Source organism: Ambystoma mexicanum, chromosome 1q, assembly GCF_040938575.1.
Source record: "Ambystoma mexicanum isolate Mex_15411 chromosome 1q, UKY_AmexF1_1, whole genome shotgun sequence".
NCBI classification, from domain to species: domain Eukaryota; kingdom Metazoa; phylum Chordata; class Amphibia; order Caudata; family Ambystomatidae; genus Ambystoma; species Ambystoma mexicanum.
In genome coordinates, this window is record NC_090922.1 from 1,045,946,477 (window position 1) to 1,046,090,655 (window position 144,179).

Consider the following 144,179-nt stretch of genomic DNA (forward strand, 5'->3'; position numbering starts at 1 on the left):
GAAACCCTTTTTGATATATCTTTATGTCCAGTTCATGAGTTCTGGATGACTACCCCTATATAACACCCCTCTCTTAGAATCCCCCTGACCCCACTGAGCCAAGAAGTAGTCCTGTTTTGCAGGTTTAAAAGGTTTATTTGAGAAATAAGACAAAATATAGATACCACGCTTTTATAATAAATTAATAATCAATATCGCCCTTATAAATATAATGTTAATCAACAAAGGGTAATCTGACACTAGCACACTTCTTTATAATCAATGAGGAGTTAGTATAGGATGGATCAAGTAGCAAAAATACTTTTATGATTTCAAGGGAAAAGCAATAAGGAATAAAATGCAGTACAGAAATACTTGATATGATTTTAGCAAAAGATAAGATAATCACTTTTTCTCTGGCAATTCACCCCCCTCCCCTATGCAATGTAAGAAATGGAAGGAGATGGAAGTAACACACACAGTTCTCAGGAATGCAATCAAATACAATACGAAATTCAATTCCCACCCCAGCAAGCTTAGAGAAAACCGGTATGAGTTTTAAAACACAGGCCCAAGTGCTTTGAATGTGGTGGCAGTGAAGTGAGAAATATGCTGAAAATGCTTTTAATTCCCTTTAGGAGGTTCAGAGTGAGTGGGAAATGCGTGTTGCTATTAGTTCAGGCTCACTTTAGCAATGCTCTGAGTTATTCCCAGGTTGCAAACGGATTTTAACAAAAGAAAGAATGGAGCCGCTATCTTGACAAGAATTCAGTTTCATTAAGCCAGGTTTCAGCTAAATGTCACTTTTTGTTCCCAGTTTAAATCACTTACAATTTTTACATATACATTAAATAATTACTTCCTTCAAATCATTTCAGAATATAGTTTTACATTGTATCCACCTCTTAGCAAGTCTTTCCTTGGTCTGGTTTTGTTTCATTTGTTCAGTTTTACACAAAAGTCTGGTGGTTTTAAAATGCCGGCTTTCTGATAGTGGTGAGTACTGGTAATGCAACCATTTTTTGGGATTAAGAAAATGAATTCCCCACAAGAAGGTTGTATCTTTGGAGTGGTCTCGTGCCAACTGCGCAGTTCTCCTATTCTGGCGTGAATGTGGGCGGCGATAGCTCATCCCCACATCCACCCAGTCTATTGATTTAGTTTGTTCTGGGATAGAATAATGGGCGGCGACAGCTCATCCCCACATCTACCCAGTCTATTGATTCAACATGGGTCAAAACCCATGACACTTTTTCTGAAAGACCAGAACGGTAGGTCGGGAGGGCATTCCATAGTTTGGGGGCTATGTTCGGGAGGCTTACTCCACCTGCTTTCTGTCTTCTGAATTTAAGGGTGACTGAGAGGTTGGTGTACTGGGAACGCGTAGATCTGTTGGAATGGGCTTTGCAAATGAGGATGCTAAGGTATAGCTGTGCTTTGTTTGAAATACATTTGTGGGTGAGCGTTAGTATTTTGAAGTTGATTCTGTCTTGGACTGGCAACCAGTGGATGTTCCTCCTGGTGGTAGAGAAGTGGTCCTGTTTGGGGAGGTTTAGGGCAGCTCTAATGGCGTTGTTTTGTACCACCTGTCATTTTATGATGTTTCTTAGACTGGTTCCAGCAAATAGTGAGTTACAATAATCTATCCTAGAGAGTATCAGGGCTCTGGCCAAGGTGATGAGATTATTATTGGAAAAGCACGGTCTGCTGGCTCTTATCATTTTAGTGGTGTAAGCTGCTGAGGCCACAATGGCATTAACCTGCCTGTTTAGGGTAAGAGAAGAGTCGATATACACTCCCAGTGTTTTTATTTCGTTGGCCACTTTTATGGTATTGCCATTGTAGGTTTGAGGTAGGTTGCTAAGCTAAGCTTTATTACCAATAATGATTAGCTCAGTCTTATCATTTAGGCATAATTCATTGAGCGCCATCCATGCCTGGATGGCTTGGTATATCTTGTTTAAGTTTTTAGAGTCTGTGTCGTGGCATCCTGTAATGGGTATTAGAATTTGCGTATCATCCGCATAATTTGTGTACATGATACCCATGTTGTCTAGTTTGTCAAACAAAAGCTTATTAAAGGCATTGTATAGAGTGGGTGATACACACAAGCCTTGCGGTACACCACAGGTCATAGGGATCGGAGGAGCTGCTGAATTTTCAGAGAAAACTCTTGTAGTGCGATTAGCGAGGATTGATTTAATCCATTTGATGGAGTCTGCTGAGAATTGAGTGGCAAACTCTAAATGTTGGCAGAGAATGTCATGGTTGACTAAGTCGAAGGCGGTGGAAAGATATAGGAGAAGGAGGATGCACAGTTCCCCTTTGTCCTTGTATTGGTCCATTTGTGTCTTCAAATCTAGTAGGACAGTCTCTGTACCATGTCCAGGCCTGAAGCCTGATTGTCTTAGTCCTAGGAGGTTATTTTCTTCTAGGTATTTTTGTATCTGCAAATAGGCTGCACGATTATTATAAGTATTTTTTTATAAAAATGGTACGGGAGAGATAGGGCGGAGGTTAGTAGGGATGCTGGGGTCTAGTGTTGGTTTTTTGAGAAGGGGTAAGACCCAGGCTGTTTTTAGATCGCTAGGAACAGTATTCATTGCAAAGGAGCTATTGATGAGGCTGGTGATGAAGGGTGCAAATTCTACCGCAAATTTTTTTATGACAGTTGCCGGGCAGATATCGCATTTGCATCTGGAGGGTTTTAGGCTATTGATGATAGTTATAGTGTCTAGGATGGAGAGTGGCGCGAAGGAGAATTTGTTAGTCTCTACTGGTAGAGGTAGGATAGGCTAGTTTTGGAAAAGGCACAGTTTGGCTTTCTTTAGATCTATTTTGCATTGAAGAGAAGAGATTTTATCTGATAGCGCGTTTTGAATATTAATGCACCATTGTTCGTCTTTCACAGTGTGGTCCAAGGTGGGTGCTGGGGATTCTAGTTCCCTGAGGATGGTGAAGAGTTCTCTGGTGTTGTATTGTGCATTGGTTATTCTTTGGTTGTATACTTCACTTTTGGCTTGGATAATTAATTTTTTGTAGTTATTGGCTGCTGCTTGGTATAGGCTTTTGTTGACGGTATTTGGAGATTTGTGCAATTTGTGTTCGGCAGATCTTTTGAGTGCATGCAATGCTTTAAGTTTAGGGGTGAGCCAAAGGTTGATGTGAGCTATGCATTTGTTTATTTTGCATTTTAGTGGAGCCATTTTTTCAATGACTTCAGATAAGATTTAATTGTATTGACTTACCAAGGTAGAGGGGTCATTATTGGAGTGATACTTCTAGTCTAAGAAAGGTAGGAGAAGCGGTAACATGTTGTCTCTGTTCATATTTTTGCAACTTCTTGAAGGTGCTGAGGGTGCTGAGACAAGGAGATTCTGATTAGTAGTGCTGAAGGTAGAGGTAAAAATGATAGCATTGTGGTCTGACCAGGGTGAGGAGGTGTTGGATAGTATGTTAGTGGTGCAGTTGGTGTTGGCTAGCCAGTCAAGAGTTCGGCCTTTTTCATGGGTAGGTGAGAGAATCCTATGGGTGAATCCCAAGGCTTCCATTGACTTGGCTAAAAGGTCAGCGTTGATGTCCTTAGGGTCGTTCAGACCTAGGTTGAAGTCACCCATGATAATTGATTTGGATAGGGGTTTCGTGTTATGAGTTAGGAGAGTTGAGATCTCAGCTTCAAAGGTAGAAATGGCACCCAAGGGCCTATAAATGATGTGCAGGGTGAGTGTGCAGGTAGGTGCAGTGGATATTTTTAGTGTAATGGCTTCACCTGCAGTGAAAGGGAGGTCTGACGATATTTTTATGTTTAGGGTGTTTTTGGCAAAGATGGCGATGCCAACTCCTCTTGATGTGTCTGTATCTTTTCTGATGATAGTGTAACCTTCGGGGATAGCTAAGGGTAGAGGAGGGCCAGAGGCTGGGTGTAACCAGGTTTCTGTGACTGCTGTAGTCCAGACCATTGGAGGTGATGATATCTGCTATGTCAAGAGTGTGCACAGAAACAGATCTAGCATTAATGAGTGCTCCTTTTAGGGTAGTGGTGTTGTTGCTAGAGAGAGTTTTGCTCAGAATTCTATTTGGTTTTGTGACAGTAGGTGTAAGGGTTTGTTGTCTAGTGAGGTCGATGTTGGTAGAGGGATGAGGTTTGGTTAACTGAGGGCAAATGGTGCAGGAGGCGAGTCTGTGTGTTCTCATAGGTCCTGTAACAGGGCAAGCATGCATCTGGGCAATTTGGTTTGAGGTGACTGTGGGCTGGTGTTTTTGTGTAAGTGAGGTTAAGGCTATACGAGTATGACCCTGCTCGGTTCTGATAGAAGGGCGGTGAGCTCTGGTGGGTAGGTCAGGAAGCAAGCAAAGTAAAGGGATGGCTTTAGGCTGTCTCAGCTCTGTTCTTTTGGAGAGATGTGAGCTCTGGTGGGTAGGTCAGGGGGCAAGGCCAGTGGTGGGGAGGTTTTGATCTCCGAGTGAGGTGTAGTTAGGTTTTTTGCTAGATGATTCTGATGAGGTAAGATGTGGGATAGCAGGCAAGGGTGCGGCCTTATTGAGGAAAGGAGTAGGACAGGGCGTAGGGTGATGACGAACATTATGTAGACGTGCTAGGCCCAAACCTAACTGGATATAGACGTCTGCTGTGCATGGCAACTCCATTGTATGGCAGTATGGGGAATTGTTCAGCAGGTAGTGTATGTAATGTTATGAGAGGGGGCATGCGGAGTGTGGCTAGCATAGTGCTGAGTTTAAATTGCTAATTTGGGTAGTACAACGTCAATTACCCTGGAGGGTACAACAATAGATCAGTGCCATGAAAGCTACTACAATAAATGGGTGCCATTGCACTCGTGGATGAACGAGTGCTTAGACTGTAAATAGCATAACTGCTAGCTGGCTGTTTAAGGCAAGACTAGGGAAGGGCTACGTGCTTGGAGCAGAGAGCAGCTATTGTTTAAAGGACAGGTATTGGAACAAAGATTGATTTGATGCGGCTCCCAAGGTGTAGCGCCACAGGCTAAGCAGCATAATGGGTAGGTAGGTAGTAATGTGCTATACCAACACTCGCAGGATTAGAACGCAGTGTGAGGTAATTGCTGGCAAGTCAGGCAACAAGGGTAAGTAGGTAACGGGAGTGATAATCATCAGCAAATGCATGAAGCAAATTGTTACATAACAATGGGCAAATCAGTTACTGGCCAAATGAGAGGCAGTATACATGTTCATAGTACAGTGCGCTGGACACATTATCACAAGGACGCAGACAAGGCAATATCTGTTATGAAGGTAAACAGCATTATTAAATCAATAGAGATGGGCAGTATGCATGATAGTTACACAGCAGACTGCTTCAGATAGATACACAGGCGTAAGGCATTGGAAGTCCAGGTGTTTGGGCAACAGTCATATTAGTGATCATTGAATCAGACACTGATAGCCAACCGTGGACGGAATGGTGCATAGCCCGCCATGGAAGGGTGGGTATAGAAGGTACTGATATAGTGGTACTGTCAGTGATGGGTGCAAGCTTCATGCTATGGCAAGTGCAGAGGCTGTATAAAATAGAAAGTTTTGTGTGAAATGGTGAAGTACTTACTCGAGGCAGTTGGCGAAGTACAAGGCGTCTAGTGGCCTGCCACGACAGCCACAGACAGGCCCTTAGTCACGGCCCTTCGTTCGATCGGCTCCGCCTAACGGTCGTGGCAATGGGCGGATAAATGAAACGGCAGCCAATCACAGCTGCGGGCCGAAGTCAATCTTGTTGTATGCCTTAAATTCAAGATAAGGCTGGTGCGGCCATGAAGCACATTGGAAGCAATGGCGGCCGGGTTAGCCAAGATGCACAAAGAGGTCTGGGCACTTCTAGCGGCAGATAGCAGGTGCCATTTCCCTCAGTAAGCATTACTGTATACTACGGTGAAATTATGAGGCAATTATCTCAGGAAAGGTCAGGCTCTTCGCAGAGTGAGTCGTCTTACCCATTTTGGTGGTAGGTGTAGCTGGGCTTCTTCAAAGGTGTGCCGGGGTGAAGGTCGGCATGAGAAGGCTCCTGCCATCTCTTCTCGGCTTCTCCTTGGATGTTAGCAAGAAAGGGTGAGAGTGAGAAGGTCAGAAATAAAGTGAGAGGAAGGATGATGGGGGACAGGGAGAGGGGGTAACATGGGTGGGGGAATAGAGGGGTAGGGTGGGTTTGGAATAAAGGGTGTAGAGTGGTTGGGGCTAGAGAGAGATGGGTGTAGGGTACGTGGTGAGGGTAAAGAGAGAGGAGATTGGGGCGGCATTTACTGCTGTTCTTTGCATTTCGTACAAGGGTGAACAGAGAGTGCAAAGTTTGAAAGGTGGGTGCAATAAGGATTGCAGGTGTGCAATAGAATGAGACGGGAATAGAGCAAGAGAGGAAGCCATTGATAGAGTGCCATCGAGGATGAGCAACATGAAAGATGAGCGAGAAAGGGTGAAAGTGAGAGGGTAAGAAATAAAATGAGAGGAAGGATGATGGTGGATCTGGAGAGGGGGTAAGGTGCAAGAATAGAAGTAGTAGGGTGGGCGAGGCAATTAAGAGGAAGGGGGGTGGCGAAATAAATGGTGCAGGGTGAATGGAGCTAGACATCGGGGCAAGGGGACATTCCAAATGTTAGCTGGCCTACCCATGTCCACCTCAATAATACAATCAGTAAGGCGTCCAGCCATTTAAATTTGGTGGCGGCACACGTTTTAGCGAGCTTGTTTTTGATGATGCCATTGTGTCTTTCTACCAGTCCAGCACTCTGTGCGTGTCTGGCCGAATTGGAACCGTTTATCGAGCTGTAGTCCTGCGCATATCTGCAGTATTACAGCAGCGATAAAGTGTGGACCATTGTCCGACCAGATGACTCTTGGCAAACCAAATCTTGGAAAATATTCCTTCAGCATGGTCTTTGCCGGGAAAAGCTTCAACCCATTTGCTAAAGGCACAGATGACAACTAAAGCGTACTTGAAATAATGACAACGCTCCATTTCGATAAAGTCAAAATGAATCACCTCAAAGGGGACAGAAGGTGGACCAAAACTACCCCTAGGAGTTGATGTGCCCTTTCCCACATTGTGCTGCAAACAAATCATACATCCCTGAACGAATCGTTCAGCTACTTTAGGGATTTTGTCATTTATCCACACATTTTGCAACATTTCGGTGACTTTACGAGCACAAATATGGGTGGGACCATGAGCCATAACAACCATCATCATAACATACGCATCAGGCAATAGCCATTTCCCTTCAACCTTGTCCACCCAGCACCCATCATCATCCAGTTTTCCCAAGCCCTCAGCCCATTTCTTAGATTCTTCTAACGTGGCATCGGCTTGAATATTCTTTACGAAATCAATACCCTTGTCCGATGTACAGGCATTTGTGGCTTCCCTTGAAGTATACATTTCTGAAGAGAGATCAGTGGCAGTCTGTTTGGCTATCTGGTCAGCGAAAGCATTACCTTTTCCTACATTGTCTATGACCTTCTGATGCACTGCGCATTTCATGATAGCTAGCTGAGTAGGGAGTGCAAGCGCTTAGAGTAACCGTACTATCAAGGAGCCATGCTGGATTTTAGTACCATGTGAAGTCAAGAAATCTCTTTCTGCCCAAAGTCTGCCAAAGTTGTGAACCACTGCAAAGGCATACTGACTGTCAGTATATATATTCACTTTAAGCCCTTCAGAAAGTTCACAAGCCTGGGTCAATGCTATAATTTCTGCGGCCTGCGTGGAGTTATGCGTGATTCTTTTGGTCTCCACAACCGTGCTCAATGTGGTGATTGCGTAAGCAGTTGTGGATGTACCATCTGGAAGTTTGAAACAGGAGCCATCACAAAACAGCTCCCCTAGCGGATTGTTCAAAGGAATGTCCTTTAGGTCAATTCTGCCTTTAGTCTCGTTCTGTGGTGTAAAGGCGCCATGTGACTCTTCGTCACTGCAAGCAGTACCTTACAGGAAAGGTAGACGTTCAGCCGGATTAAGGACACAACGCCTCTTAATTTGGATGTGCAGTGCAAACAAGATCAATTTGTATCTCGTTAATCATGTGGAGGTGAGTTGTTGCGTTTGTGTTCTGTTTAATAGAATATCTACAGAGTGAGGTACCATCAGCGTTAGAGCATGGCCTAGGACCATTCCCTCGCTCTGTTTAACAGACGTAGCAGCAGCAGTGACAGCTCTCAAACATTTTGGCAAAGCGCATGCAACAGGATCAAGGGTGGAAGAAAAGTAGCCGCACAGCCTATTCTTCCCTCCATGTTCCTGCGTTAATACAGCCAAAGCACATCCATCACATTTATGCACATACAACACGAAGGCCTTTTCATAGTTTGGTGTGCCCAAAACTGGTGCCGAGCACAATGCAGTCTTGAGCAGATGAAATGCTCGCAGGTGTTCCAAGTTCCATGGCAATGGCAAAGAGATGCCCTTCTTCGTCAAAGCCAACATTGGTTTAATCACTAAGGAGAAATTCCGGATCCACTGCCTACAGTAAGAAGCCTTTCCTATCAAGGCTCTAACTTCCTTCTGTGTATTTGGGACAGACATGCTAGAAATGATTTGTATCCATGCAGGCGTCAACCTTCTTCCCTCCTTTGACTGGAGATAGCCTAAATAGGCGACCTGTCGACAATATTGACATTTTTTAAGCAAAGCTTTGTGTCCATGTTGAGCTAGATGAATAAGCAGCAACACAGTGCCCTCCTTACTAACGCTCTCTGAGTCAGCAGCTAAAAGCGGGTCATCAACATATTGAAGCAGTGTACAAGTAGAGGGCAACTCAAGGGTATCGAGCTGCTCTTTCAAAGCCCTACTATAGATGCTAGGACTTTCCGTGTAACCTTGCGGTGCACGGGTAAAAGTAAACGAGCGTCCCCCTAAGGTGAACACGAACAAGTATCTACTGTCCTTATATATAGGGATACTAAAGAAGGCGCTCTTTAGGTCCACAACACTAAAGTAAGTAGCTGAAGCCGGAATCATGGTCAATATTGTTGTCATATCAGGCACAATAGGGAATTGTGGAGCAACAATCTTATTAATGGCATGTAGATCAATAATGAAACAGAAGGGAATTGCATTATCGCCTTTTTTGTACACTGGCAAAATCGGATTATGCACAAACTAAAATCAGAGACAATGCTTTTCAAGGCTTGCTCACCATCGACCGAGATCTTATACTGGGGAATACGTAGCAACTTCACTCCATATTTCAAAATAATCTTAACAGGCTCAATTTGCAAAACACCAACATCATTGTCATCAATCACCCACATACACTCCGGAACATCTCTAAATTCCGGCAGCAAATGTCTGGTCAAGAATTGAGAGACAGAAAGTTGCTGTGGTGAAATCGTCAAACGCACTCGGTCGGAAGAACAATGAATTACCGCATTTAATTCCTTCAACAGATTCAACTCCAAAAAATTCTTTCCACAATTCGTTGTCAAAAGGAATGGACAGTGGTCCGTAAGTGGACGCAAAGAAATAGGTACCGGCGAAGAAACCGGATAGATGACTGGTGTGCCAGAAAACCCTACAGAAACATTGGTTTGCCCTGACAGTGGAATGTTTGGAACCCGTGAATGGTCAATGGCACACGTCTGTGCCCCTTTATCTATCAAGAATAGATGTTTCCTATTTCCCACTAACATTTCAACGTAGGGACCTTTCTGATTAACAGCAATAGGCGTTGATTCTAAACCCTGCTTCGGGCAATCCGAGCGAAACAGAATGTCGTCGAAAGGAAGTTCTTCAGAGAGGTAAGCAGCAGAAGGATGGTCAAAAATGTTTCTATTATCTACACTTGATTCCTGATTGTCCTGCAAAAAAGGTTGCTGTGAATCTTGTGAAAACTGACTTCTACCAGGGCCTCCTACCCCAGGGTGGCCTCTGGATCGTCTACCCATATTCCCAAATGTGTTATTTGACCTCTGCTGGAGGATCGGGCATTGTGCACGCCAATGACCCTCTTGTTTACAATAAGCACACTGGTTAATGTTTACAGGACTCAAGGGCGCATTTCCTTGTGGAACATACTGACCTCTAAATTGTGAATTACCCCCTCTATGGCCTCTAACAATTTTCTGCAATAGTACTTTTGTCTTTAAGTCACCTTTGCTCTTTACATTATCGACACGATTCTCGTAGTACTGAGCCATGTGCAGTACTTCTGACCGAGACTTCGCTTGCCAAGCGCTCTCGGTTTACATGATCTGTGACTGGATGTCAGGCAACAATCCACGCACAAATTTGTCCACGAATAACCTTTTCCCAGACTCTGTGCTTAAGTCTTGTCCACTGCAATCTGAAAATACTTGTTCGAACCGGTTGAAGAACTCGGTAGCACCCTCAGATTTCCCTTGGACACAGGCCGTAAACTTGTCCTAAATAATCCTTTTGTCAGGAATTATAGGGCCTCATTACGACCCTGGCGCTAATGGGTTAAAAGCGCCGTAAAAGGCTGCGGTGCCGTTAACCCATTAGCGCCTGATTGCGAGGTCCCTTTGCGAGACCCGACCTTAACGGCTGGTCTATACCAGCCGTTAAAGTAGGGACCTGCAAAGGGACCTTGGTGCTAAGTATGGTACCGCAATTTGCGGTACCGAACTTAGCCCCTTCCCCATTCCCATTGAGACCTATGGGCCAAAAATGGGAATGGGGAAGGGCCATGGAGGATTACCACCCCATTACAAGGTTGGCGGGCGGTAATTCCCCCTTTCTCTATGGCGGAGTCGGTAAGTTACCAGCATGGGCCATGGTGCTATTAGCACCATGGTTTTCCGCCTGGGTCGTAATGAGGCCCATAGTCTTCAATTTCGTAACTATTCTATCAGGCAAAGTTAGTATTACCTGTGGTGGTTTCTCACCAGCTGGTCGTTCTCTATCGAGTCTAGACATAGTATCCCATGAATCTCCTAACCCTGGTACATCATCTATAGTCCTAATCTGTTTCCACAAATCAACGGGCAGGAGTACGGGAAACAACAGATCAATATCACTTAAGGTGAACACTGAAGACTGTAAGACAGACTATTTCTTTGTAGAACCCAGTCGGATTCTTCCTAATATCGGGAATAGACTGTTTAATGGTGTTCACTTCCTGTCTCGAGAACGGGACCCGAACGAACTGCGACACATAATGTGCAGGGATATCCTGGGCAGGTGCACCCGTGCCAGGATCGGCGGGAATCTCTACTTTTGGGACAAATGTCGGAGGAACCTCTCTCATAGGCAATTGAGAAGTAGTCAACTCCGAACGCTTACTAAACAACAGAGCTAAATTGGGCGTTAAAGCAGCTGAAGAAGTGTCAAACGAAAAAGCCCTCTTATAAATACTCAATAAATCTGCAGGACAACACATTCTTCTTTTTATGCATTCATCCTGTAGGTACTCTACCATTACCTGCATCACTTTCCTCTGCATTTCTGGCGTATACCGACTATACGTGTCATATACTTCAACGGGAGTTATCGATGTATCTGAGATCCACCTAATCGCATCTTTCGTACAAATTCGTGTTTCCTCAGTTATCGATTTTCAACAAGGAGAAAACCGTTTCTGTACGAATATAACATCCAATCTATCACCATCTATATCTTCATTCCTTAACCTTTCCAAATCACTTCTATACTCAAGAATCCTCTCGACATGCCCTTGTACTTTCTCTGCAGTGTCTAAAGTATTCAGATCCCTCAACCCTTGTGGGAGATCTATATCACTTAGCCTGTTCCACATTACACATAAATGAATTACTAATCCTTCACTAAAAACGTTTTTCTCAGGAAATTGGTCTAAATTATGAAGTGTGGAAAGAACCTCAGCTTGGTCATCCTTTTCCATGCAATGCTTAGCCCATGCAGTTAACTCACGCTTTTTCTCTGAAGATACAGTATTACGAGGTACAACCCTCGATCCCACTCCCTTATCTACTACAAGCGGTGCAAGAGGGAGAGTAGGCAAATTTTGAACATCCGGATACAGAGGTACTATCGCTGGCGCGGCAGGCAAGCCCACCGGACCCGTAACAGCAGGCAAAGGTGGAGGAACAGGTGGAAGAGCAGCGACAAAATGAGGAACAATAACTGGAGGAAGAGGAACATTAAGAGGAACAATAGGAGGAGGAGCAACGGGATGAGGAATGACAGCAGGAAGAGGAACATACAGAGGTGGTGCAGTGGCACCAGGCCTTCCTTCATTTAACAGTTTATCGAAAAGTTCATCAAATACATGAAAGTCTTTAGAAGGATACATTTTCTGGATACCAAGTGAGAAAGCCCTATCCATATTCCTAACTGACTCAGACTGTTTACTCTGGTCATATAACAACGCTTTTTCGGCGTGCGTCGAATGACGGCGCGCGTCTTTTTCTCTACTCTTAAGCTGCTGCATAGCTTCTTTCTTCCAATTTAGTAATACATCGAAGGCTGCATGTCTAGCCTTTTTCTTCAATAATATAGATTCTAAGTATTCAATACAAGGGATTTCAAAACTACCATTAATTAGCCACTGAAGTTCTGAAGCATGTCTAGTTTGTCTGTGCCAAATATCATTAAATACTATACTACCAATACCATGCTTACAGTACATATTACACGCGGGCGACCCCTCCATTGGTGCCGGTTGGCCAAATTCCAAAGATTGTCTGTCACTGTGGAATAACGCCCTGAAGCAGGCAGACAATTTCCCAGGCGTATCAGAATAACAAAATATCAGGATACTTAAGAATCGGGTCACGACTCACCTGATCAAATCCTAAGGAGGTCCGATCGGAATACACATTTTTCTAACTAAGGTGCCTCGTGGTTGGTGATTTTGGCAAATCTGCCTGCCTCGATATATGGACCCTCGTCAAGATGCCGACTCGGACCGTGGGCTCACCGTCCAGGGATCGGGTCATGCAGCGCTGCTGAGGTGTCGCGTCTCATCCAATAGGAGGTTTTTCTTCCCCTGGTCAGGCAGCGCGCTAGCGGAGTAGGCAGCTAGGGGGCTTTACTGTCAATTGGGTCGGCAGGGAGGTGCACAAGTTTGGAGCCATGCTGCTGCATCAGGACGGTGGGTCAAGGGCAGACAAGAAGGGGCTCATTGATGCAAAGGCATTGAGGGAGGCTCTGGCAATCATCAGCAGGGCATCTAAGGCGCATCTTGAGGGGGCTGTGGTGGAGGTTATGGGGGAAAATGAGGATGCTGGGGGGAGGCCACAGCGGAGAGCAGCGGCGGATGGGGCGCTTGCCGCGGTAGTGGCATGTAGCCCTGCGGCCGGTAGAGGGGATGCCTGGGAGTCAGGGGGCAGGAGGAGCAGAAGGGAGACTCCCAGAAGAGCATCCAAAGAGGCAGGTGAGGTGGGAGATAGGTCAATGAGGGGTTTTGGGGTTAATGTCACGGGGGAGGAAGTAGAGGATAGGGGTTTTCAAAAGGGTGTAGGGCAGGCAGGTAGGGAGGATAGGGGTGCCGGGTTGCAGAAAGGGGCAGCAGGGTGCAAGGCTAAGGGAGGTAAATACCTGCAGAAGAGTGAGAGGAGTATAAAGAGGGAACAGTTGTCAGAGAGTAGTGTTGAGAGAGGTCTGAATGGCCTCCAGGGCTAAGAGGACTTCAGGTGGAGGGCATGATACGGCCCCCACAGTTCCAGAGGAGCGGACAGGAGAGGGCTTAAGAATGGCCCCTACTCAGGACTTTTGGGAGCAGACTAGAGGGCACAGCACAGCCCCTAGCGCGGAGGAGCAAAGGGTGGAGGTGAGGACCCCTCACCCGAGAAGAGAGGAGCAGGCGGGGGCTTCCATAGCCCCACCCAGAAGACGGCAACGGAGCGGCTGGGTGGGCACCCCGGTTCACGTCAAGAGGAGCTGCCCGGCCCGAGCATGTGCTTGCAACAGCCAAGGTATTGCACTGGGGATGAGGAAGGGGTGGAAGAGTATGTGGGGCTATGGGAGAATGAGGGGTACAGGGTGGCAAGGTGAGGGGATAGGGTGAGGAGAGAGTTAAGGTGGGACAGCGAAATCCAGGAGCAGGGGGGCAGGGGTGCAAGGTGTTGGAGGGGAAATTGTTTGGGTGACACTGTTGACATGTTCTGTTCCCACAGCAGGAGCCCTGTGAAGAAGGAGATGAGGAGCGTTGGAGTTGAGGTCAGGTTGCAGATGGGCGACAGCAGGGCAGAAAGAGGTGAGTGGGAAGGGGACTGGTTAGCGGCATGGCAGAGGGGGAAAAAGAGGTTGGGGGTAAGAAGGGAAGGGGTAAGGGCGCAGGGGGCGGGAGAAGAGATTGGCTTATAGGCTATTGAGGCCTTGGTTGGGGAGAAGACTGTTTCTTCAGTGGAGGTGCAGACAGATAGGGCGATTGAGCCCTTGACAACAGAGGTACAGGTTCCAAAAGAGAAGGATGCAGAGGGAAAGGGTAAAGAGAAAAAGCTGCCATACATGGGCATTATGAAACCTTTGGGTGCACATTTGATGACACCAACAAAGGATAAGATATGGGCAGGGGAATTTGTGGACGTGTTCAAGCTGCTGCATAGGGAGGTGAGAGCTAAGGAGGAGGAGATGGAGCTGGCCTCGCATCCGAGGGTGCTGGTGACGATTGAGAATTGGACGTCGGCATTTATTATCTACGCGAGTTTCTATTGTGAGAAATTCCCAGAGAGATGTGTGGCACTGTTGAAGTACATGGATGTGATTAGAAAGACATTCACGAGTTTTGGGGGTTTCGCGTGAGTGCGTTATGACGAGGAATTCAGGGCGAGGATGGCTGATGACAGCCATGCAGTGTGGGGCGAGATAGATATGGATCTCTGGCTGCAGTGGATGGTGCCAACAATGCTGTGAAAACAAAAAGAAGAGATTGAGGCTGAGTACCCCAAAAAGAAATACACCAAACGCGGGTTACAAAGGAACATACAAAGATCTTTATTTTATACTGAACAGTTTCAAAGCACAAAACAACAGATATCTATCGGCCCTCAGTACAACACAGCGAACTCCAGCTCGGTTCGGTGTGCTCAGTGAGGGGGACTGTACATTAGAATAGTCCAACTTTTTATACCCTCGAAATCATGATGTTCAACCCACTTCCAAGTTAATACAAGTTAATACATTACGGATCTAGGGTTCGTGCCGAGTTCATACATTTATACATTTAGGGTTTACCTTTAATATATTCACTAACAGATTACAATAGCAACAGTTTGTCTTAGGATTTCTCATAGAGCCTTCTCAAACAGTTTTATACAATGCAGTCAAACAAGTGTTCACTTTTCGGTATTTGAATATATTGTGTTTAACATATGCTCGCGGATTAGCTTCGGTGGCGCAAGTAATCCTCTGCACACAGGTCAGTGAAGAACAAGGTCTCAGTTCATGACCCTAACATGTGGCCTGCAGGCAAGTTACACATGAGTTTATACACAGAGGTCAAGACGGCCATGTTGCATTCAGAATGACATTGTCCACCATCTTAGAACACAGGGTGACTTTAAAGAGGAGAACCTAAAATGGCGGATAAACCTAAAATGCCGCCTTACACTGATCTAAGGTCAAGACCTTGCAACGAAGATTTCCTCGCAAGTGGCTTATAAGCAGCTTGGCGTGGGCCAATATACATATATTCATACAGTACGGCACGATATGATTTTCCGTTCGACAAACCCTCCTTTTGGCCAATGCCAAGCACTAAAATAGTTCTGATCACTTTACGAACAACTCCACGTCTGAACATCCATACACCCTGAATCACTGTCAGAAATATCTATTGCCATTAGATCGTCTATCAGAATCTCTTCCAGCACATACTGTTTGGAACCCTTATCTGGGGCATATACCGTGTGTCCTATTGTACCTATCGCCTGTGCGCAACATCCCCCTAGCATTGAACATATACTAGGTAAATACTGTATACAGCAACAAAGAAGCAACAGAATTCCCAAAATAATCAGTAAGACCGAAAGCACTTTCCAAACCCAAGATCGCAAGAAGTCCCAGAACCAAGCGCTAAAATACCAGTTTCCCTCAGGAACATGCACTTCTGAACTAAGGACGTACAGATTCTGTATTGCCGTGAAGATAGTTGGGGAGGAATCTGGCACGAAAACACAGCAAGCGGACCCCACCAATTTACACACTCCAACACGTTCAGCCAGAATGACATCTAATACCATCTGGTTCTGAAGTGCTACTAATCTTATTGCTTTCTGTTCTAATGTCATATTATAGAGTATGTCTGTGGTCCGGTTGATGGTTCTCTCCAGTACTCTCGCTAGTCTCCTGATGTCTTCAGAGTTTGCTATTTGTCCCCAAAATGGAACGAAGGTTTTCGCTATGTCTCCCAGAACCTGTGCTGGAATGTCACCATTCTCGTCCCGTCGTGGACGAGCATTTGAAACCTCTACAGTACTTGTTATGAATACCCCGGGTAACAGGATGCCTAAATAACAAGTTCCCTGAAAATCCGTGGGTAACCATGGGAATGCTACATTACCGCAAACAAAGTAGACAGGTTCGCCTACATACAAAGGTCTGTCTTCCCCAGTTTGATTCGCAACGTTGGCACAACCTCTAAAATTTCCCATTGACTGAGTACCATTCCTCTGTATGCAGAAAGAAACTGAATCGGGGCTATGGTTAACAGTGTAAGAAGGAGGCATGGCATCCTTATTGCCTATAGGAGCCATCTTAAAAGAAATCAAAGACTGAAAAGGATGAGACAGTCTATCAGAAGGCCTAATAGAAGCAACGTTGAGCTTGCTCCTATTTGCGAAAAGCGAGCATCCAAAGGTCGTAAGAACACGTTTCTCAAAACTATTCAAATTAGTACCATCAAAGTTCCCCGAGATGCTATCATTCCATCGGCCAAAGAATAGCGCTCTAAGAGAGGCATAACAAGCAGTTGTCAAAGGTAAAGGCTGTATATGCCAACCTAGCCCCTTATCCCCGTGTTGCGGTAAATGCGAATAGACCCAACAGTTGGACTTATTGAAAATGCCATGTGTAGCATTCATGATAAGTAACAATGTATTATTATAGTATCTCTGTCTATGCTGAGAGTCTCTAGGAGATAATGTATGCAGATGCACGAAAGGAGTAGGGACAGTGGGTACATTTTCAGTCGGTAACAAGGTTTCAAATGGATGCACTTCTTCCAGGTACCAAAAGCTTAACACAGTTACTATTATAAAATCAATTCATATTATGACAAGACAACAGTACGTTTTTGGGGCCCAAACAGTTTGTCCCTTCTCACTGCTGGTCACACGATCATTTATCAGTCCTCTACGAGCGGTGGCGGTTGCAGGCATTGCAGTCTTCAAACGAAAAACCCCAATGTTTTTTTGCTGGCGACCTCCTGGACGGGCGACTTCTTAGTCCTTCCACAACCCTAGCCAACAGAATCCCCTTTTTCAAACAATTACTTGGGCAAAAGCAAGCCCTCAATGATTTTCCTTTCTTCTTTGAATGCACAGCCGAACCGTGCCGTAAGTCTATTTCCTTGGATGCAAATTGTACCTCTTTGCCCCCGGTACTGATTGATCCGAGAACAATGTGTCGTCACTTCCCGTTGGAAGCAACGTATCAAGAGCAAGTGAAGATGCAAGATCCGGAACAACAGTTTCCGGAAACAAAACTTTTGGAAAGTGTGGAAACAAAATGGCTGAATCCCCAGGCCTCACGGGCTCAGAGAGAGACTCTGATGCACTCTCCTTGTTGTTTACTGCTTTGGGATCGTTGGTTGCAGTATTGGTGAGGGGTTCCGTTTCTAATGTATCGTATGGCACCGGGTGTGGAAGCCTCTTGACATGCGTCACATGGATCCACTTTTTTCTGCCTGCGACGCGCACCGCCGTCTGCGTGACCAGCAGGACCTGGAAAGGGCCCCGCCACCGAGGTGCAAGGCAAGAGGATCGCTCAAATGCCTTTGTCAACACCCAGTCACCAGGCAGAATACTGTGACCTGGCCACTCATATCGTACAGGTAAAGCCTCTCGCACCTAGTGATAAATCAAATACAGGTTTTTAGTCAACTGACTACAGTAATCTGAAAGAAGTATATTTTCGACATTTTTCAAAGACCGACATTTTGGAAGGTTCCAGATATTGGCAGGTCTCCCCATTACCACCTCAAATGGAGAGAGCCTTCTCTTAGTTTGAGGGGTTGTACACATAGCTAGCAACACGATCAGTAAGGCATCTGGCCATTTTAGTTTGGTGCCGGCACACGTTTTAGCGAGCTTGTTCTTAATGATGCGTTGTGTCTTTCTACTAATCCTTCACTCTGAACGTGTCTGGCCGAATGGAATCGATGCCGCACATATCTGCAGAATTACAGCAGCGACAAAATGTGGACCATTGTCCGACCAGATGACTCTAGGTAGCCCAAACCTAGGAAAATAGTTTCTGCAGTAGTCATGGCTGTAGCGTCTTTAACAGGAAAATCCTCAACCCATTTGCTGAAAGCGCAGATGACAACTAACACATATTTCAGGTTATTACACCGTTACATTTCGATAAAATCAAAGTGAATGACCTCAAATGGGACAGAAGGTGGACCAAAACTTCCCCTGGGAGTTGATGTTCCCTTTCCCACATTGTGCTGCAAACAGATCATGCAATTCTGAACATAACGTCTGAACATAACGCTCAGCTATTTTAGAGATTTTGTCATTTGCCCAAACTTTCTCCAACATTTGTGTAAGCCTCCGGGCACATATATGGGTAGGGCCATAAGCCATGACGACCATCATCATTACGTATGCGTCAGGAAGTAGCCATTTCCCTTCAACTACATCCACCCAACACCCATCATCATCGAGTTTCCCCAAGCCCTCTGCCCATCTCTTGGATTCTTCTAATGTGGCATCGGCTTGGATGTCCTTTACAGAGTCAACACCCTCATCCATTACATAGGCATTTACGGTCTCCCTTGAAATGTACATACCTGTGGAAATGTTGGTGGCAGTCTGTTTAGCTATCTGATCAGCGAAAGCGTTCCCTTTTCCTATATCGTATACAATCTTTCGATGTGCTACACATTTCACGACTGCTAACTGAGTGGGACATGCAAGCGCTGAGAGCAGTTGTACTATTAGGGAGCCATGCTGAATCTTTGTACCATGTGAAGTTAAGAACCCTCTTTCTGACCAAAGTCTACCTAAGTTGTGAACCACCCCAAAGGCATACTGACTGTCAGTATATATGTTCAAAGTAAGCCCTTCGGAAAGTTCACAAGCTCGGGTCAATGCTATAATCTCTGCGGCCTGCGCGGAGTTATGCATGATTCTCTTGGTTTCCACAACCGTGCTTAATGTGGTGATTGCATAAATAGCTGTGGATGTACCATCCGAAAGTTTGAAGCAGGAGCCATCACAAAACAGCTCCCCTTGTGGATTATTCAAAGGAGTGTCTTTTAGGTCAATTCTACCCTTTGTCTCTTGTTCGGTAGTGTACAGACAATCATGTGACTCTTCGTCACTGCAAACAGTACCTTGCGGGAAAGGTAAGAGTTCAGCCGGATTAAGAACACAACACCTCTTGATTTGTATGTGGGGAGCAAACAAGATCAATTCATATCTCGTCAACCGTGCAGAAGTGAGGTGTTGCGTTTGAGTTCTGTTCAATAGAACATCTACAGAGTGAGGCACCATCAGGGTTAGAGGATGGCCTAGGGCCATTCCCTCGCTCTGTTTTACAGACACAGCAGCAGCAGCGACAGCTCGCAAACATCTTGGCAAAGCGCATGCTACAGGATCAAGGGCGGAAGAAAAGTAGCCGCACGGCCTATTCTTCCCTCCATGTTCCTGCGTTAATACAGCCAAAACACATCCATCACATTCATGCACAAACAACACAAAGGCCTTTTCATAGTTTGGTGTGCCCAAAACCAGTGCCGAGCACAATGCGGTCTTGAGCAGATCAAATGCTTGCTGGTGCTTAATGTTCCACGGCAATGGTGAAGAAATGCCCTTCTTCGTCAGAGCCAACATCGGCTTAATCATTAAGGAGAAGTTTGGGATCCACAACCTACAGTAAGAAGCCATACCTATCAAGCCTCTAACTTCCCTCTGTGTATTTGGGACAGACATGCCAGAAATGAGTTTTATCCGTTCAGGTGTCCATCTTCTTCCCTCCTTTGACAGGAGATAGCCTAAATAGGCGACCTCCTGACAACAATATTGAAACTTTTTAAGCGAAGGTTTGTGTCCATGTTTAGCCAGGTGTATAAGTAATAACACAGTACCCTCCTCACAAGCGCTCTCAGAATCGGCAGCCAAAAGCAAGTCATCAACAGACTGAAGCAGGGTACAAGTAGAGGGCAATTCAAGGGTATCAAGCTGTTCTTTCAAAGCCCTACTGTAGATGCTAGGACTTTCCGTGTAACCTTGCGGTGCACGGGTAAAGGTAAACGAGCGTCCCCTAAGGTGAACGCGAACAAGTATCTACTGTCCTTGTGTATAGGAATACTAAAGAAAGCATTCTTCAGATCCACAACACTAAAGTAAGTAGCTGAAGCCGGAATCATAGTTAATATTGTCGTCACATCAGGCACAATTAGAAATTGCAGAGCAACGACCTTATTGATGGCACGTAGATCAATTATGAAATAAAAGGAATTGCATTATCGCTTTTTTGTACACGGGCAAAATTGGACTATTGCACAAACTACCAGCAATTTCCTCAATCACCCCCCGATGCACAAAATCAGAAACAATGCATTTCAAAGCTTGTTCACCCTCAACTGAAATCTTATATTGTGGAATACGTGGCAGCTTTACTCCATGCTTCAAGACTATTTTAACAGGCTCGATCTGTAAAACACTGACATCATTATCGTCAATTGCCCTAAACTCTCTGGTACAACACTGAATTCTGGTGGCAAAGGTCTAGTCAAGAATTGAGAGACAGAAAGTTGCTGTGGTGAAATCGTCAAACGCGCTCTGTCAGAAGAACAATGAATTACATTTAATTATTTCAACAGATTCAACCCCAGCAAATTCTTTCCACAATTCAAAGTCAAAAGGAATGGACAGTGGTCCGTAAAGGGACCCAAAGAAATAGGAACTGGCAAACAAACTGGGCAAACAACTGGTGTGCCAGAAAACCCTACAGAAACATTGGTTTGCCCTAACAGTGGAATGTTTGGAACCCGAGAATGATCAATGAAACACTTCTGTGCCCCTGTATCTATCAAGAATAGATGTTTCCTATTTCCCACTATCATCTCAACGTAGGGACCTTTCTGATTAACGGGAATAGGTGTTGGTTCCAAGCCCTGCTTCGGGCAATCCTAACGAAACAGAATATTGTCAAAAGGAAGTTCTTCAGAGAGGTAAGCGGCAGAAGGATGATCAAATATGTTTCTCGTATCCACATTTGGTACCTGATTATCCTGCAAAAAAGGTTGTTGTGGATCCTGTGCAAACTGACCTCTACGAGGGCCCTCTACACCCAGGTGACCTCTGGATCGTCTACCCATATTTCCAAATGCATTATTTAACCTTTGTCAAAGGATCGGGCATTGTGCACGCCAATGACCCTCTTGCCTACAATAGGCACACTTGTTAATGTTTACAGGACCCAAGGGCATATTTCCTTGTGGAACATACTGACCTCTAATCTGCAAACTACCGCCTCTAGGACTTCTAACAATTTGCTGCAATAAAGCTTTTGTCTTCAAATCACCTTTTCTCTTCTCGACTCTTTCCTTTTCATTATTGACATGATTCTCATAGTACTGAGCCATATGCAGTACTTCTGATTGAGACTTCGCTTGCCAAGCACTCTCAGAAGACATCATTTGCGACTGGATGTCAGGCAACAATCCACGCACAAATTTGTCTACAAATAATCTGTTCCCAGACTCTGTGCCTAAGTCTTGTCCACTGAAATCCGAGAATACCTGTTCAAACCGATTAAAGAACTAAAGTAGCACCCTCAGACTTCCCTTGGACACAGGCCGTAATCTTGTCCCAAATAATTCTCTTTTCAGGAATTATAGTTTTCAATTTCGCAATAATTCTGTCAGGTAAAGTTAGTATCACCTGAGGCGGTCTCTCACCAGCTGGCCTTTCTTCATCGAGTCTAATTATGTTAGCCCATGTATCTCTTAACCCTGCTACATCATCTATAGTCCTAACCTGTTTCCACAAATCTACGGGCTGGAGTACAGGAAATAACAGATCAATATCACCTAAGATGAATACTGAGGACTGCAAAATAGACTCCATTGCGTCATAGAATCCTGTCGGATTTTCCCTAATGTCGGGAATAGATTGTCTAATGGTCTTCACTTCCTGTCTTGAGAACTTGACGTGAACAAACTGCGACACATAATGTGCAGGAATATCTTGGGCAGGTGTACCTGCTACAGCATTAGCCGCAATCTCAACTTTCGGGAAATATGTCGGAGGAACCTCTCTCATAGGCAACTGAGAAGTAGGCAACTCCGAACGCTTGCTAAGCAACAGAGCTAAATCGAGCGCTAAAGCAGTCGAAGAAGTGTCAACTGAAAAATCTCTCTTATAAATACTCAATAACTGTGTGGGACAACAAATCTTTCTTTTTGCACATTCATCCTGCAGGTACTCTACCATTACCTGCATCACTTTGCTCTGCATTTCTGGCGTATACTGACTATACGTGTCATATACTTCAACTGGAGTTATCGACATGTCTGAGATCCATCTAATCGCTTCTTTCATACAAATTTGTGTTTCTTTGGATATCGATTTACGACAAGGAAGGAACCGTTTCTGTACATACATACCATCCTCATCATCATCCTCATTCTGTAACCTTTCCAACTCCTTCCTATACTCAAATATCCTCTCAACATACATCTTGTACTTTCTCCACAGTGTCTCTAGAAAGCGCTAAGGTGTTCAGATCCCTCAACCCTTGTGGGAGATCTGTATTGTTTAGTCTGTCCCACATTACACATAAGTGAATCCCTAACCCCTCAATAAAAACATTTTTCTCAGGATAATTGTCCATATTAGAAAGTGTGGCAAAAACATTAGCTTGATCATCCCTTTCTATACAATGCTTAGCCCATGCTATCAAGTCATGTTTCTTCTCTGGAGGTACAGTATTGCGAGTGACAACCCTTGATCCCGCTCCCTGATCGACTACAAGCAGTGCAGGACCACTTGGAAGAGGAAGAGCAGGCAAGTTCAGCAGAGGTACTACTACTGGTGCAGTAGGAAGAGGCGGAGGAGCAGGTGGAGGAACGGCTGGAGGAAGAGGGACAACAGGAGGAGCAGGAACAACAGGTGCAACAGCAGGAAGAGCAGGAATAACAGCAGGAAGAGGCAAAGCAGCAAGAAGAGGAACATACGGAGGTGGCGCAGTGGCACCAGTCCTTCGTTCATTTAACAATTTATCAATAAATTCATCAGAAACATGAAAGTCTTTAGAAGGATAGATTTTCTGAATGCCAAGTGAGAAAGCCCTATCCATATTCCTAGCCGACCCAGGCTGTTTATCTTGGTCATATAACAACGCCTTTTCGGCATTCGTTTTATGAAGGCGCGCATGTTTTTCTCTACTCTTAAGCTGTGACAAAGCTTCTTCTTTCCAATTCTGTAAGACATTGAATGCTGCAGGTCTAGCCTTTTTCTTTAATAAAATGGATTCTAAATACTCAATACGAGGGATTTCAGAACTACCATTGATCGGCCACTGAATTTCGGAAGCATGTCTGGTTTGTCTGTGCCAAATATCATTAAACAGTATACTACCAATGCCATGCTTACAGTACATAGTACAAGCAGGCTACCCCTCCTGTGGTGCTGGACGGCTAAATTCAAAAGATTGCCTATCACTGCGGAATAACGCCCTGAAGCAGGTAGACAATTTCCCAGGCATATCAAAATATTGCAAACAAAGGGGGGTCTGGGAATCTCTCTACCAGCACGAACACAGCCCAATGACCTGTTCTTGGGTGAATAACCCCTGGGAGAGACTCTACCAAGTCTTTAGCTCACTGTCCTTTTCACAGAGAAGAAATTTCCCCGCATATCAGCCTTTGTCCTGCCCAGGGGCAGTCCAGCGCCGAAATGCTAGGCAATTCTCCTCTGAACAAGAGTACCATCAGTAACCCCATACACGTGTTTCAGCCTTGTTGGGCATCATCAGTGAGGTGAAACTGTTGCCTCTCTAAGGACAGTGAGCAAGGGGTCCACGTCTGGATTGCCCTGTTAACTTAGGGTGAAACCCAAAGTTAATGTATGCAAACAAAGGGGGGTCTGGGAATCTCTCTACCAGCACGAACACAGCCCAATGACCTGTTCTTGGGTGAATAACCCCTGGGAGAGACTCTACCAAGTCTTTAGCTCACTGTCCTTTTCACAGAGAAGAAATTTCCCCGCATATCAGCCTTTGTCCTGCCCAGGGGCAGTCCAGCGCCGAAATGCTAGGCAATTATCCTCTGAACAAGAGTACCATCAGTAACCCCATACACGTGTTTCAGCCTTGTTGGGCATCATCAGTGAGGTGAAACTGTTGCCTCTCTAAGAACAGTGAGCAAGGGGTCCACGTCTGGATTGCCCTGTTAACTTAGGGTGAAACCCAAAGTTAATGTATGCAAACAAAGGGGGGTCTGGGAATCTCTCTACCAGCACGAACACAGCCCAATGACCTGTTCTTGGGTGAATAATCCCTGGGAGAGACTCTTCCAAGTCTTTAGCTCACTGTCCTTTTCACAGAGAAGAAATTTCCCCGCATATCAGCCTTTGTCCTGCCCAGGGGCAGTCCAGCGCCGAAATGCTAGGCAATTCTCCTCTGAACAAGAGTACCATCAGTAACCCCATACACGTGTTTCAGCCTTGTTGGGCATCATCAGTGAGGTGAAACTGTTGCCTCTCTAAGAACAGTGAGCAAGGGGTCCACGTCTGGATTGCCCTGTTAACTTAGGGTGAAACCCAAAGTTAATGTATGCAAACAAAGGGGGGTCTGGGAATCTCTCTACCAGCACGAACACAGCCCAATGACCTGTTCTTGGGTGAATAACCCCTGGGAGAGACTCTACCAAGTCTTTAGCTCACTGTCCTTTTCACAGAGAAGAAATTTCCCCGCATATCAGCCTTTGTCCTGCCCAGGGGCAGTCCAGCGCCGAAATGCTAGGCAATTCTCCTCTGAACAAGAGTACCATCAGTAACCCCATACACGTGTTTCAGCCTTGTTGGGCATCATCAGTGAGGTGAAACTGTTGCCTCTCTAAAAACAGTGAGCAAGGGGTCCACGTCTGGATTGCCCTGTTAACTTAGGGTGAAACCCAAAGTTAATGTATGCAAACAAAGGGGGGTCTGGGAATCTCTCTACCAGCACGAACACAGCCCAATGACCTGTTCTTGGGTGAATAACCCCTGGGAGAGACTCTACCAAGTCTTTAGCTCACTGTCCTTTTCACAGAGAAGAAATTTCCCCGCATATCAGCCTTTGTCCTGCCCAGGGGCAGTCCAGCGCCGAAATGCTAGGCAATTCTCCTCTGAACAAGAGTACCATCAGTAACCCCATACACGTGTTTCAGCCTTGTTGGGCATCATCAGTGAGGTGAAACTGTTGCATCTCTAAGAACAGTGAGCAAGGGGTCCACGTCTGGATTGACCTGTTAACTTAGGGTGAAACCCAAAGTTAATGTATGCAAACAAAGGGGGGTCTGGGAATCTCTCTAACAGCACGAACACAGCCCAATGACCTGTTCTTGGGTGAATAACCCCTGGGAGAGACTCTACCAAGTCTTTAGCTCACTGTCCTTTTCACAGAGAAGAAATTTCCCCGCATATCAGCCTTTGTCCTGCCCAGGGGCAGTCCAGCGCCGAAATGCTAGGCAATTCTCCTCTGAACAAGAGTACCATCAGTAACCCCATACACGTGTTTCAGCCTTGTTGGGCATCATCAGTGAGGTGAAACTGTTGCCTCTCTAAGAACAGTGAGCAAGGGGTCCACGTCTGGATTGCCCTGTTAACTTAGGGTGAAACCCAAAGTTAATGTATGCAAACAAAGGGGGACTTGGTAGAGTCTCTCCCAGGGGTTATTCACCCAAGAACAGGTCATTGGGCTGTGTTCGTGCTGGTAGAGAGATTCCCAGACCCCCCTTTGTTTGCATACATTAACTTTGGGTTTCACCCTAAGTTAACAGGGCAATCCAGACGTGGACCCCTTGCTCACTGTTCTTAGAGAGGCAACAGTTTCACCTCACTGATGATGCCCAACAAGGCTGAAACACGTGTATGGGGTTACTGATGGTACTCTTGTTCAGAGGAGAATTGCCTAGCATTTCGGCGCTGGACTGCCCCTGGGCAGGACAAAGGCTGATATGCGGGGAAATTTCTTCTCTGTGAAAAGGACAGTGAGCTAAAGACTTGGTAGAGTCTCTCCCAGGGGTTATTCACCCAAGAACAAGTCATTGGGCTGTGTTCGTGCTGGTAGAGAGATTCCCAGACCCCCCTTTGTTTGCATACATTAACTTTGGGTTTCACCCTAAGTTAACAGGGCAATCCAGACGTGGACCCCTTGCTCACTGTTCTTAGAGAGGCAACAGTTTCACCTCACTGATGATGCCCAACAAGGCTGAAACACGTGTATGGGGTTACTGATGGTACTCTTGTTCAGAGGAGAATTGCCTAGCATTTCGGCGCTGGACTGCCCCTGGGCAGGACAAAGGCTGATATGCGGGGAAATTTCTTCTCTGTGAAAAGGACAGTGAGCTAAAGACTTGGTAGAGTCTCTCCCAGGGGTTATTCACCCAAGAACAGGTCATTGGGCTGTGTTTGTGCTGGTAGAGAGATTCCAAGACCCCCCTTTGTTTGCATATCAAAATATTGGTGTTACCTGGTCAATAATTGTATTTGCAGATACAATGTGCCAAAACAAATTATCAGGATACTTAAGAATCGGGTCACGACTCACCTGATCAATCCTAAGGAGGTCCGATTGGATTTCAAAGATTCTTTTCTAACTAATCTTACCTTGTGTTTGGTGATTTCGGCAAATCTGCCCGCCTCGATAAGTGGACCCTCGTCAAGATGCCGTCTCGGACCACAAGCTCATCGTCCAGGGATCGTGTCGTGCAGCGCTGCTGAGGTGTCATGTCTCTTTCGGAAAGGGACCCCTTTATTTTGTTACACCATCCGATCCTGGCCCGATAGCTCGTGTCAACCTTCGACGATCCGGCATCAATCTTGAGGGTCCCTATTCGGGCGCCAACTGTGAAAACAAAAAGAAGATATTGAGGCTGAATACCCCAAAAGGAAATACACCAAACGCGGGTTACAAAGGAACATACAAAGATCTTTATTTTATACTGAACAGTTTCAAAGGACAAAACAACAGATAGCTACCGGCCCTCAGTACAACACAGCGAACTCCAGCTCGGCTTGGTGCGCTCAGTGAGTGGGACTGTACATTAGAATAGTCGCACTTTTTATACCCTCGAAATCATGATGTTCAACAAACTTCCAAGTTAATACAAGTTAATACATTACGGATCTAGGGTTCGTGCCGAGTTCATGCATCAATACATTTAGGGTTTACCTTTAATATATTCACTAACAGATTACAATAGCAACAGTTTGTCTTAGGATCGCTCATAGAGCCTTCTCAAACAGTTTTATACAATGCAGTCAAACAAGTGTTCACTTTTCGGTATTTGAATATATTGTGTTTAACATATGCTCGTGGATTAGCTTTGTTGGCACAAGTAATCCTCTACACACAGGTCAGCGAAGGACAAGGTCTCAGTTCATGACCCTAACATGTGGCCTGCAGGCAAGTTACACATTAGTTTATACACAGAGGTTAAGACGGCCATGTTACATTCAGAACGACATTGTCCACCATCTTAGAACACAGGGTGACTTTAAACAGGAGAACCTAAAATGGCGGATAAACCTAAAATGGCAGCTTGCACTGATCTAAGGTCAAGACCTTGCAACGCGGATTTCCTCGCAAGTGGCTTATAAGCAGCTTGGGGTAGGCCTATATACATATATTCATACAGTATAGGAGGCACGATATGATTTTCCGTTCAACAAGGCCAGCTCCAATGTTGCACACAGCGAGTGGTTTGCCTTTGCCTTTACGGCCCTTTCTTGGTCGCCCCGCCCACGCGAGGGTGGGAGGAGGAGGCAGAAGACAGCCTACAGCGGCATGCTGGGCCTTTAATAAGGACGGCTGCACAAGGACGGTATGTAGGTTTAGACACAAATGCAGCAGGTTGCAGGGAGGCACCCAACACTCAGTTTTTCCAGCTGGGGGAAAGGGGGAGAGAGCGAGGAGCAGGCTGGGGGGTTGTGGGAAAAGGCTTTTACTCCAATTAATGTGGAGGTGCTGGAGAAGTGCCTTGAATTTTACCCGGACAGGGAGGGGTCGGAGATCTTGGGAGATGGTTTACGTTATGGTTTTAGGTTAAGTTATCAGGGTCCAAGGGTACGTCATTGGGCGGAGAATTTGAAGTCCGCCAGGTAAAATGTGGAAGTGGTAAGAGAGAAATTGGCCAAGGAGATAGCAGTGGGTAGGGTGGTAGGGCCATTTGCTGATCTGCCAGGGTATTTAGTGGTATCCCCACTGGGTGTTGTACCCAAGAAGGTCACGGGGGAATTCAGGTTAATACAGCAACATGGCACGGTCTATGACGGGAGCAAAGTGCCCACATCATCGGGTAAGGGTGTCAGGGGCAGTTCGGGAAGACTGTAGGATTTGGTTGCATTTTCTGGAGAGTTTTAACAGGGTGTCCATGTGGCTCCAGGGGGATCCTTTGTCATGGGAAGTGCAGACATTCTCAGATGCGGCAGGTGCTGGGGGGTTTGGAGTGTTTTGGGGGGGGGGCAAATGGAGCGCCGAGAAGTGGCCTTCACGTTGGTTGAAGGAAAGGAGAAGCATAGCATTTCTTGAATTTTTTCCTTTGATGGTTGCAATGGAATTGTGGGGGAAGGAGTTGCAGAACAGGAAAGTGAACTTCAATATTGACAATGAATGCGTGATTCATGTAGTGAACAGGCAGTCGTCAAGGGACCAGATGGTAGCGAGGTTAATGAGGGAGTTTGTTTTGCCTTGCATCGAATGGAATGTGGTGTTTAGGGCAACACATGTGCAGGGGAAGGATAATGGCATCGCTGATGCATTATCTCATTTTCAATGGCAGAGATTGCGTGTATTGGCACCAGGAATGGAACAGGAGGGGCAGCAGATTCCGGAGGAGCTGTGGAAGATAGGAAGTTGAGAGCGCTGTATTTAGTGGAGGGCTTGCTTGCCCCGGTATCTAGGGTGGCATACAGGAGAGCATGGGAGGATTTCATAAAAGGGGGAGCACGTAGTTGGAGGGGTGAGGGGATGCTGAAGAGTGGAGAAGGGATGATGTGGTCAATTTCCTTTTGGGTTGCATGGATAAGGGTTGGTCGAAGGCAACTATAGCCGGGAAGATGGCGGGGTTCACTTTCTATGGGAAATAGTTTTGGGGTTTCAAGCAGAGTGGTGGGGAAAGGGCGAGCAGGATGTTAGAGGGCTGGGCAAGGGAGAATAGGAGGGGGAAGCATAGTGGGAGGCCTGTATCGGCGGCTCGGTTGGTCAGGTTGTGCCTGACTTTGGAGGGGGTCTGCTGGTCCACTTGGGAGGGAGTGATGTTTGTGACATGCTTTACATGGTTGTTTTTTGCGGTCTTTAGGGTGTCAGAACTGGTGGGGGGAAAGGGAGGAGTAAGTGGCCATGCGTTGGGAAGATATTTATTTCTCGGAGTTGGGGTTGGACATTAGGATTAAGAGGTCAAAGACGGATCAAAAAGGGAAGGGCTGTTGGGTGTTACTGGGGTTCGATAGTAAGGAGCTGTGCCCTGTTAGGACAGGTTTGCCATTATGTGGGGAACGGTCAGGTTTAGGTTTTCGGCATGAGGATGGGGCAGTATCAGCAGCCCAAGTTTTGGGGGTACTGAGGAAGGCATTGGTAGCAGAGGGGGAAGTTGCAGAGGAGTTTGGAACTCATTCGTTTAGGATCGGAAGGTAGTCGGTTGGGTTTAGCTGAGGATAACGTTAAATGTTTGGGACGGTGGAGGTCCGGGAAGTACAAAGGGTATATTAGGGATTTTGAAAAAGGGACTGTTTGAAATAGGCACGGGGTTGCAGGGGAGGGCTGTATGTTTTGGGGTGGGTTGTGGACTGGAAAGTGACATTGTAATTTCTTTAACAGATGCAGCGCGGAGGCCGGGGGAGATACCGCAGATTTGGATTGTGGGCCACTGTATTGTTAAGTGGGCGGGGAAGAAGGTGGAGAAAAGGTTTTTGGTACTCAATTGGGGTGCAGTTACAAAGTGGCGCTTGTGAGGTGGTCGGGTTTAGGGGGGCTTTGTTGGGAATAGCTGCTGCCTTTGTTGGCGGGGTTGAAGGAGCGCTATGGGTTTCCAGAGGGGTGATAATACATGCAGGGGAGAATGACCTAGTTCGAGACACATGCGTGGCCCTGCTGAGAAAAATTGAGAGGGATTTGGTATGGGTCCGGGAGATATGGCCCAAGGCGAGTGTAGTATGGACAAAGCTGTTGCCGAGGAGAGTATGGAGGGGAGCGGTAAGTGAGGCAGCAATAGAGCATACTAGGAAGAAAATAAATAGAGAGATGGTGAAATTTTGTGGCTTGGCAGCAGTGAAGGTTTTGGAGCACAGAGAAATATTATATGATGATTTCAAGGTTTTCAGGAAGGATGGCGTTCACCTGTCAATTTATGGGAACAGTTATTACCTTTTGGTATGACTTTGCCGATAATAAAGAGTTGGAAGTAGAAGGCAGCATGGTAGAGGTGGGGTAGAAAGAACACCTCACTGGAGGGTTTTTCTGTTGCCAGGGGCATGGTCCCTTTAGTTGAGGGGGAGTGAAGCACAATGGGGGAATAGCACGGGAAATGATGGGGGTGGTGCTGTTTGCACAAACGGGCTACCCTGGGGGAACAGGTATTGAAGATGTAGGGGCATGGCCCTGGGGAGAAAGCGGGAAGCCGTGAGAAGATGGTAAGGAGACGGTGGGGAGCAAGTGATAGGTTGGGAGGAAGTTGAACTGATTTCATTATTTAAATGTGGGGGAATTGAAAGTGTTTAATGATTAAATTTTTTGGTTGTTAAAATATTTTGTGTTAGTCTGTAAGGCCAGGGAGCCAGTTTAGCGGTTATTTGTGAACTTTGGCTTGTCACATTAAAGCAACCTTTTCCACTACAAGCGATTCTGGGAGTTTTTGTGCAGTAAGCCCAAAGGGACGTTAATGGCATTCTCAGTGGTCGCATTCTGTCAGATCACTCCGCAGTTGAAAGTCACAAAGACACGTGACATGCGACAGTACTGCTTATTGGGCGAAAATACGTTAAGCAAGCCACTATTGGATTACACCCTCATAGTACAACAGAAATGAACACTTAGTGAGTTCACAATTGTATGTCACAGCATTTCTGGTTGACATGCCAACCACTTAGACTGCTTCTTGGAACCCCTTTTTGCTTTTAGCAATGTTTTGGTGAAATGTGGTGGCTTACACCACCAAAAAGCACTAAAACAAAAGGCGTTTCTCTTTTGGATTCCCTGTATTCAAGGCCTTATTACTGAAAGTGCTGGGAAACGCCCCCAGTTCTCGCACGTGCCTTCAGGATCACCACCCCTGATAGCAACAGTCCTACAATCGTGCTGAGGCGTTGTTAGGGACTGGACCAGACGTGTGATTGGCTGTTACGTTTTGTGTGTAATATTTACACTAACCTGTGCACAGGTTAATGTAAACATGAAGTTTACAGAATGTTTGCAATGCATACCAGCATGTCTATAGGAATGTGCCTGCATGTGTGCTCAGTAAAAAATAAAAATGTGTGGAATGCATAGCGGCACGGCATGTTAACATTTGTGGAAGCAATATCATTAATGTTTATGATGTGTATCTGTTCTTGCTAAAGTAATGTAGGATACTATGCATGACAATTATCCAAGTTCAAATGGTCACCAAAAAGTAATGCAAATAACTAGTTCTCTGTCTATACGGGAGGTGGTTGATGGTGAAAGTAATGCCGATACTCATGCAACTACAGTGGTCATAATGCTCTCTGCATATACATTTACCCCACCATTCTACTAGGAAGTTGCGTCTGCAGAAGTTACTGTTGAATCATTTAAAGTCCATGGAAATAAAAGTAGTGTAGCACTATGTTGTTCGTTCTGAAATGTATAACATGGTTAACAGGCAATTGTTTCCTGTAATGTCCATCTGGAAAGTATAATTTAAAAGTATTGCATTTCTTTCATTTGTTCTTGTACATTGTGGTCAGAACATAATGGTAAATATGAAGCAAAACGAGGATACTCGTTTAATGACACAGGTCATGCTATACATCATGTGCTGTATCCACTGTTAACAGTATGAAAGTGAAGGTTTGGGCATGCTGACTAAAAAGTGTACTTTCAACTGTAAATTTGAAGGATCTCAAGGGTTGGGATACAGGAACATAAGGGCTCAGTTATCTACACCAAAGGTCTGAGTGTGAGAGAGGTGATGGATACATAAGTAAAGTTACTTTGTTTTCATTGCAAAGACATTTTATTGGTGAAAAATATGTAAAAAGCTAATTAGCATATCACTGTCAGAGCATTATAATGTCATTGTCTTTCCTTAAGAGCAAATGGTATTTGACAGACTCCAACCATTGTTTGAACATTTTCTTTCATACAAGCATCAATTTTTGAACAATCGCAAACGTATGCAAAATTAGGAGAACTGTATGTTACTGTTGAAAAAAATTACAAACTATTGTCCTCTTAACAAGTGAACTTTCATCTGAGCCTTGGCCTTCAATCAATCACCCTCTGTATTTCCTATGCCATCTTCATCACTGTTACAACCAACAACATATGTCATCATGCATTTGAAACACAACATTTCACAGCAATGTTATGTAGCAGACAACTTTGGATCACTATATGACACACCTTTCCTGGGGATAAAGAAGGTCTCCATCAGTCTGGTACAAACAGTGCAACGTAAACTTCAGCATGCCAAAAGTGCTCTCAATGATGTTACGAGTCTAAGGCCCTGATTCATGGAATTTATTGAGCAGCAAATAGGGACTTTGCGTGCCAAACCACGCGCAAAACCCATTTCGTCGATACATGGAATTGACGGCACAGGACTTTCCAGGGACTTGCGTGGACTTCATATAGGACCAGCACGTCTCTGCGTGCGGACGATCGCCTTGCGCATGGCTCCTCCCAGAGTGTGGGCCATACCTATGCAGAGGCCAAAATAGGGGGCGGAACATGCAGTATGAGAAAGAACACAGCAAAATGTGGGCATGTTGAGGGACTTGATCTTGCATTGGCAAAAGGCACACGGAAACCCTTTGATCCATCCGCCACATGATAGCAGGCATACACTTCAACCCACATAGAAACCATTGCGTATAAAGCATGCAATGCACACCACACTAATGTCTACAGCCACGATGAACCCAACAATAGTACGGCCATCATGCAGGGACAGTGCAGGAGGAGGAAGATGCCCAGAGCTTGGCTCTTCACAACACGAACCACGCTTTTTGGGATGCCGCATGATTAGACATATGCTCGGTACAGATCCCCCATGTATTCCTAGACCTCGTCAGGGAGTAGGAAGATGGCTTAACATCACCCATCATCTGCTTCCAGGCCCTCACCCCCCTAGAAAAAGTGCTTACTGCACTCCATTTCATAGCAACTGGGTCCTCCCAGCAAACCACCACAATAGTTGGTGGGATATCGCAGGCCACCCAATCCTGCTGTCTACACCAGGTATTGTCATGCAGAACCGCATGTGCATGTGTATGCATGCACATATATATGTCCCGAACACTGGCGGAAAGGCAGACAGTAATCCAGGAATTCTATGCAGGAGCACACTTTCCCAGTGTAGTAGCTGCAATTGGCTGCACACATGCTGCACTATGGCCCCCCTGATTGATAGAGCACATCTATTGGAATTGAAAGCACAGGCACTTTATTAATGTTCAGGTAGTGTGTGATGCCAATTGAATCATCATTGAAGTGTATGCCAATTATCCGAGCAGCATACATGATACCTACATCTTCCGCCAGTCACCACTGCACCGGGCCCTCGCATCTAGAAAACATGGCAACGCATGGCTCATCGGTGAGTATGAACGGTCATGCACATGACACATTGAACAACAGACCCTGACAATAAATGACAATAACAACCAATTAGACATTTACAGGGGACAATGCATACCCGCTGTCAACATTCATGATGACACCAATCAGGGATCACACAACACCAGCAGAGGTGAGATACAATACAGCACTTGTAGTCACTAGGGGCATAGTGGAGCGCATGTTCACAGTGCTGAAGTCACGGTTCTGATCCCTTGACCACTCTGGTGGGGTGTTGCTATATGCACCACCAGTAGTATGTAAAATCATAGTGGCTTCATGTGTACTGCACAATGTTGCCACACAGCATTGTGTACCAGTGGAAATGCAAGTGGGACACTGCCCGCACCCAGAGGCACCACCTTTGACCATGGTCGGCCAAAGGGCACGTGGAGAGGCTGCACACACCCAGCTGGTGCCATCATACTTCACATAAAAACCTGCCCTTTTGGAGTAGACACAGTGAGGCCACATCCAAGGTGCCATTCAGTTATGAATTGGGGCCCATCCTCCGTGCCCATAACAACACCCTGAGAATGTGTCTCTTGATGAGCCACATTGTGTGCATCCATTAGACATAAAACCACATGTGCAAACAGAGCCCCAGATAACACTTGTAAATGGGAGTATTCCGCTTACACTTTGCAAAGTTGGGAATAAAATGATTTTGGAGTCATAAAAAATGTAAGTACAAAACCCAAATGTGAGAAACATAAACAAGTGAAATTATGTTGGAACAGAAAAAAGCATCACATTGAAAACATTACATTCTTAGCACCTAATTATTGTATTTACCTTATAATCTTTCTGCCAACGCAGTTTGATTACAGCAAACGAGGTTCTCAGAGTCTCAGTGCTAGCAATTCAATTACCTGATATGATCATCATTGTGGGAATAGGTTGCACAACAAGAACATCTAATGGGGTACATATTTGATTGTAGACTAGTACCATAGATCAGGAGTATGTATATACTCAGTTTGCATAATTTTGAAAGAACTATAACTAAACATTCAATTACAATTGTGTATTCCCGTTTTCCAAAATTACATCACTACATTTCCCATAACACCCCATGTTTAACAATAGATTGCCTAAACTGTCTTTTTCTATTTTTATAACCGCAGTTTGGGGAATTATCACCTTAATATCAGACGAGATGTCGACTTATGACTCAACATTATGGGTTTATAGTATCAGTGTGATTCAACATTTCATAATCACATGTACATTGGTGGAAATCACGACAAGTTTGGTTAATAGCAACAGCACGGCAGAACACACGCATTGTTAAGAATACACTTTATCTGTCCCATTTCAAAATGGCCGTCCCTAACATGAGTCTCGGTTTCTACAGCAACCAGGAGTTTACTTTGATAGTATCGCGCAACGTGCAGCTAGGGACTTCTTGCTGTGGCGTTCACACTTTGCTATAGGAATGAGAACTTTGTATCTAGACTTTTTGGTATTACTCGTACAGAAACATAAGCATTTAGATGCAATCGTAGTAAATGTATGTCAATAAACATGCAGGAGCCGTACGCGACCAGCGTTATATGCAGTACAGCCACCAGAACCACGGCTTTACTTTTGGGCAAGTTGAATTCCTTGTTTTCATCAAGTACACGATTAGACAAGAAGGCAAGCCTCATAACTATGTTTTATAATGCAGAGACGTGTGGAAATACCGACAGCGTAGCCATGCACATTATCTCCATGGACGATGGAGAAGTGTACATAGAACTCACGTTACATTTACAAAGTGAGGAGGTCAGTTGAGATTTTTTCCAATATACGAATGCGAATTGCAATAAGAAAAGGCTGTATATGCTACTTACTGTATGTTCAGCATCTAATAGTACTTTTTTATATTTTCCCCTTCGGTGCAACCTTTATGGTCATTCCACAATACCTACGTATGAACCCATTACTAATCATTGCTCTATATGTTCTCATAATCCATTTATGTGACTTGGGGTAAACAAATAAGGAACAATATTATCATGTTGTGTCTGTTCAATTTGCTTTGCTGCTATGACAATATGATCCTATTTAAAATGCAAATTTCGACACATGGTTTCCTAATTGTGTATATTTTGATTTTTTTTAATGATTTAGAGTTTCATGCTAATGTCCTAACAGGACCTGATGAAGGACAGTGGTGTCCGAAATGCATTGGGCCTTGTTAATGCATTTGCATAATTGAAGAGAACGACTACTTACTGATGAATTTAATCGAACAATAAATTATAATTTTGAGTGAAGAAACACAAAACTGTGTAATTTTCAAAGACAAGTGAATCCATTTATTGGCCATTGGGAGTGCATCCCATACCGCTGGCTCAACAGCCATGGTCCTTTTTACATTATTTTGGTGTGCTTTACACGTAGGCACCTTCTTCACTGGGTTTGCACACCACACAGAGATACTAACTATTCAACAGATATATTACTTAATTAAAATAATTGTTGTGCACACTCAGCACTCCTCAAACTTATTCTTCACTATCTCAACTGGCTTTTGAGCTGCAAAAGACCCCTTTCTTGCCCACCCGCACTTGCATCCGAAAGTACTTTTGAGCACAAGGCTCCACTCTTCTTAGGGACTGGACTGCCTCTCAGTTAGGGTGTTGATAAGTGAAGGACTGGCTAAAGTATATTCACACTGTATGCTTCTTTTCTTCACAGGTTGTGAACCCGTACTGTGTGCTATTCCTTTATGCCATTGGTAACTGTATATATGTTTGATAGTAGTGTTATGTTGGTTTAGATATTACTGCTGATATTTGCTTTGTGTTTTATTTAAAAGGCCTTTAATACATGTATATGCATTTTTGAAATACACCTGACTGAGAGTAATTTGTAGTGTTGTTTACTGTGTGTGCTCATTGTGGGCTTTTGATCACTCTCACTGCCCGAGACCTAGCCTTGACCGCCGCCAATGCTACCTTAATTGGTTTTGCTTGTCCAGAAGGTTATCCTGTTCCAAGAAACTAGGCTGGCCTTCTGAACCTCTGCCCACCAGGTCAGAGTTCAGAAATCCATTTTAACAGGGGCAAAGACAACGGGGAGGTGTAACAGGGAGCGCAGGCATCATGGGAGGGCGAGGTAGATTGGCGCAGCTGGATCAGTGTTTAGGAAACTAAAGATTATTGTTAAGGGTGCAGTATTATACGTAACTATGAGTTTCCTTACCCCACTCAAATAAATGTGTACGGGGCTCCTGCTGTACTGGTAGAAAACTATGAAGTGCCATAGGGAGTGGGTCGCTGATACTAGAGGAGGGATGTACAAACCATGGCCCGAAGAAGGAACAAATAATAAAGATGCTCTGGGCTACATATATACATATTTACCGGCAAAATATAAGGGTAGGAAGTTGAAGAATAGGAAGGATATTCTTGAGCTCTGGAGATTGGCTGAGGATTTGGAAGATGTCCCTGATGACCCTAAAATGGGAGACATTGTAATACAAGCACCCTGTCTCACCCCCACACTCAGTGTAGCCCCTGCATCCTGTAATGCACCTACATCCCCCACAGCCCTGTCACTGCCACAGGGGTGCTACCCTATGCAAGCAGTAGCTGCCAGTTACTAATGCAGCCACATGACAGAGAGCTCCCACAGCCTATGAAAACATGCTGCAGCCCCCAGCTGTTATGGAGACAGAGAACAGGGCACACAGGGACTTATAAACAGCATTGTGAAGGACAGAGGCAGAGCTTGCACAAGTAAAGCCAGAATGGGAAGAAGGGCAATGAGCGCCAACAGGCACTGATGGACGGACAGCGGGTGATATTTTATTTAGAATTGATAGGACTGTGATTAGGAATGTACATGTTTAAACAAAGGATGTTGGCCACAACAATGAGAGGTATCGAGAGAGACTGCCATGGACAGACAGTTTATATGAGTCAATCAGATGCCAATGCAGGAGTAGCAGAGGAAGAGGAATGGGGAACAGATGAGGAACAGGGAGATGAGATGCCGCTCAGGTTGACACAAAGTAGATAGTGTGTGGGGTCCATGATTGAGAGCATGGCCAGGTAGCATGGCTGTGATGAAGGGGAACTGAGTGGGGAAAATGTTATCAGCTAAGGAGGTAGGAACATAGTTTCCATTGTTACATGGTCTTACCTGGCAGGCTGTGCGGCACCCGCGAGCATAACTCGTAATGCCGCCGCCACCGTCATTAACAGTGCCGGCGCAACCATGCTCCCCACCCCCATTCTGCCATGTGGGGCAGAATGGGGATCGGGAGCCCGGCAATACTGCCACCCGCGAATGGGCAAATACCGGCCCATTCATCTCGTAATGGGCCGGTTATTGCCCAATCGCAGAAGGTGATGCCGGTAGCGAGCATGGCGGTAGCCGTGCCTGCCATACAGGCAAAACTACCGCCATGCTTGTAATGAGGCCCAATGTCTCTTGGTGGGATATCTTTCTCTGGGAAAACTGTATCCCCTTTATTTTATATTTTCCCTTCTTTAGGTTGGGCAATGCTGGTTCCAACATTCTATTATCGGCTCTCCCTTTTCAGGCATGTCGCATTCACCTTGTTTAACAATTGCCCCCTTTTGGTGTGGGTAATATGGATTATCATATCCTTCTGTTCACCCTCTCCCTTTAGGGTAATTACTTTCAATCTGAGCGCCACAGGGTCACCTAGTTCAGGACAACTCGATCGGTTTTGCTTGGCGTCTCCTCCAGACCCACTTATTGTGGTTTTCTGCTCATCGGGTCTTCCCTCACATTGGACAGTCACCATCAGCCTCTTGCTGTACGTGCTGCCTCTCGCTGGAGCTCTCACAGCTCCACACGTGTTCTCCAGCAGTGCTCAGTCCGGAGTGCTTAACTGGAAATGGAAAGTAAGTCTCTCCTTTGGGACAGCTAAGCTCACCACTGCTTCCCAATGTGCATCCTCTGCATCTCCAGGCTACTCTGACCTCAGACAAACCCTCAGGACAGCATCCCACTTCTGGCAACACAATGGTGCTGACCTCTACTTTGTTCTGCTGCTTCAGAAACACCTGTTGCTCCTCCTTTACATATTTAAAGGTCCCGCTCAGGTATGGGTCATTAGAAAAACTTGTCTGCTCATCCTGGCCTAGTGCCTCTTTGCCCATCTTGTTTGTCACAGCACTAGGAACATTATGGGACTTGGAGTTCCCAATTTTCCTAGTTCCTTTAATTTCTCTTTTTACTTCACTTAGTTTAGGGATTTTATATGATATTTTTCTTAAGGAGGATTTTAAGAAAATCATACATTCTCTTTTAAGTTTACTATTTGAACATTTGGGAAGGTGAACGCTACTAAGGTTAGCAACCTCAATAACTTGAGTCTGAGATATATTATCTTCATGTTTACAAAGAAGGGTTTTACACTTGGTACTTTGGGTAAGTCTGGGAGGGGAGGTCCTTAGGTGACAATGGGCCTCATTCCAAGTTTGCCGGTCCAGTAACAACGGTACCGGTAAGCTTGCCAGTACCGTTGTTACTGGCACCGGCAAACTATGAGTTCTGCTGGCGGGTTCCTACCCGCCAGCCAGGTCCTGGCGGGTGTACCAGCACCCGCAAGCAGACCATGTTGCATGCACCAGCACCATTCACGAATGGTGCTGATGCATCTAACCTCCCCATTCCCATTGAGCCCTTTGGGGCTCAATGGGAATGCGGAGCACTTTTTTCCGGCTCCCGGGAATGGACATTTCCGGGTCCGGTGGGGCTGGAATGCCCCGGTAATTGCCCATTCCCGGGTGCCAGAAAAATTCGCAAGTTAGGCGGCAGCCTGCCGGTTTTACCGGCAAGGCTACCGCCAAACCTGTAATGACGCCTAATATGTCCTTAAATGTTCAGGCATTAATAAATGTTCATTCTCAGAAGAGGATGAACATGGTACCCTTCCTGATGGAGTCACCACATTCCCTTGACAGCCTTCTCCTATCATGTGATCCTCCCCCTTTGCACCACCCCCAGGTTTAGGATCAGGTAGCTTCTGCCTTCCCCTGGCCTCATGGCAGGATACCTTAGGCATGAACTCTGTGATGAATCCTGCGGAAGACATGATAAGCTTGTTTGCCGCATTATTAGGAGGTCAAGAAAATATTTGGAAAAAAGCAGGTTGCCCAGGAGTACGAATGGGCAATGACAATCATGATCAGGTACATTTTATCGATTGTCCAGCTAAAGTGTGGGCTGCCCTAAGAGCAGCATATCTCGATACACCGAACAAACATTAAAAGATTGTGCGAACTATGAAAGAAGACAAAGACCCGAGACAATACATACTTCAGATTCAGGAGATGTGGAGGGCTGAGACAGAGCAACCATGGGACAAGTCTATAGCAATATTCAATTGTATGTTAAAAAAAGGACTTCCAAAAGAGGTGCAGAAAGATTTGAACCAGGTGGTGGGGATTGAAACTAAGGGATGGCCAGAGATTCAGGCAATTATTGTACATCATTGCAGGCAAAGGCAGGAGAAAGAGAAGGAAGTGGTGGACAACATGCAGAAGGCTGGAGCGAAGTTAGCACAGAAGTAATTAGCAAAGTTTAGCATAGAAGGTGCACTGATTATGGGCCCACCTGTAGGGCAGGAAGAACAGAGAATGGCACGTGTGGAAATGAGAATGGTACCAGAGTGGACAAGACGGTATGAAGGCTATCCAGATAACCTAGGTTACCAGGTAGGTTACCAGGGAGGATACCAAAAAGGGAGATGGGAATTCCAAGGAGGGCGAGGAAGTAGAGAAGGAGGATTTGGGGGATGGGGCCAGGATTTGGTGGCCAGGATTGTGTTGGTCATGTGGGAGAATGGACCATTTTGCGCAAGAGTGTAGGAGCAGGCAAGTGATCCCTGCACATATTCCTGGCGGCCCCTTTCACAATTCAACAGCTGTTTGAAATGCTGTCTCCAGGTGCCCTGTATGGTAGGGTCCTGAGCAGGTGCCCCAGCAGGGACAACAACCCCAGTATCAATAGCAAGCACCAGTGCCGCAACAGATGCAACCCCCAGCGCCCAATAGTATGCCAGTGTATGTGTAGCAACAGCCAGCACCACAAGCATGGGACAAAAATGCTTTGCTGCATGGCACATTGACAACATATACAGGGGTGGATGTGGTGGGCGGTTACCCCTTCATATTCACAGGGTCGAACACATAACCAGATTAGGACTGCCCACAGAGAGCTCTGACATGCCCAGTCTTATCAGTCACTCCAGAAGAGGAAACTCTTTTAGGTGTGGAGATAGGCAAAGCAAAATTTGCTTTCATGGTTGACACAGGTGCAATAACATAATGCATTTAGGAAAGGCACTTCCCTTTAACGGGAAAGGCAATGTACACGCAAAGGATCTCAGGGGCAATACATTCTGTTCCATTTACAGAAGACAGAAGACCATCGAGGAAGGTAACCAAGAGTGTTAGCTCAGCTACTGTTTTCAACTGCAAAACCGGTGAACTTGTTAGGCACGGATCTGTTAAGCAAGCTAAATATGGACATTGTGTTCACTTAACAAGGGGTAGTGCGTTCTACACCAGGAATTTGTTATCCTAGGGTTCTGGCAATAACACAAGCATAGTACAGTGATGATGCCAAAAGAGGAATACTTTTGCCCCCTCGGATTTGTTCATGTATGGAGCGACCGTGTTGTTGATTTGGGTGGCAGGCATCAGAAACAAACCATGGAGAGTGCCCTCAAAATGTTTGTTTAGGCCAGAAGTGCCCCAAGATCATGCTTCAGGTACCATATCATGCCAGATTTGGAAGGGGTGGTGATTGCGCACTGCAAGATAGTGTTGATAGGTACTGATGAAGAGGGAGATGAGTGCGTACAGTGTTGTGTATTGATCCGGCTCAACCACTGAGTGGGGTGTCAGATGGGCAGCTGTTTGAGGATGCTGATAATGATGCTGAAATGATACAGGATGCTTGTATCCCGTGTCAAATAATGATTCAGAATAGAAATGTACCTTGTCCCATACTCATTGCCAAGTCTATGCCTGTGTGTTTACAGGAAGATTTGATAGGGTCCCAGCACTTTATGGACATACAGCCCCCATTATGTAGGGCTCTTGAAGAGCATGAGATAATTGTGGTGTTACGGCAGCAGGGCATTATAGTGCTCTCAGAATCGACATGTAACATGGCAATATATCCTGTCAAGAAAGCAAAGGTGTGAAGTTGGAGGATGATAAAGGACCGACACCCATTGAATAATATTGCTGGAGCAGAGCTCCCAGTAGTACCGAACCCAACCATGATCTTTTAAAATGTACTAATTAGGCCACAAATTTCACTGTCATTGATTTGAAAAATGTGTAATTGTCCATTCCAAACTTCCTCAGGGGTACTGCAAGTCCCCTAGCATTTTCAACAAAGTACTTCATATGGATTTGGGCAACATACAGGTATAGAGTGTTAGGACAGTTTTTTGAAAGTCCACCCAAAGGACTATATAACTTAGGGCAATACAGAACTTCAACTCTTAGTACAGGCCTGTACTACCCAGTAAAGGGTTAGCTATGGTAGAGCAACCAGGCTTATCTTAGGAGTGAGAGAGCGATGTAGGAAGGTACAAAGAACGTGTAGCATACATATGGTTCAAAGAAACACTTACATGTGGATGTATGGTAAAAATTGAGGTTTATTATATATACACACAGGCAAATAAAATTCTTCAGAAAGGTAAGTACTAATATAAGTCATAAACACAATATAAAAACAACACAATACTTATGGTAAGTGAACCAAAGCATAAACCCTATTTAGAATGGCAGTATGCTATTCAAGGTAAGTAAAACCACATTAGTAGACTTTTAGAATGGCCCAAGGCAATTCAAGATACGCATACTCTATTGGTAGTAAACTATGGCCCTCATTACAAGTTAGGTGATCCGGATATAACGGTGCTGGTAAAACCGTACCAGCACTGTTTTCCGGACCGGCTAACTATGAGTTCTGTGGCCGTGTGGTGTTACACCCGCCAGGTCTGACCTGGCAGGCGTAACGCCACGGTCTGCAGGCAGATGCAGAAACACTGCCACCATTACCGCATGGTGCCGATGTTTCTGCGGCCCCCATTCCCGTGGAGTCCTATTGGATTCCACGGGTATGGGGAGTAACAAAATGCCGGTGCTGGAATTACCGGATCACCGGGGCTGTAATGCCCCAGTGATTCTGCCATGTCCGGAGCCAGTAAGTCCCCACGCGTCTTGCCGCAGCCTGCCGGTTTTACCAACACGGCTACCGCCAGACTCGTAATGAGGGCCTATGTCTCTTATTTAGTTTCAGGAATAATATAGTTATATCAATATTACTTTTCATAATAGTGGAACACAATTCTAAGGTAAGAAATAGCTTGTCAATTACTTTTCAGAATGTCAGTATGCACTCCTAAGATAAATAGGAACTCGGTATTATACATTTAGAATTGCAGTTTGCTATTCAAGATGAGTAAAACCCTATTGGTAGTAAACTCCTGCACTTATTATGTTCCAGGAATATGTAGTTATCAGAATCGGGTGCCAAGTGACTTGATAACATTTGAGAAATGTATACTCAAGGAATACAAAAAATTAGCGCAGAGAAATAATAACCAAACATCAATCAGACATAACTGCTCAAGACTAGAGAGAGAGGCTCTTGCCCAACTAGCCAGTAACAAGAACATTGTAATAAAACCAGCAGACAAAGGTGGGGGCATTGTCATCATGTCATCTGAACAGTATAAGACTATGGTCATGGCTTTGCTGAGTGACAGAGGCAGTTATCGCCCTCTGTGAAAAGATCCAACTAAGGAATTGAAGACCAAAATCTCTGAGATAGTCTAATTTGCCCTAGAAAGAGGGTGGGTCACTGAGAAAGAGTCCACCTATCTGACTACATCGGAGTAATGCACCCCATGCCTTTATGCATTACCAAAAGTGCACAAAGACGTGATCAACCCACCGGGTCACCCAATTGTATCTGGGTGCGTATCCCTGTTGGAACCACTTTGCAAATTCATTGATGAATTTTTAAAACCAATGATTGGAAACACGGACTCTTATCTCAGAGATACCACACATACCATACAGACCTTTGAAAATCTAGAATACAATCCAGACACCCAAATCTTGGTAACAATGGAAATCAAAGCACTATACACTTGTATTCCACAAAATGCTGCCATTGATTGCATTTATGATTTCCCAACGGAAACCAATTTACAGTCACGAGTTCCTCCAGCATTTATCATCGAACTTTTGACTGTGGCCTTGTGCAAAAACCTTTTCACTTTCAATGAACAATTTTACTTACAAACCATAGGGCACTGCCATGTGCGCCACATTTGCCCCTAGATTGGCAATTTTATATATGGCAGCCTATGAGAAAAAACATATTTCAAATGAAACCAACCCTTGGCAGCACAACATCATAAGGTGGCGTCGATTTATTAACGACATCATATTCATATGGGAAGGCGACCAGGAAGAACTTGCACATTTCTTTGCATGGTTAAACAATCGAAATCCAGATATTCAATTCACCATGGAATATGACAGGCAAGTTATACACTTCCTTGATTTAAAAATTAGCAACCGGGAAGGTAAACTGAGTTGTAATCTATACAGGAAACCAACGGATCGGAACACATTGCTACACTTTTCAAGCAACCCTCCACAACACTTAAAAGAAAATTGACCTTATGGCCAATTTCTACGTCTGCGTAAACACTGTACACAATTGGAGGATTTTTATAACAACGCGACAGATCTAAGTGTGCGATTGAGGTACAGAGGTTATCCGAAGAAATTAGTAACCACATCTAAGAAACGAGCAAGGTTTACGTGCCGGGAGTCCATTTTGACACTACAGGTGAATCACCAAAATGCAGACCAAGACATTAGATTGACGTGTGTACTCACACATGATCCTCACACATATGACATCAAAAAGATCATCCATAAATATTGGCCTCTAGCTAAACTCAACCTAACGGAAGAAAGGGAACCCCGTTTTGCATTCAAAAGATCACGTAACATCCGAGACCTTCTGGTTCACTCCTGTTTTACTGAAAAAACGACCCGGGGTGGTCCTTGGAATTTGAGACCTCTAGTAGGGCACCACTCATGTGGCTCATGTGTAGCCTGCAAATATACCAAGAAGATGCTAAGCTTCACTTTTGGAAGCAAAACTTGGATTTTACGACACTTTTCAAATTGTAAATCAACACAAGTAGTATATTGGATCGAGTGTCCCTGTGGCCTACGGTATGTTGGACAGACCACGCGCAGCATCAATACCCGGATCTCCGAGCACCGATCCAGAATACGATGTAGGAAAGAAACCTCACCTTTGGTCCAGCACTACCTCGACCAAAAACACACACCAGAGGACCTACTATGGTGGGTTCTCGAGAAACTGCCTATTGATTCTGGAACACAGCAACGCCTTTTAAATTTAGAAAGTAGATGGATTCTTTGGCTGGATATTTGGGAAAACGCTTAAATGAACAATTTGTACCACATTAGATACCACACCCATACTGTTTTTCGAACAAGTCAAAACCCCACCGTTGGAATTCTTTTTCATTATTCCAGGTGCTGATGGACGGGCCCACATCCTCTGAATTTCCCAACAAAACATGGGTTGATGAATAGTCCCCAGCAGGAAAACCAGAGCGACCCTGTCACCCGAGGTGGGTGCCATCTTTACAGTCCATCGATAGATCCATTCATTTATTTACTTGGCCCATCCCTATTTGGACCTAGACATCATCGGCCAACACTCTTCTCGCTTGGCCCTGCTACAGCAGGTCCCTTTCTAATAACATTCGGTTAGCACCTAGTTGCTAGACCAATGCGCATGTACACACTTGGCCTTAGTGCTCACAACTATCAGTAGTTTTCTCTAAAAATGATTTACACTTTGTAGTCCGTGCCTTCATTTGCCGAACAGTTCCTTACGTAAAGTGGCCGTGAGGCCAACGCAATTGCACGCATTTGGCTTGAGTACCAGTGATCATCAGTAGCTGTTTCTAAAAACTACTCTAATTGCATGATCCTTGATTTCACCTCCTGTACATTTCCTCACATGATTTGATTCAGGGGCTATACTGAAAATGACACAACACAACATGTTTACATACATGCATAGCCATATAACTTTTGTGCATCGTAATGCCCTTCACATCTCTCTCTATCCGCATCGGCTAGGAGGGATTATTCTGTATACACCTTTCTATGGTAGACCAATAAGGTGCGTTTTATGGGACACCACCCATCGTCCCTGATGCCCTACTCCTACCTATGATTGGTAGACACTCCCGTGTCGGAAACCCGACACTTCCAGGTCACGTGGTACCCGACGCTTCGTGGTTCCCCTATTACCTAGCAACCGGCTTCGGCAAGTTAAGCTCTCTGCTGAAGGCATTTTCTCTGCACCCACGAATGGATGACACAGCGTCCTGTGCAGCCGCCGGTGTGCCAAACACTCGGCAACCGTCACAAAGGGCAAGCATCGTACACCATCTTTCCTTGAGGATTGTGAAGCTCTTTGCGCTTTACATTATGCTGCACTACTGTGCAGCCCGTTGAAATGTGTACGGAGACTAACTTGCTCTTCGTCTCTACTCAGCTCCTCACTGCCACAATACTGGACCTTCATAACAATGGGACTCTTTGGATTTATTCATCCACGCCAGACACTGCAGCCAGTTCTTTCCGATTGGGTTTCTCTTTCTTTTTAAACATTCCCGGTAGGTGGACTCTCCCCCTGTTTAACCTGGAATCCACCTCAGCGGTTTAGTGCAGTCTTTATCGGAAAATGCTTTATTCCTGTGAGCCTGTAAAACTAACCAAATTAAATATTTTGCAACTCACCCCTCTACAGGTTCCCAGCATTCACGCCGAACCGTAGCATCTATACATCCATGCCACATTGACTTAGGCTCGCCTGGTGTGTCTAGCAGCCCTGATGTAGGGTCACCGAGTTGGCGCGGACCAGCACACAGTTTTCAGTTTCACACTCCTGGAGACTGTTCAACCCAACCCCTCTAGGTGAGGAATAGATATTTTTATTTACTCCCACTTATGGAGTCTTGCTACACTTTTGTGTTCTAGGCAGAACCTATTGTGCTTTAAACTTTGAAGCAAGCTTGTTTTGTAATAGTATATGTATGTTCAAGCCTGTACCATCACCACTGCAGCCCAACATTTTTAGCTTTAAACTTAGTCCTTTTCTTTTGTGTGTTTTCTCTCCCAATAGGGTATCACGAATTTGCCCCAATTAAGGTGGTAACACATAACCACCAAAACGCGAAAAAAGGTTAAGGGGGATTGGCTTCCAGACTTTCCTTCTTTGGACATTTGGACATTTGTTCCCACGTTTGGGTCTTATTAGACAGCCTGGAAGCAGACAATATTTTGGCTAACTTTGTATTATTACTTACGTCTTTTGTTCCCCCTACATGCGTAGGCAAACCCAGTGGGAGTCCGGCAAAAAAGATTTTTTAAATAACTATAAAACTCTAGGACTCTTCCAAAACCAAATGCACATAGATATACAGTAGTGGATATCAAAGACTTGAGGAGTTTGATAACCTCCTTTTGAAATCTTTAGACCTTTCCACAATTTGAATATATGGAACTGTCACCATGAAATGGTTTTATTTATTTCTATTCTTCTTTTGATCTAACTGGAGGATATTTTCCTCTTCTTTTTCCCCTTTTTAAGCACTGGGTCTTGGCTTACTCACGCTTTGACTTCTCATTACTCTCTCTATTTCTGTCCTTTCACTTGCTCATTTAAAACCATATGATTGAAAAATGATGTAATTGTTCACTCTTTTTCATACATGTTTACGATTTTCTTTGTACTTTTTGGTTTAAATTTGGTATTGAACATATTGCAACCTCTGTTCGAATTTTATGCCATTGAGAGCACCATGATATTACAATTTATATATTGAAAATGTTGTGGTGTATGTGGTTTTTCTTTACATAAACCATGCATTAATATGGTCTAAACTAGGGGTTGGCTTTGACACAAGAGAACCCCAGTTACTGTAAGGTACTCCACTAATTTAGCATATTAGGTAAGGTGTAGAGTGCATTCTCCTTTTTTTGCATCAATGCTTCCTTATGTCATCCAGGAATATGTAGTTATACCAAATTCACTTTTCAGAATAGCAGAAAACATTTCTAATGTAAGAAAGAACTTTGATACTTTTCAGAAGGGCAGTCAACAGTTCAATGTAAGTAAAACCTAGTGTAACACATGTAGAATAGCAATATGCTATTCAACTTGAGTATAACCCTTTTCTTAGTAAACCATTATACTTATTCTATCTCAATAACATGTAGGCACACCAACATTACTTTTTAGAAGAGTGGAACACAATTCAAAGGCAAGTAACACTTTTCAGAATGGGTGTATGTGACTCATAAGTAAGTAATAACTTTGTAACACTTGTAACTTATTCAGTTTCAGGAATGAAGGTTACAGCACCAAAACATAGCAAGTAAGTACTTTGCAAATGAAGTTGAGCAGTCCCCCAAAACACAATCAAAACTCCCCAATGAGAGTCAATAATGGACACACCCCAGGAGGGAATGCGATCAAGACCAAGTGCGGGTGAAGTTAAAGGTAAAGTTTATCTAAACCAAAATAGGGCAAGCAGAGGACTCTGCATACTCCGAGAGCGCTCTGCCCAACATTACACTGTCATTGCATTAAAAAGGGTCACAGCATCATTAGTGACCGTACAAAAGTTAGGTTTCATTGGAGGAGTCGCAGATCCAGTATAGCTTCATAGGCGCCGCCTCAAGATGATTGGATAGTTGTTTGGCGGGAAGGCGGGCATCACGTGCATCAGCTGGGCTGGTCAGCACGAGGCGAAGGTCGGGTGGTTCTGGATAAGGTGATTGATACTAGCTCTCTAAACTAAACACCACTTCAAAGTATACCATAAAAGAGCAATAAAAACAACCATTGACATCATGACAGGTGGGGGGAAGAATCATATATTTCACTTATTATATATACTTACATTTGTCTTGCATCTTTGGTGGGGGGAAAGGTATGGGGTCATCTGTGTCAGGGGGCATGGGGTAGACACTCTGTGCGGGGCCAGCAAAAGGATGAGAGGATACATTTGTTGCATTGGGGCATCAGTGAGACATGGGCCTTTGGCGGCAGCATTATCATGAGTCTGGGAAAAGAGGTGGGGGCCTGTACGCTCTCCGTGCGCGGCACTGCTGGAGAGGGAGAGAAGGCCCTGTGGCTCTCCGAGTGCGGCCTATTTCAATAAATGTAGTTATAAGTAAATCATTAGGATGGGGTACGAACATGCTTTCCGTGACTTTATTTGGAACAGGTAAAGAGGAGCTTCTGATTATATATCGTGGGCTATATCTTCATATATACATCGTGCTACAGGTTTGTTCTTTTTATATTGGCTCCATGGGCCGCACTCCCTACATCACAACACATGAGTCCCCTGGCATCTAAATACATTCTGCAAGTGTACACAGTACTGAAAGACAATTAACCTATATCATGACACAAGAGCATGTGGGTCTAAATATATTATTCATTACTATCAGTTAGGCAGAGTATTTATTGTTTGTTCTGTTACATCTCATGGGGACGGCTATATCACACGTTAACACGGGAGAGGATTTATGGTCTCAGAAGGGATTAGTATTGTGGTTGAAGCAGGGTGGCACACAGTCGTGGGGCATGCATCTGCCACATCAAAAGGGTATGATGTTGGGGGAGTTATACAGGTTATATATCTCATGGGCAGCGTCTGCAAGTAAGGAGGCAGATTTGTGAAGATGAATGGCTTTTTCCAGGACCAGGCTCTGGCCCGGTCTTTCTTAGGGCAGTGATGTAAGGAGGAAGGTAAGAGATACAGTGTTTAGTTTGTAGCCTTTTGAGCCTAGTCTTCCGTGAGAACAGGGCAGCTGCAGGGACACCAGAGGGGAGGAGGTGGGGGGAGTAGCTGGTTGACTGTGCACGTCTCCAAGGGAGAGCTGCAGGTGTGCAGGCTGGCTTCACTATGAGTCCTGCTTGGGCAGATACAAAATGGAGTCAGGGTTCATTACAAAATGCTGCTGCGCTTGTATGTGTCGACCCAAGGCTGTTCGGCACCTGTGGCCAGAGGTGTGTGACCAGTCGTGGGGCGAGCATAGAGTGTGAGCGGTCAAGGAAATGAAGGGGAGGGGGGGTCAAAACGGCCTTTCCTCCCACACACAGCGCTTGTTATAATTTCTTCACAGAGTCCTCATACGTAGCAGTCCTTCCTTAATCTAGGGCATGAGTGTTCTCAGAAGGGGACCCTGGTGGTACTGGGGCCACCATAGGCAGGTCAGAATAAGGCACAAATGTATGAAAGTCAGAGTTACAGAGGATTTCTTGCCTTACAAGTAAGTAACAGACTTTAGAGTCGGTAGCAGTGTTCAGTGACTTCGTAGAAGGAGTCGGTAGCAGTGTTCAGTGACTTCGTAGAAGGCTCTATACATGTGTTCCATCATCAGGCCTGGGTGAATGGCATGGGTGAACTCGCAAACACATGAATCACCACCTTAGCCATACAGGAGCGCCACAAGACTTTAGATAAGTATTACCCCATGCCACACAGTACCTCAGCAATGAAGAACAGCTTGCAGATGGATGCCTTCACGATGCAGCAGCAGATGACCCGGTCTCTGGATTCTTGCTTGTGGTGACAAAAGAAAGGACACTCGATGGGAAATTGCAGCACCAGTCGACAGGAAAGCCTCCCAACAAAGGATTCTTAGGTGTTTCTCATGGCTCTGTGCATTTGGCACCCCTTTCAAGGTACCAGATGAAGGACGGTTGTTATCTTATCAATTTGCCTCACTATCCCGGTCCAGCACTCTGGTGAGGGGACTTCAAGGAGAGGAATCTTGCTTCTGGAGTTCCAGCAGGAGTCCACCAAAGTGTCCGCGTTATTCGTTCTTTGGACGATAATGCACAGCACTCAGGTTCAAGGTCCCAGAAATGTTACAGGAGCAGCGAGAAAGAAAACACTCAGTAACCCCCACAACACTCCTCATAAGATGGGGTGTGCTGGTCTCACAATATAATGTGTAGAGAGATACAAATATCTCTCTAAACCCTTGAGAACATGTGTTCTGCAAGGTAAGTAATAAACTGTAGCAGAAGGTTACAGCAACAGTGAGAAAGGGCTACTATGTATCCCCTCAGCAGTCTACATAAGGTGGGGTGTGATGATCTCACAATGGGGATTGTAGAAAGGATGAAAAGTATGCTTCTACCCTTGGTACAGCAGTTAACACAAGGATCCCAAGATAAAATAGAAAGTGTTGCATACTGTGATAGTAAAACGTAGATGCCCAAAATGTTATAGGAACATATAATAAAAACATTAAAATATGAAGAATCAGACAATTAACACTCATAAAAAGAGTAAAAGAAAGGGTTAGTAGGAAAAAGGGTTCCCACTCACTCAGGAACATTGAAAAAGAATCCACAAGTCCAGCATGTGAAGGTGATTTGGTGTGTCAATGAAATTCTAACCTAACACAGAGTATGGTAATTCATTTTGTAGATGATCTCGTAGTGTGCAGGACAACATAAAAGATATGTAGAGAAGCTTCATTTACACTGCTTACACTGCTTGTGGTCAAAGGATACAAAGTAGGTAAGGACACAATGCAATAGTGGCAAAAAGAGGTGGTGTATTTGGGACAAATAATATCATAAGCAGGGAAGAGAGTAACACCGGAAAAAGCATCTGCAGTACAAAAAACACCACAGTCCACTACAGTTAAAGAAATGCAATAGTTTTTGGGTTTGTGAAACTATTGTAGCCCATGGATTTTTGACTATTCTAGTTACGTAAAACCTCTGCTGCAGAGACTCAAAGAGCACAGCGAAGCAAAGGGCCATGCACATGGACAGGAGAAATAGCATGTTCCCAGGAACTCAACAATTCCATACATACTGCACCAGTACTAGCAACCCCTGATTACACAAAATAATTGTATTTGTTCTTAAATTCCAATGGTCAAGTAATGACTGCTGCGTGGATCAGCAAAGATCCCTAGGACACAAACCCATAGCATATTACAGCAGCATTTTAAACTCAGTGATGCCGGGTAAATTCCCTAGTGAACAGCCACTGGCCGCTGTGGCTTTTGCTATCGAATAGTCCTCAACAATCACTTTGGGTTGCTCAGTGACATTATATGTAGAGCACACAGTGTTCGCAATTCTTGAGGGATCTAAATCTACTTTAACCACACAATGGTCTTACCATATAAGGTTATTTTGTCAAGCCCATCCATTCACATTGTAAGGTGTTGCACAGTGAACCCCGCTACGTTTATTGCAATACCTGTCGAATAAGGTGAGTAAGTGCATCATTGTGTTATATACGAAGGTCTTTAAGATGATTTAATGAGAGCAAGGGAGGCTGCACTTGAAGAGAGTGAATTCCTCTTTGTTGATGGGTCCTCAATAATTGATCAGGAGACTGGCCAGAAACACACAGGTGCCACAGGCCACAGTGGTGCACCTTTTAGATGGGGAATATGAGGATGTAGTTCAAAAGAGGTTACCAACACACTATTTGGCCCAGGCAGCAGAATTGATTGCATTAATTGAAGCATTATAAGCATCACAAGGATGCTTAGTGACCATATATTCTGATTCTGCATACTTGACTACCACCGTACATTCATGGTTGTCTAGATGGAAAAATGGAAAAGGAGGGAATTCCAGAGGTCAGATGGCATGCCTGTACCGCATGCGGCCTTGTTGGAAAGATTTATTTATGCCCTCTGCTGAACAGCACCAGTAGAACCGATTTCAATGTTCCGCCCACACCCAAAATGCAGACCCTGGTTCGCTTGGCAATGATGCAGCAGACACAGAACCCAAAGAAGTGGCAGATCATAGGGATCCTGATGTCACTGCATATACTGAGGTGGCTAATCAACAGTTACACCATGCAGTTCCATACACTGCAGTACACTCATGCAAATAATTGGGTTACAAAGTCAGGTGTCCCAGGAAGAGAAAGAGCTGTGGGTTAAAAGGGGGTGCTCACAGTCACTGACCGATTTGATATGGAGACAAAATGTTACAGGTAAAATAGTAATGCCACAGGAATTGCTCATAGTTGCTCTTGAGCAACTGCATTACCCACCGCATGTTTCGGAACATCACTTTGCAGCAGATGATCAAGAGGACCAGTTTGTCCCCAATCTGCAGGGATACATCAACCAGTTTGTGACAAATTGCACAATGTGTCATTTTTACAGCACTGGACATACACTTGGGATGTTGTACCGCACATTGCCCCATCCAACTGCACTCTTTCGGGAACTCCACATTGATTATGTGGGCATGCTTAACAGGTGAAGTAATTACTTTGACCTTATTGTTGTAGTATGTCCATTCTCCCATTGGATTGAAGCTGGTCCTTTCGCACAACTCAATGCAAACTCAACAGCAAATGTTCTGGTACGCAAGGTCTTTCCTCGCTGGGGGGGTATGTGAGGTCATAAAATCCGATAATGGAACTCACTTTTTTTATGTAATTATTTAAAGAAATGGTATCCCTACTAGCAGAGGAGGACTGAAGCCTTTTGGACTGGGGGGGGGGGCAAGTAAAACATAGAAGCCCATGACACAGAAGCCCCAGCCTACGCTATAGTGGCCCCCAACCCCCCAGATTTCTCACCACTTTTATACTCTAGGGAAGAATTTCTTGCACAATGGGCAGCTAAATCACCTGCTCGAGCCACAAATAGAAAGGCCATTTTGTTATCGGCATTATTTTTATGATCCAGTATTCCAGGAAGCAATCTATATGCCATCAAAAAGTGTTAGCTCACTGGTTAAATGCTTACCTCTGACATGGGGCCAGCAGTCTATAATTTTCATTTACAAGTTTGAAATCTCAGCAGTACAGACTCAGCCCTTCATCCTTCCGAAGTAGGTGAATTGAGTGTTGGTTGAGAACAGCTAAGATTAGCAGTTCTTTGAGGTGGTAGTAATCTAGCACAAAGTGCTTTATAAAAACATATTTCGGTTATGAACATGAAATACTAGTTTCTTGTTACACCTTCTTGCACGCATCGAACAGCCTGATTTTAAGCACAGTAACATACATTGGTCAACCGAAAGGCGAAACCCTTTATTTACTCAGAATGATAAAATATGGATCGGATTCAAACCTTTGACCTGCCTCTTTCACACATTTTGCAGTAGGTAGCCACCAGGCCGTACTGTCATTAGGTCTATAGAGCAGTTGTGACTCATGCAGACTTACTTATGTTTCACATTGGGCAACAAATGCAAATGCACTCAGCAACAATGCATTTCAGGAGCCTAGAACTGTTTAACAGAAAGAATCTCACAAATTCTAAAGCTTTCTATTTAGAAGCATTTCCAGATGGAGAAAACTGTGTTGAAAGTGCTTGGGTGGTTCCTGAATCTTGGTGGCTCTTTCTACTACCCATTCACAATCTCTCCTTCTGCTTCATTCCCTCGACGTGTAACCAGCCAGATAGCCTCAAATGGGTACAATAGAGAATGTGGGGAGATTTCCAGAGGGGACATTTCCATAAAATAAGCTAGTCTATATGAATGCAAGTCACACAAGAAGCATGGGTAACAGAACTAATTGAATTAAAATGACTACTTTATTTTAGTGATCATACCCGGGTTCACGGGTGGTGATGGCCATTAACTTCCCACATGATAGGGTGGGAGCATACTTCCTTTCATGAAGCGGGAGATTTCTCCAATCCAAGATGGCCACTATTGATGTGACAGGGACTTTGAAGCAAGTCCCTTATCTCTGTCTATGATACGTGAGGAGTCAGAAATGCAAGACGGACCACTAGATAGAGTTTTCATACAAGTAGCCATTTTACTAAACAATAAGGGTGAGACAAATGCTCATCTTTCCCTAACCTAGCAAGGATTTCCCTACCTATGAAATTCGGGCTACAGGAAAATGACCCAGCGTCCAAAGATCGCTGTCCCTCCCACACATACATACAACAAAAATCATAAAGGGATCATCTGGCTGATCTAATTAATAAAATAACATTTAAATTCATGCAAAGAAATTATAAACCTAAATCTCTGTAACCAGGGTTGAATCAATCCCTTTCCGCCTGGATCAATTCGGGATGTTTCCAACCAAAGTGCAAAATCAAGAAAGTTCTTTCAGTAGCCAAGTTCCATTTGAAATTTAGCACAATGTTCTGTTCATTCTACAGGTCTTTCACTTGGCAATATAATTGGCATATTTTCAAGTAACACTCCTCACTCTTCAACTAATGTTTGATGGACAAAAAATACTTTATCTTAATATATCAAGTCCATATGCAATGTAATTATTTTCCTCTCTGATGACCAATCATCTTTCATTAAATCACATTTCTTCTTCATGAGCAACACAGTTTTTTTAGGATGATTCTACAACAGTTCTTCAATACAAATCAAAGAATATACTACTGTCTTTCCATCACAACCTCCTAACACACTGTAGTACTTCCATTTCTTCTTCCCAGTCTTCTCACCTGCCAGGTCTAACCACTAAATGTCCCTTCTCTAGTATACTCACCTACCAAGATAAAATCTCCTACGACTACTACCAGTACTTTGTGGTAAAGATTGCTTAAAACATTCCATATTTGCATCCTCAATGAGGAAAGTTAAATCAACAACTGTTTCATGAATGATTATTTTGGTTTCCAACAACCCTAAGAGGGTTATAACATTGTCTGCAAAGATATAGTACACATTGACAATGTCTCTCACAATGATTTGTTTGCCCCAGGCAACGCAGATTATATTTCTCTCCTCCTAATTATTACAAGGCGTGTTTCTAGTGTGCCAACTTTGGTTTTCTTTAATTGCTTTTCTTTGGTTTATCCAATATGTGTCACAGTCTTCTTTTATGAATGATCTTCCTTTCTGTGTGTTAGGCTCACCTCCTCTGCAGTGTTACTTCGGGGAGCGAGCTCTAAGTCAAGAGATGTGGAGATTTGTAGTCGACAAATCCTTCCTACTGTTGTAGCCCTCTGCTGCAAGGTAACAACAGACAGAGGAGTCAAACAGTCGGAAGGCAGGACAAATACACCCACGACACACCAGTTTGGGAAAGTAAACAACTTTGAGTTCACTCTTCCTCAGTAAACCAACCACAAGAGCCCAAAAGCTACTAACCCAGATCTGAGAGAGGAAGTATCGACCACTGAAGGAAGACTGGGTAGCATGGGTAGAATGGCTAATGCCCCAGTGTGAGACTCAGCATGAAAAGCACAACCCTGAAACAACAAGAACTCCCACTATGAGTGCAGATATTTTACAAAGTAGTACCGGAGTGATTCAGAAATGAGAGTTCTCTTACCCATGGAGGAAGCAGGAGGGGAGATGTCTTAAAAGTCCAGAATGTCCTCAGCCTACCCCGACGGCACGAGGATGCCCAAGGGTGTCCAAAGTCCAAATACAGCCGTTCCCGATTCCCGACGGCACACGGACGTCTAACAGCACTGATACTACATAGCGGCTCTAGTCCAAATGCTGGAGAATTGGAACTATCCGTGAGGCTTGTAAATTGGATTGACTGGCAGTCCGGGAAGTAAGCTGAAGTCCTGATTACAGAGCGGGTAGCAAGGTACAGAGGGCAGAGCAGGCGAAGTCTGTGAAACAAGCTGAAGTCCTGGTAACTGCGAGGGCGGCGAGGTACAGTTGGCAGAGCAGGCAAAGTCCTGGTAACAGAGCGGGCGGCGAGGTACAGAGGGCGGAGCAGGTGAAGTCCGTAAAACAGAATGCTGCGGTCAATGAACAATAGATTCAAGATAAACAAGAGCACGAAGGAACAGAAAGGCAAAACAACTTCAATCAGAAGCGCCGAGCCAGGTTTGAGACGTCCTTATTTACTTAGAAACACGTGACTGTGCGTCACATGTGATGAGAGGCATGTTTCCTCTGCTGCCATGACAACGAACCCGGAACGATGCATAACATCTCCAGGGCAGCCGCCAGCGTGTTGTGAAGGGCATGTGTATGTAACGTGCCCCCTGACTGGCAGCTCCTCGAATCTGGGAACTGATTAGTGGTTTATTCCGGTATGGCAACCTACTAGATACAGAGCGCTTAGCATGCCTCCTATTCCTGACACTGTGAATCCCATTCACTTTGTTTAAATATTGTTTCCTTTGGGCTTTCGTAATGGTGGTTACAATATGCTGGTTCACTCTGATTGATTGAATATTGTTGCCTTCTGGCTTTGACAATGGTGGCTATAATATTTCTTTTAAATACAGAGCTCGCACCTCCTGTAGTTGGAGTGGCCACTGCTCTGGTTGCACTCTGGTGAATGCCATACACAAGAGCAGCACGCGTGACCAGGAGAGCTTCTCTCTACCACTGGAGAGCTAGCTTCTATACTGCTTCCAGCTGCACACCCTCTGCATCCCACAGTGTTTGCAACCTCTGCCACAATGTCCTACCTCCAAAACACTGGTGGTTCCGTCTTCTACTAATTCCTCATGTTTCTGTTGCTTGTTTCAAAGAATAAAATATGTGAAATTGATACAAGTGTGAAATATTCAGCATAGTGGGCCTCATCACGAGTTCGGCGGTAATGCTGCAGTTTTCCCGTCGAGCGTTAATAGCGCTAATGCCAAGCCCCGCGGCGGATAGTCCGCCAGATCACGAGTTTACATGGCGGTAGCGCAAAAAGCGCTTGATGGGAAAACGGCACAAGAACCCGTAAAACCAGCGCACCGTGCTCTACAGCCCCTGGAAGTCATCCACCCCTGGGAAGACAGAATCATGTCACAGGAGCACAGTAGGGGCAAGTCTGCCCTGGACAGGGTGAGGAAGCCTAAATTTAGTGACCAGGAGCTGGCTGTACTGGTGGAGGAGGCAGAGATCCACCATGAAGAGCTGCAGCAGCGCAAGACCAGTGGCCAGCGCCGAGCACAGATTTGGTGCAACATCAGCCAAAGGGTAAATGCAGTGGGGCGCGTTTCCCGGGATGGCAAAGATTGTCGCAAGTGCCTCAATGACTTGCGTGTGAGAGTCTGCGGCATCCTGTCGCAGCACAGGAGCGCAAGCAGGGGCACTGGAGGAGGGCCACCACCACCCCCACCCGAACTCATACCCTGGGAGGAGAAGATGAGTGCCCTGATTGACATTGGCACCATCGAGGGAATTGGTGGAGCGGAGGCAGGCACTGGCATTGATCCGACTGCAGGTGAGTCGCACCCCAAATGCATGCAACTGAAAGTACCACACATGCAGACCCTGAGTGAATGAATGTGAAGAAATGCATGTGAGGCACTGCAGACACCCATAAGTGACCCCTTGATCCATTGAACCGTAGTGCTGCCTAGACTACCCTGCACGTGCAGTGCATCAATAGAAGGGGCAGGGGACAGACATCCATAGCCATGGGACAGCTACTTAGAGTGTGAGTGTGCAAGAATACACCCCCAGGACCCTGAGCGCAGTGCACCCCAACCCCGCATGTGATCTTGTCACACAAACATTCCCATGCAGTGTACCTCCACACTCACACATCACACCAATCATCACATGGTGACTGAACAAAATGCAATTTGAATGCATAATTGATACTGTCTACAATCCCACTTGATGGCATGAACTGCTTGATACTTATGTAGGTTGCCTTGAACTCAATCCACACCCTATGTACCCCACAGGCACACGGCAAACCTCACGGGATGAAGATGATGGGGAGGAGGCCACACCATCACGGCCCCCGAGGAAGCATGCCTCGACCAGCACCACCACCCCACAAAGGGGCCGCACGGAAGGGAACCGACGCAGGCCACATCTCACATCACCACAACGCAGGGAGTCCACAGCCAGCTCGCCCCAAGCCACCAGGCATACCCCCGATGTAGAGGGAGTCACCTGTGGATCGGAGCCAGATGTGGGAGTGACACCTCCACATGCGCATCAGGCAGGATGTCTGCATTCATCCGGAAGCAGTGACGCTGAAGGGATGGGCACACCACAGGGGACCCCAGGGCCAGGCACACAGGTAGCACAAACCCCACCTGTGCATGTGCGTCGTGTCCGCACACCACAGCCAGACGAAGACACGCCATCATATGGCAGCCCTGAAGACCGGCACTCAGAGCCCGGCAGCCCAATCCCAGCCGGCAACATGTCCCATGCAGGCCCCCCCCAACTGCGCACAAGTGGCAGGCCGGTACCTGCCACACCAGGGGTACCCTTAGTCATGGGGGCAGCAGTGATGGGATGACTGGACGTGATCGAGGCCAAACAGGTCAAAGTTGAATTCATGGCCAAAGTGCACAGCCGGCACATCAAGGCCATCAGTGCATCCATACGCCATGGATGCAAGTACATTGCGCGAGACAAAGCATGCACACGCAGAGTGGTGGAGCAATGCACCTCAGCCCTGACAGGTTTTGGACAAAGGGTGTGTGAGGCAGTATCAGCACTTGCTGAGCAGGCAAGGGAGGGGAACAACCTTCTCCGTCGGCATATGCAAGCAACTGGGTCAGTCCCATCGACCTCCACTACACCCACGGAGGGATCCCTTGAGCCTTCTCCTAGGCGCTGTTCAATGCACCACCTGAGGTCACACACACCAGAGGGGCCTGGACATGGAAAATGCCCCCGACCATCATAGTTGGACATGGTATTGTTGTGGGTGCCCTGAAAACAAACATGCACCTACCTGCACTGTTGTGGGGAGTTCACTGGGGGCAGGGGGGATTGTGTGCTGGGTGTTCACTGGGGGAGGGGGGATTGTGTGCTGGGTGTTCACTAGGGGGAGGGGGGATTGTGTGCTGGGTGTTCACTCGGTGAGGGGGGATTGTTAAACTGAGAATAAATTATGTTTCAAAATTCACAAAGCATGGACAGTAGTGATTGTGATTAAGTGCTCTTTAATGTTGAAGTGACATGTGCAAAATGTAGCCGTCACCCGTACAAAAAGAAAACATCAATCAAGCCATGTCTGGCCAACCTCCCCTCCCTCAGCCCAACCCTTTGTGCACGTGCAACACCTTCAGGCATGTCATCACCTTCACTCCCATCCTCAGGTGGCTGCACATGAGCATCTGGGGGCAGTGGCACATTCCTGCGACAGCAGGTGTTGTGCAGCATGGCACATGTCAGTACAATTTTTCCAACTTTTTCAGGTGCATACATCAATGCCCCTCCAGTACGGTCTAGGCACCGGAAGCGTGCCTTCAGCAGTCCAAATGCCCTCTCCATGCAGATCTGTGTACGACCATGGGCAATGTTGTATGCCCGCTCTGCTGCAGTGTGTGGATGACTTTCAGGGGTCATGAGCCATGTGTACTGGGGATATCCAGAATCACCTGTAGGGGAGAGAAAGCACGTTTGTGGAGAAGGTAAGTTCAGTGGGTGTACAGGGCTCAGTCATCAGTGTCATTTTGGCATACCTGTCATTTGGTCACTACCATTGTGGAGTGTGCTGTGCTACGAGCAGCATTGATTCAATGAAGTACTCACAACTTGGTACGCCTCTGTTTCAGAATATAACAGTACTCATTCCCTTGTCACTGGGGAGGGGGACCCTTCCATCTGCTTGTGCATGCAAGAAGTGGCTACCTCATGTATCATTGCCATTCCCTTTGGCTGCTGTTGCATTTGCTGGTTGTCACTATTGTGTACTGTTCTCCAGGCATTCCATTGGTCAATCAGGGGACAGTGTTTGTGGGATGTACATTGGCATTAATTAGACTACTTATGTGTGGTGCTTTTGTGGATGTGCCGACTTTTGTGTTACATTTGCATGACTGTCGGGTGGGCAGGGTGGGATGTCTGTACTGTGTCAGTGTGGGAAGCCATAGTGCTACTCACACAGGAGGCTTTGTGGTGGAAGGCCTTCCATATGTCACTGTGCAGCCACATGTCTTTTACATCCTGAATGGGTGTCTTCTGCTGTGTTGACATGTCCAAGGTTTCTCGTGCAAGGTGCTTGAATGGAAATGCTGCAGTGATGGTGCTGCCTATTGACATTCAGGAATTTCATTGTGTGTGACAAGCCCCATCAGATGTGGATTAACATGCATTACGGTATATATTTGTACTCACCCAGCAGCCATGTGTTTTGCCCTCGGTGCCTTTCCATGTACGCTGGCAGGGTACTGTTGTGCAGGACCATGGAGTCGTGGGTGGATCCTGGGTAGCGAGCACAGCAGTGGCTGAAGGTGAGGTCAGGGCCACATGTCATCTGCACACTCAGGGAATGGTAATTTTTCCGGTTTCTGTAGGCTGCCTCATGTGCCTGGGGTGGTACGAGTGCTACATGTGTGCAGTCCAGGGCTGCTATTACATTCGGGACTTGGGCAATGGCATGGATTTGACCCTTCAGCTGGTTCACCTGTGCCTGTGTGGCTGGCAATGCGATATGCTCATTCACATGATTCAACAGTGCATCCAGCACCTGTCCCCAGCAAGGCACTGAATGTGGACTGGGCCATGCCATGCATCATGGCAATGGTGTGTTGGTAGCTGCCAGTCCTGAGAATATGTAGCACGGTGTAGTAGTCCGGATAAAAACCTAGACACTGAGACCCAATTACCGGTATCCTTTATATCCAAGGTACAGGGGAAAGTGGCTGACCTAGGGTCAGCACAGGCACGAATGGACATGCACAACCGGGAGACCTGGTGGGGTTGTGATTCGGATTCAAGGGCTGAAGTGAATAACCTATCGCAGCATGATATTAAAATGCAGAGCTTTCCAGAGTCAGCAACGCTGCACTCATATGAAGCGGCTGGCACGCGGCATGAAGCTAGCCAAACGCCGCGTTCATATGAGTCAGTACCTCCACTACAGACAATGAAAGAAACGCCGGGCTCACATGAGCCGACAGAAAACTATGGGACCAGTATTAAGAACATGGCACCACAGCTCTCGAATTCAGCGGCCGTCACGTTGCAGGGTGTTAGTGAACCGGCGTGTTCATTCGAGGCGGGAGACACAATTCTTACGAGCAGTTCACAAAAGATTTCCTCCCTTATACAAACAACCAAGGCCGGCAGCCCCATAGAGTCACCCACACACAAGCTCACTTACCTGGGTCACGGGGAAGCAGAACGGGACTCAGAGACTGGGAATCAGGGACTACCAGCGTTTCTCTCTACAGCGACTCAAAGGGAAGGGGGCGGGGCTTGGAGGGGTTTTTATAACCTAACCAGTAAGTCAGTCCCTAATTGGCTGAGGTGTACCTGGGTATTTAAACCAGAGGCAGTAGAAGCGAGGTGTGCTCATTCTTTGTTCTGTTGCAGGGCCAAGCGGACGTGGAAACCGGTACTGCAGGAATATGGGCATACGAGGACTAAGAGGAGAAGGCTATCCAGAGGTCCATATTTTCTTCCTTGCAAGGAACCAGGAAGAGAAAGCAGGAGTTGGAAAGATTAGAAGGAATACTTCTGTGCCTTTATTATTCTATATATATTTTTTATTCAACATTTAATTTGACTTTTGTTGGTGAGTCAAATAAAGACAATTTTTCTGTTAACTGAACCGCCTGTCTGCCTTATTGTCACAATTTTTGGTGGCAGCGGTGGGATTCAAAACATGCCATGGAAGCAATTATTAAAGCGCTGGCAGACGGTCAACAACAACTACAGCAGTTGATGCAGGTACAGACCCATCAGGCCCAAGCAGACCGGCAAGCACTCCAGCAGGCTCTACAACTACAAGCCGCGACCCAGGACACCCTAAAACAAGTCACAGAAGCAGTGGTGTCACACAGAGGAGCAACACCGGCCCCTTCTAATGTGCTGCAGAAGTTCCAACAGGGAGATGATCCGGGATACTTCTTTACAAACTTTGTACGGGTTGACAGGAACTCACAATGGCCAGTAGAAAAATGGGGTCACTTTATAGCACCCTTATTGACGGGCTCCATGCAAGGGGCCTACCAGGCTGCAAACCCAAATGGAGATACAACCTATGCAGATATTAAAAGAACTATCCTTGAGAGGATGGGGGTAGACAAAGAGGCATACTGCCAGAAGCTCCGAGAGACCAAACTGCGCAATGGCGAGACCCCCAGGCAGCTGTACTATCGGGTTCATGATCTGACTGACAAATGGTTAAAGCCAGCCAACTGCACTATACAGGAAGCGGTAGAGAAGATAAAACTAGAACAGTTTGTAGACGCCCTTCCTAGTGCCATGCAAAGGTGGGTACGGCAACATCATCGGCCTACCCTAAATGAAGCCATCGATATTGCAACCGCCTTCCAAAAGGCTGGAGGAACCCGGGTAATTCAGCTAGATGGAAACAGGAACATCCCTCTTAAGGCAACAGGAATGGGAGAAATCAAGCCTACCCGAATGGAACCCAAACCGGGGGTTTGGCCAAATACCAACAGACAGCCACAATGCTTTGATTGCGGGGAATGGGGCCACATCGCCAGGCTCTGCCCAAGAAAACCCAAGGCTGAACCTATGGAAATCGGCTGTTCCCAGAGTCGAGAACCACGAAGAAGACGTGATCCGTACCTGGTGGAGGTCTGAGTCGATGGAGTTCCCAGTCAAGGCCTTCTGGACAGCGGAAGCGAACAGACAGCCATCCGGCCAGAAGTAAGTGTGTCCGGTGAAAGGGGGGATCGGGTAATCCCAGTAAAATGTGTACATTTTCCCTGCTCCTACCTGCAAGGCAAAAAACCTTGGGGTCATCTTCGACTCCACACTCTCCTTCTCTCCTCATATTTCTGACGTCGCCAAGAGGTCACACTACCAGATGCACCTCCTCAGAGGTATTCTTCCCTTCCTCTCCTTCCCCCAGAAGCTCACTGTCTCCCGAGCCCTGGTTCTCTCAAAGCTGGATTACTGTAACAGCCTCTATCTTAATCTGCCTGCCTCCACTCTCCGCCCTCTGCAACTCATCCAGAACAGAACTGCGAGACTTGTCCTTGGCCTCAAGCCCAGGGACCGTATCTCTCCAGGACTGAAATCTCTACACTGGCTCCCAGTGGCTGCGAGGATAATGTTCAAAACCCTCTGCATTGTCCACAAGGCCTTCTGGGGCCTGGGTCCTAAATACCTTCAACTCTCTCTTCCCAAATATCTTCCTCCCCGAGCCCTTCGCTCATCCGCCTCCAACTCCCTCATGGTCAGCCGATTCTCGAAGCAACGAGCTGGGGGTAGATCTCTCTCCGCGGCAGGGGCCTCCCTCTGGAACAGCCTTCCTGCCTCCCTGAAACTTGAGGAGAACCACCTCCGGTTCCGGAAGCACCTCAAAACCTTCCTCTTTGCTTCTGCTTTCTCTCTCCCTCTCCCCTGCTGAACAGCTAATTAATTCTTCACTAAACTGCACTGATCCTGCAACTGGACCACTCTAAACTGCCTTCGGTCCTGGTCCCAGTCACTGATCCCCTGGAACCCCTCTGCACTACGGGACTGTCTCTGTATCCCTACAGCCCCCCCCTTCCCCAGCACTTGCTCTGCACTTACATTGCACTTGCCACTAGCTGGCCCTTTTTTATTTATTACTTACGCCACTTACCTTTACTGCACTTCCCCCCCTCCCCTTCCCCTTGCACTTTTCCCCCCTCCCCCACCCCTGCACTTGCGCGATCTGAATGACACCTGGCCTAGTAGGATCGTTTGTTTTGTCTCCCCTTGTTTCCTCCCCTCCCTGCCTCGTCGCGCCTTGAAACACCTGTGTATAGGCGCGTTACAAATACCATATCATATCACATCATCATCATATCATATCATAAATGGGGATACCAAATCGTACCCATCCAAACAGGTTAATATAAAGGTTAACGGGGTTAATACACCAATGGAGGTAGCCATCATGCCACACATACCAGCCCCAGTGTTACTTGGAACTGATCTTCCCAATATTAATGAATGTGTCTCAGAAGCTGAGTGGTTAAAATCGGCCCCTTTTTCACACACTGACATTAAGGAAGAAAGAGAGAGAAACCCCAAGAAGACAGGGAGGGAAGTGTTGAATATGAAAAAAGGATGGCTGGAAAGATTCAGTGGGTTAGTGGACTGGGTTCCCAAAGATAAAAGGATGTCGTTTAGGAATGAAACCTTAACAGACCCAACTTTAAGAAATGTCCGGGAACAAGCTATGAACGAGTCTAACAACCCACAAGAATACCCCAGATTCAAGTGGGTAAGAGGCCTGTTATATAGAGTGACAAAGAACCCCAACGAATCGGAATTGGAACAATTGCTGTTACCAGGCAGTTTCAGGGCATCAATAATTGAGCTGGCTCATGATAACAGGACAGGAGGACATATGGCCAGAGAAAAGACCCAGGATAAAATTCTGAAATGGTTCTATTGGCCGGGAGTGTATAGAGAGGTGGCCAAATATTGCGAAGAGTGCCCAGTATGCCAGAAGACAAACCCCTTAAAACCTCTGCGCGCACCCTTAAGACCGATGCCTTTGATAAAGGAACCATTTTTCCAGATTGAATGGATCTGGTGGGTCCGTTGGAACCTAGTAGTCACGGATATCAATATCTTTTGGTAATAGTAGACTACGCTACTAGATACCCGGAAGCTTTTCCCATGAGAGGCATAAGTGCGGTACAAGTTTGCAACCAACTGGTACCCTTCTTTGCCAGAGTGGGAATTCCATCAGAAATAGTGACAGATCAAGGAGGGAATTTTACCTCAGGGGTAATGCACAGAGTGTGTCAACAGCTACAAATTAAACAAATCCGCACGTCCATATATCATCCACAAACAGATGGCCTGGCGGAATGCTACAACAAGACAATCAAGTTAATGCTAAAAAAAGTAACCGCCCCTACAGGAAGGGACTGGGATAGAGCTGTTCCGTGGGTGCTCATGGTGCTAAGAGACACGCCGCAATCTTCAACAGGGTTTTCCCCATTTGAATTATTGTTTGGACACCGCCCGAGAACTGTCTTAGACATCGCCAAGAAGGAATGGGAAGAAGAAGAAGAAGACACCACCCTTACAGACTACGTAATAGAACTAAGGTCCAAATTGTCCAAACTGAGGGAATTGGCACAAGAAAACCCGGGCAGGTCTCAGGTGGCACAGGAAAAGTATTACAACAAGAAGACCAGAGTCTGCAGCTTTAAAGTAGGGAATAAAGTGCTAGTACTCCTACCCACAAGTCATAACAAAATGTTGGCCCAATGGAGAGGGCCATATAAAATAACAGCAATTTTAGGCCCGGTGAACTATTTGGTAGAGCAACCTGATCGCAGAGAGAAAACTCAGAACTACCATATAAACTTGCTCAAAGAATGGAAGGAAACTGAAGAATTTACAGCCAACATTCAGGTGGTTACTCGGGGGAAAAACCAGTACCTGCTTTTAGTACAGTACAATGGGGTCCTCAACTAACATCAGAGAAGAAAAAAGAACTGGAAAACCAACTTGGCCCTTTAAAGGATGTATTTCCTTTCTTCCCAGGAAAAACGACCTTGGTAGAGCACAGAATAGAAACAGAACCGGGACAAACCGTAAGGATGCGTCCATACCGCCTTCCCGAGTCCAAAAGAAGGTCCTGTAAGAGGATTCAATCCAGCACTACAGCTAAGTCAATGCCTAGTCTGTGATACTGAATGGAAACCCTTATTGATATATCTTTATGTCCAGTTCATGAGTTCTGGATGACTACCCCTATATAACACCCCTCTCTTGGAATCCCCCTGACCCCACTGAGCCAAGAAGTAGTTCTGTTTTGCAAGTTTAAAAGGTTTATTTGATAATTTAAACAATATATATATATATCACACTTTATAATAAATTAATAATTGAATATCACACTTAATCTGAGCAGTAATCAATAATGGATAGTCCGGCACTAGCACACTTCTTTATAATCAATGATGAGTGGTTATAGGATGGATAAGATAGTGACAATACTTTTATGGTTTCAAATGGATGCAATGTGGAATGAAATGCAGTACAGAAAATAACTTGATAGGATTTCAGCAAAAGACAATGTAATCACTTTCTTGGACAATTCACCCCCCCCTTAATGCAATGTAAGGAGATGAATAGAATGGGATTCAGTTCTTAGGAATGCAATCAAATAGAGTTCAGTTCAATTCCCCCCCAGCAGCTTATACAACAGATAGGAGTTTTGAAACACAGACCCAAGTGCTTTGAATATGGTGACAATGCAGTGAGAAATATGCTGAAAATGCTTTTAATTCCCTTCAGGAGGTTCAGGGTGAGTGGTATCTAGTTAACATGAGTTCAGGCTCACTCTAACAATGATTCAAGGATGGTTCTTAAGAGGCAAACAAAATTTGACAGTTCAGGCAACAGCAGCTATCTTTTTACAATTAAGAAATCGGGCCAAATCGCAAATCGCGGCAAAATTCGCGGGTGCGAGAATCGTGATTACGGAGAAAGTATAAGGAGTAGGAAGTCGGGTCTAGGCTCGTTGAAAAGCTGAGATTCTAAGCTTTCAGAGGAAACCAAGTTCCTAGCCCAAACGGTTCCAGAAATACGGACGATTAAATAAAAGTAGTTTTTCGGATTTGAAATATTAAAAGTTCAAAGAGACAGGTTACAGCTTGCAGCTAGAAAATGACAGGTGACAGTTAGGAGGCCGTTCTCGTTAGATTAAAATAGTTTGGATTAGATTATTTTAACTAAGAGATTGGTTTTGCACAGTTCTGCTAGGTACTCACAATATATTTTTGAATTAGGCCTCGCCATGGATCTGGTCAGGTTTTGGACTGGACTTCGGTTCTGGTCTCGGCACTTCACAGTGATCTGGGTCAGCTCTCTGGTTCTGCTAACAGCGGTATGGGTCACTCTGGATCTCTGGCCTCTGGTTCTGGATCCTGGATGTAACACTGCTTTCTGGGTACTGCTACAGGTTCTGGAGATTGATGGATTTGAATGTCCTCTCTAGCTTCCAGTGGCTCTTTTTATGTCTTTTGAAAGTGGGTGTGTGTGCAGCATCACTAGCCATCCCCTCTTTCAACTTGTCATTGGCCCAATTCTCCCCTCTCCCATGATTGGGGAAGGAACTGTGAGTCAGAGTGATGCTGTAGGTTTTATGGGTCAGAGGATCCTCCCCTGGTCAGTTTGCCCACAAATCTATATTTGATCAAAATACACATTTCTCAAATACATAGTGGTTTGTCATTGCATGTACATATTACCTATCACATGAGGTAGTCTCTGTCCCAAATCTGCTCTTCCTGAGGGCTTGCATTCAGAAACTGCAACATTTTCGATTTTAGTGGGTTATGCAACCTTGGTTCTTCATTAAAAATGATACACATATACACGGCCTGTCCATACATACTCCAGTAAATTCCCATGTCTCTATCTTAAACACAGAGTCTGTAGTATCCATAAATAGCGGGGTTTTGCCCCAGAACATCACACAAATTCCCAACGCGTCTTAAAATGTGCACAGAAAAATCACAAGAATTATGGTATCATTTAAATAATTTTGACAAGTCCGCACTGTGAGTTATACATCTTTCTTAGAATCATATTCTGGCCAACAGGGGTGTGTCTTTTCAGGTCACATGGTGTAAAAACCAGTTTATCCAGTTTCTGCCAAGCTCAGAGACCCTGCCCCTCCCAGCTTCTACCAAGAGGAAGCTATTTTACGGCCACCCTAATAAACCATCTGCCTGGGCCCAGGACAGGCCTTTGTTCAACTCCCTGTAGCTGCTCCACCCCTAATCTAATCAGAGAGGTGACAACTCCTTTTGGCAAGGGGAAGAGTGGCTGAGCAGGTTTTAACTCCTGTGGGGGTAGATGTCAGGCAAAATTCAGTTTCATTAAGCCAGGTTTCAGATAAAATGTCATTTTTTTGTTCCCCAGTTTAAGTCAAGACAATTTTTACATATGCAGCTAGAATGCTGATTCTAAGTTCAAAACTATGACATTTCAACAGTGACAAACCATGTGACACTCAAAGTAGGTCACTCAGTTAATTTAAACATTTTCGATTTTTGGTAGTTTTAAATCCAGTTTCAGTTAGGCTGCTGCAGACCTGCAGAGCTCAGCCAGTCTTGTTATGAACATTGTTTTGGGGCTCTTCAACTTCCCAGATTTAGTATGCACACATACTCCATTCTGCCAGATGTCCGCTGGTGTTCAGTGAGATTTTTGGATGTGTTGCAATGTTTGAAAATAGGCATTTTGAGCTGGCATTCAGAGAAACAAAAGGTGATTTGAAAGTGCGGTTTTTCCTTTGGCACACATTTCACTCATGGCACCCTGGCCCATCCTGCTCGCACTGGTGGGTGGCAAGTTAGGCAACCATTTTAGTGTGCACAAACTGCGTGGTTCTCCTGGATTCTGGCGCACATGTGGGCTTTTTGGCCATCTTGGATTTTCTAAGCCCATAGCACCAAATGTTGCAGCATGATAGCTCAAACGTGGGTCAGGACACCCAACAAAGCCCCCCCACGCGACTGCACTTTGAATTTGAGTCGATGGGGAGTCGGGTGCACAGAAGGTGATGACCCACGCACTGGTCTGTCCGCATAATCTTCTTCCAATTCTGCAAATGGCACAGTTCAGCATCTTTTCCTCCATCCGGTACTGATCGATCGGTTCTCCTCGCCGGTCCTGATGGGAATATTGGGCGGTACCCTGGGCCCCTCTGATCGTCCTCCCAGTCTCCGGATCGTCCTCCTTGGCCAGTCTCCAGGTTTTCTTTCTCCTAGGACGACAAAGGAAGAGCGGCAATACCTATTCATAGACATTTTTCCCCCACCATTGATATAGTGGGGTGGCATATAAATTTATAGTCAAAACATATGAACATGCACATTTCTTTTTGCATTCAAAAACGAAAACACCCCCATTGAGAAACTCAGAATTTGATAGGCGATATGTAGGATATTTTAAGTTAGAACTGAATTAATCTGAGACAGTACCCTCTAGGATTCCAGAGGATTCCTCCAGTTGTTGCAGAGTGTGCCTGGGATGGCAACAATTCAACTGGTTAATGTGGACCCACTTGTCTTCCCCCTCTGCCAAACCGCCTTTGGGGATGCGGATCTTGTAGGCCACAGGGGAGATCTTGTCTATAATTTCAAACGGTCCCTTCCATGTAGGCAAGAATTTTCGCTGTTTGGCCTGGTTCCTCTGGAAATTGTATAAATAGACCCGGACCCCACCTGATATTCCTTCCTGGAAGTTTTCAGGTCATAGTGGGTCTTCATGCTCTCGGCTGATCTTTCTAGATTCCGCTGAGCATAGGCAAAAGCATGTTGAAGGTGTTTCCTTAAATTCTCCATATACTCATGAGTTGCGGAGGCATTTATTAGTGTCTGCTCTTGGGTCCTGTAGAGCAAATGCTGCGGAAGCACCATCTTGCGTCCAGTCATCAACTCAAACGGTGACATTTTGGTTGCAGATGAAGGGGTAGATCTGATGGCCATTAGGACCAGAGGTAATCGGATATCCCAACTTGGCCCAGAATCTGCCACAAACTTCTTTAATATGCTCACAATGGTTCGGTTACATATCTCTCTACTGCCCCAGAAGAAGCTGGCCTGTAAGCAATGTGTAGCTTTCTCTTGACCCCCAGTATCTCCCACATCTTTGTCATTACTTCACTGGTGAAGTGGCTACCCCTGTCTGACTCAATCCTTTGAGGTAGACCAAAACGGGAAAAGATGTGGTTAATCATCAAGGAAGCTGCCGTTTCTGCCTTGCAGTTTGGGGCTGGGAGGCATTCCACCCACTTGGTAAACAAGCATGTCACAGTCAACATGTACTTATTCCCCCTAGCGGAGCGAATCACGGGACCTACAAAGTCGATTTGTAAATCTGACCATGGGAGTGTCATTCCCCTCCTTTGGAGAGGCGCCCGGTGTGTGAGGGATGTTGGCTGAAATTGTGCACACACAAGACAACCCTTCAAATATTGGTTGAGGTCCTACCCTATGTGTGGGCAGTATGCAACCTCTCTTAAGATTTCCAATGTTGTGTGAAACCCCCTATGACCGGCGGTGGCCGCATCATGGGCGTGACTTAGCATCAAGCTTCGGAATGAGGTAGGAACCACCCACTGATCGTGGCCAGCTTTGGATTTCCTTACCAACAAACCGTCTTGGATCCGGAACATTTTTGGACATTTCATCAACACTCTTAGGTCCTCTTTCCCAATGTACTCGGTATACGTCAGAGGAAAGTTCTCAGGGTCCTCAAGGTGTTGGTAAAACTTACCAATAATTGGATCCCCCTTCTGAGCTGTAATCAAATCAGCATCAGCGGTCTCCTTGCTCCATTGGGCAGTTGAAAGATCATTGTGAGCATTTGTCTGGGACCTAGTGATAGCAGTGACCTGGATTTCCCCCAACAGGGACTCTATTTCGATTAGATCCCCTTGGATGGCCCCGGTTTTGGCCAGCTGATCAGCTAAGTCATTTCCAGTTTTGTCTGGTCCCTCTACTTTGGAATGACCCTTGATCTTTTTCCAGTAGATGGTCATCCCATTTGATGTGACCAGATCATCAATGTTTTGGATCAACTTCCCATGTTTCAAGGGTTTGTTGTTAGCACATAACATGCCTCTGGTTTTCCAATTAACCAGGTGCTCCACGAACCCGTTCCGTACATAATCCGAATCTGTCATTATGACCAGTTCGTGGAGTTGATGCTGGACAGCAGTGAGGATGGCCTGATGCACAGCCATCAATTCTGCCACCTGACTACTTCGGGGACCAATTTTGTATCCAGCAGAGGGTTCTGGGGACTCATTCATCCATGCATTCCCTACGCCGGCCACCAGTTCTTTCTCCCCGTTGTTGTCAACATGGTAAGAGCATCCATCCACATACACAGTGGGCATTCCCTCACACTTGTCCTCTTCAAAGACTTTGTGTGGGGAATTAAGGTATGCCTCCGTGTTGTCCTTGATTTTTAGACTTTCGTCCTCGAGACAGTTTTCTCTGGCACAATCATGCAAGTCAGCCAGACCTTGCGCGAGGGGACTTTTCTTGTTTTGGCCATATCTGACCTCCACAGGAAAGCCTTGCATTGACAGAATCCAGGAAGTAATTCGGGAATTACTCACATTTCCGGCCCGGATTCTATCACTTTGGAGATATTGCAGAGTCTGGTGTGGAGTCTCCACTATGATGTGTTCCCCCTGGATAAACGGGCGGTAATTCTTCAATGCCCACACCGTTGCCAGGAGTGCCTTCTCACAATCGTTGAATTTTTCCTCCACAGAGGCTAAAGTTTTGCTCGCATAGGAGTTTACTTTATTGACCTTGTCATGCTTTTGGTATAATACTGCCGTCAAGCACGTATTAGAGAACCCCGTCTCCAGGAAGAACTCCTTGTTTCTGACAGGGTAAGCTAGGCAAGACGCTTGTGAGAGGCTTCTTTTGAGTTGTTTTACCGCCTCGGCTTGTTCTGGACCCCATTCCCACTTGACCCCCCCCCCTTCAGGAGATGAATCAGGGGTCTGGTGATCTCTGCGTAGCCCTCAGTGAACTTTCTGCTGTAATTAGTCAGTCCAAGGAGGCTCCTTAGTTCCCGCAGAGTTGTGGGGTCTTTCAGTTTTTGGAGTGCTTCCACCTTCTTTTCCTGGGGACAGAGACCCTGAGGAGTAATCTCATGCCCCAAGAAATTAACACGGGTTCTACACCACTGTGCTTTCTGAAAGGAAAGTTTTTCTCCGGCGGCCCTCAACTGGGTCATAACATAACGGATCTCCGCTATGTGTTCCTCCACAGATGAACTTTTGATGAGGACATCATCTACATAAGCCAGGTTACCCCTTGCACTCAGGTCGGGCATGGCCTTGTGTAGGAAAATGTTGAATTCATTGCCGGAGTTGAGGTATCCGAAGGGAGTCCGGGTCCATGTGTACTGCTGGCCCCCAAAGGTAAAAGCCAGCTTGTATTGGTCCTCCCTACTGACAGGCGCAGTCCAGTATCCATTGGTCAGGTCTATTGCAGTGAATACCTGTGACCCCTGGATCTGGGCCAGCCCTTGGTCAATGTAGGGCAGAGGCCATCGGGAAGTATGGACCCGTTTGTTGAGCTCCCTGAGGTCGGCGCAGAGTCTCCACTGGCCGTTTGTCTTCAGTATTCCCAGCACCGGATTATTGAAGGTGCTGTGAACTGGACGGATTATTCCCCGGGACTCCAGGTTCTTAATTATTTCAGTAAGGGACTCCATTGATGCGAGAGGCAAGCGATATTGCTTCACAAACACTGGAGTCATTCCAGGGTACGTGGGAATTGTTGTTGTGTGGATGTCGGTGCGACCACAGTCATATGAGTCTACCGCAAAGAGATCTTGGAAATCCAAGAAAACTTGTTTCAACTTTTGCTTTTGTTCCAGAGTCACACAGGCATCAGCTAGGTTGACTCTCTCTTCCACCATCTGCCTGAAGCCTGGAAAGACTTCTGGTTTGGCTATCACAGCAGCCTCCTCCAGCTGGGTGGAGAAGTCCCTGGTCAGAGTGCTGATTTGGACTGGGGGATTCAGGTGGGAAAGGCAGCCCTAATGGACTTGGAAAATCACCTCATCCCTCCTGAAGTCAGAAGTCACATCTTCCTTACCATAGGGGCAGGAAGTGTACACCAGGAAGTTCCCCCCATGCCGGGTAAAAATCCTGTCTGGTGTTGTATTGTCTTCACTGTCACTGTCAAAACAGTCCTTGGGGATTGGTCCTAACAGTTCATTTCCTAGATCAATGGAAAAATGTCGGTCATCAACCGCCATTCCAATAATGGTGCCTGCGGCTAGAGTAATACTCTTTAAGTCGCTGTTATCCACCTCTATTGGAATGGTGTCATGTTCTATGTTAACTAATGGTGTTGGGTTTACCCCTAACCCTTGCTGTTGGAGAGAAGCATTTAGATGTATGTAAGCATCAGGGTTTTTCAAATGTTGTCCTCTTTTAACTTTCACTTCCAGGGAGAATTGTCGGTTCCTTTCTGGGATGGTGACTTCCTCTTTGATCTGAATTTCAACTGCATAAGGTAGCAATTGAGCTGACCTAAATGCTTTTTCTAGATCATCAAAGCCCATGGGATTATCCGCTAATCGGGACCAAGCTTTGAAGTTTATTAGGTCCAAACTACTGGCAAAGCGATTGAGAATGTCACTGCCTAAGTAAAAAGCGGCAGTGACGTCTCGCACGACCCAACAATTGTGGACTATGCTCTTGTTGCTAATGGAGATTTTGAGCATACACCTGCTTGGCAGGAGATGTTTGGAATTGGGTGCTTCCAGGTCCATTTCCCATTTGTCTATCAGTTTGAATGTGGGAATGGCTGGATCTTTTGGGAGTTGGCGGAACATGGCTTCGCTGATGAAGCTCTTACCGTTGTTCACACACACTCGAGCGAGAACAGAGTCCTTCCCATCATTTAACTGAACAGGGATGAACAACTGCTCTGCAATTTGCTGAATATCAGCCAGGCTCTGAGCTGATTTCACATCTTTCTGGACTATAGGAGTGGGAGTTTCTGATTGTGGATTAGTAAAGAATTTCAAAGTGTTTCCTTCCAGCGTGGAGTACCACTTTAAACTGGAAGGAAGGTTGATTTTCAGAAATAGAGAAGGACCCCCCATCACCAGTCTGTTGTCCTACTGCTATTACTTTCACGTCTGGAGTTTGGTTGTTCTGGAAGTGAAATTCTACTTGGTCAGATTTTTGTTCAACCATGTGGCAAGTGCCGTTTAAACTAACATGGTTGACACTCTGTTTTAATTTTATTGGTCGGCTAGTCTGGGTCCAGAGGACCTTGTTTACACAATCTATTAGGGGTGACAACCTTCTCAGGAGGTCATTCCCTAGTAAACAAGGGGTGCCCTCTGGAGTCACTACTATGACCGGGTGTTTCACCTTGTGTCGCCCATTTTTAATGTCCAAGTCTGCAGTCCCCTCAACGGGAATTTCCTTCCCGTCAAAGTTCTGCAGTTGTCCAGGAAGAGAGGTGAGAGGAATTCGGTAATTCTCCCCCCTTCCTGCATTTAGTTCCTCAAAGGCCCTTTTGGACAGAAGGGTAGCTTGGGATCCAGTGTCCACCAGTGCCAAAATTGTGCCCTGCCCCTGTACTTGTACCGGGGCATAGTATCTTCCCTCCTTCTCCTCAAGGGGGCACAGATAATGCACATTTTTGGACAACTGGTGGGCTAACTTTCTGGTTTTGGACATTGCTAGCGAAGAGATTTGGGCAGAATTCTGTGGAGAACCTTGGGAATCTGAAAGAAAAAGTTGGCAACTGGAGATCAGAGCCATTGTGGGTTCCCCTGGTTCCGGTTCTGGGCCGCCCCCCCCTTTTTGGAGGCAGTCACCAGGATGGGTTTGAACCAAGGGATTTCGGTATTGTGGGTTCTGGGATGAGATGATGGGCGGCGGTAGCTCAGTCTCCATATCTCCCCAGTCTGAATTGGCATCCCTTGGGACCCATTTTTCCTTGGGAGGAGTTCCCCCATCTCTGAAGGAGAAGGTCCTTTCCCCAGGATCCTCTGAGGATCCCTCTCCCTCAAATTGGAAGACCTGTACCTCCTCCACAAAGTGGGTCTGTTTGGGTCCTTTGTTTCTCCTACCCCCCCTCTGCTCCTTGGGAGGCGGGCTTTCAGGGGCAGGAGATTTTGTTTCCGGTTCCTGGTTTTCCAGGGGCTGTTTACAAGTTGGGAAGGAAGCTTCCTCCATGGTTTTACACCCTCCTTCCCCTTGTGCCTCCTCCCTGGGAGCCGGTGTGTTATCGGGGTGCTGCCCCCGTCATTGTTCTGGAGCACCAGGTCCAGAGTTTGGGGCATTCTGCGGTGGCACGCTCATCTGAGGGTTCTGTTGAGCCCTCAGTATGTGACCCAGATCCCGTGCCATATTTTGGACCTGGCGCTCTAACTGGGAAACCCGCTCAGGCTGATACGGGGCTCTATTTTCTCCCCTGGGCTGATCCCGGGAAGGGTAGCTATCCCTTCTCTGGTAGTACCCCTGGTTGGGAAGATTTTGGTACCCCTCCACCCTTGGCCTCCCCTCTCCCGGATTAGGTTGTCTGGGCTCAGGGAATTGGGGAAAGAAGGATGGATGATTTTGGGGCTGGAAATTGGGTGAATACCTGGGGAAAAAGTTCTGCCCAGGATTTGGAGAATTTCTGCCCTCCTGGGGGAAGTTAGGAGGGAAGTTCCCCGAGTCAGGTGCTTGGCTGGATCCCCCCCTTGGGCTGGAAGAGTCCACACATAACCCAGGATTGGTCGGTTTCCCTTGTAGCGGGGACTTACATAGTCAGGGGAGCGGGGGACCCCATTTGTGGGACTACCTTCTCGACTCCCTGTCTGTGACTGGCCCGAGGGCCTTCTGGGCTGTGAATTGTTAGGTGCAGGTAGGTTTTGAGGCCCCCCCATCTCCAAATCCAAAACGGGGGTGACCTTTACATCTGCCACCTTGGCAGCAGCAGGGGTGCTGTTGGTTTTGGGATTTTTCTGGGTATTGCTTTTATTTTCTATGGGCTTCTGCACCTCATAGATCCGGGTAGCCTGTTCAATGACCCAGTCTAAAGATCTTTTCTCATGAAAATCTCTCAAGAGCTGGGTCATTATATATTTGGGCAAAGCATGGAAAAATGTATTGACAAATTCTCTGCTGTCTGTGCGCACCCTTCTGGTGGTCTGCGCAAAGGCACGTTTCAGTTCTTGCACGAATTCTTGTGGGGCCTGATCCTCCCCACATTGCAAATTGTAGGCTGCCTTGCGAGCCTCTTGAGGATTTCTGTGAACAGAAAAATGTTTCAAGATGGCCGCCTTATAGGTGGATCATCTTAAATGATTTTGGTCCTCCAGCCCCGCAAAGAAACTGGAGTATTCTGGGGAGAATGTCCATTTGACGTACTGGATGCAGCTACTGCTGTCCTTCAAATGGAAAGTCTCCATCATTTGCTCATAGAGCTCCAAGTGTTCCCATACGGAATACTTGGCGTTCTTATGATAAGGCGTGATAACACTCCTTATTGCCTTTATTTGCTTCAATGGGTCCTTAAGCAAGGCCCTTTTTGCCTTATTGGCCTTTTTGGTTCGGGTAACCCTGGTCCATGCATCCTCTGACTCAGAGGCACTGCTCCCAGAGGTTCCTGTCTGATCTTCCAGGTTTTCCTGGATTCTGCGAGCCTGGGAATGGCTGGCAGAATGTGGGGACCTGGTCTCCTGTGTCCTGTACCGTTCAGAGGAGTCTTCAGATTCCTCTTTGCTGCCAGGATTTGATGGGTACCCCCCCACTGACCTAACTGGGCAGAGGTTATCAGGATGCCCTTAATGGGCCTACTCTCCTGGGGTTCCCCACTAAATTGCACTGTGCTTGGGTGCCCATACCCGGATGCCCGCCCATCCATTCCTGGGAGGTACTGGCCTATGAGCTCCATGCTTCTGGCTGGATAGTAATCTGCCATCCCTGTGGCCCGGTGCTCATGTGCGCCAGGGGACATGGGGGTGGCAGAGTCCAGGGACTGAGAGAGATAAAGGCCTCTGGTACTAGGGCTCCTGAGGTTATGCTCAGGAGTTTCCCTTTCCCAGCGAGCCTGGTCTCTATCCGCCCCTGCTCCCTGTTGCAATGCAAGAGCCTGCGCCTTCAGTTCCTCAGTTAAGGCCTTACTAGACTCTATCAGTCTCTCCTGCATCGCTACCTGTTGTTGGAGCCTATCATTGTGCTGCATTTCCTGATTGGTCCTGGAGCACTGGGTCAGTCTTTGCTGCAGGAGGGTTACCTCCTGAGTCCCCTCCCTACTGGCCTGCTCCTGTCTTGCCAGAGCCTCCTCCATCCTCCTGGTGTGCTCTAGCAAGTCCTGGTGATCTTTTTGGAGGTCACCCAGTCCCTGGTGGGCCAGGTGATTTTCTTCCATTTTTCTTCTTAAGTGGCAGACTTCCTGGCCTAAAGTGTCCCTTTCCTGACCAAGAGCTTGAATTTGTGACGCCAGGTCGTCCCTTTGCCTTTGGAAGGCACCAGCTTTCTGGCGCTCCTGATCAAACTCTGCCTGGGTATCCAGGTCTTTCAGGATCAGTTTATTGTTCTCCTCTTTCTCTCTGTCTAGTTGGATTTGCAGGGTGGCTACCTGCTCTGTGCATGCCCTGTTGAAATTGATCTGTTGCTCCAGCTTTTTCTGGCTCTGCAGTAGGGAGTCCAAACTGTCTTGGCGTTCCTTCTGCAAAGCCAGAATTCTGGTATCCTGGTCTGTCTTTTCCTGTTGCAGTATATCCATGTCCTCTTTTATTTTAATGATATACTGCCTACTATCATTTTCTGACTCCTGGCTCCCCTGCAGCCTCTGCTCAGAAGAGACCAGGTCAGATTGGACCTTCTCTAACGCCATCTGTCGCTTATTCGCCAGATCTTGGCTTTCAGTACATTTATCCTGCATGTCTCCCATATATAGGTACAGGTATGCCGCTATCCTAACCATCTTGTCTTGTTCATCCTTAGCTTTAGGAGCCATGTATAGTTCACTCAGGGCCACATGTAAGGGACCCTGATCTCTCCATTTATCTGACCCTGTTTCAGTGACCTGTTGCGTGATGGCCTGCAACCAGACCATGCGGTCCTGTTGAGTCCACTCACCTCTCACAAATAACTTATGTAAGAAGTGCTCTCTGGCTATTTTCATGTCTACTAAGGTCGTCATTCTAGAGATTGGTCTCTGTCCTGACTTACAGAAGTTTGTATTTTATTTTTGCAAAACAGACCTTTTCCTTAGAGCGTTCCTTTGAGGAGTGCTTTACAGCGTAACACAGCGTGGTGATCCGACCGGATATGTGTATCTGGTCAGCTGGCACGCTGTATTAATCTGCACAAGTGATAGATCTAACCAAAACGTCCGGCTCGAGCCCCCAATTTGTAAGAGGATTCAATCCAGCACTACAGCTAAGTCAATGCCTAGTCTGGGATACTGAATGGAAACCCTTATTGATATATCTTTATGTCCAGTTCATGAGTTCTGGATGACTACCCCTATATAACACCCCTCTCTTGGAATCCCCCTGATCCCACTGAGCCAAGAAGTAGTTCTGTTCTGCAAGTTTAAAAGGTTTATTTGATAATTTAAACAATATATATATATATATATATCACACTTTATAATAAATTAATAATTGAATATCATACTTAATCTGAGCAGTAATCAATAATGGATAGTCCGGCACTAGCACACTTCTTTATAATCAATGATGAGTGGTTATAGGATGGATAAAATAGCGACAATACTTTTATGGTTTCAAATGGATGCAATGTGGAATGAAATGCAGTACAGAAAATAACTTGATAGGATTTCAGCAAAAGACAATGTAATCACTTTCTTGGACAATTCACCCCCCCCCTTAATGCAATGTAAGGAGATGGATAGAATGGGACTCAGTTCTTAGGAATGCAATCAAATAGAGTTCAGTTCAATTCCCCCCCAGCAGCTTATACAACAGATAGGAGTTTTGAAACACAGACCCAAGTGCTTTGAATATGGTGACAATGCAGTGAGAAATATGCTGAAAATGCTTTTAATTCCCTTCAGGAGGTTCAGGGTGAGTGGTATCTAGTAAACACGGTTCCAGAGATACGGACGATTAAATAAAGGTAGTTTATCGGATTTGAAATTTTAAAAGTTCAAAGTGACAGGTTACAGCTTGCAGGTAGAAAATGACAGGTGACAGTTAGGAGGCAGTTCTGGTTAGATTAAAATAGTTTGGATTAGATTATTTTAACTAAGAGATTGGTTCTGCACAGTTCTGCTTGGTACTCACAATATATTTTTGAATTAGGCCTCGCCACGGATCTGGTCAGGTTTTGGACTGGACTCCGGTTCTGGTCTCGGCACTTCACAGTGAGCTGGGTCAGCTGTCTGGTTCTGCTAACAGCGGTATGGGTCACTCTGGATCTCTGGCCTCTGGTTCTGGATCCTGGATGTAACACTGCTTTCTGGGTACTGCTACAGGTTCTGGAGATTGATGGATTTGAATGTCCTCTCTAGCTTCCAGTGGCTCTTTTTATGTCTTTTGAAAGTGGGTGTGTGTGCAGCATCACTAGCCAGCCCCTCTTTCAACTTGTCATTGGCCCAATTCTCCCCTCTCCCATGATTGGGGAAGGAACTGTGAGTCAGAGTGATGCTGTAGGTTTTATGGGTCAGAGGATCCTCCCCTGGTCAGTTTGCCCACAAATCTATATTTGATCAAAATACACATTTCTCAAATACATAGTGGTTTGTCATTGCATGTACATATTACCTATCACATGAGGTAGTCTCTGTCCCAAATCTGCTCTTCCTGAGGGCTTGCATTCAGAAACGGCAACATTTTCGATTTTAGTGGGTTATGCAACCTTGGTTCTTCATTAAAAATGATACACATATACACGGCCTGTCCATACATACTCCAGTAAATTCCCATGTCTCTAGCTTAAACACAGAGTCTGTAGTATCCATAAATAGCGGGGTTTTGCCCCAGAACATCACACAAATTCCCAACGCGTCTTAAAATGTGCACAGAAAAATCACAAGAATTATGGTATCATTTAAATAATTTTGAGAAGTCTGCACTGTGAGTTATACATCTTTCTTAGAATCATATTCTGGCCAACAGGGGTGTGTCTTTTCAGGTCACATGGTGTAGAAACCAGTTTATTCAGTTTCTGCCAAGCTCAGAGACCCTGCCCCTCCCAGCTTCTGCCAAGAGGAAGCTATTTTACGGCCACCCTAATAAACCATCTGCCTGGGCCCAGGACAGGCCTTTGTTCAACTCCCTGTAGCTGCTCCACCCCTAATCTAATCAGAGAGGTGACAACTCCTTTTGGCAAGGGGAAGAGTGGCTGAGCAGGTTTTAACTCCTGTGGGGGTAGATGTCAGGCAAAATTCAGTTTCATTAAGCCAGGTTTCAGATAAAATGTCATTTTTTTGTTCCCCAGTTTAAGTCAAGACAATTTTTACATATGCAGCTAGAATGCTGATTCTAAGTTCAAAACTATGACATTTCAACAGTGACAAACCATGTGACACTCAAAGTAGGTCACTGTTACACCTCGCCCTCGGCCGCGCCATGTTTCCAGGGTTCTGCCTCGTTTCTCTCGTACGAGCAAGAACAATCTGGGAATTTCGGGCAACACTAAAATAAGGGACAGGAAAGTGATCGCCCTTCATAAAGGGTTACGGCGCCGGCATGCGCCCTTCCTATCGCGCTGGCAGCTGCCATGGCAAATAACTACACGAACTACAACATCCAGAAAACCTGCTACGTTGTAGTGCTCGGCGTTGAGAGGGGAGCCTCCATTTCAAATGATACGCCTCTTGTTGTTATTTATTCCACCGCGGCATACAGAACGCTGCTTCTGTTTAAAGTTACAACCGGCATACTTTCTGAAGTGCCCTCCCGGTATCTTGAATTGTGAAGTCCTTGTTTTCCCGTGTACCGACCCTGCCTGCACACGGACTCCTTATTCTGAATCCCCGATTGAACTGTTTTCTGACCACCCGTGTACCAGACCCCTTGCCTGCTTTCGGAACTCTTGGACACTGATTCTGCTGTGTTTCGTGACCGCTCGTGTACCAGACCCCTTGCCTGCTTTCGGAACTCTTGGACACTGATTCTGCTGTGTTTCGTGACCGCTCGTGTACCAGACCTCTGCCTGCTTCCTGGACTCTGAGACAGTAACTACTCCGGTAAGAGAAACTCTAATTGGAACACCATTTTTCTGTGGAAATCGACTTCCTAAGTGCATCTTCTGAACGCTTTGCTGTGGTGCACCATCCCGAAACCAGTGCGACCCTCGTTCCGTTCGGGGGTAGCTACCTTACTAACCTCCCTATTTTTTATTTAATACTTTCGTTGTTTTCCAGGACTCTTACTCTTTCCATCAGGGGTAAAGTATAGTTTTTCTTGGTTTTTCCATACTGCAGAATTATACGTTAGCCATATACTAAGACCTCTCTACTTTATAGGTTACTCCGGTTCCTTTGGCTTAAGGGGAGATTAAACCAGGTACTACTAAAGGGGAATACTCTTGGGAATAAACCAGTTTCATTATTGGCAGATTATTTACTTGTTATCCTTTCCTTTACAGCCTGGGTTTGAGACGGTCGGATCTCCCCGCTTTTTTGATCGATCGGTCCCCTTGTCTGTACAGTTCAGCAAGTGGTCATATCGGTTTAAAGAGCTCATTCCCTCACAGAGAGGAGGCTTGGGTAGGAGGCTCCAACCCTAGCTCCTTCAAGCAACTCCCCAGCAATAGAGGTCCGGCCTGTTTACGCACTCTCCATATCGGTGAGTAACAGAAACAGAAGCCATGGAAGAAGTTGATCCTTTAACCACCTTGGTCACCTGGTATCCGAACTTCGTTCTGATATGACAACCGCACATAGTGCTCTCCATCAAAGGATCGACAATTTGCAGAGTTTCCCAAGCCCCCACACCCTGGGGGTGGATACGTCTGCTGCTACGGCATCAGGTTCAACCGGTCCCATACCCTCTGCCTCTGGCTTTACGACTACCCCGGTGCTTATGGCTACTCAATTCCCACTGGCCCCCCCAGAACGATTCTCCGGGGATCCTAAACATTATCGCACGTTTATCAACCAGTGCAAATGACATTTTCTCTGTCGGCTCACTGCTTTCCCTAATTCTACAACGAAGGCAGCCTTTGTTCTCTCTCATCATGGGGGTACCGCAGCCGCTTGGGCTAATCCGTTACTGGAATCTAATAGTTATGTCCTATATGACTGCGATGCTCTCATCACGGCCATGAACAGAGTATTTGACACCCGCTATAAATCCCAGGCTACTGACCTGGAGTTCCTCAATCTGCGTCAAGGCACATCCTCTTTGTTTGCATACCTTACTAAATTCAATCAGTTGGCAGCTGAAACTGATTGGCCGGAGGAGAAAAAATCAGCAGTGTTTTACAAAGGGTTGTCAGAGGAATTGAAGGACGTTTTGGCCACAGTACCAGTGGTTCCAACCACTTTTGGTGAACTATTAGACCTGGTATTACAAATAGATGCTAGAAGAACCGAAAGAAGGGGTGAACGCAAATCACCAGCCCCTGTTACTCTGCAGGTGGAACAGTCTTCTCCTTCTACTTTGCTTCCCGAACCTATGCAGATCGGGGCAGTAAGAGGTCCTTTGACTTCTGCACAACGGGATTATCGCAGAACGCATAATTTATGCATGTATTGCGGATCTGCTGAACACCTTCTGAAAGATTGCCCTAAGAGACCTGTCAAAAAGCCGGGAAACGCCAGAACCCGGCGATAGACAGGGTCCCTACGCCGGGGGTGCTTTCTTTGGACTCTCATGCTGCTGTTGCTATTCCTGTTAGCCTTCCTGTGGTATTTACCACTGATGATAGTACCTTTACTTCCTTGGCGATCATTGATTCCGGGGCCACCGGGAATTATATGGATTACGATTACGCCACAAGTAAGAACGTTTCGGTTGTCTCTAAAGCCCAACCCGAGGCTGTTCATGCTGTGGACGGTACATCCTTGGTCTCTGGCCTGGTTACACAAAACACCTCCTTAATTCATATGCAAACCAGGGAAGGACATGCTGAGTCGATCTCCTTCGATCTCATTAAAGCCCCTCAATTCCAGGTCATCTTGGGCATCCCTTGGCTGCAACATCATAATCCAGCCATCGACTGGACAAGAAAAACGGTGCAGTTTCCTTCCACTGAGTGTAACGAAAAGTGTTTCCTGGACACTAGTGTGTCCTCTGAGTCTTCTTGTCAAGCCTTGGTAGCATCTATGTCCATGATTGGAGCCATTACTAAATCTCCCGAAACCGAAATCCCTCCTGAATACAAGTCTTTCTGTGATGTGTTTGACAAGGGAGGGGCAGACCACTTGCCACCTCATAGGCCTTACGACTGCCCAATCGATTTACTGCCAGGTGCTAAGGTCCCGGCGGGTAGGGTCTATTCCCTCACGGTTCCAGAAGATAAAATATTAAAGGAGTATATTGACAAGGCATTGGCCACTGGGTTCATTAGACCTTCCAGGTCCCCTGCGGCTTCTCCGCTCTTTTTCGTTCCAAAAAAGGAGGGCGACCTCCGCCCCTGTATTGATTATCGGGCATTAAACGCGGTGACGGTAAAAAATCAATATCCCCTCCCGCTCATTTCAGTACTCTTAGATCAGCTTGGTTCTTCTGTAGTCTTTACCAAGCTGGATCTTAGGGGTGCATATAATCTCGTTCGAATGCGAAAAGGGGACGAGTGGAAGACCGCATTCAAAACACCATACGGACTGTATGAATATCTGGTGATGCCGTTTGGTCTCTGTAATGCCCCGGCTACCTTCCAGGCATTCATGAATGATATTTTCCATGACTGTTTGGATCAGTTTGTTGTAGTATATTTGGACGATATCCTCATATATTCACCCTCCAGTGAGGAGCACACGAGGCACGTGCAAATAGTCTTGCAACGGTTGAGGGAAAACCACCTGTTTGTCAAAGCTGAAAAATGTGTCTTCAACTCCACTGAAGTGGAGTTTCTTGGCTACGACCTGACTAGTAGGGGTATAAGGATGAGTCGCTCTAAAGTCAGGGCTGTATTGGATTGGCCTGTTCCTACGTCGATTAAAGCCTTGCAATCCTTTCTGGGGTTCTCGAACTTTTATAGGCGCTTCATCCGTTCTTTTTCTTCTGTATCTGCGCCGTTGACGGCTTTGACCAGCTCTAAGAAATCCTATCAATGGAACCAGGAGGCACAAAGAGCCTTTGACACCCTTAAGGCAGCTTTCACTTCCGCCCCAGTGTTACAGCACCCTAATCCGTTACTCCCATTTTTGGTGGAGACCGACGCCTCTTGCTCGGCTATTGGGGCGGTTCTATCTCAAAAGTGTCCGGATTCAGGGGAAGCCCATCCGATTGCATTCTTCTCAAGAAAATTGACGCCCTATGAGCGCAATTACCCAATCACAGAAAGGGAACTCCTAGCCATAAAAGACGCCTTTTCCGAATGGCGGCACCATCTTTTGGGGGCTCGACATCAGGTCACAGTTTTTTCGGATCATCGGAGCCTTTTGGCGTTTAAATCAATGAAATGTCTTACTGCACGACAGGCTCGCTGGCATCTTTTCTTTTCTCAGTTTTATTTTACCATCACATATCGCCCGGCACGATTGAATACTTGTGCAGACGCTTTGTCACGTATTGCCTCCCATTCTGACAACAAAACCTCTGACAAACCGCTCTTGTTACCACGTAACGTTGTTTGTGCCTGCACTCCTCAACCTAGCCTGCGGACTTTGGTTTCGGATTGGGTCTCCGAGCATTAAGAAGAATGCGAGAGACTCAATCTTGATGTGGTTCAAGGCCTACCCTACATCCAAGGACGCTTGTTTGTGCCTCCAGGACAGGCACGACTGCGTGCTCTGGCCTGGTCTCATGATTCCCTATGTGCGGCTCATCCGGGTCAGCAAAAGACGCTGGAGGGATTACGCCGTTGGTCCTGGTGGCCTACCATGTCAAGGGATGTGATTGACTATCTGGCATCCTGTTCTATATTTTCCCAATGCAAGGTCTCCCGCTCCAAACCTGTGGGTTTGTTACGCCCTCTCCCTGTGCCTCACAAACCATGGTACATGGTTTCCATGGACTTTATTGTGGATTTACCTCCTGTGAAAGGTTTTGACACCATCTGGGTAGTAATTGATTACTTCACCAAGATGGCGTTGTTCATTCCCTGTACAGGCCTTCCTTCTGCCCCTGTGTTGGCTTCCCTTTTTCTCCAGAACGTTTTTCGGTTCTTTGGATTGCCTGCCATCCTGGTTTCGGATCGTGGTTCTCAATTTACATCACGTTTTTGGAGGGCTTTGACTGCTTCATTGGGTATTGACGATCGGTTCAGTTCTGCTTATCATCCTCAGACGGACGGGCAAACCGAAAGGGTAAATGCCACCCTTGAACAATTTCTCCGGTGTCTCTGCCTTCGTTTCCAAGCATCCTGGTTGACGATGCTTCCCTCTGCCGAATTCGCTTACAACAATTCCATGCATACCGCCTCAGGGGTCTCCCCGTTTTTTGCCCTATACGGTTGCCATCCACGATCTTTACCGTTTGATCCTACGCTTCCCATTGATAACCCGGCGGCTCGGGACTGTGTAAGGGAATTGGTGACGACCCGTAGTACGGTTCGCTCTCATCTGCTTCTAGCTCAGGCCAGGGCAAAGAAAAATGCTGATCGTCACAGAAAACCGGCACCTACTTACAAGGTGGGCATGAAAGTTTGGTTGTCCACCCGTAATTTGCGGATTCCTGGCAAACGCTTGTTGTTACCTAAATTCGTGGGTCCTTTTCCCATTATTGAGATCATTAATCCAGTGGCTGTACGCCTTTCTTTACCTTCCTCGTGGAATCTACATCCGGTATTCCACGTATGTCTCCTAAAGCCTTGTCCACCCTCTGTTCGGCTACCCGATCGCCCTCCTCCGATTCAACTGGATGGGGATGAGGAATACGAAGTGGCGGACATCCTGGATTTCCGTCTCCGTAGGGGGCGCCCCTTTTATTTGGTGGATTGGAAGGGTTACGGTCCCGAAGACAGGTCCTGGGAGCCCTTGTGCAATATACATACTCCGGCTCTCTTGCGCCGTTTCCATGCACGGAGGGGGTCTGCGCCGCCTTTGGGGGTTGATGCTGTTACACCTCGCCCTCGGCCGCGCCATGTTTCCAGGGTTCTGCCTCGTTGCTCTCGTACGAGCAAGAACAATCTGGGAATTTCGGGCAACACTAAAATAAGGGACAGGAAAGTGATCGCCCTTCATAAAGGGTTACGGCGCCGGCATGCGCCCTTCCTATCGCGCTGGCAGCTGCCATGGCAAATAACTACACGAACTACAACATCCAGAAAACCTGCTACGTTGTAGTGCTCGGCGTTGAGAGGGGAGCCTCCATTTCAAACGATACGCCTCTTGTTGTTATTTATTCCACCGCGGCATACAGAACGCTGCTTCTGTTTAAAGTTACAACCGGCATACTTTCTGAAGTGCCCTCCCGGTATCTTGAATTGTGAAGTCCTTGTTTTCCCGTGTACCGACCCTGCCTGCACACAGACTCCTTATTCTGAATCCCCGATTGAACTGTTTTCTGACCACCCGTGTACCAGACCCCTTGCCTGCTTTCGGAACTCTTGGACACTGATTCTGCTGTGTTTCGTGACCGCTCGTGTACCAGACCCCTTGCCTGCTTTCGGAACTCTTGGACACTGATTCTGCTGTGTTTCGTGACTGCTCGTGTACCAGACCTCTGCCTGCTTCCTGGACTCTGAGACAGTAACTACTCCGGTAAGAGAAACTCTAATTGGAACACCATTTTTCTGTGGAAATCGACTTCCTAAGTGCATCTTCTGAACGCTTTGCTGTGGTGCACCATCCCGAAACCAGTGCGACCCTCGTTCCGTTCGGGGATAGCTACCTTACTAACCTCACTATTTTTTATTTTATACTTTCGTTGTTTTCCAGGACTCTTACTCTTTCCATCAGGGGTAAAGTATAGTTTTTCTTGGTTTTTCCATACTGCAGAATTATACGTTAGCCATATACTAAGACCTCTCTACTTTATAGGTTACTCCGGTTCCTTTGGCTTAAGGGGAGATTAAACCAGGTACTACTAAAGGGGAATACTCTTGGGAATAAACCAGTTTCATTATTGGCAGATTATTTACTTGTTATCCTTTCCTTTACAGCCTGGGTTTGAGACGGTCGGTTCTCCCCGCTTTTTTGATCGATCGGTCCCCTTGTCTGTACAGTTCAGCAAGTGGTCATATCGGTTTAAAGAGCTCATTCCCTCACAGAGAGGAGGCTTGGGTAGGAGGCTCCAACCCTAGCTCCTTCAAGCAACTCCCCAGCAATAGAGGTCCGGCCTGTTTACGCACTCTCCATATCGGTGAGTAACAGTCACTCAGTTAATTTAAACATTTTCGATTTTTGGTAGTTTTAAATCCAGTTTCAGTTAGGCTGCTGCAGACCTGCAGAGCTCAGCCAGTCTTGTTATGAACATTGTTTTGGGGCTCTTCAACTTCCCAGATTTAGTATGCACACATACTTCATTCTGCCAGATGTCCGCTGGTGTTCAGTGAGATTTTTGGATGTGTTGCAATGTTTGAAAATAGGCATTTTGAGCTGGCATTCAGAGAAACAAAAGGTGATTTGAAAGTGCGGTATTTCCTTTGGCACACATTTCACTCATGGCACCCCGGCCCATCCTGCTCGCACTGGTGGGTGGCAAGTTAGGCAACCATTTTAGTGTGCACAAACTACGTGGTTCTCCTGGATTCTGGCGCACATGTGGGCTTTTTAGCCATCTTGGATTTTCTAAGCCCATAGCACCAAATGTTGCAGCATGATAGCTCAAACGTGGGTCAGGACACCCAACAGTCCGTGCAAGCTGAAGTGGAGGAAATGCTGAGATTGGGAGTAATAGAACCTTTGTGCAGTCATTGGTCCTCCCCTATTGTACTTGTCCCAAAACCCGATGGAAGTATCCGATTTTGCATGGATTACAGGAAGCAGAACTCAATCTCAACATACCAAGCATATCCCATGCCACGTATCGATGAGCTCATTGAACAACTAGGGTCTGCCCTTTTTATTAGTACCATAGACTTAACGAAAGGGTACTGGCAGATTCCCTTGAGAACAGAGGACAAATTGAAAACGGCCTTTTCAACTCCTTCAGGCCTATACCAATTTACGGTACTACCGTTCGGTTTACATGGGGCTCCAGCAATGTTTCAAGCCCTGATGAATCAAATACTAGCCCCCCACTGTAATTATAGTTCAGCATACTTGGATGACATAGTTGTGTATAGCTGATCTTGGAAAGAGCATCTGGAACATCTCACTGCAGTTATTAAATCACTACAGGCTGCCGGGTTGAAAATAAACCCCAAGAAAACCATACTTGCAGCTAACCAGACTAGGTACCTGGGGTAACTAGTAGGAAACAGGGTTATCAGACCTCAGTTGGACAAAGTGGAGGCCATTATGAAGCTGCCAATGCCTGGCAACAAGAAACAAGTGAGAGCATTTCTAGGGTTCATTGGTTACTACAGGAGGTTCAGTCCTCTATTTTCAGCAATTGCCAGTCCCCTGACGGAAACCCTCAAGGCATCTTACACCAGAGACATTCTAAAGGACAAAAAAGCAGTAAAGGCCTTTCGTGAGCTCAAGAACATCATATCAGGGCACCCGGTTCTACGGTGCCCAGACTTCCAAGAACCATTCTTTCTACAAACTGATGCATCCGGTTTAGGGTTGGGGGCAGTGATCTCTCAAGGTGATGATACAGAATTACGCCCGGTGGCCTTTATAAGTCGTAAATTGTTGCCTCATGAATTAGGATACTCCACCATTGAAAAAGAGTGTCTGGCTATCAAATGGGCAATCAAGACCCTTAGATACTACCTGGCGGGACGCCGGTTTACAGTGTACACCAATCATGCACCATTGCAATGGCTGGCCAAGCATAAGGATTCGAACCAAAGGGTGTTACGTTGGTTCCTCACGCTACAGGAATATTGTTTTCAGACCCTACACAAACCCTCTGCATTTCAGTTCATTCCGGACTACCTGTCACGATGTATTGATCAACCCGAACGGTCCGATGCTTTGGGGGGCATATGTAGTAGTCCGGATAAAAACCTAGACACTGAGACCCAATTACCGGTATCCATTATATCCAAGGTACAGGAGAAAGTGGCTGACCTAGGGTCGGCACAGGCACGAATGGACATGTACAACCGGGAGACCTAGTGGGGTTGTGATTCGGATTCAAGGGCTGAAGTGAATAACCTATCGCAGCATGATATTAAAATGCAGAGCTTTCCAGAGTCGGCAACGCTGCACTCATATGAAGCGGCCGGCACGCGGCATGAAGCTAGCCAAACGCCGCGTTCATATGAGTCAGTACCTCCACTACAGACAATGAAAGAAACGCCGGGCTCACATGAGCCAACAGAAAACTATGGGACCAGTATTAAGAACATGGCACCACAGCTCTCGAATTCAGCGGCCGTCACGTTGCAGGGTGTTAGTGAACAGGCGCGTTCATTCGAGGCGGGAGACACAATTCTTACGAGCAGTCCACAAAAGATTCCCTCCCTATACAAACAACGGAGGCCGGCAGCCCCATAGAGTCACCCACACACAAGCTCACTTACCTGGGTCACGGGGAAGCAGAACGGGACTCAGAGACTGGGAATCATGGACTACCAGCGTTTCTCTCCACAACGACTCAAAGGGAAGAGGGCGGGGCTTGGAGGGGTTTTTATAACCTAACCAGTAAGTCAGTCTCTAATTGGCTGAGGTGTACCTGGGTATTTAAACCAGAGGCACTAGAAGCAAGGTGTGCTCATTCTTCGTTCTGTTGCAGGGCCAAGCGGACGTGGAAATGAGTACTGCAGGAATGTGGGCATACGAGGACTAAGAGAAGAAGGCTATCCAGAGGTCCTTATTTTCTTCCTTGCAAGAAACCAGGAAGAGAAAGCAGGAGTTGGCAAGATTAGAAGGAATACTTCTGTGCCTTTATTATTCTATATATATTTTTTATTCAACATTTAATTTGACTTTTGTTGGTGAGTCAAATAAAGACAATTTTTCTGTTAACTGAACCGCCTGTCTGCCTTATTGTCACACACGGACTCAAGCTTCACAAGCCGGGGTACTGCTGTGCTGATGGCTATATAGCTGCTGATGTCAGCCTGGATTGCGTCCAGCAACTGGGTGATGGTTGCCCTGTCCAGCCTATATTCGGTCACCAACTGGCCATCAGTCAGGGCCCAGGGTGTTGGCCTGACCCTGGGGATGGCTGGCCGCCTTGCTGGTGCTGCTCTCCTCACCCCATCGCCCCCTGCGCTCCCAGGGCCCTGGCTTGGTTGGCTGGCCTCTGTAGCTCCAGGCGCAGCAGGTAGAAGTCCACATCAAGGCTCCCTGCTCCAAATGGCAGCATGGTGTTTGGAAGTGTGTGTTGTGCATGGGTGGGTCCTTTGTAGGCCTCTGATTTACATTGGTTTCACCTGTGCCCTTATTGTGGTTTCCTCCCTGCTCCTGCTGGTGGAATGGTGTTGGGCAGAGTGTGTTGTGCATGGGTGGGTCCTTTGTAGGCCTCTGATTTGCATTGGTTTCACCTGGGCCCTTATTGCTGTCTCCTCCCTACTCCTGCTGGTGGAATGGTGTTGGGGAGGGTGTGTTGTGCATGGGTGGGTCCTTTGTAGGCCTCTGATTTGCATTGGTTTCACCAGGCCCCTTATTGCTGTCTCCTCCCTGCTCCTTCTGGTGGAATGGTGTTGGGGAGGGTGTGTTGTGCATGGGTGGGTCCTTTGTAGGTCTCTGATTTGCATTGGTTTCCCCTGGGCCCTTATTGCTGTGGCCTGTGTTCTTTTACCTCCAGCATTTTGCTGGGGGTATTTTCGGCGGATTGTCTGCTGCTTTTCTGGTGCTAATTGCGCATACGCCAGACTCTGTGTAAAATGTGAGTCATCTATACCAGAGGGGTGAATGTTATTCTGCCTAGTGTTTTTCAGAAAAGGTTCTTTGGGCGCCACAGTGGGAGAGACCTGTAAAGTGACAACATGCAATTATGAATTTAGGAATCATAGGATCTTCCTCATTATTAAGAGAAGAATAATGCATCCTTCCTGATGGGGTCACCACATCTCCCTGATAGCCATCTCCTCCCATATGATCCTCCCTCATCATACCAACCCTGAGTGCCAGGATCAGATAGTGGCTGCCTTTCCCTGGCCACATAGGTGGAGATCTTAGACTAGGGATATTCTCTGCGCACCATTAAACATTGCTCTTTGTGTGAACTGTCTCAGATGGAAAATAAATGTTAGGTCAGGTAAACATGATCAGCTGCAATGTAAACAGACTAAATAATAAGGCAAAAAGTGGCAAGATGCTGGCATTCTATAGAAAAATAAATCAAATATATGTGGTGAACCAGAGGACATGTTTCAACTCTTCTTTATTCAAATACAATGAAAATGCATATCTTGCTCAATTGGTAAAGGGGATTCCCTTCCCAAAGAAACTAAAACTAAGGTGATTGTCAGAATGCCAGAAAAACCAAAATCAGTCCTCCATCTTAACCTGTCCAACTACTAGGCCCTACCACTGAATCAAAGGAAACAAAACAAAGAAACAAGCTTTCACCCTGAGGTTTCCCAACACTTCCTAGGTGACACCCTTGTTTGAGAGCATCTTCAATATCCTCCCAGGACACAGTTCCTGGTTTTCACAAAGAAAACCCAGATTAAACAAATGTTCCTCTCTGGAAAAAATGAAACTAAGTCACTCAATCCTTCATTCGATTCATCAAATTGTCATTGCTTATTCGACTCATCTCTCCCACACTGACTTATTTTGTGTCCCACCTTGCTCCCTCGAGTATTCCCACTCTTGGGCAGCATGGATGTTACACATTTAGTTTAATGTTCTCATAACTCTCAGTATTATCAACTGTTATGTCTCTCGGGAACCATTGGGTCTGCCATAGGTAGCAGTATTCTTGGGGCTTCAGCGATACTTGCCGCTCTCTCTCGTTCTCTGGTTCTCTCAAGCAGAAGCCTTCTGGGTACTTCTCAGGCCTCTCATTCTCTGGCCTTCTCAGGCAATATCCTTTTCTGAGCTTTGCCATTATCCTGTTCTCTGCGTCTCCTGTGCGATAACCTTCTCAACTTTTTGCAGGTATCTCTTCTCCCTCTGACCCTGCATTTCAGGATGCTCGAGGAAACCCCTGGTTGGTCAACATTCCTGGACTCTCTGGCTGCGTGCCCACCACGTCCTTTCTGGACCTGCCTCCGGGTAATGCAGGTTACGAGTGGTAGCCTTCGTTTTTCACCTTCGCCTACTCTGCCATTCTGCTCTACGTCAGGGAGCCTCTTCCTCTAGGGCAAGATCTTGGTCCTTTTATATTCATCTCTGAAATGAGAGGTACCGGGTTTCTAAGGCGATGTCGAGTCAGAGGAGGGTTTAGCAGTGGTGTTAGTAAAACAAACAGGCTTGGAAAAATGACAAGAGGTGATGTGCTCCTGATTATAACAGATTGAGTCTAAGGAGGGTTCAGCAGTGATGTCAGTAACACAAAGAGCGCTTAATGCATTTCTACGTTGTATGGTCCCCACATAAGCAGAGACTACAGATTTTAAAGGGGTCCTCCTTCTACTTTGGTGAGTTTCTATCTCCTCAGTGGGAGTCACTCCCAGTGAGATCCCACTTGCCCCAACCCCAAGGGAGGGTCTGTTACGGAGAATTCTCATTTCTGTGCTAATTCCCTTCAACCTTCGAGACCCCCATGTCTTTTGCTGGACTTTTTAATTTTAACACTGGAGTGAGTGAGCCCTTTTTCTCACTCTCATTTGTTTTGACCTGATTTGGATTATGTGTTTCCTTTGTTTTTAGAGCCTGACAAACTCCCTCCATAGGCATCGACTTTCTGTATGGTGACACACAGCACCTTCAGTGCAGTGTTACAGAGAAATCCTTAAGATTTCTCATAAAGTTTAAATACCTTTTCTTGTGTGAACTACTGCTCCCAAGAATAGTAAAGTGACATTGACTTTACTTACCTTTTCTCTTTGTAGGTCCGGAACACACCATCTTAAGTGGAGTGCTGGGATGACTTAGTAACCCCTTTTCCTACCTACTCATGTAACTTTTTTATGTTACCCTCAGCACTTCAAATGCATGGTGGCAGTGGTTGAAATTTTCCTAGCTTTGTGTTAATTCTCGAAAAGTATTTTAAAATAGATTTGATTGTTACTTACATTGCCCTTTTTAAGGAATGCTTATTTAAAAACTATTTGTAAATAAATAATGATTTATTAAAAAAACCTTGAGTATATCACTTGGCTATTTGTACATGTGGATTTCATTGCGACAGTTCTGCAGCTCACACGTACCCTTCTTGAGATAAGCCTGGCTGCTCTTGTGTAGTACAGGCATATACCCAAGGTTGGGTTATGTGGGATGTATCAGCCTACTCACACAAGCCCTGCAACATCACTGTGCATTGCTGGCAGCAGAAACATCATAACGGCCGCCGGAAAGCATGCTGCTCGCTAGAAATCACCAGAAATTGCGCAGTGAAAACCTGAAAAATAGGCCACCATCTACTTTGTGCCTATGTCAGTGGTAACACAAGAGACCACTGCCAAAAACCACCATTGGGCTACCCACAAAGTAGCCTGAAACCACTTGGAAATAGCAATGCTGATTGAAAAAGAAACACAGAGCTGTTTGAAAATCTGTTTTCTTGATTGTCAAAAATTGCTTAAATCATGGCTCACAAATCACCTAAAAGATCCAACCTCTTTGTTGGGTGTTCCACATCATTTACTGCAAGAATCCACATCAATACAATGTCAGCAAGAATCATATGTTCTCAGAACAAAATCCTATTTTAAAGATACTTGATGGAAAGACAGCTGTCAAAATGGGTGTAGTACCGTTACTCGCCTCTGTCAGGTGCTGGCGATTTATCATTCTGACAGGAGAGCTGTGTTTCAGAAGTTAAACATGCCAAAGAAGAGAATTCCATCAAAATGCCATATAGAGTGCCACAAATTGATTTAATGTGGAAAAAGACTGGATCTAAAGCTATTCTGCTTATTTTAAATGTATAAATGTATTTTTTTATAAGGAACTATGTTGCAATTGACCAGAAGGTAATCTGATTTAGTTAAAACTTTCAAGAGGCTGTCTTTCCCTGAGAACCCTTCACACCTTGGGGCTTCCCACCAAAAGGGAGGATGTCGCATGGACATGTTAATCAGTTGGGGAGGGAATTCCTCTGCTGGCAGAAGAAAGAGAGAATAGACTCTTTCAACTGAATAGGAATGCTAATTTGGGTGTAATTGCTCTGGCAGGAAGGCAGGCCATGTGACCATCTGACTCAGCCCAGCACTAGGGGCGGACCAGACTGAGATGTGAATTGAATTGAAAGCAAATGTATATTTTATAAAAATGCTTATAACAAATTGTACCAAGCTGACAAAAATATGAAACTTTGGGATTGTTGAAATGAAAAATTCACTCACAATTTAAGACTAAGCTGAAATCTGTGCGATGTTCTAAGACTAAACCCCAGAATTTATTCATGTTGTAGCTACTATATTTATGCTAGGAACAGGAAAAATTACAGAGATGTGCTCAGATGGAGTGTGTATGCCTGTGTAAAATTTGGTGCAGAACCAATATTGGGAAACCCACCAAAAGCACGAATAAGTGGTCATTTCTGAACCCAAGCTCGTAGGAGCATGGGACTTTAACAGAGACATGCCTTAATTAATCTGTGATGTGTATATGTATTGTGTATCTGGGAAATATGTTTTTTGGGAAAAATAGATTTTCTATGTAAAAGCAAAGGGGAGGGATTTCAGTTAAGCCATAAAACACAGCATCACTCTGACACATATGACACACTACTCCTGTCTCAAATCAGGGGACAGGAAATTATCTGACCTATCGGGATCCTTAGAGGGTTGGGCATAGAGAGTCAGCCTCCCCACCCACTTTGGAAACGCATAAATAGGGACTGCTGAGACCCAGAGAGACGCACACCTTTTTCCACTCATCATCCAATTTCTTGGTGCAGCACCCTGCAGGACTCCAGACTCCAGAACTTAGACTCCAGACTCTAGATAGATCCAGACTCCAGACTCCAGATAACTCCAGAACCAAACTCTAGAACCCAAACTCTAGAACCTTGAAGCAGAGAGGACTAGCCCACAAGCTGAACCCTTTTCAGCAGGCTTCAGAATCTTTTGCAAACCTTATTCTAACCCCTAAGCTTCCACGGGGCCTAACCAAACCATTCAACAGCCTGGCTGAGCTGTGTTGCTTCTAGCTAAGAACCCTGTGCTAGAACCAAGATCCAGACCCAGAGAGAACAGTGCTGTAACCCAGAACCCGTCCGATCCAGTCCGAGAGACCGAGCAGACCAGATGCCGTGCTGAGAGCAGAACCCAGAGTGCCTGAGACCTGTCCGGTGGCGAGTGAAGCCAAACCCTTGACCAGATCTTTGATGAGGTCCATTCCATTCCATCCCAAAGCCTAGGAGTGAGTATTTAGTCTGGAACTGTACATAGTCATCTCTTAGTTTAAAGTAATCATATTCAATCCATTTCAACCTGTCCAGAACTGCATTATAGAATCTCTTGTGTCTATCCTAAATTCTTCTCTCCTCCACATAAGTCTCTGATAATTGTAGCAATAATCATCTCTGCACTGATATTTTCTGAAGAGGGACAGTTGTTTTGACGGACAGAGATCAGAGCGGTGGCGAGGCGGTTCTGGTGGCTGCCCGTTGAGTGTCTTGCTTCTTCATAGCTCCTTAGTATATGCCTATCCTTGTTGGTAAATCTTTAAAGCGCATCTGTCATTTCTGAAATCTTGATTCGATTTCTGAAAAATCTACCTTCACAAAAACCTCTAACTTTTGAACCACACGTCCTAGAAACAAAATGTAACTGTCATTTTGAAGCTAAGATCCTAAGCTTTCTAACAACCCCAAAACATTTCTGCCTAAATAGCTGTTTCTTGCTTTCCACTGCTGAATTTTGTTTACAATCTGATAATCATTCATGAATCATTGCTAGTGTTGACCTATACCAATCAAAAGTAATTCTCACTATTGCTGAATATCCTTTAGTGAATTAAAATCATTTTAGAAGATTTTCCCATCCATTGAAATCACATTCAGAAGCATTTTTGACCTGTGTTTTAAAATCATACCTGTTCTCTCGCTTGCTGGGGGAACTGGGATTTAACTGCATTATTGATTGTATTTTTGAAACCTGTGTGCCCTCATTTCCATCTCTTCATACTGCATAGTGGGGGGAGTGAGTAGTCACTGGGGAAAAAGTGATTATCTTGTATTTTGATTGAAACCATATCAAGTTTATTTCTGTGTTGCATTATTCCCATTATTGCATTTCCTTGAATCATATAAAGTATTCTCTGCTATCTTATCCTTCCTATTCCTACTCCTAACTGATTAAAGAGATTGTTGCTATTGTAATATTACCCATTGCTGATCACTGTTACATTCATAAGTGTGCTATCAGATATTATTTTGTTCATAAAAGTGTGATATATATATTGTTTAATTCTTCAAATAAACCTTTTAATTTGCAAAACAAACCTACTTCTTGGCTCAGTGGGGTCAGGGGGATTCAATGAGAGGGGCGTTACATAAGGGTTCATCATCCAAATTTAAAGAACTTTGACATAAAAATATATAAATAAGGGCTTCCATTGGGCATCCCATACTAAGTATTGATTTAGTTGGAGTGCTGGATTGAAGTCAATTACAGATTGGGGGCTCGGTAGCCGGGACTTCTGGATTAGATCTACCACTTGTGCCGCTTAATGCAGTGTGCTAACTGACAGGATACATAAATCTTGTTGGGCTACTACGCTGTGTTACACTGTAAAAGCACCCCTCAAAAGGGAATGCTCTAAGGAAACAGTCTGTTTTGCAAAATAAAATAAAAAACTTCTGTAAGTCAGGAAGGAAATCAATTTCCAGAATGGCGACATTGGTAGGCATCAAGATAGCTAGAGAGCACCTTTTGCATAAGTTGTTTGTGAGAGGTGAATGGACTGAGCAGGACCAGAATGTGCGATCACACAACAGATCACTGCAACTGGGGTAGATATCTAGAGAGATCAGGGTCCCTTACATGTGGCCCTGAGTGAACTCTATATGGCCCTTAAGGTCAAGGACGAGCACAACAGGGTTGCCAGGGTAGCGGCATATTTATATTTATCTATGGGAGCCATACAGGACAAATGTGCTGAAGGCCAAGATCTGGCAAGTAGGCAACGGATGGCATTAGAGAAGGCCCAATCTGATCTGGACTCTTCTGAGCAGAAGCTGCAGAGGAGCCAGGAGTCAGAAAACGAAATTAGGCAGTATATAATTAAAATAAAAGAGGATATGGGTATCCTGCAACAGGAAAGGCAGACCAGGATACCAGAATTCTGGCCTTGCAGAAGGAGTATCAAGAAGGTTTGGACTCCCTACTGCAGAGCCAGAAAAAGCTGGAGCAACAACTGGACTTCAACAGGACATGCACAGAGCAAGTAGCCACCCTGCAAAGCCACCTAGATAGAGTGAAGGCAGAGAGCAATAAATTGATTTTGAAAGCTTGGACACCCAGGCAGAATTTGAGGAAGAGCGCCAGAAAGCTAGTGCCCTTCAAAGGCAGAGGGACGACCTGGTGGCACAGAGACAGGCTCTTGCTCAGGAAAGGGACACCTTAGGCCAGGAAGTCTGCCACTTAAAAGGGAAGCTGGAGGAAAATCACCTGGCACTGCAGGGACTGGGTGATCTCCAAAAAGATCATCAAAACTTGTTTGAGCACACCAGGAGGGTGGAAGATGCTCTGGCAAGAAAGGGGCAGGCCAGTAGGAATGGGACTCAGGAGGTAACCCTCCTGCAGCAAAGACTGGCCCGTACTCCAGGACAAACCAGGAAGCACAGAGAGAGAATGAGGCTCTCTGCCAGCACAATGATAGGCTCCAGCAACAGGTAGCCATGCAAGAGAGACTGATAGAGTCTAGTAAGGCCTTGATTGAGGAACTGAAAGCTCAGGCTCTTGCATGGCAACAGGGAGCAGGGACTGATAGAGATGAGGTTCGCTGGGAAAGGGAAACACCTGAGCATAACCTCAGGAGCCCTAGTACCAGAGGCCTTCATCTCTCCAAGTCCCTGGACTCTGCCACCCCCATGTCCCCTGGCGCACATGAGCCCAGGGCCACGGGGATGGCAGATTACTATCCAGTCAGAAGCATGGGGCTTATAGGCCAGTACCTCCCAGGAATGGATGGGCGGGCATCCTGGTATGGGCACCCAAGTACAGTGAAATTTAGTGGGGAACCCCAGGAGAGTAGGCCCACTAAAGGCATCCTGAAAACCTCTGCCCAGTTAGGTCAGTGGGGAGGGTACCCATCAAATCCTGGGAGCAAGGAGGAATCAGAAGACTCCTCTGAGCGTCCCAGGAGACAGCAGACTAGCTCCCCACATTCTGCTAGCCATTCCCAGGCTCGCAGAATCTGGAAAAACCTGGAAGATCAGACGGGCACCTCTGGGAGTAGTGCCTCTGAGTCAGAGGATGAATGACCAGGGTTACCCGAAACAAGAAGGCCAAATAAGGCAAAAAGGGCTTTGCTTAAGGACCGCTTAAAACAGATTAAGGCAATAAGGAGTGTCATCACGCCTTATCACAAGAACGCCAAGTATTCTGTGTGGGAACACTTAGAGCTCTTTGAGCAAATGATGGAGACTTTCCATTTGAAAGACAGCAGTAGCTGCATTCCGTACGTAAAATGGACATTCTCCCCAGAATACTCCAGTTTCTTTGCAGGACTCGAGGGCCAAAATCATTCAAGATGGTCCACATATAGGGCAGCCATCTTCAAGCACTTTTCTGTTCATAGAAATCCCCAAGAGGCTCATAAGGCAGCCTACAATTTGCAATGTGGAGAGGATCAGGCCCCACAAGAATTTGTGCAGGAGTTGAAGCGTGCCTTTGCGCAGACTACCAAAAAGGGTGCGCACGGATAGCAAAGAATTTGTTAATACGTTTTTCCATGCCTTGCCCAAATACATCATGACCCAGCTAGCGAGAGATTTTCATGAGAAAAGATCACTAGACTGGATCATTGAACAGGCCACCCGAATCTATGAGGTGCAGAAGCCCATAGAAAAAAAAAATAATGCCCAGAAAAGCCCCTAACTGACCAGCACCCCTGCTGCTGCTAAGGTGGCAGAGGTAAAGGTTGCCCCCATTTTAGATTTGGAGATGGGGGGGCCTAAAAACCTGCCTGCACCTAATAATTCCAAGCCCAGAAGGCCCTCGGGCCAGTCACAGGCAGGGAGTCAAGGAGGTAGTCCCACAAATGGGGTCCCTCACTCCCCTGACTATGTAAGTCCCCGCTACAAAGGAAACCGACCCTTCCTTGGTTATGTGTGGACTCCTCCAGCCCAAGGGGGGGGTCCAACCAAGCACCTAACACAGGGAACTTCCCTCCTAACTTCCCCCAGGAGGGCAGAAATTCACCAAATCATGGGCAGAACTTTTTCCCCAGGTATCCACAAAATGTCCAACCCCGGGAGAAACAAAGGACCCAAACATACCCATTTTGAGGAGGAGGTACAGATCTTCCAATTTGAAGGAGAGGGATCCTCAGAGGATCCTGGGAAAAGGATCTTCTCCTTCAGAGATGGGGGAGCTCCTCCCAAAGAAAAATGGGTCCCAAGGGATTCACATCCAGACTGGGTAGATGTGGGGACTGAGCTAGCGCCGCCCATCATCCCATCCCAGAACCAACAACATCAAAATCCCCTGGTTCAAACCCATCCTGGTGACTGCCTCCAAAAAGGGGGGGTGGCCCAGAACCGGAACCAGGGGAACTCAAAACGTCTCCTATCTCCAGTTGCCAACTTTTTCTTTGAGATTCCCAAGACTCCCCACAGAATTCGGCCCAAATCTCTTCTCTCTCCATGGCCAAAACTAAAAAAATAGCCCAACAGTTGTCCAGAAATGTGCATTATCTGTGCCCCCTTGCGGAGAAGGAGGGAATATACTATGCCCCGGTTAAAGTAGAGGGGCAGGGTACAATTTTGGCATTGGTGGACACTGGATCCCAAGCTACCCTTCTGTCAAAAAAGGGGGGAGAATTACCAAATTCCTCTCACCTCTCTTCCTGGACAACTTCAGAACTTTGACGGGAAGGAAATTCCCGTTGAGGGGACTGCGGATTTGGACATTAAAATTGGGCGACACAAGGTGAAACACCCGGTCATAGTAGGGACTCCAGAGGGCACCCCTTGTTTACTAGGGAATGACCTCCTAAGAAGGTTGTCACCCCTAATAGACTGTGTAAACAAGGTCCTCTGGACCCAGAATAGCCGACCCATAAAATTGAAACAGAGTGTCAACCATGTTAGTTTAAACGGCACATGGTTGAACACAAATCTGACCAAGTAGAATTTCACTTCCAGAACAACCAAATTCCAGACGTGACAGTAATAGCAGTACTGGTGATGGGGGGGTCCTCTCTATTTCTGAAAATCAACCTTCATTCCAGTTTAAGGTGGTATTCCACACAGGAAGGAAACACTCTGAAATTCTTTACCAATCCACAATCAGACATTCCCACTCCAACAGTCCAGAAAGATGTGAAATTAGCTCAGAGCCTGGCTGATATTCAGCAAATTGGAGAGCAGTTGTTCATCACTGTTCAGTTAAATGAAGGGAAGGACTCTGTTCTCGCCCGAGTGTGTGTGAACAACGGTAAGAGCTTCATCGGTGAAGCCGTGTTCCGCCAACTCCCAAAAGATCCAGCCATTCCCACATTTAGACTCATAGACAAAAGGGAAATGTCTCTGGAAACACCCAATTCCAACCATCTCCTGCCAAGCAGGTGTATGCTCAAAATCTCCATAGGCAACAAGAGCATAGTCCATAATTGTTGGGTCATGCGAGACGTCACTGCCGACTTTTACTTAGGCAGTGACATTCTCAATCGCCTTGCCATTAGTTTGGACCTAATAAACTTCAAAGCTTGGTCCCGATTAGCAGATAATCCCATGGGCTTTGATGATCCAGAGAAAGCATTTAGGTCAGCTCAATTGCTACCTTATGCAGTTGAAATTCAGATTGGAGAGGAAGTCACCATCCCAGAAAGGACCCGACAATTCTCCCTGGAAGTGAAAGTTAAAAGAGGACAGAAATTGAAAAACCCTGATGCTTATATTCATCTGAATGCTTCTCTCCAACAGCAAGGGTTGGGGGTAAACCCAACACCATTAGTCAATATAGAACATGGCACCATTCCAATAGAGGTGGATAACAGCGACTTAAAGAGTATCACTCTAGCCGCAGGCACCATTATTGGAATGGCGATTGATGACCGACATTTTTCCATTGATCTAGGTTATGAATTGTTAGGACCAATCCCCAAGGACTCTTTTGACAGTGACAGTGATGACAACACAACACCAGACAGGGTCTTTACCCGGCATAGGGGCAAATTCCTGGTGTACACTTCCTGCCCTTATGGTAAGGAAGATGTGACTTGTGACTTCAGGGGGGATGAGGTGATTTTCCAGGTCCATGAGGGCTGCCTTTCCCACCTAAAGCCACCAGTCCAAATCAGCACCTTGACCAGAGACTTCTCCACCCAGCTGGAGGAGGCCGCTGAGATAGCAAAACCAGAAGTGTTTCCAGGCTTCAGGCAGATGGTTGAAGAGAGAGTCAACCCAGCTGATGCCTGTGTGACTCTGGAGCAGAAGCAAAAATTGAAACAAGTTTTCTTGGATTTTCACGATCTCTTTGTGGTGGACTCATATGACTGTGGTCGCACCGACATCCACACAACAACAATTCCCACGGACCGTGGTATGACTCCAGTGTTTGTGAAGCAATATCGCCTGCCTCTCGCATCAATGGAGTACATGACGAATCATTAAGAACCTTGAGTCCTGTGGGATAATCCGTCCAGTCCACAGCACCTTCAATAATCCGGTGCCTGGGATATTGAAGCCAAACGGCCAGTGGAGACTCTGCGCCGACCTTAGGGAGCTCAACAAACGGGTCCATACTTCCCGATGGCCTCTTCCCTACATTGACCAAGGACTGGCCCAGATCCAGGGGTCACAGATATTCACTGCAAAAGACCTGACCAATGGATACTGGACTGTACCTGTCAGTAGGGAGGACCAATACAAGCTTGCTTTTACCTTTGGGGGCCAGCAGTACACATGGACCTAGACTCCCTTTGGATACCTCAACTCTGGCAATGAGTTCAACATTTTTCTACATAAGGCCATGCCCAACCTGGGTGAGAGGGGTAACCTGGCTTATGTAGATGATGTCCTCATCAAAAGCTCAACTGTGGAGGAACACATAGCAGAGATCCGTTATGTTCTGACACAATTAAGGGCAGCCAGAGCAAAACTTTCCTTTCAGAAAGCACAGTAGTGTAGAACCCGTGTTAATTTCTTGGGGAATGAGATTACTCCTCAGGGTCTCTGTCCCCAGGAAAAGAAAGTGGAAGCACTCCAGAAATTGAAAAACCCCACAACTCTGCGGGAATTAAGGAGCCTCCTTGGACTGACTAAGTACAGTAGAAAGTTCATTGAGGGCTACACAGAGATCACCAGACCCCTGATTCATCTTTTGATGACGGAGGGGTCAAGTGGGAATGGGGTCCAGAACAATCCGAGGCAGTAAGACAACTCAAAAGAAGCCTCTCACAAGCGCCTTGCCTAGCTTACCCTGTCAGAAACAAGGAGTTCTTCTTGGAGACAGGGTTCTCTAATACATGCATGACTGTAGTATTATACCAAAAGCATGACAAGGTCAATAAAGTAATCTCCTATGTGAGCAAAACTTTATCCTCTGTGGAGGAAAATTTCAACGGTTGTGAGAAGGCACTCCTGGCAACGGTGTGGGCATTGAATAATTACCACCAGTTTATCCAGGGGGAACACATCATATTAGAGACTCCATACCAGCCTCTGCAATATCTCCAAAGTGACAGAATCCGGGCTGGAAATGTGAGTAATTCCCGAATTACTTACTGGATTCTGTCAATGCAAAGCTTTCCTGTGGAGGTCAGATATGGCCAAAACAAGAAGAGTCCCCTCGGGCAAGGTCTGGCTGACTTGCATGAGTGTGCCAGAGAAAACTGTCTTGAGGACGAAAGTCTAGAAATCAAGGACAACATGGAGGCATACCTCAATTCCCCACACAAAGTCTTTGAAGAAGACAAGTGTGAGGGAATTCCCACTGTCTATGTGGATGGATGCTCTTACCATGTTGACAACAACGGGGAAAAAGAACTTGTGGCCGGCGTAGGGAATACATGGATGAATGAGTCCCCCAGAACCCTCCGCTTGGTACAAGATTGGTCCCCGAAGTAGTCAAGTGGCAGAGTTGGTGGCTGTGCATCAAGCCATCCTCACTGCTGTCCAACATCAACTCCACAAACTCGTCATAATTACAGATTCAGATTATGTACGGAACGGGTTTGTGGAGCACCTGGTTAACTGGAAAACCAGAGGCATGCTATGTGCTAATAACAAACCCTTGAAACATAGGAAGTTAATCCAAAATATTGATGATCTGGTCACCTCGAATGGGATGACCATCTACTGGAAAAAGATCAAGGGTCATTCCAAAGTAGAGGGACCAGACAAAACTGGAAATGACTTAGCTGATCAGCTGGCCAAAACCGGGGCCATCCAAGGGGATCTAATTGAGATTGAGACCCTGTTGGGAGAAATCCAGGTCACTGCTATCACTAGGTCCCAGACAAATTCTCACAATGATCTCTCAACTGCACAATGGAGTAAGGAGAACCCAGAAGCTGATTTGATTACGGCTCAAAAATGGGATCCAATAATTGGTAAGTATTATCAACACATTGAGGACCCTGAGAACTTCCCCTGACGGATACCGATTACATTGAGAAAGAGGATCTTAGAGTGTTGATGAAATGTCCAAAAATGTTCCGAATCCAAGGCGGTTTGTTGGTGAGGAAATCTCTAGCTGGACATGATCAGTGGGTGGTCCCTACCTCATTCCGAAGCCTGATGTTAAGTCACGCCCATGATGTGGCCACAGCCGGTCATAGGGGGTTTCATACAACACTTGAAATCTTAAGAGAGGTTGCATGCTGGCACACATGGGGCAGGACCTCAACCAATACTTGAAGGGGTGTCTTGTGTGTGCACAATTTCAGCCAACATCCCTCACACACCGTGCGCCTCTCCAAAAGACGGGGATGACACTGCCATGGTCAGATTTGCAAGTCGACTTTATCGGGCCCGTGATTCGCTCCTCTCGGGGGAGTAAGTACATGTTGACTGTGACATGCTTATTTACTCCCAGCCCCAAACTGCAAGGCAGAAACAGCAGCTGCCCTGATGATCAATCACATCTTTTAGCATTTTGGACTACCACAGAGGATTGAGTCAGACAGAGGTAGCCATTTCAACAGCGAAGTAATGACGAAGCTGTGGGACGTACTTGGGGTTAAAAGGAAGCTACATATTGCTTACCGGCCAGCCTCTAGTGGTGCACTAGAACGTTACCACAAACCCCGTTGTGAGCATGTTAAAAAAGTTTGTGCCAAGTTGGGATATTTGATTACCTCTTGTCCTAATGGCCATCAGATCTACCCCTTCATCTGCAACTAAAATGTCACTGTTTGAGCTTATGACTGGACGCAGTATCTGCTTTACAGGACCCAAGAGCAGACATTGATCAATGCCTCCACAACTCATGAGTATGTTGAAAATTTAAGAAAACACCTTCAACATGCTTTTGCCTATGCTCAGCGAAATCTATAAAGATCAGCCGACAGCATGAAGACCCACTATTACTTAAACACTACTAGGAAAGAATACAATGTAGGAGACTGGGTCTATCTATACAATTTCCAAAGGAACCAGGCCAAACAGCGGAAATTTCTGCCTACCTGGAAGGGACCTTTTGAAATTGTAGACAAGATCTCACCAGTCGCCTACAAGATTTGCATCCCCAAAGGCAGTTTGGTAGAAGGGGAACACAAGTGGGTCCATATTAATCAGCTAAAGTGTTGCCACCTTAGGCCCACTCTACAGCAACTGGAGGAGTCTTCTGGAACCCCAGAGGGACCCAATCCAGATCCATAAAATTCCAACCCTAAAATATTCCACACATAGTCTATAAAATACAATAATGCAAATGTCCCCTGATTTGTCAAATGTATATGTCCGCCCCGCTACATTAATAGTGGTGGGGAAATCTACAAATATGTTTTTGCTTTGTCATCCTAGGAGAGAGAAAGAGAGAGAGATAAACAATGGAGACTAACCAAGGAGGACGATCAGGGGACCGGGAGTAAAGATCCGAGGGGCCCGGAGTATCGCTCAGTACTCCCATCAGGACTGACGAGGAGAACCGATCGATCCACCCCTGATGGAGGAAAAAACGATGAACTTTACCATTTGTGGAATCCGGAGGGATGAGGCTTACATCCCAGTCTTGCGAAGATCCATTGATGGAAGATCAACGGCTATCGCAAGAGGTGGGCTTGTGGGATGTATCAACCCATTTATCCAAGCCCTGCAACATCACTGTGCATTGCTGGCATTGCTGGCAGCAGAAACATCATAATGGCCGCCGGAAAGCATGCTGCTTGCTAGAAATCACCAGACATTGCGCAGTGAAAACCTGAAAAATAGGCCACCATCTACTTTGTGCCTATGTCAGTGGTAACACAGGAGACCACTGCCAAAAACCACAATTGGGCTACCCACAAAGTAGCCTGAAACCACTTGGAAATAGCAATGCTGATTGAAAAAGAAACACAGAGCTGTTTGAAAATCCGTTTTCTTGATTGTCAAAAATTGCTAAAATCATGGCTCACAAATCACCTAAAAGATCCAACCTCTTTGTTGGGTGTTCCACATCATTTACTGCAAGAATCCACATCAATATAATGTCAGCAAGAATCATATGTTCTCAGAACAAAATCCTATTTTAAAGATACTTGATGGAAAGACAGCTGTCAAAAATGGGTGTAGTACCGTTACTCGCCTCTGTCAGGTGCTGGCGATTTATAATTCTGTCAGGAGAGCTGCGTTTCAGAAGTGAAATATGCCAAAGAAGAGAATTCCATCAAAATGCCATATAGAGTGCCACACATTGATTTAATGTGGAAAAAGACTGGATCTAAAGATATGTTGCCCTTTTTAAATGTATAATTATATTTTTTTTTATAAGGAACTATGTTGCAATTGACCAGAAGGTAATCTGATTTAGTTAAAACTTTCAAGAGGCTGTCTTTCCCTGAGAACCCTTCACACCTTGGGCCTTCCCACCAAAAGGGAGGATGTCACATGGACATGTTAATCAGTTGGGGAGGAGATTCATCTGCTGGAAGGAGAAAGAGACAATAGAGTATTTCAACTGAATGGGAATGCTAATTTGGGTGTGACAGGCCAACAACTGCTCTGGCAGCAAGGCAGGCCATGTGACCATCTGACTCAGCCCAGCTCTAGGGGCGGACCAGACTGAGATGTGAATTGAATTGAAAGCAAATGTATGTTTTATAAAAATGCTTATAACAAATTCTACCAAGCTGACAAAAATATGCAACTTTGGGATTGTTGAAATGAAAAATTCACTCACAATTTAAGACTAAGCTGAAATCTGTGTGATGTTCTATGACTAAACCCCGGAATTTATTCATGTTGTAGCTACTATATTCATGCTAGGAACATGGAAAATTACAGAGATGTGCTCAGATGGAGTGTGTATGCCTGTGTAAAATTTGGTGCAGAACCAATATTGGGAAACCCACCAAAAGCGCGAATAAGTGGTCATTTCTGAACCCAAGCTCCTAGGAATATAGGACTTGAACAGAGACATGCCTTAAGTAATCTGTGATGTGTATTTGTATTAGGAACAACTTGTGTATCTGGGAAATATGTTTTTTGGTAAAAATAGATTTTCTATGTAAAATCAAAGGGGAGGGATTTCAGTTAAGCCATAAAACACAGCATCGCTCTGACACATATGACACACTGCTCCTGTCTCAAATCAGGGGACAGGAAATTCTCTGACCTATCAAGATCCTTAGAGGGTTGGGCATAGAGAGTCAGCCTCCCCACCCACTTTGGAAACACATAAATAGGGACTTCTGAGATCCAGAGAGACACACACCTTTTTCTACTCATCATCCGATTTCTTGGCACAGCACCCTGCCGGACTCCAGACTCCAGAACTTAGACTACAGACTCCAGATAGATCCAGACTCCAGATAACTCCAGAACCAAACTCTAGAACCCAAACTCTAGAACCTTGAAGCAGAGAGGCCTAACCCACAAGCTGAACCCTTTTCAGCAAGCTTCAGAATCTTTTGCAAACCTGATTCTAACCCCTAAACCTCCACAGGACTTAACCAAAATATTCAACAGCCTGGCTGAGCTGTGTTGCTTCTAGCTAAGAACCCTGTCCTAGAACCAAGATCGAGACCCAGAGAGAACAGTGCTGTAACCCAGAACCCGTCCAATCCAGTCCGAGAGACCGAGCAGACCAGAGGCCGTGCTGCGAGCAGAACCTAGAGTGCCTGAGACCTGTCCGGTGGTGAGTGAAGCCAAACCCTTGACCAGATCTTTGACGAGGTCCATTCCATTCCATCCCAAAGCCTAGGAATGAGTATTTAGTATAGAACTGTACATAGTCATCTCTTAGTTTAAAGTAATCATATTCAATCCATTTCAACCTGTCCTGAACTGCATTATAGAATCTCTTGTGTCCATCCTAAATTCTTCTCTCCTCCACATAGGTCTGTGATAATTGTTGCAATAATCATCTCTGCGCTAATATTTTCTGAAGAGGGACAGGTGTGTTGATGGACAGAGATCAGAGCGGTGGCTCTGCGGTTTTGGTGGCTGCCCATTGAGTGTCTTGCTTCTTCATAGCTCCTTAGTATATGCCTATCCTTGTTGGTAAATCTTTAAAGCGCATCTGTCATTTCTGAAATCTTGATTCGATGTCTGAAAAATCTACCTTCACAAAAACCTCTGTAACTTTTGAACCACACGTCCTAGAAACAAAATTTAACTGTCATTTTGTAATCGCGATTCACGCACGCGGAAAGGTTGCCGCGGATTGCAATTTGGCTCAATTTCATTTTCTGTCAAAATAGCTGTTTCTTGCTTTCCACTGCGGAATTTTGTTTTCAATCTGATAATCATTCATGAATCATTGCTAGTGTTGACCTATACCAAAACAAAGTAATTCTCACTAGTGCTGAATATCCTTTAGTGAATTAAAATCATTTCAGCAGATTTTCCCATCCATTGACATCACATTCAAAAGCATTTTTGACCTGTGTTTTAAAATCATAGCTGTTCTCTCTAAGCTTGCTGGGGGAACTGGGATTGAACTGCATTATTGATTGTATTCTTGAAACCTGTGTGCCCTCATTTCCATCTCTTCATACTGCATAGTGGGCGAGTGATTAGTCACAAGGGAAAAGGTGATTATCTTGTCTTTTGATTGAAACCATATCAGGTTTATTTCTGTGTTGCATTTTTCCCATTATTCCATTCCCTTGAATCATATAAAGTATTCTCTGCTACCTTATCCTTCCTATTCCTACTCCTAACTGATTAAAAAGATTGTTGCTATTGTAATATTACCCATTGCTGATCACTGTTACATTCATAAGTGTGCTATCAGATATTATTTTGTTCATACAAGTTTGATATATATATATATATTGTTTAATTCTTCAAATAAACCTTTTAATTTGCAAAACAAACCTACTTCTTGGCTCAGTGAGGTCAGCAGGATTCAAAGAGAGGGGCGTTATATAAGTGTTCATCATCCAGATTTAAAGAACTTTGACATAAAAATATATAAATAAGGGCTTCCATTGGGCATCCCATACTAAGCATTGATTTAATTGGAGTGCTGGATTGAAGTCACTTACAGTTACCTAATACCAAGATGCACTCTAAATGGGTCCCTCCGAACTCACAGTAATTTTAACAAATTGTTGTTCTGGGACTTCGCATCACATCAAAGTCCCACTTTTCAATTTTATAAGACAGATTTTTATCAAAGTTTGTACATAGATATTTAGAGAACGTAGTTCAAACAGGAGTTTTAATAGAACAACAAATTCAAAAAAGTAGACTTCAAATGAATAATATGTGCAACGAAATTTTGTTCATTTATAAAAAACAGTTTCTGTTCATTCTAACCCAAGAAGAAAGTATCCTTGACTATGTGCCCGTATTCACTCATAGGGCTTGTATTTTTAACAAAAAGGGTAGTAACCAGTATTATTGTGTTTTAGTTGCTACACAATTTTACAGTTCATATAATAGAGATAGCTTCTTGCTCCGTTTCCAAATGCAACTATTGCAATGTTTAAAACAACAGCATGACTGCTCCAAATGACTTCTTTGCAACACATATATCCAACTAGGCTCCAATAGGTATTCTTATATGGCCAACGCGTTTCGGATTGGAAAACAATCCATCTTCAGGGCATGGAAAGCCTAAATGTTCCTCAAGTCAAATCGACTCAGGAAGGAGCACCTGCGAGAGTACAGACAAGTCCCCATTAGGGCGCTAATAACGTGAACAAAAAACCTAGTTGAAACATCCACCACTATCCACTAAAGTGTAAGACACAGTGAAAAAGCGTCTACCAACACAGTCCCAATACGACAAATTAATAATGATCAAAGTAACTCAAGTGGTACTATTAACGTTATCACTTAGAAGAAAAGCATCGACTGTAGATTATTGTAACCTATGCTCAATTCACCTCAACGTGTAAATAATAATCCTATAGTCCCTGTGGGTGAAAAGAATGCCAGCACCAACAGGGGACCACAATACCCAAACACCACCACAGTGTTCACTAGTCCCATGCTCTCATTCTCCCATAACAAGAGTCACAGGACCCCCACCAAAGAAGGTAGTGAACCAAATAAGGTGAAAAAAGTAGAAACCTCGCGACCGATGGAACCGGACCTCTGCTCTCAAGTCATACCACAGCAGTGGTCAGTACTCGCCTGTATCAACAAGACACAAGTAGTATTGAACATTAGGACCCCATCCGTAAGTCAGCCGTACAAAATCAATACGGTGCGTGTCCCAACCAAGTGCCGTGTCCACTTACCAGTAGCGAACTTCAAAACCCTTTGTTCGCGATGAAACAACCTGTACGCCGGTTGCCACAAAAATCAACCCGACAGACAGGAACAAGTTCACTCGAGCGCGCATGCGTAAAAAGCATACGCAGACGGCGTCCGCCAGTCTCCGCGGACCAGTAAGCGAGTGCGTACTTCATACGCCATCTTAGAAAGGTAAAGGAGTGTATACCTGTATATGGTGCAGCGCAGGAGCACTGTCTACAAAAGACCCAGAGAAAGGTCCATAGCGACAAAGCAGCCCCGGATTCCCACATATTATGTTTCTGTTATGAAGAATATTCAAAGCTCTCAAAGATGGATAGGTGTGTAATAGACTTGTGCATTCAATGGTAATCCAAGAGCTGTGAGTACCCCATTAAAAAAGACATTTAAGTTTACATTCACAAGTCACTAAACAGATAAGGAAGGCACATGGGAGCCCACACCACAGGGGACCCCATAACACCATGACCATGCCCCGCAGGCAGCCCACTCCACAGGGGACCCCTCAACACCCATGACCATACCCTGCAGGAAGCCCATCACCCGTGACCATACCCCGCAGGCAGCCTACACCACAGGGGAGCCCACCAACACCCATGACCATGCCCTGCAGGCAGTCCACACCACAAGGGTCCCCACAACACCCATGATCTTGCCCCGCAGGTAGCCCACACCACAGGGGACCACCCAACACCCGTGGCCATGCCCCGCAGGCAGCCCACATGGCACCATACACTGCAGGCAGGCCCCGCCTCATGTCCCCCACCAGTGATGCAACCTTCAGGCAGGCCCCGCCTCATGTCCCCTTACCAGTGATGGCAACCTTCAGGCAGGCCCCACCTCATGCCCCCCCAACCAGTGACGGCAACCTGAAGGCAGGCCCCGACACACATCCCCCAAACACATTGACCCAACATGCATTCATGTATGAAATGTCCACCAAAAAGCCACCACACGCTGTCCCTCCACAGTGCAACTCAACACCCATCCATTGGTAATACTCCCCAGAACATGCCCCATGCCATGTGAATCACAATACATCACATGCATGATTGCACACACATCACCAACATTGATGAACAGCAGGGAGACTAACGTAGCAAGTGAAGAGTGACACATGCACCAAACCATTGAGAGCACACACCACTTATATTTGATTGAATGAAAATGTATTAACATTTTAACACATCAAATGAAAAAATAAACATGAAAATAAAAATGAAATGAATGCAAATGAAATTGGAATGCAAATCAAAAAGGAATCCGAAAATCAATAAAAAAGCAAATCCAGAAAGTGGGCCATGTCCAAAGTCAGTCCTCCTGTTCCAAATGTAAATCAGAAAATAAACCATTAATCCATGATGAAATGAAAAAGAAAAAAAAAACAACAAAGTCCAACTATATACAAGGATGAAGGGTCCATGATCCCAAAAGTCAAAACAGTATACCCCAAAAACCCTACAAAAAATAAACTATGTACAAATCGTGGAGCTAAGTCCATGGACTCCAAATAAAAAATAAATAAAGGAAACTTAACAGTACAGAACTATATATAAGGGCAACGGGCTAGTCCTATGACTCACCAATGTTACCAAGAGTATGGGCCAGGGCATCATCAAACTGCGTGTCAATATCCCGGAGGTGGGACTCAGCTCTATCCTCGAGGGCTCACAGGGCCTCCATCATGCTCCTCTCAAACTCCCTGCGAGTCTCCTCGATGAACTCCGCCCGCCTCTCTGCCCGACGCATGGAGTTCTCCACCCTGGCCATCTATTTGCTGGCCCATCCGCTGCCACACGGAAGACACACTTGTTCCTGGGTCCTCCTGCCTGTTGGCCGATGCCTGCCCCTGTGATTTTGTTGGCCCCGAGTCCTGACGCCTTCTACGTTGAGCCTGCCGCTGGCAATGTGCCCTGTGCCTGCACCCCCAGGACTGCCTCCGGGATGATGACAACCCACTATCGCAGTATTTGAATGTGTATTGGCCTACGCCAAGTTGTCTAAAATATCATGTAAATAGACTTCGCGGCAAGGTCTTGACCTTAACGAAAAGTAATGTAAGTCGCCATCTTGGATTTAGCCGCCATTTTAGGTTCTCTTGTAATGTGGAAGTCGCCCTTAACATCAAAATGGAGGCTGAATGACATTCTGAGTGAGATTCTGGCCGTTGTGACCTCCGCACACACAAATAATTAATATACCTGCAGGCCACTTGTCGGGGTTGCGAACTGAGACCTTGTCCTATCACTGACCTATGTGTAAATGAACAACTGTATCAGCGGAACTGATCAAAATGCATACATTATAGGATTGACCTGGCAAGGAACCCTAGGCCTGATCCCAAGAATGGTTAACCTGCGAGGGGGTTGGCCAAGGGCTGGATAAAGGATATAAAAGCTCAAGTATTCCAATGTACGGTCTCTCTACTAATGCATCGAACCCTCATTGAAGTTTGTTACGTTACTCTGAGAGCCGAATAGCTATCCGTTTGTCAATTGACTGGTAACTGTTGTAGCTTTTAAATAAAGCACTTGTATGTCCTTTGTAACCTGTGCTGGTGTGTTTCTTTTGGGCTTCCCAGCCTCATATCAATTTTTATGTTTTCACAGTTGGCGCCCGAATAGGGACCCTCAAGATTGATGCCGGATCATTGAAGGTTGACGCAGACTATCGAACCGGGATCGGACGGTGTGATTCTGCGGGCCCGACCGAACGAGACGTGATACCTCAGCAGTGCTGCACGATCCGATCCTTGGACGATAGTCGTGTGGTCTGACACGGCATCTTGACGAGGGTCCATTTTTGAGGCGGGCAGATTTGTCGAAACCACCAAACACAAGGTAAAATTCGTAAGGTAAGTTCTTTGATAAACCGTACGGTCCTCCAAAGGTTTGGTCAGGTGCAGTCATGACCCGGCTCTTAATTTAACCCTGACAATTTGAATTTGGCGTATTGTATCTGCAGACACAATTATTGACCAGGTAACACCAATTTTTTGTGAAATGCCTGGGAAATTGTCTAGCTGCTTTAGGGCTCTGTTCCGCAGCGATCGACAATCTTTGGAATTTAGCTGCCCGGCACCACAGGAGGGGTCGCCGGCATGTACTATGTACTGTAAGTATGGCATTGGTAGTATACTATTTAATGATATTTGGCACAGACAGACCAGACATGCCTCCGAATTTCAGTGGCCAATCAATGGCAGTTTTGAGATCCCCCGTATTGAATACCTAGAATCAGTCTTGCTAAAAAAGAAGGCCAGACCAGCAGCATTTGATGTTTTGCAGAATTGGAAAAAAGAAGCGTTACAGCAGCTTAAAAGTAGGGATAAACATGCACGCCGTCATAAAACAAATGCCGAAAAAGCGTTGTTATATGATAAAGAAAAACATTCAGAATCAGTTAAAAATATGGAGAGGGCTTTTTCACTTGGAATCCAGAAAATTTACCCCTGTAAAGATTTTCATGTTTCTGAAGAATTTATTGAAAAATTGTTAAACGAACGCAGGCCTGGTGCCTCTGCGCCACCTCCGTATGATCCTTTCTTGGGCGCTCTGCCCATTCCTGCTGTTGTTCCTGCTGTTATTCCTGTTCCCCCTGTACAACATATTGTTCCTATTCCTCTAGTTGTTGTTCCTCCACCTATCGCACCGCCCCTTCCTCCTGCACCGATAGTTGCACCTTTATTAAATTTACCTGCACCTCCGCTTCCGAGTGGTCCCGTATTGACTGAAGTTGACCAAGGTGCAGGATCAAAGATCGTCAGTCGTAATACTGTTTCTGCAGATAAGAAACAGGAATTGTTTGCATGGGCTAAGCACTGTATGGAGAAAGGTGATCAAGTTAATGTTTTTTCCACATTATCTAATTTGAACAGTTTTCCCGAGAAAAATGTTTTTATCGAAGGTTTGGGGACTCATTTATGTGTGATGTGGGGTAGATTACAAAATTCGGATCTTCCACAAGGAGTGAGAGATCTAAATGCTTTGGCACTTTCGAGGGACACAGAGCAGAAAGTATATGGTCATGTTGAAAGATTGTTTGAGTAGAGGAAGGACTTTGAAAAATCACGAGATGAGGATGACGAAGACGATAGTATGTATGTACAGAAACGGTTCCTCCCGTGTCGTAGATCGGCACCTGAGGAAGTACGAATTTGTACCAAAGATGCGATTCGATGGATCTTGGATTCATCGATTCCGCCAGATGAAGTATATGACACGTATAGTCAGTATACACTAGAAATGCAAAGAAAGGTAATTCAGGTAATGGTACAGTACCTGCAAGAAGAATGTGTAAGAAAGAAGGTTAGTTGCCCCATAGAATTGTTGGGGATTTGTAAAAGGGCTTTTTCGCCCGACACTTCTTCGGCTGCCTTATCGCTCGACCTGGCTCTGTTGCTTAGTAAGCGGCCGGAGGTACCTATATCTCAGTTGCCTATGAGAGAGGTTCCTCCGACCTTTGTCCCAAAGGCTGAGATTCCCGCTAACGCTGGGACTGGTGCACCCGCTGTGGATATCCTGCGCATTATGTATCACAATTCGTTCACGTCCCGTTTTCACGACAGGAAGTGAACACTATTAGACAATCAGTTCCCGATATCAGGAAAAACCCGACAGGGTTTTACAAAGAGATAGAGTCCGTCTTGCAGTCCTCTGTGTTCACCTTAAGTGATATTGACTTGCTATTCCCTGTACTCCTACCCGTAGATGTATGGAAGCAGGTTCGGAAAATAGACGATGTACCAGGGTTCGGAGATACGTGGGCTAATATGACTAGGATTGATGGGGAAAGACCAGCAGGTGAGAAACCACCACAGGTAATGCCTACTTTGCCTGATAGAATTGTCGCAAAATTAAAAACTATAATTCCAGAGAAAATAATTATTTGGGACAAGCTTACGGCCTGTGTTCAAGGGAAAACTGAAGGCGCCACCGAATTCTTTAACAGATTCAAGCAGGTATTTTCTGACTTCAGTGGGCAGGATTTGGGTACAGAGTCCGGGAAAAGGTTGTTTGTGGACAAATGTGTACGTGGATTGTTGCCCAACATCCAGTCACAGATTATGTCCTCTGAGAGCGCTTGGCAGGCAAAATCTCAATCTGAGGTTTTGCACATGGCTCAGTATTATGAGAACCGTGTTAATAATGAGAAGGAGAAAATAGAAAAGAGGAAAGGAGATTTGAAAACCAAAGTATTATTACAACAAATTGTTAGAAACCCCAGAGGAGGCACGACGCAGATTAGAGGTCAGTATGTCCCAAAAGGAAATACTCCTCTGAGTTCTGTGAATATTAATCAATGTGCTTATTGCCGCCAGGAAGGTCATTGGTGAGCACAGTGCCCCGTCCTTCGACAAAGGTCAAATAGTGCGTTTGGGAGTATGGGTAGATGACCTAGGGGACGCCCTGGAGCAGTGTTGCCAACCTAGCTACTTTCTCGCTATATTTAGCGAGAAAGTATGCCCCACTAGCGACTTTTTCATCAAAAAGCGGCTAGCGAGAAATCTAGCTACTTTTTTCAATTGGTTTGGAGACTTGCTCATTTATGCAAGTTTCCAAACCAATTGAAAAAAGTGTGGTCATTCGCCCGTTTTCTAACGGGAGTAATGCAAAAACACACTGATAACTTAAAAGGGAGGTGTTCAAAGGGGAGGGGGCCACAGTAAAAGCCATAAATCGCAGGGGGAAAGAGGAGGTAATTATGCAAATTAGGCAGTGACGTCATCTAGCTACTTCTGGTGACTTCTAGGGGAGCCAATAGCTACTTTCTTCACTGAGGAGTTGGCAACACTGCCCTGGAGCAGGGCGCCCTGATAGAGGTCGGTTTTTGCAAGATCCTCAGCAACCTTTTTCACGGGAAAATCAGACCTCGAGTGTGGACTCGAGGAACATATTTGATCACCCTTCTGCTGCCTACCTTTCTGAAGAGCTTCCTTCCGACGATACTCTATTTCATTAGGACTGCCCGAAGCAGGGTTTGGAACCTTCACCTATTCCCGTTAATCAGAAAGGCCCCTACGTTGAATTATTAGTAATGAGTAGGGAATAGGAAACACCAGTTTTTGATAGACACTGGAGCACAGAAGTGCTCCATTGATCATTCTCGGGTTCCAAACATTCCACTGTCAGGGCAAACAAATGTTTCCGTAGGGTTTTCTGGTATACCAATTGTCTGTCCGGTTTCTTCACCGGTGTCTGTTTCTTTGGGTCCTTTACAGACCATTGCCTTTTTCTTCTGACTTCAAACTGTGGAGAGAATTTGCTGGGGTTGAATTTGTTAAAGAAATTGAACGCAGTCATTCATTGTTCCCCTGATGGAGTACGGCTGACGGTTTCACCACAGCAACTTCCTAATTCTCAGTTTCTGATTCAACCTTTACCCCCTGAGTTTAGCATTGTCCCGGAATGTTTATGGTCGGTTGACGACAATGATGTCGGGGTACTACAGATTGAGCCCGTTAAAATAGTTTTGAAACATGGAGTTAAACTACCACGCATTCCGCAGTATAAAATATCAGTTGAGGGCGAGCGTGCTTTGAAATGCATTGTCTCCGATTTTGTGCATTGTGGGGTGATTGAGGAGATTACAAGTAGTTTGTGTAACAGTCCGATCTTACCTGTATATAAGAATGGCGACAATGCAATCCCATACCGGTTCATAATTGATCTTCGTGCTATTAACAGAGTTGTCGCCCCACAATTTCCAATCGTGCCTGATGTAACAACGATATTGACAATGATCCCTGCTACGGCTACGCACTTCAGCGTTGTGGATTTAAGAAATGCTTTCTTTAGCATTCCTATACATAAGGAAAGTAGATATTTGTTTGCGTTCACCTTGGGGGGACGCTCATTTACATTTACTAGGGTATACTGAAAGTCCAAGCATTTATAGTAGAGCTTTGAAAGAGCAGCTCGACACCCTTGAATTGCCACCTACTTGCACACTGCTTCAATATGTTGATGATTTGCTCTTGGCTGCAGACTCTGAAAGTGCTTGTAAAAAAGGCACTATACTGTTGCTTGTTCATCTAGCCAAAAATGGTCATAAAGCTTCGCTCAAAAAATTTCAATATTGCTGTCAGGAGGTCACCTATTTAGGCTACCTCCTGTCAAAGGAGGGGAGAAGATTGACACCTGAAAGAATAAAACACATTTCTGGCATGTCTGTTGCAAATACACAGAAGGAAGTCAGAGCCTTAATAGGTATGGCTTCTTACTGTAGGTTGTGGATCCCGAACTTTTCGCTAGTGATAAAACCGATGTTGGCTTTGACGAAGAAGGGCATTTCTCTGCCACTGCCATGGAAATCGGAACATCAATGATCATTTGAGCTTCTCAAAACCGTGTTATGCTCTGCACCGGTTCTGGGTACTCCAAATTATGACAAGGCCTTTGTGTTGTTTGTGCATGAATGTGATGGATGTGCTTTGGCTGTGTTAACACAGGAACACGGAGGGAAGAATAGGCCGTGCGGCTACTACTCCTCCGCCCTTGATCCTGTCGCATGCACTTTGCCAAGATGTTTGCGAGCTGTCGCTGCTGCTGCCGCGTCTGTAAAACAGAGTGAGGGAATGGTCCTAGGCCAGGATTTGATTTTGATGGTACCTCACTCTGTAGATATCCTATTGAACAAAACCCAAACGCAACACCTCACCTCTGCACGGTTAACAAGGTATGAATTAATTCTGTTTGCCCCTCACATTCAAATTAAGAGGTGTTGTGTTCTTAATCCGGCTGAACTCTTACCTTTCCCGCAAAACACTGTTTGCGGTGACGAAGAATTACATGACTCCCTGTATACCACTGAACAAGAAACGAAGGGCAGGATAGATCTTATAGATACTCCTTTGGACAATGCAGGAGGGGAGCTGTTTTGTGAGGGCTCCTGCTTCAAACTTTCAGATGGTACATCTACAGCTGCTTACGCAGTTAGTACATTGAGTAAAGTTGTTGAAACTAAGAGAATTTCGCATAACTCCGCGCAGGCCGCAGAGATTATAGCATTGACCCGAGCTTGTGAACTCTCCGAAGGGCGTATAGTAAATATATATATACTGATAGCCAGTACGCCTTTGGGGTGGCTCACAACTTTGGGAGGCTCTGGTCAGAAAGAGGGTTCCTGACCTCACATGGGACCAAGATTCAGCATGGCCCCTTGATAGTGCAATTGCTCTTGGCACTCTCGCTCCCTAGGCAGTTAGCGATCATGAAATGTGCAGCACATCGTAAGGTCATAGATGATGTGGGAAAAGGGAACGCTTTTGCGGACCTGATAGCCAGGCAAACGGCCACAGACCTTAGCACGGACATGTATGCTTTGAGGGAAATGAAAGATGCTTATATAATGGATGAAAGTATTGGGTCTGTGCGAGATATTCAAACTGATGCCACAACAGAAGAATCTAAAAGGTGGGCCGAAGGAATGGGGAAACTAGATGATGATGGGTGTTGGGTGGATACATCTGAAGGAAAATGGTTGCTCCCTGATTCATATGTACTGGCAATGGTTACGATGGCACACGGTCCTACACATGTGTGTGCTCAACAGATCACGAAAATGTTAGAACAAGTTGGGCAAATAACAAGATTCTGGAGACTGCAAAACGTCATGTTCGGAACTGCATGATCTGCTTACAGCACAATGTGGCTAAGGGGACAGTAACTCCAAGGGGAAGCTTTGGGCCCCCTTCTGTTCCCTTCGAGGTCATTCACTTTGATTTTATTGAGATGGAACGGTGTAACAATATGAAATATGTTCTTGTAATTATTTGTGCCTTTAGTAAATGGGTCGAGGCTTTCCCTGTTAAAGATGCTACCGCCATGACCACTGCAAAGATTATGGTAAAAGAATTCTTTCCTCGATTTGGGCTCCCAAGGGTAATTTGGTCGGACAATGGTCCTCATTTTGTTGCAGCAGTAATTGTGCAGATATGCACAGCATTACATATTGAGAAACGATTTCACTCAGCTAGACATCCTCAAAGTGCTGGGTTGGTGGAAAGACATAATGGTATCTTAAAGAATAAGCTTGCAAAAACATGTGCCGATACCAAACTGAAATGGCCAGATGCCTTACCTATTGTATTATTGGCTATGCGTACCACACCTCAAACTAAGACTGGGCTCTCTCCATTTGAGGTAGTGATGGGGAGACCTGCTAACATTTGGGGTCTCCCAAAACCTAAAGCCCTGAGGCAGGTGGAAAATGTATTTCTTGTAGACTACTGTAACCAGTTAACTAAAAACCTGTATTTCATTTATCACCAGGTATATTCAACTTTACCTGTACGGTTCACGGGCCCAGGACACAAAATACAGCCTGGAATTTGGGTCCTAGTGAAGGCCTATGAAAGGTCTTCCTGTCTCGCTCCTCGTTGGAAGGGACCCTACCAGGTGCTGTTGGTCACTCGGACAGCAGTGCGGGTGGCTGGGAAGAAACACTGGATCCAGGCGACGCATGTCAAGAAACTTCCTCACCCAACGCCACACGTTACAGAAGAAGCAGATCCCCTCGCTGATGCTACAGTCCCTGATCTTGGAGTAGCAAACAGCGCTGTGAGTGCGTCGGAGAATTTCTCTGAGCCCGTGGAGCTTGGGGAACAATCCATTTCGTCTCCGCACTCTTTTGAAAAATCACTTCCGGAAAACACTGTCTCAAGTTCTGCGACTTCCGTCGCCTCCGACACGTCGCTTCCCTCAGGAAGTGATGACACCTTATTTTCGGATCAAACAATCTTGGGTACCACCAGGTACAACCTTCGACAAAGAAAATAGAACTACGGCACAGGTTTCTCCGTGTATTTGGGAAAGAGAAGTGATTGAAAGTCTTTTGTATAAGAACGTTTCTGTTGAACAAAAAGGGAAAAAAAGGGATTCTGCTGGCTAGGGTTGGGAAGGACTAAGAAATTGCACGACCGTAGCGTCGCCAGCAACGAACATTGGGGTCGTCGATTGAGGAACTACAATGCCTGCCACCTCCACTGCTGCTCCCCGCACTGGACTTGTGAATAAGAGGGTGACCAACTTGGACAATGAACAATGTGCCTGGGCCCCGAAAACGTACTGCTGTGTTTTGATAATGATAATTGTTATTTTTGCAATTACTGCTTTAGGACTCTGGTACTTTGAAGAAATCTATCCTCTAAAACCTTTACTCCCGACCGAGATTGTACCAACTGCTTTGACTCCCTCTGTACACCTTCACACTCTGTCCCCTAGAGACTCCCAACATAGACAAAAGTATCATAATAACACTCTAATGATAGTAATGAATGCAACGCATGTCATTTTTAATAAGAGTAATTGTTGGATTTGCACTCATTTACCGCAACATGGGAACAAGGGACTAGGATGGTATATTCACCCTTTAGCTTTAACGACTGCTTGCTATGCCTCTCTTAGAGCACTATTCTTTGGCCGTTGGAATGATAGCATCTCAGGGAACTTTGATGGAACTAATTTGAATGATTTCGTGAAACGTGAATTAACTCCCCTGGGATGCTCGCTTTTTGCAAATAGAAGTAAACCTAATGTCGCTTCTATTAGGCCGTCTGATAAACTGTCTCTTCCTTTTCAAACTTTAATTTCCCTTAAAATGGCTCTGATAGGCAATAAGGACGCCGTGCCTCCTTCTTACTCTATAAATCATAGCCCTGATTCGGTCCCCTTTTGTGTACAAAGAAATGGCACTCGGCCAATGGGAGATTTTGAAGGTTGTATGAACATTGTAAATTTGACTGGAGAAAACAGGCCTCTGTATGTAGGGGGACCTGTTTATTTTGTTTGTGGTATTTTAGCATTTCCCTGGTTGCCCAAGGATTGGCAGGGAACCTGTTATTTAGGAATCCTGTTACTCGGGGTATTTCTAGCTAGTACATTGGAGGTTACTAAGGCTCGCCCACGGCGGGACAAGAACGGAGATACCCCTGGGCAAGTATTGGGAGATATAGCAAAATCAGTTGTGCCCTTTTGGGGACAAATAGCAAACTCTGACAACATTAGGGGATTAGCAAGGGTACTGGAGAGAACGATCAACCGGACCACGGACATACTCTACAATATGACACTAGAACAAAAAGCAATAAGATTGGTAGCACTCCAAAATCGGATGGCATTAGATGTCATTTTGGCAGAACGAGGTGGAGTATGCAAATTGATGGCACGCTTGCTGTGTTTTCGTACCAGATTCCTCGCCGACAATTTTTAAAGCAATACAGAACTTGCATATTCTTAGTTCTGAAGTACATATCCCTGTAGGAGATTGGAATCTTAGCACTTGGTTCTGGGATTCTTTACGATCTTGGGGTTGGAAGGTGCTTTCTGTTATTCTGGTTATTTTGGGGATCCTGCTATTCCTTTGTTGCTGTTTTCAATGTCTTCCGAGTATATGTGGAATGCTAGGGGGATGTTGTGCCCAAGCAGTGAGCACAATAGGGCATAGAATGTATGCCCCAGATACAGCATCCAAAGAGTTTTTGTTACAAGAGGTTCTGATGAACGACCTAATGGCTATAGATATTACAGACAATGATTTGGGATGTATGGATGACAGTACATGGAGTTATTTGCAAAAGTATTACAAATGATATTAGCACTTGGCATAGGCCAAAAGGAGGGTCTATTATAATTGAAATAATATTATGCCTCCTATCGCAGTATTTGAATGTGTATTGGCCTACGCCAAGTTGTCTAAAATATCATGTAAATAGACTGCGCGGCAAGGTCTTGACCTTAACGAAAAGTAATGTAAGTCGCCATCTTGGATTTAGCTGCCATTTTAGGTTCTCTTGTAATGTGGAAGTCGCCCTTAACATCAAAATGGAGGCTGAATGACATTCTGAGTGAGATTCTGGCCGTTGTGACCTCCGCACACACGAATAATTAATATACCTGCAGGCCACTTGTCGGGGTCGCGAATTGAGACCTTGTCCTATCACTGACCTATGTGTAAATGAACAACTGTATCAGCAGAACTGATCAAAATGCATACATTATAGGATTGACCTGGCAAGGAACCCTAGGCCTGATCCCAAGAATGGTTAACCTGCGAGGGGGTTGGCCAAGGGCTGGATAAAGGATATAAAAGCTCAAGTATTCCAATGTACGGTCTCTCTACTAATGCATCGAACCCTCGTTGAAGTTCGTTACGTTACTCTGAGAGCCGAATAGCTATCCGTTTGTCAATTGACTTTGGTAACTGTTGTAGCTTTTAAATAAAGCACTTGTATGTCCTTTGTAACCTGTGTTGGTGTGTTTCTTTTGGGCTTCCCAGCCTCATATCAATTTTTATGTTTTCGCAACGGGGCAGTCCTACACGTGCCCTGCTGGAAGGTGCCTGCACAACTTCCATTGCCAGTGGTCCTGTTGCTGGGGTGACCACCTCTGTTGAACCGCTGACTCCCTACTGTGGCAGGGATGTGATCTCCACCAGACTGACCGCGGTGGCTGGGACAGGTCCACAGGTGGTCCTGGTGGCATATGGGCCGGAGGACGGCAGGGAGGACGACTGCCGCATAGCAGAGGAAGAGGAGGAGGGGGTTGCAGCAGGGCCCAGCACATGTAGCAAACCCGCGACAATGAGCTGTGTTAGCCGGTTTGGATGGCACACACCTCTTCGTGATGACATGTATGGTCCCGCCAGGAACCACGCACATCATCACAAATGACGGTAGTGCGCATCACGACACTGACTAACACAGGCTCAACCCTATCACGGATTGCCTGGTCCGCAGGTAGAGGAAGGTCAGTTGACGTGGACTCCTCCTCTACCTGCGGAAGGGCCTGGACTGAAGCATGGATGCAGGTGCGCACTGATGCAGTCGCAGGATCAGGATTAGGCACAGGCCCCTCCACGGTGACCTGTGCTGCCTCCTGCCCCTGCCCTGGACTGCAACAATTGCACCTGTGGCATCACCCCCTCCAGGTCCCATGTGCTGTTCTGATGCAGCCTCCTCCTCCTCCACCACCAACCTGGATGACTCTGAGCCGTCTTCCGCATCGGATTGCCCCTCTGGGGGCTCACCCGTCCCACCCGCTGCTGAGGAGCCCATGTCCAACTTCGCCTTCTTCGGCCTCCCCTCAGCATCTGTGGACGTTCTTGCGGACGCAGCACCAGTCTCCTCGCTGCCGGAAGATGTAACCTGGGAGGAGGACTGGGCCTTGCGTCTCTACCTGATGGAGGCATCCCCGCCGCGTTGCTCCACAGCACCGTCTCCGCCCTCTTCCTCCATAGCCACTGTAGATAGGGAGACATTGAACACAAGTATCAGTGCACCGAACAAATGTCTGCTAGACACAAAGCAAATGCACATGAGTGGCATTGTCAAACGTCATTACCATCATCACCCTCCACAACACACGGGTCAGTGCAAGCAACACACATGCAGAAACAAGCATGGCATGTGCAACAGACATTTGCATCCATGTCCATGACACTGCGGGAACATCAGAAGGGAGGCTGAACCTCACTTGCATCATGGGACTTGCACATCACATGCACACACATTACCGGACAGTCATGCATCTGGCCATGTCTACCTCCCGTCACAGTGCACTCATGGACAACTGGGCTGCATCAATCAATTCACGCATCGTGACGGTCATGTGTCATGCATCCATGGCGATTTCCACTCACACACTCACTACTCAGACACCCGCACATGTAGAACATACATGTCCATGAAGGTGTAATAAGCATCCATGTCTCACACCCCGAACATGGCCAAGTCCAGACACAGGCATGCAAACATGTGTGCGTCGTCACATGCTGGTGCACATCATGCATTGCCACACAGACACCATTGATGTGCAACACACTTGACTGGACTCACACACAGCACTGTCATGGCCCTGCACACAGACATCCATACATGGGGCATGACAGACATAAGGCCAAGGTGCACACTCCAGCCACACCTCAACATGCACTACACTGGACAAGAACACCTTGACTCTTATCACTCGACTCCAGACGGAGCTGCAACTGTAGGACCTGGTGGTAAAGCGCTGGTTGTATGCGCTCCAGGACCCTCATCTGGTTGTTGTTACTCAACTGGACCCGGTGCCCCACTTCATCATCAGCTGCGACGAGGTGCTGGGCCTTTTTGAGGGTCCTGGACCTGAAGTCCTCCCAGCACTTCCGGACACGGTCGTAGTCACGGGGTGCCACCACGTGCGCGTTGATGGCACCAATGATGTCCGCCCAGATCCTACTCCGTCCTTCATTGTCGAGGCGCGATGTTGAGAAGAGGGCATCATAATGCCCCAGGACTTGCTCCACCAGGTGCCAACTTCATTGGGACTGAAGCTGGCTGCCCTCTGCCTCTCTGCCGGGGCTATCAGGTAATAAAATTGTGACAAGAATGTCACAGCAAAAATGCTGTGGTTTGACCCGGTAAAGGTGTACCCCATTATACCATTAAGGGAAGCGGGGGTTGCAGGGGTGTTCCCCCGCTCCCCTTAAATGGTATAATGGGTCCAAGGGCTGCAGGGGTGTCCCCCGCATCCTTTACATGATTTTGGCAGCAAAACCACAGCATTTTTGCTGCAATATTTTGTATTCACAGCCATTTTTGCCACGATTTTATGACATGGAACCCTGCCGGGGTTTGCCACAAGCCCCAGATGTTGCTTGGTCTGAGATGGCAACCCCCGAGGCAGGTGTGGGTGGGCAACTGGGTCCTGGGGCTGGGCTGTGGAGCGATGGTACAGCAGTCGGGAGTCTTCTGTGTCAGCAGAGGTGGTCTGAGCAACAGGATCCCTGGCAACGGCTTCTGTGCAGGCACCAAATTGCAGGGCACATAGGCAGCAGGCAGACTGAGTGGGCTGGCAGCAGTAGATGGCTCGTAGGAGGCAGCTCGGGGCATTGGGGGGCAGGTAAATGGCCTTGTGGGCAGGAGCGTGGTCTTCCGTGTGTTATCGAGTGGCCAGCTTGATACAGAGTGACTCCGCACCTGCAAAAACAGCATGTTTAGCGTGGAATTCGAGGAAATGCCCTTAGCGCGTAAGCACATAAGTGACGTGGCACGCGCAGTGTTGCCTTCGGTACGGGTTAAAGGTCCACGTAGGACACCAGTTTGCTGTACATGCTTTTCATGGGGGCCGGCTCGTGTAATTCTTCTTCTTGTGGGTTCACACACGATATCAATATCTTCACTCCGGTTACAGTTCGCACTTCTTGTTTTGGCAGGGGAGTTGCCTACGTGCAGACGTGCATGTGTTTATCTTTTTCATTCAAGGCAGACGGGGAGTCGCGCATGCTTTTTTCCCACTGTGGTTTCCCCGTGTGTGTCGAGTACCCCATTTTCGAGGTCAGAGTAGCCTGCGTGTTCCACACGTATGCATTTTTTGTGTTCCTGGGTGCCACGACATACTGCGGGACATTTATTCAATGCACGTGGGCTAGCGGAGGGTACGCGTGCACCTTTTGTTTTTGGGGTGCCTGAGCATTGCGTGACCTGTCATTTTTCCCCAGGGGTCACAGACAGCCTCGCAGGAGCACAGGGGTACGTTTAACATCACATACCCTGCCCCCTTCACGCCAATTGCCCAGGACAATTGTTGTGTGCACCTCCCATTCGCACTAGTCCATCAGTGCCATGGTTGGGAGGCCACCAACTGGTAAGGGCGGCAAAGCTGGGCGACCTCCCAGGGGCATGTGGCCAGGGTGGCCATGGTGGGGGACATGGGCAGGTTGGTCCACGAGGGCAGGATGTTCAGGCACATGCTGGGACAGCTATGCTCCCCCCTCAGCGGGTCAGGGTGATGCAGCTGCTAGGGACATCCCCAGTGCCCGTCTGACCTGACAGGCAGTGTCATCTGCTGTCATGAGCCCCCAGGTTGTGGAAGCTGCAGGTGCAGCTGTGGCTACCACCACCCAGGTCCGGGGTGAGCCACCACGGGCTGTATTGGCACAGGCAGAGGAATACCCCCAGGCAGATTTCCGTGTCGGGAAGGCCAAGACACGTGTGGCTAATGTTGCTGTGACCTAGCCATGTGTATCTGGGACAGTGGTGACATCTGCTGCCCCGAGCTGTCCTATTGTGGTGGAAGCTGCAGGAGCAGGTGCAGCTGACACCACCTCAGCTGTGAGTCAGTCAGCCAGGACTTTGTTGGTCATGGCCCTTGGCACAGAAGAAGTTGTGGCGCTGGGTCCTAGCGACAGCACCCAGCAGCCAATGCCTCCAGTCAGACCTTCCATTGTTTTGCCATTGCCTGCTCCCATTGGCCAGTCCATCTGCACTCCTGTCCCTACTGGCTTGAGCGGCAGAAGCCACTCAGGGTCTCCACCACCTACCAAGAGGAAGAAGCGTGTTCCTGCACTAGAGGCTGGGACCCCAGACACGGCTCAGGCCTCTAGCACGTCAAAGAAGAAGAGTTTCAATGAGGTGGAACTGGACGCACTTGTGGGCTACGTGCCGGTATGCGAACACGAAATGCTGGTGATGTCAGGGTGCAATACTACGCCTGCCCAGCCTAAGGCCGGCTGGCAGTGCATCACGGAACGTTTCTGCGCAATGGGATTGGAGAAGCGCACGGCAGAGGCTATAAGCGTTGGAATGACCTCTAACGCCGAGCAAAAAACAAGCAGGCTTCTAATTATGCATCTACTCTGGTGACAGGCAGTGGGCCGCCACCAGAGGATGATGAACTCATTACGCACGAGGAAATCGCTGCAGGGTTCATCAATGTGTATCAGATCCAAGGAGTGGGAGACATGATGGATCATGATGCAATGTCCGGTGTGTGTTGATGCGTGTGTGTCCAGCGCATGTGTGTTTTGATTGGGTGATGTGTTGTGATTGACTGCCAATTCAGGCTATATAGTCGTGACTGCCATGTGTGACCCATGCAATGCTTGACTGATACGTGCTTGTTGTGATGCAGTCTGCATACAGGCCATATGCTGCACACTGAGCCAATTTTCAACACCACACCTGCACCCTCCTTACATGCCAAACACTCAACAGCCTCTCTTGTCCATATCCTTGCTCACAGACATGTTTGCGGATAGCCTGTGATGATCTTCCACTCAACACTCGGCCTATTTCGTCACATGACTGACGTCTCTGTGAGGTCACCCTGCCAGCTGGTCACCCGCAGGGGCATGCCTCCTTGCCTCTCTGTCCCCCAGCAGCTCACTGTCTCCATGTTACTGGTGATTCACATGTTGGACTACTGCAACAGCCTGTCCCCATAATGTGTGTGTATGCACACTTCCCTCTGCTACTCTGCCAGACCTGTACTGTGTGGTACATCCTTTGTCCTTGATGCAGGGTGTCTCCCTTGGACTGTGCAGATGGTACAGGCTCACAGTGGACATGAGGGTTCATTCATGGACCATGTGCATTCCCAGCAGCCCCTATGGGTCTGTGTCAAGCTACTCATTCTACTCCATCTCCGGTATTTCATCCGTATAATGGTATTTAGTCATCCCTTTCATGCTCACTCAGGGTCAGTTCCTCATCATGGCCATTTTTTGGGTGTCCTCGTCTGTGTCAAGCTTAAGCCTCCCTCTGGTACAGCCTCCCTGCCTCTATGCAACTGGTGTTGTGCTTCTCCGTGTCTGGGTGAACCTCTGATGGTTCCTCATGTGTTGTTCTTTCTGTCCTCATCTCATCTGCTGTAGTCTCAGATGACTGAGATGATGCAATTGACACCTGCCCACACTGTCTGTTACGACACAGTACTCTGATCCACCAGTCTGAGCCATGCACTGCCTCCCAGCCATTCCCCAAAATGGGGTTGGGGGCGGGGGGAGTGTTACTGTATCCCTACAACCCACTGCAAACACTTTGCACATGATGACTGCACTTGCCCTTACAGTGCTATCATGACACAACATTGACATTACTGTGTTTGTGTTTCTAATGATAGTTTAGGCCGTACACATCTACTGCACTGCACCCACACACTTCTGAGCCTTGTTTCAGCCTTCTACATGCCTGTTCACTTGTGTGAGGTCAAAGTCACCTAGCATTACTGTATCCATGTGCCTTCCTTCACTGTATTGCAACACACTAGGATTGTTGCATCCTGTGACAGGTGTCCTTTTTGTCATAGTGATTTACATGCACTGTATGGTGACATGCATTTTACATGCGTCATGGACAGTACTATTTAACTTCCATCTGGGGCTGGTTGACAGTTCTGCCATGCCTATGCTACGTGCCATATGTTGGTTGGCATCTGTCATTTTTGTGTAAGGTCTATGCCAGGCAGCAGCTTGTGTGTGATGCAGGTGCTATGCAACATGCAGTGCATGTGTTGGCTTCACATTTGACACACGTCCATGTCTGCTTTCAGGGTCCCCTTCCATTTCATTGCAACTGGGTTTATGCTGGAGTTTGTGTCATGTGGGACATGGCTGCTTCATGTGTTGGCGGTCAACATTGTGATGACTATGTGTGTGGTATATGCTGTTCACATGTGTGCTAATGTGTTCTTATGGTTATTTGCAGGTGATGAGGCACTGGGAGCAGAAGAGGAGGGGGGGAGGTGGCAGAGAGGGGCAGAGGGTTCAGAGCACCAACCAGGCACCAGGGGAGGGCATGGCGTGGTAGCACAGGAGGTGCATCCATTGGTGCTCCAGACCATCCTGTCCAGGGCTGGATCTGGGTACACCTCTGAGGATCTCTTTGCCGCTGATGCCGAATCGGATATTGATTCGTCCATGCTGTCGCAGGTGAGTGATTCTGCAGTGGATGCTGTTCTGTCCGACACACCTACAGTGGGGGGATACCCCTCAAGGGGCCAGTCAGTTTTGGTATGTCCACCTGTGGTGGTTACGGATGCAGGGCCACGCTCGCCACCAGTTGCTACTGGTCCTTAGGCAGCAGATTGATAGAGGAATGCAGGCAATGCCAGCGCAGCAAGGACCAGGTCTCCTTGGGCCCAACAGGTGTGCTGTCCGGCAACGCGGTGGCCGTGCACCACCGGGGAACATTGCGTGGGAGACTATCATGTATGCCATTGCACAGCACAGGGGGCATCATGTGAGATGATGGCTCATGGCGTGGAACGTGTGGCCGATTCCATTCTCCCCCCTGAAAGGCAGGTGGAGCTCCAGCAGCAGGCAACACGGTCCACGTGCCGCTCACATAGGCTGGACACGTTGGCCGCCAACAGGGACCAACGGGCTGAACTGGAGGCTCTGCACACAGCCATTACTGCTGAGGCAGAGGTCCACAGGGAAGCCCTAAGGGAAGAGAACATCTCCCTCAGAACTACTCTGGCTGCACTTTTGATGAGCTAGGGTACACGGCGGAACTGTGGATGGAGCAGCTGGAACACACCATCTTGGCTAAAGTCCATGCAAGCTGTGAGGAGGTCTGTCTGTCACATGAGACGTTGCAGGAGGAACTCTGTGCTACACGTGAGGTGCTGCATGGGGACCTCTGTGCCATCTTCCTGCAGGACCAGGCTTACCAGACACGCATGTCTACTGCCATGGAGGGGCATGCCAGGGCTCTGCGTGGGCAGGCACCTTTACCACACACACCTCCTGATATTCAACCAGAGGGTGACAACAGCGACAACTGATCTCTCATTATGGCCTAGCCCTGCAGACCATGAGCCCATGGAGGAATGTTTTTTTTAATCTCAACATCAAAGCATTTGAGTGTTCAGGTGCACTCTGCACCCCCTCCCTCCTGGGTGCCCATAAATCCCCCCCAGCCCAGGGTCGACCATGGCCATTTTTATTTATTTTTTCATTTTTTTTTCTATTGTGCATTCATGTAACAGTGTGTTGCTTTGTGTGGCAGCCAAAAGCATCCACTGTGTATTCTGGCTGGGCCCATACAGGCTTGTCTCATGTTGATGTTTGTGGCTTGGGGTCCGGACACATATTCCACTCCTGCTTCCCCTTTCCATGGGCTCGCAAGGATGGTACCGTGTGACAGTAATTTACACAGAGGCATTGGGCTTCCGTCATATCTGTGGCCAGTATGAAGTCCAACCTGTGTATGCACCCCTAGTGGGGATTCATGATGGTTTCTCCAGGGCATGGCTGGCCTGCATTGTGGTGTGTATATTGTTAAATGTGCATTTTTTCTTGTTGCTTATTCATGTATTGCCTTGCATGTCTACATTGTTGATGCACTTCATGCTGTATGCGGTACCATGCCCCCTTTAGCTGTAAGAGACACACTCAAGATGGAAGGTGGCCGTGTGGTGGCAATGTCGCATTGAGACACTTGTGCTATAGTGATTGGTCACTGTCTGACATTGTCACTGTTGGGTCCTGTGTTCATGATATGTTATGCTGGTGAATAGATAGTCCTGTGTTGGGTTTGCTTTTGATGTGTCAGGGGATCAGCGTGATTTTTGCGTTGTTGAGAAGTCTGCGACGGAGAAGTTCTAATGAGAAATATGCGCAACACTGAAGGTTTGTACATTTCCCATGGAAACATGCATTGAATACCCCTACAATCCTACACCACCACCACCCACACCCACAACACACACACAACACACCACCACCCCAACGTACCCCTACGCACACCCTACTTACCTTCTGAGACATGCTGGGCAGGTGCAGGGGGTTCCACCCCACACCCCCGCTCACTGTACTGTGTAGTGTAGTGAGCAGGGTGTTGCGGGGGACAACCCTGCAACACCGCATTTTGTTTCTTTCTTTTTTAATCACCTGAAATGCATGCCACCAAAGGTTCAAAATGTGGGTGTTTGTACCTTTGGTGGCATGCATTTACGTCGTTTTAGTATAGGGCGGACATTTTTGGTCGGTCATTTCGTCAGATTCCGTGTCAGAGGGAATTGTCTCTGGCCTGTTTCCATTTGTCACAGTGCACATTGTGACAGTTGTGTCATGTGTTGTGCATTTATTTTGGAGTTTTCACATTGCATGCCATGGCATGGTGTGTCGGGCAGGTGACATGGGGTTTGGGAGGGTTTAGGTGACATACCAGGATTTGGATATGCTGTTTTGCATGGGGGTGGTGGAATATGCACCTTGCATGTGTTGCATGTGTGCCTTTTGGTCACATGGGATTGTTTTTGTTTAATTAGCTAGGGATGTACACTGTGGGCTACATTGACCCACTGAACAGAATTTCGTCAAAACCAAGCTGAATTTGCGCAGGAACAGCAAAATGGATGCGCTGGCTCCTGTGAGCACCATGGCCTTAAAACTGCGTTTTGCAGCAACAAAAAGATGCCTGCACCATCTTGTCAAGCATACACTGGGCAAGATGGAACAAGGGGACACACTGAGGGAGCGTGCCAGTGTGTTCTGACATATACAGATGGAATAAAGTGAAAAGGCAGCTCTGCTTTGCTGAAAGCCCAAAATTCCTATTAGAAAGGAAAATGTTTCACCTTTAAAAATAATGATGCTCTGAGCTTATTTCCATCTGTTCTTCCTTAAACCACTGCGATTAATAAGGCCCTGCCATACCCAATATCTCTTATTATGCTTCAGCAAACCCGGGCATGATTTCTGAATAACAGGCCCTGTGAAATCAACTCTGAGGAAAATCAACAAAGGCTTCACTTTTGCCGTATGAGAAAAATCATTCATTTTCTTACAATGTATCAAAGCTCAGTAGTTCAAAGAAACTTCAGCTATCTGAGCCATGTGAATGTCAAAACATCTGTGCTTCAGACAAAACTCCTGCATACAAGGAAACAACTATAGCTGCAAGACAGTGTGGGAATCCAGAGGGAGATGCAAAATCGAATTTAAAAAGAAATGCCAGCTTTTTACCACACATGTAAAATGGGCTTTGAAAACTCCAAGAGAAAGGCCTGTTTTAAAAGTAAACTGTAGAATGAAAGCCTGCCATTATCTAGCAATGTGAAGCGGTTTGTTGCTGGGGAAAATACATACATGGGTTATTTTATTCAACTGTCTTGTTTAATTCAGGACCAAATATAAGAAAGTAAAACTGTTAAACCATCTTGGCTGGATTTTGCAAATTCCAAAAGAAAAATAGGTTTCTGCTTGGGGGTGGGGGGTGCTACCAACAAAAGGCCTCTCTCAGCAGATACTAACACCCCAGTGATAATTATTATGTTGGACAGAATCTAGTCTAGGCTGAACCCACAGACAATGGCACCTCCAGGAAAAGGAAGTGTGAAGTGGGGAAGGGGCAGTAAAACCTTCAATCCAGATGGGAAACCCACACCTTGCTCTGGAGGAAATAACAGTTGGTGGCAGCTGAAGAAAGAAAGAAATGGCCTAGTGACAGACAAAGGACTGCCATTTTCTTCCAAAGACTATTTATGAATAAAAATGTAAAGACTTTTATCTCTGCAGCAAGACTTTGTAAAAATGTAAAATTTCTCAGTTTAAAAGTGATTTTTTTGGGCTTTCATTTAAGACATGGTAGAATTAATTGATCCTTTGGGAATGGAAACGGCAAAGAATCGGGGATTACAAGGAAAGTATCCATGATGCCAATGCACATTTTTATACTTGCATCCCTATGTTAATTCACACATGTGTATAATGTTTTGGGATTTTAGGCCAAAGCGTTCATACTCAAAATTACCAAAAAGTCTTAGAAGGGCAAAACAATGTCTCACGGATTGCAGAGTTGGAGTGCTATGCTCTACACAAAATATGTAAGCTGTGCATATAATTTGCTAAGAGATTTCAAATGTATAAATGTACCGTGTGTGGCAAAATCGGATTTTTGCTCAAATAACTGTGGGAGGTTTTTGAACACTGTAAACTCATGCCATAAATCTGCCCTCCTGCTTTGAAATCCAACCAGTTGAGAGTGAGGCGGAGACTAGCACCTCTGTCCAATCCCATCAGTTAGAGGTGTGCTTAGCTAAGCCGGCCCAGCCATATACTTGGATGATGTCACTGTGCATTATAAATAAGAGTCCCTGAAAAGACACAGACACACACTCTTCCTCATTTTCCTGCGCTGGTGTTCCTGTTTCATTCCTCCCGCTGAGTCCAGAGTTCCAACTACAAGGCCAAAGCGTTGCTGACCCTACTCCAGGGCCCACTGCAAAACCCAAGCAGTGTTGATCCTATTCCCAGCAAGGCCATTGGTCCAGAATCAATCCACTAATCTCCCATTCAAAAGGGGAAAGCTGTGGTATTCTTTGGGAAGCATCCTGAACCAGCCTGGCTTGCTGCCCATTAACTGCTTGCCCACTAACTGCATCTGGAGGTACCTGTGCACTGCAGTCACCAGAATTACCATCCAGTGACCCGACCTGCCCAGCTGTCTTTTGCCCAGCGGTCTTTTGCCAGGCGTTCTGCCGTGTAGTGACCAGAACCATTGACGGTCCAAAATCCCAAACTAAAATTGGACTGTAAGTATAATCCCTACCCCATAGAAACCCATGGTCTACTTTGTCTGGCATTTGTCATTATCGGATTTGCTAAGCCATTCTATCCTTATCCTGGCAACTTGTTAAAACTGTCAGAATTCTCTGTGTTTTTGCCCTTGATGTCCAAGCGTTAGCGCCACTTTTCTCTTCATCCCTATCTTGCATAGATCATAAATCATTAGCAATATTTTGGTTAAATAAATTAATTTTCCTTCAAGAAAAGGGGTACACTGCGTGAAGGGTTACAACTGCAGCTTAACTTTTATATTCACGGGTGGTGTTCCTCTTTTCTTAGCCATTAAATCTAGTTTAAGTAAACTTTGCCTTTCACTTTTAAAAACGAACCTCACTCTACCTTCCAAATCTCTCTCAATTCACCAGCTAGAGACCTATTTTCACCTCTATTTTGTACCTGTGATATATACCTATCCCCCAACCCAAATACCGTACTCCAAATCAGAGTCTTCCACCCGTTTATATTAGAAATTGTTTGAGTAAATTTACACGGAAATCGAAAGGAAATGCAACTTTTACACGTGTCATTTTGCTGCTATCCGTTTTAAACTTTCCACTCAGTTATCAATGGTATGCTCTTGGTAATCAATTGCTGGTGATTGTTAGTGTCTATGCATTGTTGCTTTAGCGAGAAATTGTATTTACCTTAGAGTTTTAACCGCACATTAATTATTTGTCCATTTCCGAGCATCATTTCATAATATTGCAAGGGGTTTAAAATCCGTTCAACTCTTATTTGGTGAGGGAAGGTCGGATTTATTTCATTAAAATAAATAAATAAATATTGCATTTTACCAACCAGCCTGGTTCATGGTCCATAGTGACCCGGGGTATTTCAAAAGGGGGTGTGATTCGAGTTGTGTATCATCTCAAATTGAATCTGTATAAAATAAGGAAGAAAGCATTTCAGTTGTGCGCTACATACTAGGCCGAGACCAAGGTGTGCGTCGCCTGATTGAAATACTTAACAACACAATGTAGAACTGCCAAGGACACATCCTCAGGGTGGTAAGGTTGTGACAGTTGACTGTACATTTTTCATTGTCGATTGTTACCTGGAATGTGGCAGGCCTGTGTGCACTCCGCAGGGGTGGGATTTTAGGTGAAAAATGTAGCTACAAGCTTGGTACGGGCTGCCTACTTACGTGCCCTTTGCCCTGCCATGCGCAGTGGCTGTGCGTTTGATTGCGGATGTGGGGGCACCACCATGTCCACCGGTACGCCCCGCTGTGTTGCTATGTTGTGCAGGACACATGCTGCCACAATGATCCTGCACACTACTGGGAGTGCATATAGTAGCTGTCCACCAGAGCGGTCAAGGGAGCCGAAACGTGACTTGAGCACTCCGAATGTGTGCTCCACTATGCCCCTGGTTGCAATATGGGCTGCATTGTATCTTAGCTAGGGTGGTGTGGTGGGGTTCCATATTAGCATCATCATGTAGGTGCTCAGAGGGTAGGCACTGTCCCCTGGGAGTTGAGAATGGTTGTCATTAGTTGAGTTTGTCTATTTGTCTATGCATGACATGCATGCATGTGCACAGGCATTTGTACTCACCAATGAGCCATGTGTTGCCATGCCTCCCAGCTTCCAGGTCCTTGTTTAGGGCTGACATTCTGAATATGAAACTGTCATGGGTGGACCCTGTATAGTTTGCATAGACAGAGGTGATGATTCCCTTGACACTGCATACAACCTGCACGTTGATGGAATGCCAGTGCTTGCGATTGCGATAGATGTGCTCAGTGGCCCTAGGTGGATGTAGGGCCACATGTGTGCAATCAATGGAACCAAGCACTTTGGGGAAGTGTGCCACCCCGTAAAAGTCCTGGACCACAGCCTGCCTTTCTGCGGGTGTTCTGGGCATGTATGTGTGCCTGCGGACTGAGGGGTGTGCAGTCATGATTGCCAACACCTGGTGTAGGCGCAGGTCGAGGGTTAGCCATGTGCAATGTGTTCCATGAATAGGGAAACGGGCACTTGTGTGCATTTCGCACTTTTGCGCTGTGATTTTCATGCTTGCGCCCCCCATTTTTGGCGCACATTTATTCCATGAATTTCCCTGAAAGTAATTTTCAGAGAATTCCATGGGTTTTTACCAGTGCATGCTATTTTCCTAGAACTTACTAATAGCATACTTACCGCAATGTAGCAACATTTGTGTCCAATTACAAAGTTTCATCTTAAAACGCTGCCATTTATCACCTTCTAGCATCATTTTTAATACTTCTATACTTTTTCCACTGTTTTTGCTTCCGTCGACATCCGCGAACATCTGACGTCACTGTGGACCTTCTGGACAGTGCCACGTGACCATACATAGACTCAATATGTTTTTCCAACATTTCCATTAGCATTTTGTGTTATGCTAATGGGAATAATGTGCCGTACAGTACCTCGAACGGGGGATAACGGCCAGGCAGCCCAAGTTATCGGCCCAAGCAAAGTGTGTCTGTGTGCGCCCTGATGCCTGTGGGCTTCGGCGCGTTCTAAATAAATAAATAAATAAATAATGTGTGCTCTGAACCTTTATCCTCCATTGCAGCCCCTGCAATGGTGGAAAAAGGCCATTAGCACCCTTGGATCCCAAACCAGGAACTCGGGGTGCTAAGAAATAGATTTTTGTTCCTATAGCTGGACTTCGGGGATGAAAAACACCTGTTTTTTGGCTTCTTACGGCCGCCATATCCCATTCCATCCTCATCACCCCTCAAGGATTGATAAGTTTGACAAGTGTAATGTTGTGTTTATTTATATGTTTTTACTGCATTGTCAGTGGACAATGATGCATGTCCACGAATCGAACATGGCAGACGTTTCCAAAAATCTGACACACTTCACGCTTTTCACCATCCCATCAGCGGCCGCATCTGATGTGCGCAGACATCACGTCACCCTCTAGACCAATCGTATGCCTGTCTGTGGACCGAACAGGGAAATGGGTCCGCAGAGTAGAGCCAGATATCAGATATTTGTTTGACCAACATTTTGTGTGTTTTAAAAAAAAACTACTGGATGGATTTTCAGCAAATTTACAAAAGCACGCTTTCAGGACCAATCCGCCACTCCTGCCGCAAATTTGGTGATCATCCATCCAGCGGTTTGGGCTTTAGGCATGAGCAAAGTTTTTTCCATTCAGTCTATGCAGGAAAAGAAATCTGGGAACCCCCTATAACTTTTCCCCCCTTGACGAAACCTCACCACACTTGCCAATAAAATTCAGCAATGTTTGGTGAGAATTCGTCCAGGGGGAGTGAAGTTATAAGCCACCCAAAAAGGGCTCTTCCTATGGGTTTAGCAACTTTACCATAAGTACACGCCCGCTACAGCAGGCTGTGTAATATATATACATACATATATGTTTTAGAAGTACATACACTTCTGAAATGTTTCCTAAATTTTCTGGATTTCGGACATGCCACGTTGTGTTCCATTGAGCACTGATTTCTGAATACATCACTGGTAATGCAATAGTTTATGTGGCTGCATTGTTTTGTGTTCATGGGAGTAGATTAGGACATCTCCAAAGATGAGTGCACTGTGATGAGGAAGATGGGCGAGTGGGTAATTGCCTCATTACTTATCAGTAATCTTCATTACACTGAGTCCTAGTCTTCCTTATTATAGTTTTAATTACCTCCCTTCACTATGTCAGGCTCTCTTGGTATTTAAACAGGATGTTGGAAGGGGAGGAAGAACTTTTGTTTATAAGGAGAGCAACAACAGAGAGAGAGGACTATAACTGTAAGAGGATTCAATTCAACATTACAGCTAAGTCAATGCCTAGTCTGGGATACTGAATGGAAACCCTTATTGATATATCTTTATGTCCAGTTCATGAGTTCTGGATGACTATCCCTATATAACACCCCTCTCTTAGAATCTCCCTGACCCCACTGAGCCAAGAAGTAGTTCTGTTTTGCAAGTTTAAAAGGTTTATTTGAGAAATAAAACAAAATATAGATACCACGCCTTTATAATAAATTAATGATCGATATCGCCCTTATAAATATAATGTTAATCAACAATGGGTAATCTGACACTAGCACACTTCTTTATAATCAATGAGGAGTTGGTGTAGGATGGATAAAGCTGCGAAAATACTTTTATGATTTCAAGGGAAAAGCAATGAGGAATAAAATGCAGTACAGAAATACTTGATATGATTTTAGCAAAAGATAAGATAATCACTTTTTCTCTGGCAATTCACCCCCCTCCCCTATGCAATGTAAGAAATGGAAGGAGATGGAAGTAACACACACAGTTCTCAGGAATGCAATAAAATACAATACGAAATTCAGTTCCCCCCCAGCAAGCTTAGAGGAAACAGGTAGGAGTTTGAAACACAGGCCCAAAATGCTTTTTAAATGTGATGGGAAAATGTGCCAACTGATTTTAATTCCCTCTAGAGATGCAGGGTGAGTGGGAGATGCGTGTTGGTATTAGTTCAGGCTCACTTTAGCAATACTCTATGAATGATTAGCAGATTGCAAACGAATTTTAACAAAAGAAAGAATGGAGATGCTATCTTGACAAGTGGAGAAATTGAGCCACAATCGCAAATCGCGGTAAATTTCGCGAGTGCGTGTCTCGCGATTGCAGAAAAAGCATAGGGAGTAGGTTCTAGGTTCGTTGGAAAGCTGAGATTCTAAGCTTTCAGAGGAAAGTTAAATCCCGTTCCTATCCCAAACAGTTCCAGAGATACGGATGATTAAATAAAGGTAGTTTTTCGGATTTAAAGTAAACTCAAAATGACAGGTGACAGCTTGCAGCTGCAGAATTGACAGATGATACTATTTCTAGGAGGCAGTTCTACTTAGGTTAAAATAGTTTGGATTAGATTATTTTAACTAAGAGATTGGTTCTGCACAGTTCTGCTAGGTACTCACAATATAAATTTGAAATAGGCCTCGCCACGGATCTGATCAGGTTTTGGACTGGACTCCGGTTCTGGTCTCTGCACTTCACAGTGATCTGGGTCAGCTCTCTGGTTCTGCTCACAGCGGTCTAGCCTCTCTGGATTCTGGAGGTAACACTGCTTTCTGGGTACTGCTACAGGTTCTGGAGATTGATGGATTTGAAGTCTGGATCTCTGGATATGAAGTCGTCGGTCAGCATGCTCCGCAGCAAATGGAATTGAATGTCTCTACCTGTCCCAGCAGTCTCTTTTTATGTGTTTTGAAAATGGGTGTGTGCCTGGGCCTAGCTAAGCCTGCCCCTCTCTACTTATCATTGGCCCAATTCTCCCCTCTCCCATGATTGGGAGAAGGAAATGTGAGTCAGAGTGATGCTGTAGGTTTTATGGTCAGAGGAACCTCCCCTTGTCAGTTTGCCCACAAATCTATATTTGATTCAAATACATCCTTCCCAGATATACGATTTGTTGAAATTACATGTGCACATTATATATTCCTTATGGTCCATGCTTGTCCGCCTCTGGTCTTGCTGGGGGCTTGCATTCAAAAATGACAACATTTTGCGTTTTTTAACTGGTTTTGCAATATCGGACATTTACCCAAATTTACACACATGTGCGCAAGGAGTATGGACATTAACTGATGAAGTGTCAGATTTTTAACATGCAGAAATTTGGAGTGAGACCCTATTTTCCGCTAGCAACCCCCCAGAATACACCACAGGGTCCTAACGCATCTCAAAATGTTCACAGAAAAATTATGCCCTGGTCAAAAAGGGGTGTGGCTTCCCACATCACAGGGTGGAATAACTGGTTTATCCACTTCCCCCAAGCTCAGCTGCTAGCAGAGGCACTGCCCCTCCCAGTTACCCCTAAGAGGAAGCCACTTTTACGACGCCCCCAATATAACATTTGCCTGAGTCCAGGACAGGCCTTTGTTCAACTCCCTGTAGTCCCCAGCTGCTCCACCTCTAATCTAATCAACAGGGCCATGTGACCTCAGGATGCAGCCAGGCCTGGCAGCCAGGCCTGGGAACACAGCTGTTGATCCAGTATTAACTCCTGTCGGGGTAGTTGTCAGGCAGAATTCAGTTTCATTAAGCCAGGTTTCAGCTAAATGTCACTTTTTGTTCCCAGTTTTCTACATTCAAATCAAACTGACAATTTTTACCTATACATTAAATAATTACTTCCTTCAAGTCATTTCAGAATATAGTTTTACATTGTATCCACCTCTTAGCAAGTCTTTCCTTGGTCTGGTTTTGTTTCATTTGTGCAGTTTTACACAAAAGTCTGGTGGTTTTAAAACACCGGATTTCTGATAGTGGTGAGTACTGGTAATGCAATCATTTTTGGGATTAAAAAAAGGAATTCCCCACAAGAAGGTTGTATCTTTGGAGTGGTCTCGTGCCAACTGCGCAGCTCTCCTATTCTGGTGTGAATGTGGGCGGCGATAGCTCATCCCCACATCCACCCAGTCTATTGATTTAGTTTGTTCTGGGATAGAATAATGGGCGGCGACAGCTCATCCCCACATCTACCCAGTCTATTGATTCAACATGGGTCAAAACCCACGACAAATCCCCCCGCCCGACTGCGCTTTGATTCAAGTCGAGGGGAAGTCAGGTGCAAAGGAGGTTTTGAGCCCTTGCGCTGGTATGTCCCCATTATCTTCTTCCAATCCTGTAGGTGGCACAGTTCAGCATCTTTTCCTCCCTCCAGTCGATCAATCAGTTCTCCTTGCTGGTCCTGATGGGAGGATTGGGCGGTACCCTGGGCCCCTTGGGTCTCTGCCCCCGGTCTCCGGATCGTCCTCCTTGGCCAGTCTCCAGGTTTTCTTTCTCCTAGGACGACAAAGGAAAGCGGCAATACCTATTCGTAGACATTTTTCCATCACTACTAATGGTGTGGCAGACATATACCTAACATTTTACTTTTGAGATACAAGTTATCATTCAAAGACAGTGGCTTACAAGAGTATAATATTTTAGAGACTATATGTGGGATATTTTAGGGTTGGAACTGAATTAATCTGGGGCGGTCCCCTCTGGTATTGCAGAGGACTCCTCCAGTTGCTGCAAAGTGTGCCTGGGATGGCAAAACTTTAGCTGGTTAATATGGACCCACTTGTCTTCCCCCTCTGCCAAACCGCCTTTGGGGATGCGGATCTTGTAGGCCACAGGGGAGATTTTGTCTATAATTTCAAACGGTCCCTTCCATGTAGGCAAATATTTTCGCTGTTTGGCCTGGTTCCTTTGGAAATTGTATAGATAGACCCGATCACCCACCTTATATTCCTTTCGGGTAGTTTTTAAATCATAGTGGGTCTTCATGCGCTCGGCTGATCTTTCTAGATTCCGCTGAGCATAGGCAAAAGCATGCTGAAGGTGTTTCCTTAAATTCTCCACATACTCATTAGTTGTGGAGGCATTTATCAACGTTTTCTCTTGGGTTCTGTAGAGCAAATGCTGGGGAAGCACCATCTTGCGTCCAGTCATCAACTCAAATGGTGACATTTTGGTTGCAGATGAAGGGGTAGATCTGATGGCCATAAGGACCAGAGGTAGTCGGATATCCCAACTTGGCCCAGAATCTGCCACAAACTTTTTTAAGATGCTCACAATGGTTCGGTTATATCTCTCCACTGCTCCAGAAGAAGCTGGCCGGTAAGCAATATGTAGCTTTCTTTTGACCCCCAGTATCTCCCACATCTTTGTCATTACTTCACTGGTGAAGTGGCTACCCCTGTCTGACTCAATCCTTTGAGGTAGACCAAAACGGGAAAAGATGTGGTTAATCATCAGGGCAGCTGCTGTTTCTGCCTTGCAGTTTGGGGCTGGGAGACATTCCACCCACTTGGTAAACAAGCATGTAACGGTCAACATGTACTTGTTTCCTCTAGACGAGCGAATCACAGGGCCTACGAAGTCGATTTGCAAATCTGACCATGGCAGTGTCATCCCCCTCTTTTGGAGAGGCGCACGGTGTGTGAGGGATGAGTGTGAGGTCCTCTTTCCCAATGTATCGGTATCCGTCAGGGGAAAGTTCTCAGGGTCCTCAAGGTGTTGGTAAAACTTACCAATAATTGGATCCCCCTTCTGAGCTGTAATTAAATCTGCATCAGGGGTCTCTTTACTCCATTGTGCAGTTGAAAGATCATTGTGAGCATTTGTCTGGGACCTAGTGATAACAGTGACCTGGATTTCCCCCAACAGGGACTCTATTTCTATTAGATCCCCTTGGATGGCCCCGGTTTTGGCCAGCTGATCAGCTAAGTCATTTCCAGTTTTGTCTGGTCCCTCTACTTTGGAATGACCCTTGATCTTTTTCCAGTAGATGGTCATCCCATTCGATGTGACCAGATAATCAATGTTTTGGATTAACTTCCCATGTTTCAAGGGTTTGTTATTAGCACATAACATGCCTCTGGTTTTCCAATTAACCAGGTGCTCCACGAACCCGTTCCGTACATAATCCGAATCGGTGATTATGACCAGTTCGTGGAGTTGATGTTGGACAGCAGTGAGGATGGCCAGATGCACAGCCATCAACTCTGCCACCTCACTACTTCGGGGACCAATTTTGTATCCAGCGGAGGGTTCTGGAAACTCCTTCACCCAGGCATTCCCTACGCCGGCCACCAGTTCTTTCTCCCCGTTGTTGTCAACATGGTACGAGCATCCATCCACATAGACAGTGGGCATTCCCTCACACTTGTCTTCTTCAAAGACTTTGTGTGGGGAATTAAGGTATGCCTCATGTTGTCCTTGATTTTTAGACTTTCGTCCTCGAGACAGTTTTCTCTGGCACAATCATGCAAGTCAGCCAGACCTTGCGCAAGGGGACTCTTCTTGTTTTGGCCATATCTGACCTCTACAGAATCCAGGAAGTAATTCGGGAATTACTCACATTTCCAGCCCGGATTCTGTCACTTTGGAGATATTGCAGAGGCTGGTGTGGAGTCTCCACTATGATGTGTTCCCCCTGGATAAACGGGCGGTAATTCTTCAATGCCCACACCGTTGCCAGGAGTGCCTTCTCACAATCGTTGAATTTTTCCTCCACAGAGGATAAAGTTTTGCTCGCATAGGAGATTACTTTATTGACCTTGTCATGCTTTTGGTATAATACTGCCGTCAAGCACGTATTAGAGAACCCCGTCTCCAGGAAGAACTCCTTGTTTCTGACAGGGTAAGCTAGGCAAGGTGCCTTTGAGAGGCTTCTTTTGAGTTGTCTTACCGCCTCGGATTGATCTGGACCCCATTCCCACTTGACCCCCCCTTCAAGAGATGAATCAGGGGTCTAGTGATCTCTGCGTAGCCTTCAATGAACTTTCTGCTGTAATTAGTCAGTCCAAGGAGGCTCCTTAGTTCCCGCAGAGTTGTGGGGTCTTTCAGTTTCTGGAGTGCTTCCACTTTCTTTTCTTGGGGACATTGACCCTGAGGAGTAATCTCATGCCCCAAGAAATTAACACGGGTTCTACACCACTGTGCTTTCTGAAAGGAAGGTTTTGCTCCGGCGGCCCTCAACTGTGTCAGAACATAACGGACCTCCGCTATGTGTTCCTCCACAGATTAACTTTTGATGAGGACATCATCTACATAAGCCAGGTTACCCCTCGCACCCAGGTCGGGCATGGCCTTATGTAGGAAAATGTTGAATTCATTGCCGGAGTTGAGATATCCGAAGGGAGTCCGGGTCCAGGTGTACTGCTGGCCCCCAAAGGTAAAAGCCAGTTTGTATTGGTCCTCCCTACTGACAGGCACGGTCCAGTATCCATTGGTCAGGTCTATTGCAGTGAATACTTGTGACCCTTGAATCTGGGCCAGCCCTTGGTCAATGTAGGGCAGAGGCCATCGGGAAGTATGGACCCGTTTGTTGAGCTCCCTAAGGTCGGCGCAGAGTCTCCACTGGCCGTTTGGCTTCAATATTTCCAGCACCGGATTATTGAAGGTGCTGTGTACTGGACGTATTATTCCCCGGGACTCAAGGTTCTTAATTATTTCAGTAAGGGACTCCATGGATGCGAGAGGCAAGCGATATTGCTTCACAAACACTGGAGCCATTCCAGGGTCCGTGGGAATTGTTGTGGTGTGGATGTCGG